Source organism: Girardinichthys multiradiatus, chromosome 11, assembly GCF_021462225.1.
Source record: "Girardinichthys multiradiatus isolate DD_20200921_A chromosome 11, DD_fGirMul_XY1, whole genome shotgun sequence".
In the NCBI taxonomy this organism is placed as follows: Eukaryota; Metazoa; Chordata; class Actinopteri; order Cyprinodontiformes; family Goodeidae; genus Girardinichthys; species Girardinichthys multiradiatus.
Genome location: NC_061804.1, coordinates 15,468,775 through 15,612,953, shown reverse-complemented (window position 1 = coordinate 15,612,953; position 144,179 = coordinate 15,468,775). Strand labels below are relative to the sequence as shown.

Below are 144,179 nucleotides of genomic sequence, written 5' to 3'. Positions count from 1 at the left end.
GTGGCACACTGACATGATTACCAGTGTAGAATATAAACTATCTATGTGTGTAACTGGAAGGTGCAGATATAGGGGAGTGAGAAGCATAGAAAGTGCAAAGTCATAAATTAGTGAATGACAAGGGAGAAAGGGTAGAGAGAGGGCAAGGTCGTAAATAGATGGAGGATGGGGATGAAAGAAACAGGGGAAGATGAGTTTGCCAGAAGAAAGTAACCAGAAGCACTCTTTATTTGGGCCTAAGGAAATGTTATGCTACAGACATGAGTGACATGATATATGTATATGTTGAACACACCCCTAAGACTGAATAAAACTAGCTGGAAACAGAGGACAGCAGAGTTGGGCTCACAGGTTTTGACTGGAGCACCTTTCTCTCACTCTGCAGAGGAGAACATAAGTTGATTGTACTTGTGTTTATTTCACTCTTTTGAAACCTGTACCCAAATCAACGGATCCGGGGAAGCAGAGACGGCTTCGACAATTGGAGGCTCGTCCGGGATTTGGAAGAATAGGTAAAAAAATTAGTATCACTGACGAAGACCAACAGACATCGGACACGGGCTAGCCAGAAACTACAGAAAAGGTAAGCAGAACCTGTTTAATCAAACTCTGCTTTTGGATTTTCGATGGGCTAAATTAATATTGTGTCCGATGTCTAAGTAAGTCTGAAATATGCCAAAACCTAAGAAAAAGAGTGTTATAAATGTTGACTAGGATTTACACTGGTGAATAGGATGTTGTTTTAAGAGAATTACAAGACTTAGTGGTGGTGTTGTGTGGAAAAATATAGTAATTTCTCGAACGTGGCGGTTCAGAGTAATCCTCAACGGAGGACAACTGTTAGCTGGGTTGGAGGCCCGGGTAGAGTGAGAAACCCCAAATTCTACAGAAAAATAAATACACTGAGATCAGGTATAAACACTTGGGTGTGAATGCCGTGTTTTACGTGAGTTCTGCCTCAGTAAAACCGGATTACAGCCGTAATAAAAGTACAAGCACATAGTCTGAGAATAAGTCCTGTGAAGTGATAAACTGTGAGTTGGAGAAATAATCCAACAAGACCAGGTTTGTGATAAAATAAATGAAGTGTGAGCTGAAATACAGGAATTCAGCAAGACCAGGCTTTTTGGTAAAAACTCATGAACTGTGCGCAGAGGAAATAATCTGTGTTACAGACATTATTAGGCGGAGTGAGTGAAAATTTGTGTGACTGGAGAGCAGCGCTGTGCAGAGCGGCTCTCATAGCAGGTGACTGACTGCAGTTTTCTGTCCAGAAACATCATGGTGACAACAGAAAGACAGACTGCTGATTGCTGCTTTTGATGAATAACGGAAATATTTCTTTGTGAAAACTCAGATTACAGACGTCTGCATAAACACAGAAGGAACAATATAAGCGGTGGACATAACACCGTAAGATATAAAAATTAATGAGCTGACGAGTTAGAGGGTACACACTGGGACATTGTCACCACAGACATTTATGTAGCACCAGAAGGAGTGGTGGCCGAGGTTCACTTGACTGAAGAGCAGGAAGTGTGGTTTAGGATGTGGTCTGATGGCATGCCTCATGTCTCTTTGGCTCTGCACCCACGTCATGAAGCACGTGAACTTGGACGTGTGTTAAAACGCTTCCTGAACCTACAGGATTGGCAGCCTTTGGCAACCCCCAACCTTTTTTATTCGCCCTCAGGGAACACTTACCGCATATTCAACCACTCCACGGATGTGGGCACACTGGAGCATGTTCAGTTAGACAGACACAATGGCAGGGAAAAAACAGACCATCCACTGGCAGCTGCTATTGTGGAAAAAATGCCTTCCACCCTTTGGCCAGAGGGGCCCACAGATGTAGGCCTGATTAAATGTTCCCCCATTACCTTTCAGTTAACCACTGACCAACCAATATGGAAGCGCCAATACCCTCACAAACCAGCAGCAGAATTAGGCATTAAAGATACAGTGGAAGGCCTCTGAAACTCAGGTGTTTTACAGTCCGCACATTCCTCTTCATGGAACACACCCATTTTGCCAGTGGAGAAAAAAGGGACAGGTAAATGGCGCATGGCACATGATTTACAGGCCTTAAATGCAGCTTTGGCCACCCCTACCGTTCCCGTGCCCAATCCCTACGTGGCTCTGAAAAATCTTAACCCTGACCATTGCTAGTTTACCTGCATCGATCTGGCCAACGCATTTTTCTGCCTTCCTTTACCTGAAGAATGCAGGGACATTTTTGCATTTACCTATAAATCTCATAGGTATAGATACACTTGTTTGCCGCAGGGATTCGCGCTTTGTCCAGGAATCTTCAATCAGGTTCTAAAAGACTCCAAGATTGCCTATTACCACCAAACACCACTCTGATTCAGTACGTGGATTGGCAGTGATAGCTGCTCTGGAACTAGGAGCAGGACAGAAGGTTAACATTTACAAAAACTCCGCATACGCTACAGGAGCAGTACATGTAGAACTCAAACAGTGGCTGAGGACAGGATTCAGAACTGCAGGACAGAAACCCATTAAACATGAACAGGAAATGAGAAAGTTGGCTGAAGCTTTGTTGCTCCCTCAAGAAGTAGCCATCATTAAATGCAGAGGACATGACAGCAGTAACACCAGAGTAGCACAAGGGAATCAGGTAGCTGACCAGGCTGCTAAACAGTGTGCAGGATATCAGCCCAAGCACATAATGCTGTGTTCAGAAGCAGGGTGGACACCAGAACCCACCCTGGAAGAAGTAATGAAACTACAAAAGGGGGCCTCTCCTGAGGAAAAATCAGTTTGGAAGGCCCGAGGAGGCTTAGAGGATCAGAATGGTCTCTGGAGAAGCCCAGATGGACGTCCCATCTTGCCACCAGGTCTTACCAAAGTAGCTCTAGAAGAAGCACACGGAGTAGGACACGTGGGAACAATGCAAATGTTGAAAAATCTTGAACACTGGTGGCACCCTTTTTTGAAACCAATGGCAGTGCATTGGATTAATTCATGTGAGATGTGCAGGCAGTTCAATGTTAGACCAACCTTGATGCCAGCACCTGGAAAGTTCCCAGTAGACCCAACAGCAGGAAAAGAGGTTATCTTTGACTATACAGACATGACTGAAAGTAAATGGGTTCAGATATCTGTTGGTGTGTGTGGATGCATTTACTGGATGGCCGGAGGCATGGCCTACAAAAAAGGAAGACAGCAAATCTGTGGTGAAGTGTTTGATAAATCATTATAGCCCTAGACACGGTTTTCCAGCTAAAATAAGGTCTGACAACGGAACACATTTCAAAAATGAGGAACTCAAAGAAGTGGAAAAAATTCTGGGACTAAAACACTCATTTGGCACTGTGTACCATCCACAGTCACAGGGGAAGGTTGAAAGAATGAATCAAACCCTTAAAACCAAATTGGCTAAGATCTGTGCACAGTCCAAAATGAATTGGGTTACGGCCTTATCATTAGCTCTGATGTCTGTACGGAGTTCTGTGAATCAGAAACATGGTTTAACTCCACATGAGCTGCAAACAGGGAGGCCACAAACAAGGTTACCGTTTCTCACTGAGTGTGAACAATCTATGTCTCATCGTGATTATTACAGATCTCTCCACAGTCTTGTTACAGCTTTCTCCAAACAGATCCCAGCAGAACCAGAGACCAGGGTTGGAACCACCACATCGGAAGCCGAGTGGGTCCTCCTGAAAGTCATCAAAAGAAAGTGGTCAGAGCCAAGGTGGACCGGTCCATTTCAGGTCACAGAGAGGACAACCCATGCAGTCAGGCTGAAGGGCAAAGGCGCTACTTGGTATCACTGGAGCCAGTGTGCAGGAGCAGAAACACTTCAACGATCCCTTTCTCAGGTCCAGGAAGATCTGAGCGAAAACACAGGAAAAGACAATCTCACTTCTCTCACCCAAGAAGGGGCAGAATAATCCCCGGGTGAGAGTAATTAGCCCAGGGTCAGTCTGCCCTGAGAGCTGAAGACAGAAGAAGAACAGCAGAAGAAGAGGCGGAAGTGATTGAGTTTCTCTTTCACTGGGAGTGGTAGAGTTTCCCTCCCACCCCAGAAGACACTGTTCGGTGAACATTTTATATTTTATATTACATTTTGATTTTTGGTATCTTTTTTCAGGTTATGATTTAACTGTATATGTTTATGTTTTAAGTTTCATAAGTAAAAAAAAAAAAAAATTAGTGCCCAAAGTAAGGGAACTAGACTCTCTAGGAGTTTCATCATAGGTGGTGTTTCTCTCAGTATTCATTGTTACATTTATTTTATAGTATTTTTGTGAACTTCCATTCCAGACATGTTCTGAAAACCACTCCGGGAAGGTGTCCAAAAGGTCTAGGGCAACTCCATCCAAGGACGTATGCCTTAAGCGTTATGGGGGATTAGAACTAAATTACACGTTAGAAGCAACTACCACTTTTCGGTTTGACCTGTGTGATGTCATGAAGTGTGGGAAGAATCCGACTGCCTGGTTGGGGTATAATGTGTATTTGTGTGCCAATCTCGACATGTCCACCCAATACGCTGCAGGCAGGACCATGAGTTTATATGGGGGAAACGAGCTTTGCGGAAACTGGGGTCATGCAGTGGGGTATACGGGTAGGTGGACACCCACCCTGACATATATAAATTCACGGAATCGAAAAAAAGCCAAACAAATCAGCCTGGTACGAGCGTTGACACATAACACACTTGGGGGTGTCAATCCATTATTTTTGTCCATAAAATTGTTACAAGAAGGTTTGCATCGCATCTCTCACAAGTGGGATGAGGTGATGCATTTCACTCTAGGGGTAGAGGTAACAGGGACCGACCCCCAGGTACTAATCAAAGTCAATTTAAATAAACCAACCCCTCAGGTACAGGCCACTAGCACTTCTACAGTCCCAGAACCAGAAGACCAACTAGAAGGGGTGATGAAAGTAGATTACTCCACCCTGCAGCCTCTAGAAATAATCCAGATGGCCACAGGTTACACAGATGATAATCTTTGGTTGCAGTGGATGGCCCAAACTGCAAAGGAACAATGTAGGTCTGATTGCATTGCATGTGCATCTGCAAGGCCACACTTCACCACTCACCCAGCCCCTTTATATCCAGAAGATGCTTGGGGGTACAGTTGTATGTTACAACTAACTAAAGAAGCCACCCCAGCCAACTGTACCACGCCTGCTAGCATCTTTCCACCCATCCCAAACAATACCAAGACACTCCCCAGAGGCTGAATGGGACATATTCTTGTTTCAAGTTCACCTCAAACACCCCAAAGGTGAATGTAGGACAAATTCCCTCGGACTGGTGTAATACCACCACGTCTGGAAAAGTGATAGGACTTTGGGCACGATCAGGATTATATTACTACTGTGGAGGATATAGACTTCTCACTAATATACCGAATAACACCATAGGAGTATGTGCAATGGTTAGATTGCAGGCACCGTTGATTTTAATTGGTCCTAATATTACCTCTGTGACATATAAACAAGATAAGGCACTGGCACTCACTCGTAGGAGGAGAAGACATATTATGAAAAGAAGCGCTTCAACCACTTTTGACTTGAGTCAGGGTTCCTCCCCCTCTATAGATGCAATTGGAGTTCCGCGAGGAGTCCCAAATGAATATAAACTTGCAGACCAAATATCAGCTGGATTTGAAAACATCCCTATTATAGCTGCCTTGTTCCCAGTGACGCCCAACAAAAATGTAGACCGCATTAATTATATTCATTATAATGTTTTGCTTCTGGCCAATCTTACTCGAGACGCTGTAGAAGGTTTATCTGAACAATTGGCCCCAACTTCCCTCATGGCAGTTCAAAATAGGATGGCATTGGATATGTTGTTAGCTGAAAAAGGTGGCGTGTGTGCCATGTTTGGAGATATGTGTTGTACTTTCATTCCTAATAACACTGCACCGGACGGTTCAGTGTCAAAGGCTTTAGAGGGACTTAAGACCCTCTCCACCACCATGCATGAACATTCTGGAATTGATAATGACCCGGAGGGGTGGATGACAGGCATATTTGTAGCTATAATGGTGACCTGTGGATGTTGTTGTGTGCCATGCATTCGTTCTCTGATGGTGCGCCTCATCACCTCTGCAATTGAGCAGAGGGATCCAAAGATAACGATGCCACTGTTGCAAATTGACTATAACCAGGATGAGGACTCAAAGTGTGAATTCATGGACGTAGACTAAGATGGATGCATGTTTTCTTAATGATTTTCTCTTTTACAGGTGGTACAGTAATATTTTTACTTATTTTTACTTATTCTTATAGTACTTAGTTAAAGGACATTTTAGATTGTGAACTCTTTTTAAAGAGTTCAAAAGGGGAATTGTTGTAGAATATAAACTATCTATGTGTGTAACTGGAAGGTGCAGATATAGGGGAGTGAGAAGCATAGAAAGTGCAAAGTCATAAATTAGTGAATGACAAGGGAGAAAGGGTAGAGAGAGGGCAAGGTCGTAAATAGATGGAGGATGGGGATGAAAGAGACAGGGGAAGATGAGTTTGCCAGAAGAAAGTAACCAGAAGCACTCCTTATTTGGGCCTAAGGAAATGTTATGCTACATACACGAGTGACATGATATATGTATATGTTGAACACACCCCTAAGACTGAATAAAACTAGCTGGAAACAGAGGACAGCAGAGTTGGGCTCACAGGTTTTGACTGGAGCACCTTTCTGTCACTCTGCAGAGGCGAACATAAGTTGATTGTACTTGTGTTTATTTCACTCTTTTGAAACCTGTACCCAAATCAACGGACCCGGGGAAGCAAAGACGGCTTCGACACCAGCATTTTTATTACATAGTGAGAAGTATGGGTAAGAACGCTGTCAAAAACAATGTGTACGTTAAGACGGAAATGTGTGCATATTAGTCAATAGTTGTGCATAAGTAAAATCCAAAACAGGTATTGTATATTTTCTCTGTAAGAATACAAAATAAAATGTTACAGCTTCAAGAAATTACAAACACAAAGTTCAAGTTTACAGTTGTGGTTTATTCTTTATGAATACAATATGCTATAACAGTTTGTGAATATGATTTCTTTTCTATGAGAATACGAATTTACATCAGCGACTTGGTGTCACGTGATCTCAGGCTCAGAATATAGTGGGTGGAGTTATACAATGATGTACAGTAAGTGGCAGTACACATCCGAGAAAATTGTTGCGAACCGCCAGCAGAAGAAGCGAAGAAGAAGAAGCAGCAGCACTAGCGACAAAAGAAAGGACCAAGAAACTACGGTACAAAGCCAGGTAATGTTAAAAATGTCTTAATGTCGTTAATATATGCTCTTGGTCCCTTCTTTTGGCGCTAGTGCTGCTGCTTATTCTTCTCTTCTTCTGCTGGCGGTTCGCAACAAATTCAGAGGTGCATACTGCCACTTACTGTACATCATTGTATAACTCCACCCACTATATCCTGAGCCTGAGATCATGTGACACCAAGTTGCTGATGTAAATTCTTATTCTCAAAGAAAAGAAATCGTATTCACAAACTGTTATAGCATATTGTATTCATAAAGAATAAACCACAACTGTAAACTTGAACTTTGTGTTTGTAATTTCTTGAAGCTGTAACATTTTATTTTGTATTCTTACAGAGAAAATATACAATACCTGTTTTGGATTTTACTTATGCACAACTATTGACTAATATGCACACATTTCCGTCTTTACATACACATTGTTTTTGACAGTGTTCTTACCCCATAGAGAAGTCATTATAAATATCACATGCAGAGGGATAGAGTTTGCATATTCTCCCTGTGCATGTTAAAGTTTTGGGATTTTTGGTATTGAAAATTTTGGACAATTTATTTTGTTTTTGCTACCAGCTTGTCTACTCTTTTGTTACACTCCTTTAGAGCATATTGGTCCTTTGGCCATCTTTAACATTACAGGACAAAACAGTGCCTGTTATTTAATTGTTCCCCTAACTGTGACATAAACAAACATGTTAGGGTGATTTATGACTAAATTGATCTTAAGAATAACTGCAACCACAAAGGATTTTTTTTTCCTTATCTGTTTCTCTCCTTGTGATTAACTGTCAGTCTGTTCAGGGTTACCCTACCTCTCATACTGTCACTGTTTGGCTAAGCTCCAGCCAACTCCCTGAACAGTAAAAAGGTCCTATGGAAAGCAAATGAAAGAATGCAAAAGAAAAGAGGAGCTCATTTGGCCTCGAAACTACCCGAGGGAGTTTCAGTAGATGTAACAAAAGACAAATGCGTTGCAGGGAAGATTAAAATGTGGTCTCTCTCTTAGTCTGCACCTGGGGGACCAGAGCTCGTCATTACCACAAACTCTCAGAAGGAACAGAAGGCAAGACAAAGAGATAAAAGGGAAAGCAGTGTAACACTTCAATGACTTTAACATCATTTCAACTTGCTCTGGGGAAGGCAAAAACCTTTTAATACAGAAGCAATGCAACAGCAGAAATTCTTAATATTAACTGAACATTTCGGTATGTAATGGTGCTGCTCGTTAGGAGTAATTAGCACATCTTCCAATGTTAATCATGTTTATTCTAACTGTAATATTTTATGAAGTTTGCGAGTGTAATGGCTAGCAATAGGTACTTGTTTGCATTATCAACAAAAGCATGAGATCATTAAAGATAAGACTGTCATAACCTGTTTAGTTTTGAGTGGATTCCAGTGTTTGTAATGTTTGGTTTGTTCATTACTCACTTTTTCCCTGGCTTCGCTTATTTGATTATTCTGTCATATTTGGAATTTTCCATCAGTTTATCTATGCATGCTTTTCACACAGCTGTTGCTTATTCAGTTAATCAGACTCACATGTTCCCAGCTAGATCTTCTCAGTATTTAGGCTTACAGTTTTCACTCACTCTTCACTGGATTTTCCTGTTTTACTGTATTATGGTTACTCGCTCTAGCTCCTGGTCCAGTCTTGTTCCTTCACTGCATTTTAATATGTCAATAAAATTGCTCTCTCACATGATTCTGCCTGCCACATACCTGCACTTGGGTCCTACACCTCATCAAAATGTGACAAGGACAATGAAATCAGACCGGCATTTTCTGACTTTTAGGTCTCAAACTACATTTATATAGGTTATTGGTGATGTGATTGTGGATTCTTGAAATGGAAACTAACAACATATTGTTAAGTTTTAGCCAAAACTACATTATTTACCAAGTGTGGGCGTTACCAGTATCAAGGTAAATCAAGGTTTTTAAAAAGTAAAAAAAAAAAAAAATCAAAAAGCAGCAGATCTCTTAAGCACATGCAGGCTAGCTGCCAGATCTGACAGCCCAACTAATAAACCAGAAATTATCATATTTTTCAATATATTTTCGTTTTTTTTTCCAGCAGTTTAAATAATTGTTGCTTTACTGTTTGAATTAAAAGTCAGAACATGTCATGCATTTCTTTGGTAGATATTTTTGTTATGTTTGTACATTTTTGTTTTGGTTATGATATCATGAAAGTCCCATACTGCACCAAGCATATGCCACTGTTACTCTTTGAGAAACATGAGGGTATATACAGTTGCACATACTCCTCTGTTTAGGTCAAGAATTAAGTGTAAAAAAGCTCAAAGTTTTTTAAATTGTTTGCATGAAAATTGTTTTACAATCTAAAATAGTTTAGTTTCTCTGTACAATATTATGATAATTTATTGTATTTTTTAGAATTTTCTTTTAGTTTTACCCTTTCCTTAATCACCAATGAATATGTGGACAGCAGACTCTTCTGAGCTTTGGTGTGAGTGTGAGTAAGGGATTTATCTGACAGTCATCGTGCACATGAACGTGTATTCAGAACATGCTACTGTGGGAATGCCAATACTGCTACAAACCATTAGTAAAAAGTTTTGATTGTGCCTATTTAGATTGTGCCTTTTCATAAACTGATTCTTCTGGTGTCCTGTGGGTGTTTTAAAGCTCCCTTCTGTAGTCCAAACTCATCCTCTGTGATGTAATTGGTGATTCCAAAATGGCTGTAAGTATGCCTGGTTTTTCTACAGGTCCTTCTCAAAATATTAGCATATTGTGATAAAGTTCATTATTTTCCATAATGTCATGATGAAAATTTAACATTCATATATTTTAGATTCATTGCACACTAACTGAAATATTTCAGGTCTTTTAGTGTCTTAATACGGATGATTTTGGCATACAGCTCATGAAAACTCAAAATTCCTATCTCACAAAATTAGCATATCTTTAAAAGGGTCTCTAAACGAGCTATGAACCTAATCATCTGAATCAACGAGTTAACTCTAAACACCTGCAAAAAATTCCTGAGGCCTTTGAAACTCCCAGCCTGGTTCATCACTCAAAACCCCAATCATGGGTAAGACTGCCGACCTGACTGCTGTCCAGAAGGCCACTATTGACACCCTCAGAAAGAAATTTCTGAACAAATAGGCTGTTCCCAGAGTGCTGTATCAAGGCACCTCAGTGGGAAGTCTGTGGGAAGGAAAAAGTGTGGCAGAAAACGCTGCACAATGAGAAGAGGTAACCGGACCCTGAGGAAGATTGTGGAGAAGGGCCGATTCCAGACCTTGGGGGACCTGCGGAAGCAGTGGACTGAGTCTGGAGTAGAAACATCCAGAGCCACCGTGCACAGGCGTGTGCAGGAAATGGGCTACAGGTGCCGCATTCCCCAGGTCAAGCCACTTTTGAACCAGAAACAGCGGCAGAAGCGCCTGACCTGGGCTACAGAGAAGCAGCACTGGACTGTTGCTCAGTGGTCCAAAGTACTTCAGAATCAGAATCAGAATCAGAAAAGCTTTATTGCCAAGTACGTTTTTGGACATACAAGGAATTTGTTTTGGCGTAGTCGGTGCAATACAGTACAAGTTAAACAGTACAAACATATCTACAATATAATATAAATATAAGTGCACAGTTTTAAGTGAGTGAGAGTAAATATAGAGCAGTATAAGATGCAAGAGCAATACAACAGTGCAGGTGATCATTGTGCAAGTAAAGCAGTGCAAGTAAGCAGGAGTCCAAGCTGAGCGTTAATGTAACGCATAGAGTTACAGGTTACAGGTGTCCTGTCAGCAAAAAAAGGGGGGGTGTGGGGGAAAGGGGGAATGTCAGGGTGGTTTCCGGGCTTTGTTAACCAGGCTGGTGGCAGATGGGAAAAAACTGTTCTTGTGGCGTGAGGTTTTGGTCCGGATGGACCGCAGCCTCCTGCCAGAGGGGAGAGTCTCAAAGAGTCTGTGACCGGGGTGGGAGGGATCAGCCAGAATCTTCCCTGCCCGCTTCAGGGTCCTGGAGGTGTACAGTTCCTGGAGCGACAGTAGACTGCAGCCAATCACCTTCTCAGCAGACCGAATGACACGCTGCAGCCTGCCCTTATCCTTGGCTGTAGCAGCGGCGTACCAGATGGTGATGGAGGAGGTGAGGATGGACTCAATGATGGCTGTGTAGAAGTGCACCATCATAGTCTTTGGCAGGTTGAATTTCTTCAGCTGCCGCAGGAAGAACATCCTCTGTTGGGCTTTCTTGATGAGGGAGCTGATGTTTGGCTCCCACTTGAGATCCTGGGAGATGATGGTTCCCAGGAAGCGGAAAGATTCCACAGTGTCAATTGTGGAGTCACAGAGGGTGATGGGGGCAGGTGGGGCTGGGTTCTGCCTGAAGTTCACAACCATCTCCACTGTCTTTAGAGCGTTGAGCTCAAGGCTGTTCTGGCTGCACCAGTCCAACAGATGGTCCACTTCCCATCTGTACGCGGACTCGTCACCATCAGAGATGAGTCCGATCAGGGTGGTGTCGTCCGCAAACTTCAGAAGCTTGACAGACTGGTGACTGGAGGTGCAGCTGTTGGTGTACAGGGAGAAGAGCAGAGGAGAGAGAACACAGCCTTGGGGGGAACCGGTGCTGATGGTCAGGGAGTCAGAGACATGCTTCCCCAGCCTCACGCGCTGCTTCCTGTCAGACAGGAAGTCAGTGATCCACCTGCAGGTGGAGTCGGGCACACTCAGCTGGGAGAGCTTCTCCTGGAGCAGAGCTGGGACGATGGTGTTGAAGGCAGAGCTGAAATCCACAAACAGGATCCTGGCATAGGTTCCTGTGGAGTCCAGGTGCCGGAGGATGAAGTGAAGGGCTAGGTTGACTGCATCATCTACAGACCTGTTGGCTCTGTAGGCAAACTGCAGGGGGTCCAGGAGGGGGTCGGTGATGTCTTTTAGGTGTGAGAGCACAAGGCGCTCAAAGGACTTCATCACCACAGAGGTCAGGGCGACGGGTCTGAAGTCATTAAGCCCTGTGGTCCTTGGCTTCTTGGGAACAGGGACGATGGTGGAGGACTTGAAGCAGGCTGGCACATGACATGTCTCCAGTGAGGTGTTAAAAATGTCTGTGAAGACTGGAGACAGCTGATCAGCGCAGTGCTTCAGGCTGGCTGGTGAGACAGAATCCGGACCAGCAGCTTTCCGGGGGTTCTGTCTCCTGAAGAGTTTGTTGACGTCCCTCTCCTGGATGGAAAGAGCCGTCCTCGGCGTGGGTAGGGGGCTGGTGGGGGTTGGAGGTGCCAAGGCCCCTCTTGGGGTTGGGGAGGTGGGGGTGGTGGATTGTGGCTGCAGCTGTTGGGGGGCGTCGTGGGAGATGGTTGCAGGACTGTCCCTTTGTCTTTCAAAGCGGCAGTAGAACTCGTTCAGGTCGTTGGCGAGGCGTCGGTCGTTGATGGAGTGGGGGGCTTTCGGCTTGTAGTTGGTGATTTGCTTGAGCCCTTTCCAGACAGACGCAGAGTCGTTGGCTGAGAACTGGATTTGGAGCTTCTCAGAGTACAGTCGTTTGGCGTCTTTCACTGCCTTGCCAAACTTGTACTTGGCCTCTCTGTATATGTCTTTGTCTCCACTCCTGAAGGCCTCTTCCTTATCCAGTCTTAACCTTCTGAGTTTAGCTGTGAACCAGGGTTTGTCGTTGTTGTAACTCACCCTGGTGCATGATGGTACACAGCTGTCCTCACAGAAGCTGATGTAGGAAGTCACAGCCTCTGTGTACTCGTCCAGACTGTTGGTAGTAGTCCTGAACACATCCCAGTCTGTACAGCCTAAACACGCCTGGAGATTCTCCACAGCCTCACTGCTCCACTTCCTTGACGTCCTCACAACAGGTTTGCAGAGCTTTAGTTTCTGCCTGTATGCAGGAATCAGGTGGACCATGATGTGGTCGGATTGGCCCAGTGCAGCACGTGGGACGGCGTGATAAGCGTCTCTGATGGTGGTGTAACAGTGATCCAGAATGTTGTCCTCTCTGGTCGGACATTTTATAAACTGTCTGTATTTGGGAAGTTCGTGGGTCAGATTACCTTTGTTAAAGTCACCAGCGACGATTACTAAGGAGTCCGGGTTGGTCCGCTCCACACTCAGTATCTGGTCGGCGAGCATGCGCTGTGCGACCTGCACGTTAGCTTGCGGTGGGATGTAAACACCGACCAGGATGAACGAAGCGAACTCACGGGGGGAATAGAAAGGCTTACAGTTTATGATGAAGGATTCCAGGTCTGGAGAACAGTGCTGTTGAATCACTGTCACGTCGTTGCACCAACCACTGTTGAGGTAAAAACAGATTCCTCCACCTTTCGCTTTGCCGGAGAGTTCCGTGTCTCTGTCCGCTCTGTAGAGCTGGAATCCTGCCAGCTGCAGCGCGGAGTCCGGTATTAATCCACACAGCCACGTCTCCGTGAAGCACAAAACTGCCGATGAATAAAAGTCCCTGTTTTTCCCCAACAACAGTTGTAGTTCCTCCATTTTGTTGGGAAGTGAGCGCACGTTAGAGAGAAATATTCCAGGTAACGGTGTTCGTAGTCCACGCTGGCGAAGACGTACCAGCACCCCAGCCCGTTTCCCTCTCTTCCGGCGTTTCACCGCGTGAACAAAGGTGAGCGCACCTTTGACCAGAATGTCCAAATATTCCAGAGCAGTAGGTAGAAATGTTGGAAATAACTCCTCTGGTGTAGTAGCCCTGATGTTCATGAGTTCTTCTCTGGTGAGAGAGCTCCGGGTACCATCACAGAAGACCGTTTTAAAGCAAAAAACAAAACAAAACAATGCGCACCAACACGCCGAGGCGACCATCTGCGGCGCCATCATGTTACTGGATGTTACGGATGAAAGCAAATTCTGCATGTTATTCGGAAATCAAGGTGCCAGAGTCTGGAGGAAGACTGGGGACAAGGAAATGCCAAAATGCCAGAAGTCCAGTGTCAAGTACCCACAGTCAGTGATGGTCTGGGGTGCCGTGTCAGCTGCTGGTGTTGGTCCACTGTGTTTTATCAAGGGCAGGGTCAATGCAGCTAGCTATCAGGAGATTTTGGAGCACTTCATGCTTCCATCTGCTGAAAAGCTTTATGGAGATGAAGATTTCATTTTTCAGCACGACCTGGCACCTGCTCACACTGCCAAAACCACTGGTAAATGGTTTACTGACCATGGTATCACAGTGCTCAATTGGCCTGCCAACTCTCCTGACCTGAACCCCATAGAGAATCTGTGGGATATTGTGAAGAGAACGTTGAGAGACTCAAGACCAAACACTCTGGATGAGCTAAAGGCCGATATCGAAGCATCCTGGGCCTCCATAAGACCTCAGCAGTGCCACAGGCTGATTGCCTCCATGCCACGCCGCATTGAAGCAATCATTTCTGCAAAAGGATTCCCGACCAAGTATTGATAGCATAACTGTACATGATTATTTGAAGGTTGACGTTTTTTGTATTAAAAACACTTTTCTTCTATTGGTCGGATGACATATGCTAATTTTGTGAGATAGGAATTTTGGGTTTTCATGAGCTGTATGCCAAAATCATCTGTATTAAGACAATAAAAGACCTGAAATATTTCACTTAGTGTGCAATGTATCTAAAATATATGAATGTTAAATGTTCATCATGACATTATGGAAAATAATGAACTTTATCACAATATGCTAATATTTTGAGAAGGACCTTTATGTCCTCCTTTGAGATGGTCCTGTGTTGTACTGGCAGTCTGTCCATATTCTTTCTTATCTCCAGTGTCCGGATCTCACCAGAATAGTCCTGTGCATAATTTATTTCTATTGCCAATGGCGGCTTGGAGATATTAAAACAAGAGCTATGGTTGCACAGTGCTGTTATATAAAGTATCTAAATTTCCCACTCACCGAATACAGCTGAGCTTCAGCAAGCAGGTGCGGAAGAGTTCAAATGAGCATAAATAACCTAACATTAAACAAGTAGGTTAAAAAAATTGCCCTTTAGGTAATCTAAAATGCGATGGCTGGTTTGTCACATAGATATAAAATGTTATTCATAGACCTGCAGTCATGGAAATGCTAATCTCATAAGACAATTTTGAATAAATATATAAAAAAGGATTACACAGCACAAGCCATCAAATTTTCAGCCCTGCCAACTTCCAGGTGTATGTCATTTTGGATGAGTCTAAACACAGTTAAGCAGTAGAGCAAGCGTGCTCAATCAATGCTTCAGTACATTTCGGTATTCATAATTTTCTCTCTCTCATGATGTGTGCTGTATTATTCATTTTGCTTATTTCAGCCAACACAAATATGAACTGTAACTTAATGCTTATTCATTGTGCATGGCAAAACATGCTTTAACAGCTGGCTTGTTTAATTTTCATCAAACTTTACTGCATTCAGCTGCTTCTCTATTCCTCTTTTAATTTTTTTATACAAATCTTTACTTTACCATCACTCAGATGTGCTTTGTTTGGGAGGTCTGCTGTTTTTAAAACGTTTATGATAAAAAACAAGTATTTATTTTTGCATACTTTCAGTGTTTATGCTGCATTTCACATCAAAGCAAAAAGCAAATAGGCAAACTGCAGCGCTAATGTTATTCAATTAAACACAGTAAAGCTTGACATTTTCAAAGCAGGGTAAGGCTTGTTAATAGTTGCATTTTCATGATTCAGGTGTCATGTGCAAAAGCAGCCTGTGAGCTGTAGAAAAAAAAAAAAACACTGTTAAAACAATAATTTATCTCCTTTAATGCCTTTATTTTTCTCCCACATGGGTCATTTGTATCAAAGTTAAAGTTATGCTGTTTGATAATGTGGGTGCCAAGGGTAAAGTGAAAGAGGAATACCAGGAAGCAAATCGAACCAAATCTGATTAAACTTACATTAGCATCTAGAGGAATCTCATCAATCAAATCTGCCTTCCTGATCCTACTTTTAAAGGCCATCCAATGCCAAAGGACTGTGTGGATTTATTTTTAGGCAATAATTAGTTAAATAAAAAACCCTTCTTAACCTCTTGACCATTCCCCACTACCTACAATTTAGCCTTTGACTTGACACAGTTTTTTAAATTTTGTGACTGTGCTCATCCCAACATTAGTTATGATATTCTATACCTCTGGGCCTCAAAATAATGCTGGTAAAATGAATATGAAATAACAAGATGCAAAACAAGTATAAGAGAAAGAGCGATGAAATACATTTTTAGTGTTGATTGTACAGAATGTGTCATGATCCTGGTATGTGTGTGTGGGGTGGTGAGTGTGTGCAGTGTGAGATCATTCCTGCATCGTTGGAGGACATGGCTGCTGGCTGAAGGTCTCACACCTCCTTACAATTCCCTCACCAGCTGCTGGTGTTTTTTAGGTGTTGCTGAAAGATCAGTCTTCACTTGATTCTCAACCTTACCAGTAGAGTCAAGCCAAATCGAATCTCACTGAGACATTTTTGCTTTTGCTTAGTTTTGGTGGTTACCTTGCCTACATTGGATTCATGTTCATGTTTTTCTGTGCCTCCAAAATTGCTTTCCTTCTGGTAGCCTCACGCCTTCTCAAGATTACCTCTTCAAGATTCTTCAAGACTGATCCCTTCCAAAACCCTTCTCTGGTCTTTCACTGCAGCCCATACATCCCCAGCTGTCACTTGCCTGACTGCTCTCCAACTCCCACTATCCAAACCACAAACCCTCAACCTGATCTGCTCAGTCAGGAAACTAACTAGAAACATGACAGAATTATGGTGAGAATGAATCTGAATAATCCGAAGGAAGGATAATCTGTTTCTATTAAACCTTTTGTCATAACATGTCATAGCATAACTTTAAAAGGACTACTTGTAACATAAGAAGTCGCTATTTTGTCAGACTTGTGTCCAAAGGTTAATATTTGGTAAATCGTAGCAGTAAGACCACTGGTCTTACATCAGACAAATATTCTGATGTTAGGCAAATATAAGTAACATTTTTGTGGCTTTATTTTCCAGCGTCTTCTGCAGGCATGGCACTTGTTGCTGAAGTTCATTAAACTTGCAGGGCATCCAAACCTCAGTTCACCATCTCCTAACTTGAACTGCTTTGATCTTTAGACTAGTTCGGCCTTTAAAAGCCTTCAGTTTTGTTGAAGGATTATTAGTTAATGTCATCGGTTACACCTACAAATCACAATAGAATAAAAATGGCTCCTATGATGTACAGTTAAACTAACATTCAGCTCAGCACCAGGACTCACAGGAAAACATTCTATTTTCAGTAACGTTTTCAGTTTATTTTTAATCATGCTCTACTACGATATAATTACTTTAGAGATTATCTTGTTCTTTTGAATACCACAGCCACCTTAAGGTTCCTGTGTGACATGTCACTCAGCAATGCTTTTAGCTGGGTCATTTTCAGCTACTGGGAGCAGACCACATTTGAGAAAACTCCCTTAGCGCGGTGGGGAAACAGATCCAGTTTTCTCAAACAGACAAGTCTGACACTATAACATGACCTTAGAAAATCCAGACAGGAACATAATAACAAAAGGTTTTCTCAAGGACTATTTGTTAAAAAAAGATGCCTCCGACTGGCACCTGAATGCACGTTAAAAGTTATGGACAGCTGGATTGGGTACTGAGACACCAAAATGACCTTGCTACCACAAAGACAACTGATTTGTCTGTCTCTCCTGCTAGTTTGCAGTGAGAAGGTGCCTAGGCATTGCTAGGTAGATATTTTTCCAGGAATTCTACCAGTTTCACTTATCAAAATCAAGAAAAGATCCAAGTTTACAAAATAAAATATTTATTTATTTTGACAAAATGTTTCTTTAAAAAAGTTTTTAACATTTGATAAATGCCTCATGAAGTGAAAGGGTAAAGATGTCAAAATACATCAAAGCTCTCTGTGACCCTCCCAGGAACAGATCTTTCACTGCAGAAAGTGCCTCATCCACACATTTGATTGATTTAAAAAGGCAGTGCACAAAGGTGCTTAAAGGTAAGTGAAAACATTGTGGACATGCAACATCTAGCACCTTGATGGACAATATTACAACACACAAGGGGGAACTTTTTTAGATTTTTCTGAAAGAACGATAACAATTCTGATATTTTTTCAGATCACCAACTATACTTTAAAAAGCAGAGAGAAAAAGACAATAGTAACACATCAGCCAACTCAATGGGGGGTTTTCATTGATGTCACTGAAGTTGCCGTCCACCATCTTGGGTGTCTCTGTATCACTTCACGCATTTCACAACATTGCAACACTGCATACGATTTTGACCATGGATAAGTATCTAGAGTCGTTACAACCTCCTGATAAGGCCATGTACAGGTCCTTCTCAAAATATTAGCATATTGTGATAAAGTTCATTATTTTCCATAATGTCATGATGAAAATTTAACATTCATATATTTTAGATTCATTGCACACTAACTGAAATATTTCAGGTCTTTTATTGTCTTAATACGGATGATTTTGGCATACAGCTCATGAAAACCCAAAATTCCTATCTCACAAAATTAGCATATTTCATCCGACCAATAAAAGAAAATGTTTTTAATACAAAAAACGTCAACCTTCAAATAATCATGTACAGTTATGCTATCAATACTTGGTCGGGAATCCTTTTGCAGAAATGACTGCTTCAATGCGGCGTGGCATGGAGGCAATCAGCCTGTGGCACTGCTGAGGTCTTATGGAGGCCCAGGATGCTTCGATAGCGGCCTTTAGCTCATCCAGAGTGTTGGGTCTTGAGTCTCTCAACGTTCTCTTCACAATATCCCACAGATTCTCTATGGGGTTCAGGTCAGGAGAGTTGGCAGGCCAATTGAGCACAGTGATACCATGGTCAGTAAACCATTTACCAGTGGTTTTGGCACTGTGAGCAGGTGCCAGGTCGTGCTGAAAAATGAAATCTTCATCTCCATAAAGCTTTTCAGCAGATGGAAGCATGAAGTGCTCCAAAATCTCCTGATAGCTAGCTGCATTGACCCTGCCCTTGATAAAACACAGTGGACCAACACCAGCAGCTGTCACGGCACCCCAGACCATCACTGACTGTGGGTACTTGACACTGGACTTCTGGCATTTTGGCATTTCCTTCTCCCCAGTCTTCCTCCAGACTCTGGCACCTTGATTTCCGAATGACATGCAGAATTTGCTTTCATCCGAAAAAAGTACTTTGGACCACTGAGCAACAGTCCAGTGCTGCTTCTCTGTAGCCCAGGTCTGGGGAATGCGGCACCTGTAGCCCATTTCCTGCACACGCCTGTGCACGGTGGCTCTGGATGTTTCTACTCCAGACTCAGTCCACTGCTTCCACAGGTCCCCCAAGGTCTGGAATCGGCCCTTCTCCACAATCTTCCTCAGGGTCCGGTTACCTCTTCTCATTGTGCAGCGTTTTCTGCCACACTTTTTCCTTCCCACAGACTTCCCACTGAGGTGCCTTGATACAGCACTCTGGGAACAGCCTATTCGTTCAGAAATTTCATTCTGTGTCTTACCCTCTTGCTTGAGGGTGTCAATAGTGGCCTTCTGGACAGCAGTCAGGTCGGCAGTCTTACCCATGATTGGGGTTTTGAGTGATGAACCAGGCTGGGAGTTTTAAAGGCCTCAGGAATTTTTTGCAGGTGTTTAGAGTTAACTCGTTGATTCAGATGATTAGGTTCATAGCTCGTTTAGAGACCCTTTTAATGATATGCTAATTTTGTGAGATAGGAATTTTGGGTTTTCATGAGCTGTATGCCAAAATCATCTGCATTAAGACAATAAAAGACCTGAAATAGTTCAGTTAGTGTGCAATGAATCTAAAATATATGAATGTTAAATTTTCATCATGACATTATGGAAAATAATGAACTTTATCACAATATGCTAATTTTTTGAGAAGGACCTGTACATAAAAAAAACTTCGATCATCAACAATGTGGATCCATATGTACTGCTTGTTAGTTTGCTTAGCGGAAATTCAGACAATTGGCCGCACTACAATTTTTTCATAGCCGCAACATCGGAAAAAATCCATAATAAGTTCAATATTGCCTTTTATAGGATAATTACATAATAGCTATATTACTAGATACAACATTTACAGTATAACAGTAAAGGTAAATTGCAGCCTACATCTAGCAGGTCGAGGCGTGAGAGCGCAGCTTACTGAAGTTGGTCGCAGCCCTGAGTGCTGGGTGGCAGTGCTGAGTGCACCCAGCTCAGAATCAACTGATCAGCTCACGGTCTTGGCAGACTACTTTCAAGATTATTACAATAAATGTAGATGAACATTATTTTTTTTACCTGTCACATAACATGCAGTGCACACTCAGATGTGAGTGAGGTTCAAGCCGTCCAAATCTGCCCTGGCTATCCGATTCAGCCACAGTAGTTGATGTGTGTACTCAGTGTTTTTGTTTTCTCAAAGGGCCTTTCTATCACGGCTGGCAGACGATAGAGTGAACGTTGGTCTTGACCACTATGCACAGCACAACCCACAATTAAGCAAGTTTCCCCCATAGTTAAATTGAATGGTTCGGAGTTTTGCTTCACTGATCACGTTAAAACAACTGCCACCCGAGCAGAAACCTGTGGAGCCTCTCTTACTCTTCTTCGGCCTCCACCCCCCCCCAACCCAACGTCCCAACCTTGTGCCTTTATCTGTTTTCTTGTGGTTCTTGTGTTGCTAATACTTCTGTGAATATGCCTGTCAGTCATTCAGTGATAGGTGTTATAAGAGAATAACAAACTTCATGTGAGAGTTAAAGCTATCTTATGTTACTTCACAAGAAAACATAAAATATGTATACCTACTAAATTAAGTGTGAAGATAAACTAAAAGTAGGTGTGACGAGCTGGAACTGGAGCTATATTTTTGCTGCAGCTGGTACAAGTAATCTTAAATTACAGGAAGCATTGTTATAAAATCCAAAGTAGCTTGTGTATTAGGAATATCTGCAGACTTTTTGATTTTTCTTTCTAAATCCACGTGAGCCAGACCATCACCATCAGCAGAGTAACCCAAAGCAGCATGGCGTTTTAATTTAACATATTTAGTCACAGAAAAGAAACCACTCGGAGGGAGAGATTAGAGATTTAGACATTTCTACACCTGCAGCGTTCTCTCCCCACAGGGCCTTACATGCAAATAAGGAACAGAGTAAATGCACATTGATCTGGAAATGATAAGGGTTAGTTAGAAAGTGGGATTATTCACATCATGAGAAAAATGTGGATTTTGCTTTCATGGTACAAGGCAGCAAAGTAATGTTTCAGGAAGCTTTCTTCTGATGTGTATACCTTGCTGCTTTAAAATATTTCCTTTTAATTTTCTTGTAGTGCTTTTAAACCTTGTCATCTGGAGTGTTTATGTACTTTACCAAACATGCTTTGTGTTATTTGTGTGAGAGGGCCACAGACAGTAAACGCTTTCAGTATCACAAGGTAAAATTAAAAAAATATATTTGATTTACAGAGTAAAATCAAACAAATAGATTTATCCGGCTTAGTGCTGTGTACAACAGAGAACACATAATGATTGAGTAGTCTGACCCAGACCCATAGTAAAGCTACCTTCATACACCTCAGATTTGATAAACCTTCAAAGCTTGCTTAAGGGTAAATTGTTCATCTGAATATACAAATAGCAACATTTTACTTAAGACAGAAGCTGTAAGAAATGTGGGCATTCTTGTACAGAGACATACATAGATTATATAGGGAAGACCTTTTGATCTTGCTATAAGGAACAATACTGGTATCTATTAAAATGTGAAATGCTGAGTGTCGAACGTGCGTCCACTCTGTGAACAAAGGGTTAGCTTCCAGCTAACCTCCGGAGCAGTGGCTGGAAGATGGCTCGTTCTGTCCGCTGACCACACTGCACATTACCACGGGATGCGGCTCCTGTTGTCGTCCTCTCGGACCGGGAAAACCGCTCCACTCGGCTTAGTAGAGACAGCGTCTCTACGGGGAATCCTCTGGGACACAGTTTGCTTCTGCAGGCCTCAGAGACAAAGTAAAGCAATGTTTATACCTTAATTTCCTCTCTTTATAAATGAAATCACCGGGTACACAAACAGTGATTCACTCGTACTTAACTTTGCATATGATCGCGTGATCTTATGACACCCTTGGATCCAGTTTGAAGAGTTTGTCTTTTTGCCAGCAAAGAGACATTAGCACGCTGGGCCTCCCCTATCTTGGTCCCGCAGTGGAAGAGGCCGGATGTTGCAAGAGCGGTGCTTTTATTTGTGCAGTGAAGTCACAGGAAGTCCACAGTTATCCCGTTTCCTCCTTCTGAAGTTGTGCTGGAAGTCGGTTAAATGCAATTTATTTTGAAAGTTCCAGAAAAGTCCGTACCGCATTTCCTGTTGTAACTTATGGCTGTGGGTCCCAACAGGAAACATGTTCAATGTCATTTTAATTTTTGATCATGTTACATGGTTGACTGGATGACTGTCTTGAGATAAAATGTCCAATTTACTGCAGAAATCAAAATGTTTGAGGTGTGGGCTGGGCCTAAATAATTCATAATATTTATGTAATACCAATTGGATTGCTAAAGTCCTGTGACATGTACAGTATGTTTTTTGCTCAGGAGGCAATATTACTGCAAAGTAAATGACTCAATGAAATAGTCAGTGCTTCCCTGCGTAATTTTTTGTTGGAATTATAAACTGATATTTGAATGTTCTATGTCATGATTAGGATCAAACTGGACTAATTGGAGAAACTGGATTGTATTTGGATCTGTCTAATTAAATTGCAAGTCTTCAACAATATATATCAATTAACCTGTTTGTCTTGTAAAGTGCCTTAAGATTATTTGAGTTAATTTTAATTTGTCCTGTATAAATAAACTGCATTGAAGTATAAAACTTTTCAGTTCTATCAAATTTTGAGTCAGTTTTATTGTATATCATCGCACTTTTATTTACAGTGCCCCCTTGAACTTTTCAACCTCTTGCCACATTTCAGGCTTCAAACATAAAGATATAAAATTCAAATTTTTTTGTGAAGAATCAACAAGTGGGACACAATCGTGAAGTGGAATGAAATTTATTGGATGTGTCAAACTAGTTTAACAAATAAAAAACAGAAAAGTGGGACGTGCAATATTATTCGGCCCCCTTGCGTTAATACTTTGTAGTGCCACCCTTTGCTGCAATTACAGCTGCAAGTCACTTGGGGTTTGTCTCTATCAGTTTTGCACATCGAGAAACTGAAATTATTGCCCATTCTTCCTTGCAAAACAGCTGGAGCTCAGTGAGGTTGGATGGAGAGGGTTCGTGAACAGCAGTCTTCAGCTCTTTCCACAGATTCTCAATTGGATTCAGGTCTGGACTTTGACCTGGCCATTCCAACACCTGGATATGTTTATTTGTGAACCATTCCATTGTAGATTTGGCTTGATGTTTTGGATTATTGTCTTGTTGGAAGATAAATCTCCATCCCAGTCTCAGGTCTCTTGCAGACTCCAACAGGTTTTCTTCCAGAATGGTCCTGTATTTGGCCCCATCCATCTTCCCATCAATTTTGACCATCTTCCCTGTCCCTGCTGACGAAATGCAGATCCAAACCATGATGCTGCCACCACCATGTTTGACAGTGGGGATGGTGTGTTGAGGGTGATGAGCTGTGTTGCTTTTACGCCAAACATATAGATTTGCATTGTGGCCAAACAGTTTGATTTTGGTTTCATCTGACCAGAGCACCTTCTTCCACATGTTTGGTATGTCTCCCAGGTTATTTGTGGCAAACTTTAAATGAGATCTTTTATGGATATCTCTGAGAAATGGCTTTCTTCTTGCCACTCTTCCATAAAGGCCAGATTTGTGCAGTGTACGACTGATTGTTGTCCTATGGACAGACTCTCCCACCTCGGCTGTAGATATCTGCAGTTCATCCAGAGTGATCATGGGCCTCTTGGCTGCATCTCTGATCAGTCTTCTCCTTGTTCGAGATTAAATTTTAGAGGGACAGCCGGGTCTTGGTAGATTTGCAGTGGTCTGATACTCCTTCCATTTCAATATAATTGCTTGCACACTTCTCCTTGGGATGTTTAAAGCTTGGGAAATCTTTTCGTATCCAAATTCGGTTTTAAACGTCTCCACAACAGTATCTCGGACCTGCCTGGTGTGTTCCTTGGTCTTCATGATGCTCTCTGCGCTTTGAATAGAACCCTGAGACTATCACAGACCAGGTGCATTTATACGGAGACTTGATTACACACAGGTGGATTCTATTTATCATCATCAGTCATTTGGGACAACATTGGATCATTCAGAGATCCTCACTGAACTTCTGGAGTGAGTTTGCTGCAATGAAAGTAAAGGGGCCAAATAATTTTGCACGCACCACTTTTCAGTTTTTTATTTGTTAAAAACGTTTGACACATCCAATAAATTTCATTCCACTTCACAATTGTGTCCCACTTGTTGATTCTTCACAAAAAATTAGAATTTTATATCTTTATGTTTGAAGCCTGAAATGTGGCAAAATGTTGAAAGGTTCAAGGGAGCCGAATACTTTCGCAAGGCACTGTACATTTTGAATTTTAAGTTAATTAATTTTCCTACATTTAAATGCATGTAAATACGAATTATGCTGTAGCATGTTGTTACACCATTTCATGTCATCTTTAGTTATTTGTTGCACTTTATAACTCTGCTGTACTTCTTTTTCCTACTGTGTGACACTTTTATCCATGTGTCTTGTAATACATTTCTTTTGGTGCTTTTAAGGCCCACCAAACAAGTTCCTTTCTATTCTGAGACTGACAGTAAATTGTCTCCAAGAGACTTTCAACTAAGCCTACCGTAATTAGTTGGACTTTGGAGAGCCAAGGAGCTTCCCATAAGCAACTACAGGAGAAAAGGCTGACATTCACTGATCTACATATATATATACTTTATGAAACTCAATTAAAAATTAAATTGGCCCTAGATTTGTCCTGCAACCCTACAAGGGTACATGAGTATAGAAAATGGATGGATAGATTGAAACGTGACTCGTAGAATTTCTTTAAATTGCCAAAATTATTTGTCTGTCTAGTTTTACATGTACATGGACTTTGATGACATCCTATTCCTAATCTATAAAGTCCAGTTTATAAATGGGCCCACCATTGCCAGCAATAGCAATTTTAACTATTCTGTAAACATCTTACACAAGGTTTATGAATGTGTTCATAGTTAGATGAGAAAGCCAGAATTGCAGCCTCCACTCTAAGTCATATTAAAGGTGTTCAAGAAAGTTGAGTTCAGGACTCTGTGATGCAATTTCAAGGTTCTACACAACAAACTTTAAACAAGTCAGCACATTTATCCCTACATATCAGTTAAGTCACTCTTCCCTGGCAGTTTCACCTTGAAAGTTTGTGATAATAAACATATGTATCTTATTATAAAGGCACATCAAAAGCAGTATGTCTAAAATTATATAAATCTTCTTTGCAGGATTGTAGCTATGTAATCTGTGTCAGCATAACCTGTCAGAAACAGCAAGTTTTCTTCTTTTCAAAGACCTGAACACCTGCTCAAGTAAATTGTCCTCATCAGAAATTACTTTATTCTCATTAAATGACTTACCAAAAAGAAGTGATCAGGTAGATTCAGATGGAGATATGCATGCAGTTAGAAAAATAACATAGCTCTCCACGTTAATCACCTCATCCTACCTCTGCAATCATACCAATTGTGGGGTTTGACAAGGTTTTAAAATAAACGGCACAAATGTTATTAAGATTGAAAATACAGGGGGGAAAAAAAGTCTTAACGATTTATAATTGCTGAAAAAACACGAATCTCTAAACAGCATGCTGGATCCTCAATCCAACAAATAAGTGAATAAGTGTCGGGGTTTTGGTTTCTGTGTCTGTGTTTGTGTTTTTGTCTGCACTTTGTTTTCAGTTTCCAGATGGTGCTGGAATTTCTCAGGTGTGCTGGGTGACAGGTGCGACTGATCTGCTGATTGCATTGGAGCAGTATTTAAGCAGGAGGCTGCCAGCACTTCGATGCCAGAGTGTTTGCCCTCAGTAGTAACAAGCTCAGCCACTTCTAAGCTATGCTTCGTTCTTTGTCACTAAGCTGATATTGTTTATGTTTCTTCGCAGGCAGAAACCTGAACCTTCTGAGCATTCTTCTTTGAACTTTGACTTCAGTTCCAGAAGTTTCTGGATGATCAAGATTACCTATGTTTGGTGGATTTTGTTTGGATTTCATTTCCAAGTACCAAGCTGGCAGCTTCCTGTTACCCTCCATCTCCTGAACCAAGGCAGAAGCGTACCCTGTCCACCCTCCAACGCAAGTACCTCAACATTGAATTAACTCCTGAACTCACCAGAACTCACTCTACAGCTCAAGGAAACCATCTGGATTTTCTACGCTTCACACACCTGGGTCCCGACTCCCTCTACCCCCTGGCGACCTAATTCCACTCACTTAGTAAGCCGTTCTACCATTAACATAATTACTCCTCGTTTATTCCTCAAGATTGTAGTTCTTGTTTTTACCAGTTCTCCTTCCCCTCTTTCCATGCAGTTGGCGATTCTACCGTTCATGTTCCAGGATAACTTTGTAAATAAAACACCTTTCACTAATTCAGTTGTGCTTCTGAGTGTTCTATATGTGGGTCAGATCTATCTTGAACAAAATGATAATAAGATGGGGTTAAGATGAGTTTTAGTTTCTGCAGCATCTAAAAATGAAAGTAGAAATACTGTTTAGCCAGGAAAATTGGGTTGCTCTGAGTTTTTATCCCCTTAGTTTTTTTATTTTTTTACTTAACCAAAACTGTTTTTTCTATCTCATTCATGCTATCTCCTTACAAAATTATGCATCTTTATATTTGAAATATAATGGCACTGCTGAACACAGCAACTTGTTAACCTTTTGTCAAAGTCACTCTTGTTCTTTGACACAGACTGAAGTTTTAAAAGGTGATCTGTAAGCTCTTTTCGGAGAAACTAAATGAAATGGGCAACACTGAGGTTCTTGGATGCAACAGACAGCCAAGGAAACTTTGTGCAGAAGAAGATGGGGCTTATTTCAAGAAAAATAAGTTATTCAGCAGTGATTATAAGCTCTGATCTTATAGCAACCATTGACAGCACCAACTAGTATGCTCACATCTACACCTATCTACTGTTTGGAGAAGTGGTCTTCATCAAATGGTTACTGCAAAAAACACCTCCAGCATGTAAACAAGGAACCCAACTATAATGGAAGGGACATGAGTTCGGTTAAAGAAAAATGGAAGCCGATCTTCTCGACTGAGTGGGAATCTCATAATTTTCTGTAGCAGAAGGAACTCAACATCAAGTCTGTTTAGATTAGAAATATCCTATACAGGAGTGACGCTGAAAAACTAGTCCATGCATTTGTTACTTCAAGGCGGGAGTATTGCAATTCTTTACTATCAGGATGTCCACAAAATGTAATTAAAAGCCTTCAGCTGATTCCAAATGCTGCAGCAAGAGTTCTGATGGAAATTAAAAAGAGATCCTATTTATTCTATTTTAGCTTCCCTTTATTGGCTCCCTGTTAAATCCAGAATATAATTTAAAATTCTCCTTCCCGCATATAAAGCCCTTAATGATCTAGCCCCATCATATATATATAAGAGATCTGATTGTTCCATATACTCCTAACAGAACACTTCGTTCTCGGACTGCAGGTTTACTGGTGCTTCCAAAAGTTTCTAGAAGTAGAATGGGAGTCAGATTGTTTAGTTATCAGGCTCCTCTCCTGTGGAACCAGGTTCCAGTTTTAGTCCATGATGCAGACACCCCGTCTACTTTTAAGGCTAAGCTTAAAACCTTCCTTTTTGATAAATCTTATAGTTAGAGTGGCTTAGGTTATCCTGAGCTATCTCTGTAGTTACGCTGCTATAGGCTTAGGCTGCTGGAGGACATAATGACTACTTTCACTCTCTTTGTTACATTCTCACACTGCTCTCCAATTTTGCATTATTTGCTGTTATTTCAGCTTTTAACTTTGTTCTTTCTCTTTTCTCTTCCTAGAAGCTACACCTGGCCTGACTCGGTGTCTACCTGTGACACCTTTCTGGAGAGGGGCATCGTCCAAGCTTCTGCTGGCAACAACTTAATGCTCACCCTCTACCGCTGATCCACATGGCCCTGTCTTTCAGTGTTTAACCCTTTCTTGCTCCTAGACATGGCAATTGACTGAGCTTTTACTCTAACTAATTATATGTGCTCTCTTTCAGACTCTAACCTTGAAAATTGGCTCAGAGTTACTCTGTTCTTTCTTTCTAGATGAAACGACAAAAGGAGCTACATTCATTAACATTTACATTTCCTTCCCATAGAAAGTACTCCTGGCTCAGTGCTTCTGTGTTCTTTTTTTGTCTCTGCTCTGTTCTCTCAAACCCCCAGTCGGTCGTGGCAGATGGCCGCTCACACTGAGCCTGGTTCAGCTGGAGGTTTCTTCCTGTTAAAAGGGAGTTTTTCCTCTCCACTGTCGCTACATGCATGTTCAGTATGAGGGATTGCTTCAAAGTCAACGCCAGTGACTGTCCACTGTCTCTACATGCTCATCCAGGAAGAGTGAATGCTATAAGTCTCTGACTCGATGCAACCTGCTGGGTTTCCTTTGGATAAAAAGTTTTTTCTATCTATTTGAATAAATAACTGAATCTGACTGCACTGTTCAATGATTAGGATTAATTGGAATTTATGTACCTGACTTTTGTGAAGTGCCTTGAGACGACATATATTGTGAATTGGCACTATATAAATAAACTGAATTGAATTGTTTGGGATGATATGAAAAGACAGAAGAATTTGAGTAAGCCAACATCCACAGAAAATCTGTAATTAGTTTTTCAAAATGTTTAAAACAACCAACCAGCCGAATGTCTTCAAAACCTGTGCCGAGTGTCTTTATCCTGTTTGGAAGGCAAAGGAAAGTCTCTTTCACTGCATTTTGATAACTGAAAGAAATAAAGCATTACACGTAAAATTTTTGAAAGTGTTCTTACTCTGACTAAAGGTTTTGTACATACCAATAGTAAACATGAATGAACAAGACCAACTGCACACAGACAAATGCAACCATTTTATTATAAAATTTCACAACTATGTGCTATATTTTCTCATGAAAATGAATTTTTTGAATAAGGTTTGTAATATAATATCTAGACCCTGTCAGATTTGATCAGTGCCTCTTCAGCACAATAATCAGATATAAACACAAAGCAACTAATATTGTAAAGATGAGAATCTCAGCAGAATTATTTTGCCATTGGATATCTTTTGCAAAACCCTGCATGTCCAGTGTTTCTTATTTTGTTTTCTGCAGTTTTATAACATTGATAACACAAAATATCTACATGTGCTGCTCATGTACTTTATGTTTTACCCATTGGTCCCAAAATAAACATCACATTTTTAAAAACATGTAGAGTGAATGATGATGTCTGCGAAGACAAAAGATTGCAAGCAGATGAAATAAGTCCAGTCCTTTTCAACCTTTTAGAGTGATATTTATTTAGCAGGCATGCTATGGAGTCTAAACCTGCATCAGTACTTCACACACATCTTGATATCAAACAGAAGTATAGTAAAAATAGTATGAATAGGCCTCAACCTATACCTCAATGTCGGCATTTGAAGAAATCCATTATTAGGCACAAATGTCTACCAATTGGACCTCTCACACTGAGTAGATTTAATCAATTTTGTTTTCATGTTACCCATTGCATAACTTTCTTGACAATTTTGATTTGACATTGTACCACTTTTTGAAGAGAAACTAAGATAGTAAACTATAATGGAAGTGTCGCAATTCAGGTGAGCTCGAAAATCCAGATTAGTTTCTAAAGAAGTTATTTTAAAAAACAACACCAAATGTATTCTCTACACTTGCATGTCATTGTGGCACGGCCTTCACTGATTATTACAAATCTATCATACTAATGACAATCTCATGTCCCTAAAGATGTGGGAAATAGCATACATAGACACTGACAACAGGTTTGGACTACTTAGTGGAACACAGTAGAACCACCATTTTAGACAAATGAGAAAGGAATATGGGAAATATGATATAAACCATTTACTAGTAGAAATGTATACTGGTAATTGGACTGATGTCTTATGGTAAAAGCCATGACCAGGGCAAAAAATTGAATGAATTTTGGTGGAAAATGTGAAAAAATATATTAAAAAATCAATGTTCTTCTTCTTTTGTCTTCGGAACTCTTGCGTTTTTTTAGTCATCTAAATAAAATCTACAACTCAGAAGCAGCACGAAGTATAATGTTGGAAGTCACTCAACAAATAGAACAGTTTGACAGGCCTTTGTGACAGTAATGTGTACATTGATCACAACATAGAAAACACAAGATAAATAAGCTCAAGTTCTATTGACACATTGAACAATAATGTATCTTTGATATAGATGACAGCATTCTGTGTTTCTTTTAAGGGGCTATATGAAAAGCATAAGATGCATTTTTAGAAATTAAAAATAATACCATCAACAGATATGTAAATAAATAAATAACCCATTGCACAATCCTACCCACCCTCCCCCATCAAGTATGTTGCATGGTCAGTCCAGCATAAACAATAAATATAGTATAGTGTGGATTGATATAGTGTAGCAATGTTACAATTACAAAATATATATACCCTTTTAGAAAATGCCAAAGGCCTGACAAGTGTTTTTTTTTTATTATTTATGTACATAGACAATGTTATTTACATGCTTTCTGTATCAGTTTACAAATCATACTGTAGCACTGTATGTTGCATACTGGTGTCTAACAAAACTGAGTGGTATGGGGTTTATGTTTGAGTCCATTACAGGATTTCCTTTTATTGCACATTCAAGCAAACCTTAACAAAAATAAAGACCAAAGAATACAGGCCTTTTCATGACACCTTAAAAGTTTTTTTCCTTTTTGACTGTATGCAGAGACTTACATTCCCAACGTGATTATTGGCAGAGACAAGAGACACCGGATAACACATCATACACATCTATTCTCAGAAAAGCAGCCTTGTAATAATTTAGGTTTTTTTAAAGGATGTCAAATAAAACTGCAGATATTTCTAATTACCTTGAAGCTGCCTTGATTCACATTTGTTCTGATATGTAGATAAATTTTGAGTCCTTAACTTGAAAGCAAAAAGCTCATCTCCAGTTGTGCAGCTGCAGCTATCACTCCTATAGCAAAGGGGAAAACTATTAGTTCTTTCAGCCCAGTTTCTCTTAAATACCCTATTGTAGAAACAGAGTATCTTCATGTTAATGAGTACTTTTCAGGGCAAATGGATGTGGCCATGAAGGGTCAGTGTTTTTGATGCAATTGGGTAATTCTTGTAGGGGGATAACAATTATTTGTGATATTTTTGCTTAAATACTGTGCTGATCTTCCCACCTGTGTGCAAAGGTAATACCTTAAAATAAAAAGATATTTAGAGACTTTTTTAAGATTTAATTTTGTAGTTTTCATACAAAATGTTTATTAAATGTGTTGAAATTGCTTGTTTTTGTTCCTTTTGTAGTTACCATAGCCAACAGTAGAAGACCATAAGATATGCTGGGTTTTTTTTGGCCTGAAAGGTGCATGCAATAGAGGCAAACCACTAACTAATAATAAAATATATACAGTGTCTGTACAGCTGAGCATTGTCCATGTAAAGCATTATTGCACTCTGACCACACATGAAATGTTTACTGAAGACACTCCAACATAGCTCTTTTAAAGTGCCTCAGATGTTTTGCTTCTATGAATAAAAAATAAAATGTGACTACAAATTTTAAAAGATTTGAAATAGATAATTTCAACATAAGATTTGATAGTTATAGTCAAGACATAATGCAAATTATTTTTTTTTTACATTTATCTTAAAATGTATTTTTTGCTCTGCAATGGTTTTTTACATCCAGTAGTTTAATTATATGAACTTAAAATTAATCGATAAAATTAGCTATTTTCTCTTTCTCATATTTGTTGTTTTTAATTGTATTCTATAAATGTCTGATAGCAAACAAACTTGATGTCGAATTAATTCTGTATAGCTATGTAATTTAAGACTATCTTTCAGAAGAATTGTCTCAAGCTAATGTAAAAAAAATAGGTTGTAGTAATCCCTAGCAGAATCAATGCTTTTGCATTCCACACTAATAAAATGCAGTGCTACAACGTGTGCAATGTCTGTCAAGGTTATCTGAAAAGAAGTGGAAGTTCAAAGGGAATTAAATAACAGAAATGTAACAAATCTGTTGAAGTTTTGGAGTATTTCAGTGGGTCTCTTTCTTTTAAATGTCACTTGCTGGCGCTGAGCATACAGAAAATCATAATGGAATGGCTGGGAACAATCCTATGCCTAAAGATATAGATAGGAGACCCAATAGACCAGATTGAAGAGACCAAACGCAGTGGGGAAGAAGATGCGTGCATATGAGTCTATCTTGGCGACGCGAATGTGCAGCCTTCCATGCCGCCAGGCTCCAGAACGGCAGTCTTCGAAACAGCAGAAGAAACTGGTGCAGTCTTTACCATCGAGACACTCATAGCCATATTCCTCATCTCGCTCCTGCATGTGTGTGGCATTGTTCATCTGGATTGCTGTAGCTGAGCGTGGACGGATGTCCACTGTTGGTGTCTGCTTTAAATAAGACAAACTGACAGTTAGCCACTAAGATTATGTCATGAACACTTTGCCTAAAGCCATTCTTTATAACTTAAACTCAATTTTAGGGTCAAAAATGGGTAAATGTGATTTGCACCTGAAGCTTTCGAGCAGACTTTCCCCAATATAAAAAATACCAGCAGACCCATAATTAACAACTGGGGTAATTAGTAAATCTAATAGGTCAACTTCTGTTGAACCAGTGATGCAATTTTTAGTTTTGGGTAGAATAAATCTGACAGCTGATGTTTGGTACCTTCTCTATATCAGTATTACCACCCAACATAAAACAACTCATTATTTCAATTATGTAATGTTTTAAAGTCCACTGATTCATCAAACTTTTATTGACAGAGAAGAATGGCCATCGTAGCTATTGTTTTTGAGATAAGCTACACCTTTCATCTTGTCTCTAACGGGTCATGATATCTTAAATAAACAACAAAAAAATACACTAGCGTTGTTTTGTTGTAATCACGATGACAGAAGAAACTCCTGGACCTGTAACTTTGCTAATTGCCCCTTGAAGTGACCATTTTAGGTTTAAATCGGTTGGAAGCCTTGCTGTCCAGTGCCCTATACGACAACCTTATTTCAGCATTTTAGGGATCTAATTGCAAGATCTGGTTTAACCAACCCAAACATTTAGGATGTGTGGCACAACGGAAGCTGGCTTTCAACTATTTAAGTAAACCCAAGATTACTGACTGTGGATATGTGCACATTATTGTAAAACAGGTGTCTAAATTGAAGCATCAATCACAATGACTGGGCAGAAAAAAAGCTGATGGATGCACAAAATAATAAAAGTAATATGTCAATATTGCAGCCAAATTAAATGTAAGATATATTTATATATATATATATATATCTCACATTTTCTCAGCCAATCGACAAACTGTCACCTGTTGGACATGAGAAAAAGTCTGAACATCTTAATTCATGTTCAGCAATCCAAACTGCTTGCGCGCTTTACTCTAAATAATCTACAAAGCGAAAAACAATTTAGTCCTACAATTGAGATACTGCAATGCCAATCTCAAAGTTCATTTTCTGCCACCCAGAATCTATAATATCAGATAAACTGTGCTATCATTGGTTTGTAATTTTCAAAGAGTCATTTACAAAACGTTTAGAAGCAATGTGAGTTTGAAAAAAACAGACGATGTAGATATGATGGTGTAACAGTTTGGAGAGTATGATGGGCTAGTGTAATCACAAAATGATAAGGATATGTTTTCAGCCATAGGCATTTCAACTAAGAAATGTGACTAAGGTTAGATTCCAAGCATAATTTATGTGAAGATGTCTATAACCTGACTGGTTCTGGAGCATGTTAGGTTTCTAGCATTGGTGACCATGAGGCAGAATAGCTCCTGCATCCAGTCAGGAGCTAATGGGGCTCTCAATAAAATCAAAATCAAAATCATAATAGCACCAGGTAAGACGTGAACCAGCTTTGTGACACTGAATGCCCTGGACTGGAACTTAAGTAACCTCAAAAAGCCTCTAATCCTTCTCTTTCTGGTTCTTTTGGTTTTATTTGTGAATTTAAAATGAATAAATTTTAGTTAGAACTGAAAAATGCCCTAACCCTAACCCTTCTTATCTTAAGAATAAAATATTAGTAATATCACATCAAAACAAGCTTAATTATATTAAGAAATTATAAGACAAACAAAGAGACAAATCAATGAGAGATAATTAGTGTTCTAAAATATTGCATTGACTATTATTTTAGGATGACATTTTAAAATTATACTGTAGCTATGGCTCTAGAAATAAAAGGGTCAACAGTCCATTAGCAAAAATGAGTGATTATTTGACCTTAGTGATCACTAGTGAGATGATATTCATTGTTCTGAGCTGACCTTACTTCAAAGGTTAAGTTTAACACAATGGAAATATTTCCTATTAATGCCAGATATGAGGTTCCTTCACAATGGATTAAGACTAGCCAATGGTCTCTTGGACCTCCATGGCCGAATTTATATATATGTATATAGTCAGTCATTTTCTACCGCTTATTCCATAGTGGGTCACGGGGAAGCTGGTGTCTATCTCCAGCAGTCTATGGGTGAGAGGCGGGGTACACCCTGGACAGGTCGCCAATCCATCGCAGGGCAACACACAAACAACCACGCACACACTCATTCATACACCTAAGGGCAATTTAGAGTGACCAATTAACTTAACACGGTATGTCTATATATAATGATTGACAGTTATTTATACTGGATAAATCTCATTGAAAAATGAATTTCGTTTTCAAGAGAGACATGTTCCAACATTATATATCAGATCTGCACTGGGATTTCTCCTCACAATGCAATTTCATTATATACATTTATAGAAGGTTTTCTGCATATCCACATTCAGATTAATCAGTTTTACGAATTATCAAAGAGGTCTGAACAACTAACAATAATTTATTAGTATGGTGTAGGGCCTCCTTTTGCGGCCAATACAGCGTCAATTCATCTTGGGAATGACATATACAAGTCCTGCACAGTGGTCAGAGGGATTTTAAGCCATTCTTCTTGCAGGATAGTGGCCAGGTCACTACGTGATACTGGTGGAGGAAAACGTTTCCTGACTCGCTCCTCCAAAACACCCCAAAGTGGCTCAATAATATTTAGATCTGGTGACTGTGCAGGTCATGGGAGATGTTCAACTTCACTTTCATGTTCATCAAACCAATCCTTCACCAGTCTTGCTGTGTGTATTGGTGCATTGTCATCCTGATACACGGCACCGCCTTCAGGATACAATGTTTGAACCATTGGATGCACATGGTCCTCAAGAATGGTTCGGTAGTCCTTGGCAGTGACGCGCCCATCTAGCACAAGTAAGGGAATGCCATGATATGGCAGCCCACACCATCACTGATCCACCCCCATGCTTCATTCTGGGCATGCAACAGTCTGGGTGGTACGCTTCTTTGGGGCTTCTCCACACCTTAAGTCTCCCGGATGTGGGGAAAAGAGTAAAGGTGGACTCATCAGAGAACAATACATGTTTCACATTGTCCACAGCCCAAGATTTGTGCTCCTTGCACCATTGAAACTGACGTTTGGCATTGGCATGAGTGACCAAAGGTTTGGCTATAGCAGCCAGGCCGTGTGTATTGACCCTGTGGAGCTCCCGACGGACAGTTCTGGTGGAAACAGGAGAGTTGAGGTGCACATTTAATTCTGCCATGATTTGGGCAGCCGTGGTTTTATGTTTTTTGGATACAATCCGGGTTAGCACCTGAACATCCCTCTCAGACAGATTCCTCTTGCGTCCACAATTAATCCTGTTGGATGTGGTTCGTCCTTCTTGGTGGTATGCTGACATTACCCTGGATACCGTGGCTCTTGATACATCACAAAGACTTGCTGTCTTGGTCACAGATGCGCCAGCAAGCCGTGCACCAACAATTTGTCCTCTTTTGAACTCTGGTATGTCACCCATAATGTTGTGTGCATTTCAATATTTTGAGCAAAACTGTGCTCTTACCTTGCTAATTGAACCTTCACACTCTGCTCTTACTGGTGCAATGTGCAATCAATGAAGACTGGCTACCGGGCTGGTCCAATTTAGCCATGAAACCTCCCACACTAAAATGACAGGTGTTTCAGTTTCATTGTCCAACCCCTGTATATATATTTGTAATACAATAAACAACTTAGAGTTCTGGCAGCTAAAAGGGTCCATGATGGAGCTACAGATTTGACTCTAGGCTAGCAGGGCCAGTCCTGCCTAAAATCTTTTAATAAGTAATCGTCAATGGGGCGGGCAGGCCACACGTCATTGATAAGGCACCACTGGTACTACCAGACTTCATGCTGCACCCCAGGTATCCTGGCACTATGATCATGTACCTCTACATTCCCCCCACAGGTGTTTTGTGCATGCTCAAAGCAGTTGGGCAACTCTCTCAATCCATCATGCATAAAGGGAAGAGCTTTAAGTTCTTAGTGCTCAACACCCTGCAGAAAGCATTGACATTCTGTCTGATTTTTAATGTGGTGATCCAGGTTTTAATCTGGTGTGAAGGGGGCCTTTTGAATTTTCCTTACAATATACAACTCCACAGGTGGTTAGATTATACAAAATAAGTCTAACTAGTTTTAAATTCTAAACATAGAGCATTATGTACTTATTAGTTCAGTTCCTTTGTGAGTAATTTCCTCGTTATTTATAATGGTTAGACAAAAATTTCTGTAGTAGAAATGAAACAAAATTAAAACAGGGCAAGGTTTATTTAAGGCATGAATCTATTAGCTGTAAGCATGCATCCTCAACTGTAATGTTTAACTCCCTAAAGCTTCTCATTACGCCCAGCATTAGGTCACAAACCTGCTCCCCCTTTGAAAACTATACAAAATACAAGCAAAATATAAGCAATAAAGTAAAAACCAAAAAGCACATGGGTTAGTTGAGGCATCGTTTCCTTATTAAAGGAGCATAATATGTCATGTTAATGAAAGGAGTAGCAGTGGTAGGTTATGACAGTTTTCAAAGGGGGTTGCTTAAGGAAAACGTTGCGGAAGCTCAAGCAGTAGGAACAGCAACACTGTCCTGCTGCATGACCTGGTCAAGCTGGGATAGGCTGAGTTGGTATTTGCAAAATTAAAAAAGTAAACATAGAACCAGCATAGTGGCACCAACAGCTTTAACTGGCTGAAAGTCAACAACCCTTTTGAGATACTAAAATCAGGAACAACCTCAGAAGTTGGTTTTTTTTAATTTAATTTTTTTGCTTTAAGAATATGAGATTATTATTTACTTAATGTTTTCATTCTGAAGTAAGCTTGGACAAGCCTTTGTATTTTTTAAATATTCCCCTACATTTAACACTATGTAGAAGCTACTGCAAAGGAGTAGAATTTGCATACATTTGCCTATTTTATGTCCTTTTTTATAGTTTGCAAACTCTTGCCTAAAATTACTTCGGAATCAAAGTAACATTCATACAGTGCATGGGTTGTCTGTTTCAGTCTGTTAAGGCTCTGCTGACTCTTTAGTAAGCGTCAGGTTACGAAGCCCAATGAGCACACTGAGAAATTAACTGACAGGAAAAGGAAAAGAGAAAATAGGAAGCTCTTGGTTTGGCTGCTTGTTCACTGTGGTAACAACAATGAGTGAAACAGGACAGAGGGAGCCAGAATGAGTCCACACGGGGCTCTTGACTTAAAACATTTTTGACCACTGGATATAAGAGAACCTTATTCGAGTTTCTTAAAAAAAGAAAACTGCATAAGTACGTCTGACTGGCTGCCTCCGCACTGTGCACTGCTAAGCGCCCCTTTCAATGTAATCTTCAACACCCATTTAATAATTGAGGAGGTGCACAGTTAGTTATAATGCAGGTTTATAAGTGGTAATAAAGAGAGGCGTATCTGCTGTTGCGCAGAGAGAAAAGCAGTGAGGTGTTGGGGGCCCAAAGAGTCGAAATGCAGCAGACACATGCAGTCAGACACAGGCAATATACCTTGGAGGAAAAGAGCCGGAGGAGCTTTTGTCCAGACGGGAGAAACAAAGCAAAATAAAACAAAGGAATGTATACACACTTTTTTGTAAACAGAGAATCATAAAACAGTAACCAGAACATAAAAGGGGGACACAAACATATTGCATTGAGAAACACAGCTAAGGTACTTTTTAGGTCTTATGGAAATGGCATACGCACTGCAGAATGACACAAGCATTACATATGGACAGTGGAAGGATCCATGTTGATCTGTGCATCTCACATTTTTCTTACAGCAGCGTCACCTCAGGGGAAAGGAACTAATAGGAAAACTGGATAGATTTAGTACATGGGATAAAATCAAAAATTCATTCGATTCAAAATTCAAAGATGCACTAAAATTCACTGCTTTTCATAAAGCTTTGACCATCCAATACTAATCTGAGCTGATTTCTTTTCATAAACTAATGTCCAACATATTTCCCCAGCATTCAAGATGTGAGAAGTCATTAACTATTTATATTTAGAACAGAAACAAAATCCCAACATGTATAAGAGAGTCCTTGTAAGCCAGGATTTTAATATTATTTTTAAAACATCCTTCCTCCCTTCGTCCCTCACTTCCCCTAAAGATTTATAAAAATCTAAAAGGATTGTAAAAATGCATTGACTCTCTCTAGTCCTCACCCATCCCTCTCCCTTACCCTCACAAAAAGATCAGTAGACTTACCAGGGCACAGTAAGTTTATTTTTCAAGTATCAAAAATTGCTGCCTTGAATTAATGATTATTCCTATCCTTTGCACCTAAACTCAATAATATGCGTGAAATATCTGGTAAGAGCTACAACCCTTATTTAGACTTGCCATGATCTCTTGAGGGATTTAGAGCTCATATGAGGCCAACTCATATGTCACATGACCCTGGTCTAAAAAAACAACTGTAACAGATGTGTGATGGATTATGAAAAGGTTAGAGCTTCATGAATAACCTACTGAGGGCAGCCCTGGGGAAAGACATCCATTTGAAAATATGCAACATAAAGCTTTACTGTTTATTAAACACTATACTATATATAAGGGATAAAAAAAAAGTATAAAAACTGGAGGACCCACTCTCAGGGAATATTAGCACACTCAATAAAAAATTTTGAAATACAAATATTCTGTTAGCTTTTAGAAGAGGCTCACCGGGTTTTTCTTCTTCTTGTCCTTTTTGGCACTTGGCTTCCTGTTGCTGACAAAGTAGTGTAAAGTGCCATACTCTATGAGCGCGGCAAAGACGAATATGAAGCACACAGACACAAACAGGTCCATTGCAGTCACGTATGACACTTTTGGAAGAGATTTCCTGGCAATGGTACTCAGTGTGGTCATAGTCAGGACAGTGGTGATGCCTGGCAATGAAAGCGAGGAATAATTAGATTTCAGTAAAATTGCACCAAACAGAATTACCAAAATCCTTTGACCCTATTGCCTTTTATTATTGTAACATTCAAATTTTTTTTTAAATCAGTTAGATCATGTGATCACTGGTAATCAATTGGAAAATCTATATTCTTCAAAGAAAATTTGTTTAATTCATTGTAGTGGTGGTAAAAAACTACATTTAATTTGGCATTTAATAAGTCATAGAGATAACCAAGATGAAAATCAAGCTTTTGGCAGAAATTTGTTAAGAAAGAAAACATTTAACAATTAACAAACTTACTAAATTTACTCAGGCTCTTCTGAAACTTTTAAGTGTGACAAAATGGCAAAAATAGAAGAAATCTGTAAGGGGGCAAGGGTTACCCCCCCCAATTCTGTACATTTTATGCTTCAAAAACTATATTACCTTTCACATGCATGCAGTTTTCTCTTTACATACATGTCTTTTATCTTCCCCATGGATGCATTTTGTCTTTCACATACATACATTTTAATTTTTTCATACATTTAAACCTTTGCATCTAATGTTACCTAAGTGTAAGAATATATGTATGTGAGAGAAGAATATATGTAGGTGAGTGGCAAAAAACATTATGGCTTTTTTGTTTTGTTTAGTTTTTTTTTTTTTATAAAAGTGCATTTAGCAAAGTTAGTAATATACTTTTTTCTGATGTGTTAGCACAATTTGAGGCCAATTTCCTTCAAAAATACCAAAACTTTCACTGCTTGAGCCACCAAAGAGTAAATATAAACGTTGCATGAATATAAATGTTTTATAAAAACGTGTTTTTTACCTACTAGTTTTTAGCTGTGGTATATGTATATGCTGATTGTTATAGATGGGACAAGCAATGCACAATTTACACATGAAATCAACATGCTATATGTACCTTATTTAGCACACAAGTCCTATGGAGCGTCATAAGTGTGTGGAGAACTTGTGGAGAAATGTAAACAATTTCATAAGCAAAGAAGATCCTTATAACATGTTGACTCTTTTGTGCTAGAAAGGTTTTATTGTGCACATTTAAAGTAAGTACTTCTTAAATTGTTCATTACACATTCTTAATGACTACATCAAGTTACATCAAGTGACAGGTGACACTGACTACAATTCTGACATACTGCATACCTACATCAGCCATCTTGTAAAGTTGTTATGAAACCTTTTTACTTCCCATGTCTTTACTGATGACCTTGATAGAGGCAGGGGTTGTCCCATGACGAGCATGACAAATTAACATGTAAGTTCACAGATATAACGGATTACCTGACAGCAGCAGTACAACCCACAAACACCAGCAGGCAAGCATAAGACCGCCTCTTTCCAAACACTCCATATGTGCAAGGGGACTTGCTCGATATCTACTGAAGATGATTTATGTATACATTTAATGTGCCTTTAGTGATGTCTGTGAATTGATATATTTTTAGACACCAATGAAGGATTAAAAATTATGTCATCTGCGATAATCCGCTTCCTAAATGCACAAGCATGTAACTCCTACATCATCTTTCAATAGGCAAAAATATCATGTTTGATACATATTTTTATGAGTTTATCACTACAACTGCCAAAGAGGTGGGAAAAAAGCAAGTTTAGCAAGATATAAAGTAATAATGGGAATAAGGTCAAGTAAGAGCTTCTGCTTTAAAGAATAAACTTTTTCTTTTAAATAACTTTTGGACTTGAGTGTTAAAACCTCTAAGGGACTAAGGGAAGAGTTGACTAAGGGATGGATGTTCAAGTGAATAACAAAGCAGCATCTGCAGAAGTCAAGGGCAAGTTCAAAAGCTGACAAATCTGCTAGAATTTTTCACTTTTGCCCTATTTTTTCCATATTGTGTCCCTTTTTTGCATTCTGTGAAGAAGCCACCTGTAATATTATTGTGCTGAAGTAGCATCTTCACATCTTCCTGCCTGTATTGCATAATTAATGCCTCATTAAGGCTTGCATGCAAACATATGTCTCAGGATGGGCTCATCTTCTCAGGATACACAAGATTTCTAAGCAGCTGCCATGTCCCATAGGGGAAAAGAAGAAGGAGAAGGGATGTTGAAGTAAAGAAGGCAATGAAGAAAAGAGAGCTGCAGGAATAAGGAGGCTTAGGCTTACTGCCTAATAATATTAGGAGCACTGAATGGCTCTTGATGTTTTTCAATGCAGGGAGCAATTAAGACCAAGGTGGCCTTGCAACTTACATCTGTATTTTATCTATGTTGGAGTTGGGTGAACTGACAGAAAAAAAAGTATTAAATTAAGATTAAAATAAAGTTGAATTTTGCAGGTAATGTACTAATTATGTATTTGTCTTGCTTAAATACCTAATGACGTCCTTGCAGGCACTGCATCTTTGTTGATCCAGAAAGAGACCCAGGAGAGGACAACAATAAGCGTGCATGGAATGTAGGTCTGAATGGTGAAGTACCCCATCCTCCTGCTCAGGTCAAAAAAGACAGTCAGCACTACATAGTCCCCTGAAAAAAGATAGAAAAAAATACAAGATGTTGGGTGTCATTGAAGTATATATCATCAGACATAATTTATGTATGTTGTTACAGTCAGAAGTAACAACTAATTATTGGCATTAATGTCGTATTGACTTGGGGCTTTTAATGATTTATTCAAACTCTTTCTTGGGGGGGTTGGTTGTCAATACAACTGCAAAAAAGACTGAAGAAGTCAAAGTGAGGTTCTCACACCTCAGAACAGCATAACAATTGTCAAGCATGGTGCTGTAACCATGATGATGAGGGTATATTCTGCTGCCAGTAACCTCGAAATTATTGAAAATTTATGAATTACACTTAAAAGCCAAGGAGAAAAACAAGTTAAGTCTACCATTTCTTCCAAGTAGAGTGGTTAAAAATCCATCCTACAAAATGCAGTTTCTTTGCAACCTGCTAAGAGAGATTTATCCAAATATTAGGGGAGGGTGTCTGTATCTATTTGAACCTGTAGGTATAATGTTGCCCCTGTGAGGATGAGAGTAAAACCACATTAAATTCAACTTGTGCACTATTGTAGTTTTAAAAAGTATCAGCGTTAATTGTTGTATAACGTATGTGAAGTCCTTGCTTAAATGAAAGCCTCATAAGAAAATCATTTCATGTGATCTGTTTTGGTCATTAAAAGGCTGTCAAAACATAAACACCTTACACATTAAACAAAATGTCGGGTCTTCAGTTAATTATGTTGTGCAACCAAAATGCTTTACTGCTTGTTAGCTTGGGGCAACCTCAGATCCAAAATGAAAGCGAGTGATTCATTGAACTATAGCTGAACTAGAATGGATGTACATGCAAACTCCAGTCTCCTGCCAGGAGTTAGCCAGAACATGAACACCAGCAGCCAGCAGATGAGCTGTCTGGGCATTGGCTGGCTGACCCAAGCAGATGTCGGGTGTGCAGAGATCGAGGTTGAGTGAACCGAGAAAGACCTGACCCTGACAATATGGATCAACTGCCTTGCCTGTTTAAAATGCATGCTAAGCATGAATGAAAAGCAAACATGTACCTATAGGAGGTTCTCACAATATGATAGGCTTGAGGAAAACTATGGCAGGTATCACGTTATTTAGAAAAATACTTTAAAATAAACAGTATGACATTTCAATTTAAAACCGAGAAGCAACAATTACTGCTACGTTTGCTAAAATAATACATACTGATCTTTCCAGATATAATGATGCTATCTATAACATTTTATATTGGTAAAAAGCCAGCTAAATTAAGTTTTCATTAAGTGTTTTTTTGGCAGAATATTATGCGTTTTTGTCATTCTCTCTTTCAGCAGGAACACAACCATCAGAAGCTAATATGTACTGATAATTTAGTTGGGGTATATGCTCTTGTAGACCCTGCAGTTGGCTGCTTAACAGATTAACTGTATGTAGCTCGACAACTGTAGTTTTAAAACATCATTACCTCAATAAGAGTAACAGGTGGTGCTTATTTAGTTTCTACACCATGACTGACTGTTATTATTGCAATTGGAAACAAATCCAAACAGCTGAATTGGTCTTTCTTGTATGCAAGGAAAAAGTGTAGCAGCATTTCTTTCAGCCAGCTGACTTGCAGGCTGACTTGTTCCATACAGCTAGAGAAAAATCACTCAGGCACTTTATCTTCCATTTTATTAAAATAACTTGAGACTATAGAAACACTGCCAAGGAATTTTAGAGATTTTGGTAAACATTTATAGCAGCAATCGTCCACAGGCACATCTTTCACTGACATTCACCATAAATCAAATCAAATACAATTTCTATACCTTTGTAGGACAGACGTACATGTTTCATTTGATTGCTTCCCAACTTGACAGTACAACATTGCTTGCCAGTAGTTACTGTCCCCTTAATCTGTTTACCAGAATACCTGTCTGTTACGGTGAACTTAATGACAGTTCCCTCCTGGCCTAAAGCTCATTCAGATGTCTACTAATTGATTAACATCAGACAATTAACAGTGTCAGAAACCTCCGCTGGCATCCTTCCATGGTTTGTAGCCTTCAGGGCACAAGCACACAGTTTCTCCGGTATACATCTGTGTGTCCGCGTAAGAGTATGTGTGCATTTAGGCACCCATAAGCAAAATGTTTGCATCTGGGGATTGAGCAGCTGGCTTCTCATGGGAAAGGACAAACTGTATGAAAAAAAACAACATGTGTCTTTTTGTGTGGGTAATGAGAGGCACTGAACGAGATGGGATTGCCAGTACTTGTTTTGTCTTTAACCATGTGGAACTACATTCACATTTTCTGTATAAGCAGGGTGAGGTGATGCTGCTCCACATGCAACTCTTTCATTCAGAGTTGATAGAATCATTAAATAAACCACAAGCAATAACCTCAGCAACCCGAATTATTGCTGTTTATATCACCATGCGCGCTTTCTGCTGATGGAGGCAGGTATAAGCAATCCTACAGTGCACTGCCATGGTGTGTAGGAGTACAGGAGACACATGAAAGCTGTTCTCAGGAGTCCAGCAGCCCATTATTTTGTCTTTATTAACATATCATTAGCAAGCGTCCAAAAGCAAGACCCACTGACAGCTGAGAAACTGCAGGTGAATACATTTATTTCAGCTTGGTCAGCAACACAAAGCCTGCTTTAAAATTCTTCAGACTGTTAATGAAAATAGACTTTCCACCACAGGGCTGGTTAGTGTCAGACCTTCCTGCTATATGTTTCACTTTTTCTGACTGCCAGTTCCACTGTGCCCTATGCTAATTGCCAAGAAGACACATTAAAGGGATTCTTTTGACCATCCAACTCACCAGAAGCACATAGTTTTTATTTTGTGTTTTAGATGGCCTCTTAATTATGGGTAAAAGAAAATAGTTTTCTCACTGTTATTCATTTTTGGGAGCGAATTTACAGTGTAACCAGATTATTTTGTGCTCCAGATAAACAGTTCCAACACAATTAGTAGACTGAGCAAACTCAACAAATTACTCGATCGGTTTTATCTGGAAATGATTTTTACATAGTAAAATGTACAGCAGCAACATGTGTGAGATGCCATAGGAGTCTGAGTGGACCTCATCAAAGGTAGACATTTAAAAAACCTATGGCTTAAAATATTAGCATTGTATATGCCTAAGAGAATTTAGGAATCTGAGAGCAATGGTTTTGTCCTTCTTTGTAAACTCTGCCTTATGGTAACATGTAAATATAACTTGAATTTAGGATGGGGAGGTGCTCTTATGTAAAGGAGAAAATTTAAAAAATGCGTCAACAATTATCATACCAGAGAAACTGAGAATAAGATTGTTGGGCCCATATCTGTTTTTTGTTTTTATTAAATTTTTTTTTTTTGAATGTCTGTGTTTTTTTGGGCATCTGAACTTCATGTAATTGCTTACATTTGTGTTTACCATGTGTAATTACTGCTTTTGCTCCTTTTGGGCTGCTCCTGTCTCTAGCCCCTTTCATATGAAAACGTTTTACGTTCCATTATACAAGTCTATTCGATGAGATTGCAAGGTTACTTGTGCTTTTAGACCATGAAGCTGGGATTATTGAACCAAACAGGAGTATTTTATATCTAGGCAGCTCTCACATGACATTGTGCATAAATTAAGTGTTTGACATTTTGTCTTGCTCTTACAATATCCTACTTATCAGAATCAGAATCAGCTTTATTGCCAAGTTCGTGCATACAAACAAGGAATTTGACTCCGGTACACTTTGCTCTTTGGTTTTGTTTTTGTATTACAGAATATACATATTTATAATATGTAAATATTGGGTTGTTATCAATGTCTTTGCAGGTGGCTGACTTTATTTCTACATTGACCGCCTCCCCTTTTATGTTGGCACCTTTCAGTTGATCGCAAGACATAGAGAACTCATGTAGATCACCGAATTATAGTAGGATGAGTTTACAAGGAGGCATAGTGAATGCAGAGCAGGAGCAAAGAGTAGGGAGACGGAGAAAGTTCAAACCATCTCTTCCATCAATCCTAATGGGCAATGTGAGATCTTTGGCAAAACATTTTTATCAACTTCAAGGACCCAGCCTGACTATCGGAAATCCTGTATTTAGTATTTCGCTGAGACTTGGCTGTAGGTTAATATCCCAGACTCTATCTGACTATACGAGCAGACAGAGATTTTAAGACGAGCAGCAAAATTAAATGAAGCTGATTAGCTGTGCTTGTCAACAACAGATTTCATACCTATTATTTACCTACACAGTTTACTGGTGTTATTTTTTCAACTGTAACATTCCACCTTCAGCTGCTACCAACACTGCATGGGATTTCATCAGCTCAGCTGAGAAGCTGGGCTGTTTTGAGAGTACAGACTGGTAAGCATTGTGATAGCCACATTGAGGAGACAGTGCCATGAGTGAGTGTGTGACTTATAGAAATTTCTGTATGGACAACACCACAGTGAGATGGTTCCTCAATAGCAAACCCTTGATGACCAGCAACCACCAGTGGCCTGACGGAACTGCTAAATGAGAAAAAAAGATCAATCAGGGAGTGAGACAGAGATTTGTTGGCGAGTATACAAAATATATTCAAGATTAGAGACAGAAGGAGGGGAATAAGTTGGAGAGCAAGTTCCAGCAGAACAATTTTATGCCCATTTTCCATGGGCTCTACTTAGGCCAACTCCACTCCACTCAGCCAGTTTTGTGAGCGTTTCCATTACAGATTTTTCTGGCACCGTGCCTGCTATTTTTAGATTCTACTCGGTAGCAGGTATGATTGGGGCTGAGTAGGGATTAGACGTGAAGTTTTTCGCTCAAGATAGTGCAGTGAAAGTTAAAATAATTCAGGACTGACTACAATATTAAGGACCACAATGGTCAGAGCAGGTCAAACCGAAATATGACTTTTCTCTTTAGAACTCATAAACCATGCCTGTAGACTGAAAGAAAAGAAAAAGGACACCATGTCGGCTCTCTGAATTACACACAGGGAGGGAGCGCTGTCAGCAGATCACACACAAAATAAGCTGATTTAGGACATTTCCCCCAAAACAGACAAACCAATACCACCATGATACAGCTCATGCAATAGTCCATATAGAAAAAAAATAAAGTGTCTTTTAAATAAATCCTCCTGCGACCTAACTGTGCGAGATCTCTCAAAAACAATAAGAAACGTTTGGCAAAAGTCAAATAATCACGCTCCAGTTATTCAGGGGGGTCTTTGTCCTGTTTAATCCAACATTCAATTGAAAACTAACTTCTAACAAAGACATCTTGTTAAAGCCCAGAATTTTATCTTCTCTAGGCAAACTTTGGAGCACCAGTCCAGACAGTGGCTTCTCTCTTCCCTGCTTCCCCTCCCATTCCCTCACGTCAAAACCCCTGTTCTGGCTGGTCTGTGTTCCAGATAATTATCCCAGTAATGATTTTATACATAAAAAAAAAACATATATAAGGTATTCTTGCAAATGCAATAATATAAGCATTTAGTTTTTTCCTTTTTTTTATTTATTTATTGTTTTTTTCACCATTTCACACATATTACTTTAGTGTGACAATGTCAAACAGTAACTTTAACAGCACCACAGCACACTACAATGACAGCTGGAGGCGGGATTTATCTCCTGCTATCATATGTTGGGGTAGCAGCATCCAAGTCAGTTACTGAAAGAAAGCTCAACAAGTTGTTAAAGAAGGCTTACTCTGTTCTGGGGATTGGTCTTGGATGTCTGGAGATGAATGTGCAAAGAAGGATTCTTCATAAAATGAAGAATGTTACCAACAGCCCTGAACATCCTCTTCATAGGAGACTTTTATGAGCCTCCGACAAAAAAAAAAAAAAAAAGGAGTTTTTTTTTGGTCAGAGACCTTTTCAGGTTCGCTGTGATCCTGAGCACTAGAAGAAATCCTTCCTGCCCACAGCCATCACCATCTACAACAACTCTTTCAGGAGACTTGTATATGAGTTACAAAATGTACTTTCTCTTTGGGATTAGTAAAGTAATATTGAACTGAACTGCATACTCTAAAGGGTCTTGTATAACAGTTATAAAGGGACCTTTCTTCGTATCAATTCACTCTTAAACTTCATCTCCTACAGTTTATTATTGGAAAACGTTCAGACTCGGAAACTCTAGATAACAGGTAATGTTTTTAAGGACAAAATACCCATCCAAGGCCAGTAGGTGGCTATCACATTAATTTTAACATAAGACTAAAAGGTACAGAAAAAACATTCTCACCATAGAATTTAATGATTACTATCAAAAAATTGTAGGTTGTCTTTATTCGACATTATTTCCCATTTCTTTACAAGTATCCGTTTTCTATACTTAACCATTTCAGGGTCATTGGGGCTGCTGCTGCCTTTTTTCTGTGGTTAATAAACAAGAGGTGAGGATACACCTTGAACTTGGACAGTTGGGCAACACAGAGACACAGCAGGACAAACAACATACACCTACGAGCAGTTTAGCGACCAAATACCCTGCAGCTTCACACAGAAAGGCCCAAACCATGGTTAGAACCCAGGGACTTTTCACAGCAAAACAACAATGCAAACACCTTTCCAATAATCTACTTTATTTATATGAATGATGTTTTAATGGTGATGCATGATCTGGGCATACCTCGCAAGACCTTCAATGAAATCAACCACTACATGAAATGTATCAAACTACACCCTGCAGAAATACATATACTAAAAAAAGTACTAGCACAAGCACAGAAAGCCTGACAGACATGGAAGAAGGAGTAAATTAAAGAAAAAGTCAGTAAACATTTTTTTGTTTGCTTGATACCCCCATTATCTGCTTTCTGTGTCTTCTCCTCTTGCCTGTTACACTTTTTTTGAAATTTATTCCAATAAGTTTTTCAAAAGCTTCAATACAGCTGATAGAACAGGAAAAAGGATGACTGTCAAAGGAGCTTTAAGCATGGTGTCAAATACCATCAGTAGGTGTCTTTTTGTCATCAGTGATGCATAAAAACTGTATGACTTACAATGACACTGAAAATGCTTCAAATCTATACATTATTAAGAACATTGTTAATGCTCATCTGTCAAAGATCACATAATACACCGGTAGGCAGTAACAAAACAAAGGACGGATGCTGCCTCAGCACGGCATGTCATGTTTAATATACCACAGTTTGATAGCTCAGAGGTAAGAATGTCTCATTTTATTAAATTTCTGTTGTCTTGACATCTGTCCTTGTATCTCCTTCCCACCTCCTCTGCTTACATTACAGGTTGGAGAAACTGAGGGGGAGGAGGTGAGGATAAAAATTAACATAAACAACTGGAGATATGGCATAAGCAAAACTAAAAGGTTGAACAAAAAATAGCTGTAAAAGATTATCATTCTATTCAATTCAGTTTATTTATATAGCGCCAATTCACAACACATGTTGTCTCAAGGCACTTCACAACAGTCAGGTACATACATTCCAATTAATCCTAACCATTGAACAGTGAGGTCAGATTCAGCTATTCAAATTGGATAAAAAAGATTTTCTATCTAAGGAAACCCAGTAGATTGCATTGAGTCAGAGATTTGTAGCATTCACTCTTCCTGGATGAGCATGTAGAGACAGTGGACAGTCACTGGCGTGGACTTTGTAGCAATCCCTCATACTGAGCATGCATGTAGCGACAGTGGAGAGGAAAAACTCCCTTTTAACAGGAAGAAACCTCCAGCAGAACCAGGCTCAGTGTGAGCGGCCATCTGCCACGACAGACTGGGGGTTTGAGAGAACAGAGCAGAGACACACAAAGAATACAGAAGCACTGATCCAGGAGTACTTTCTATGGGAAGGAACAGTAAATGTTAGTGGATGTAGCTCCTTTAGTCGTTTCATCTAGAAAGAAAGAACAGATAAACTTTGAGCCAGTTTTCAAGGATAGTCTGAAAGAGAGCACATATAATTAGTTACAGTAAAAGCTCAGTCAATTGCTATATGTAGGATAGAGAAAGGGTTAAACACTGAACGACAGGGCCAAGTGGATCATCTGTAGTAGGTAAGCATTAAGTTGTTGCCAGCACAAGCTTGGACAATCTCCAGAAAGGTGTCAAAGGTAGACACAGAGTCAGGCCAGGTGTAGCTTCTAGGAAGAGAAAAGAGAGAGAACATAAAGTTAAAAACTGAAATAACATCAAATAATGCAAAATTGGAGAGTAGTGTGAGATTGTAGCGAAGAGGGTGAAAGTGGTCTTTATGTCCTCCAGCAGCCTAAGCCTATAGCTGCATAACTACAGAGATAGTTTCAGTTTCAGTTTATTTATTTATACAGCGCTTATTTACAACATTGTCGTCTCAAGGCACCCCATAAAGGTTCCGCAACGGTGCGGGGCCACTGGGGAGGCCAGACCAAACCACCGAGTGCCAGAGCCCGGCCACCCCAGAACGGGCCACGTGTAGGGGCACGAAGTAAAATAATGAACTGAGAAAGTTTTTTAATCTAGTGCCCACTGATGGCCAATGTTATACTAAAAACCACAAGGATCGGGGTACCTCTCTCTGTCAGACTGATTATAACCATTGGAAAAGAGAAGTGGTCATACAGGTAGCATACATTGCTTAATTTCAACTTCAGATTTTCCTATTTTAACTTGAAGTTTGCTATTGTTTGTTTTTGTTTGCATGCTTGAGGCATAGCTGTGCAGTCATTCCTGCCCTAATGAAATAAAAATAGAGAAGATGTCATAAATGATGTTACCTTCTGAATGTGATTCTTATAAACCCGAGACGGAGCACTTTTCATATCCTTTTGTTCTATAATCATTTGATGAAAGAATTGCAATATTTTCAGTAACAAACCACAAATCTCCGTAAAAGGAGGCAATCTTTATCTGTCATTGAAATTACAATGTAGTTTCCATATTTGTTTTTATAATTCATTATTGAAAAACGCTGATGGCAGATGTGCAAAAAAGCAACCAGTCAAACACAAACTCTAGCCATTTTCTTTAAGATATTATGCTCTGAAGAATTTTTTTTTATTAAGATGACAAAATTCCTCTGCCAAAGTAATTTGCTGTGAGTTGATGTAATCTACAGAAAACAATAAAAGCTTGGCAGACATGGTCATTTATCAAAAAACAGTGTCGCTTGTCTGTTGAAGTTTTTAAAATTTTTTTTATATCCTTAAAAATTCAGATAGACATATCAAAAGGGCAAAAATAATGCAGTTCTTTCAATACCTGTCTTTTAGCCAACAAGGAGCTAAAACATTATAACCACCTGCCTAATAGTGTATTAGTCACTCTTTTGCTGCCAAAAATACTCCTTACCCATCGTGAAATGGACTCCACTCAACCATTTAAAGGTGTACTGTAGTATCTGGCTAGGTGTTCACAGCAGATACTTTAAGTACCATAAGTCATGAGGTGGGGCCTGAACTAGTGGACCTTGTTATTCAAAATACCCCACAGATGCTTAATTGCATTGAGATTGGTGAAGATGAAGGCCAAATCAACACCTCAAACTAGCTGGTGTGCTCCTCAAACCATTTGAAGCATTTCAGCCATTGCAAGCATTTTTGATTTGTTACAGGGCATTTCTTTCCTGCTGAAAGAGGTCAGAGTATCACGGAATATTTTTTGTTCCAGGACAAATTTACATGGTCTGCAACAATGCTCGGACAACCAAGCTCTAGATTTTGGCAAGTTAAGGGGAATACAAAATTTATTGGCGGTGTATCCTGACGGTTAAAGATAAACACACATACACTCACTGGCCCCTTCATTAGGTACACCTTGCTAGTACCGGGTTGGACCCCCTTTTGCCTTCAGAATTGTCTTAATCCTTCGTGGCATAGATTCAACAAGGTACTGGAAACATTCCTCAGAGTTTGGTCCATATTGACATGATAGCATCAGACAGATGCTGCAGATTTGTCGGCTGCCCATCCATGATGCGAATCTCCTGTTCCACCACATCCCAAAGGTGCTCTATTGGATTGAGATCTGGTGACTGTGGAGGTCATTTGAGTACAGTGAACTCATTGTCATGTTCAAGAAACCAGTCTGAGATGATTCATGCTTTATGACATGACATGTTATCCTGCTGGAAGTAACCATCAGAAGATGGGTACACTGTGGTCATAAAGGGATGGACATGATCAGCAACAATACTCAGGTAGGCTGTGGCATTGACACGATGCTCAATTGGTATTAAGGAGCTCAAAGTGTGCCAAGAAAATATTCCCCACACCATTACACCACCACCATCAGCCTGAACCGTTGATACAAGGCAGGATAGATCGATGTTTTCATGTTGTTGATGCCAAATTCTGACCCTACCATCCGAAATCAAGACTCATCAGTCCAGGCAACGTTTTTCCAATCTTCTATTGTCCAATTTTGGTAAGCCTGTGCGAATTGTAGCCTCAGTTTCCTGTTCTTAGCTGACAGGAGTGGCACCCCGTGTGGTCTTCTGCTGCTGTAGCACATCCGCCTCAAGGTTCGACGTGTTGTGTGTTCAGAGATGCTATTCTGCATGCCTTGGATGTAACGAGTGGTTATTTGAGTTACTGTTGCTTTTCTATCAGCTCGAACCAGTGTGGCCATTCTCCTCTGACCTCTGCCATCAACATGGCATTTGTGCCCACAGAACTGCCACTCACTGGATATTTTCTCTTTTTCAGACCATTGTCTGTAAACCCTAGAGATGGTAGTGCGTGGAAAATCCCAGTAGATCAGCAGTTTCTGAAATACTCAGACCAGCCCGTCTGGCACAAACAACTATGCCACATTCAAAGTAACTTAAATCACCTTTCTTCCCCATTCTGATGCTCAGTTTGAACAGCAGCAGATCGTCTTGACCATGTCTACATTGAAGCGGGCAGGGAAGATTCTGGCTGATCCCTCCCACCCCGGTCACAGACTCTTTGAGACTCTCCCCTCTGGCAGGAGGCTGCGGTCCATCCGGACCAAAACCTCACGCCACAAGAACAGTTTTTTCCCATCTGCCACCAGCCTTGTTAACACAGCCCGGAAACCACCCTGACACTCTCCCTTCCCCTTTTTTTTTGCTGACAGGACACTTGTAACCTGTAAATCTATGCGTTACATTAACGCTCAGCTTGGACTCCTGCTTTACTTGCACTGCCATACTTGCACAATGATCACCTGCACTGTTGTATTGCTCTTGCATCTTATACTGCTCTATATTTACTCTCACTCACTTAAAACTGTGCACATATATTTATATTATATTGTAGATATGTTTATACTGTTTAATTTGTATTGTATTGCACCGACTACGCCAAAACAAATTCCTTGTATGTCCAAAAATGTACTTGGCAATAAAGCTTTTCTGATTCTGATTCTGATTCTAAATGCATTGAGTTGCACATTTTTCACTGTGATAGTATGCTATTGCAGTAATGACTTTGTTCATTTAAAGGGTTTTTACTCATTTTTCTTTCAATTCACTAAGTGAGTCAGATTATATACTTTACACACAGACTTTCTGTTAATTATGATGATTTTCTTACAGCTAATGAACACAACATTTAAGATTAGAATTTTACATCAGACCAATAAAAAACATTTATAATACAGAAATGTGAGCTTATTGAAAAGAATGTTAAATATATTCTTAAAGGTTGTTATTTTCAAAAGGTTCTTTCAATCTGACAAACGAATCTCTTCTGAGCACATATTCTCATTTATTGAAAATTACTGTTTGTACATCTTTACTTGTTTGAATGTAAAAATGCAGAGAGCTATACATAATATGTAATTTTAGGAGGGTTGAGGACAAGAAAATCCTCAGACAAAAGTATCATTGGGCCGGCAGCAAGTCTGGAAATTGCTGTGGATATAGTTAAGTGGGGGAGACCTGAGGCACATGGTGGCCATCCAATGAAGAAAGTGAAGCAAGACACATTGCAGAGCTGAGGACAGGCTGTCTCGCTGAGATTCTCTCCTGTTGAAGGTTGTGTAAATGAGAGGTGACAGTGCCTGTTAATGTACGAATATGTGTGTGCATATGTGCATATTTGTGTTTGTGACAGTGAAACTGAAATCTACTAATTACTGGCTGCCAGGATCAGCAATGCATACACAGAATGCAAGTCACCACTTTTTGCAACATGCCCACAGGCTACATGTGAGTGATTAACCAGCCACTGAAGCTTTGTATTGTCCCTCCACAGGACTGCTGGCAGCCATTCCTATCTCTCAGTGGTGAGCAAGATAAAGTCACAGAAAAAATTAAGAATAGCATTGTCACAGTGAGTAACTGCAGCAACATAGCCACACGATTGAACAGCAAAGAGCAGTCGACAGACTTTTGACTGCTTAGTTGTTAGCGCTGCATTTACAGTGACTAGGACAGATGATCATCTTGCTTTCATACCCGATAACAAGGTTCATATTACTGAGAGCATTATACAGTTAAAATCTGTCCAAACTGCTTAGACCAGAATTAATGGTCTAAAATGTGAGTCTGCCTGTCTGTCTATGTAAGTTACATAAGAAGAATTTGTTTAAATACAAAAAGGGCAAATATGTTTACAATAATGACAGGAAATATTATAGGTATTACAATCTTTCTGCTTTAGGGCCTTTTTTGGGTTATTATACTATGTTGCTGGTGATTATTATTATTCAATCTTATTATATTAGCACATTTCTGAGACATCTGCCTACATATATTTTCTCTAAAAACAGATGGAAATTACAGTATATCTATGCCCACACTGAGCATCCAACTGAATTTTTAGTCTCAAATAAATAGTAATGTCTCCCCCCTAAATTGTAAGACAAAAGAAAAGATTTACAAAAAACTACTGTGTTAGTTATTTTTTATTCCAGCTTCATTATTTTTTTATCCACACACAAGAAGACGTGTGATTCACACCTATTACATAAACTTCTAAAATTAAACTGCTGTGCTTTGTTCTGTTTATCACCTCTTTTTCTGTTCTGGGTTTTATCTACTGCTCTAATCTTTTGGCCAGGTGACAGGACTAATCCTCACTGATTGGTGAAGAGAGTCAGGACTACTATGTCCCATTTCAGAATTTTTGAAATGGATGCATGAGTTTTAGTTTTAAATCATAAATAAACAAACAAATAAAAGACTATAAGTTAAATTGGGAAATATTAAGTTATCACATTTTTGAGAAAAAAATATACTAATTGGCACACATGGTGAACAGTATGAGACTTTTTTGTAGCTCTGTTTAATGTATAGAAATAAAGCCAAAAATTGCACATTTACAAACATGTGAAGATCATTTTTCATTAGTTCTTTTTACTTCAGTACTTAAGATTATCGTTATCCATTATACACTATAAAAGAACATTGAAACCACATTTTTACATACATTGTATAAAACGTTGTATAACCAATATTCTTTTCTTTTTTATTACTTTCTTCAAATTCACAATTTACAAACAAAATGCATTTAAAACATTGGGAAACACCATAGTATGCCATGCATTTGTAAGCTTCTGATAGTTTAGTTCACAACATTTGATTTAAATGGATGCACACTTATGGAAGTATCTTAGGGCAGCACTGTAAATACACTGCTTCCTCGTGTGACATCAAATAAATTTAAAGAAATCAGGCAAGATAAGAAGATAAGAACAAAAACTGTGGAACTCATCTCAGCTCAAGATGCCATGTTCAATCGTTCAAACAATTATGTACATATAAATGACATGGGAATGTCAAGCAATCAAACTGTTTGGAAAGTTTTGTGTCTCACAGAATAACATGTTGGGTGAGAAATATGCATATCAATTCCAAAACGAATGCAAAATACCTTGTGAAGATGCTGGTCTAAGCTTGTAAGAGATATGAGAGCACCATCCCAACTGGGAGATTGGCTGCACCATGTGATGGGGCTGTTTTGTTGCAGGAGAGACTGGTGCTCTTTGCAAAAAAGATGGCATCATGAGGACATAGCTATGGGAAAATATTGAATCAACATCTAAAGACTCCAGCTAGCACATTAAAGCTTGGGCACAAATAGATAATGAACCTAAGCATACCACTCAATTGGTCAAAGTCAAAGTTTTAGAGTGGCCATCACTAAGCCTGATCTCAGTCCCACAGGGCATCTGTGAAGGAGATTTCTAACACATCAGCTTTGTGATCAAAATATTACCTAGCAGCCTGATATTATACTACATAAGAGGATAGAATAATGAAGAGATAATAGGTGGTATTCACTTCACCTGTCAGTGGTCACAATTAGCACCATTGGTACAGATATATACAGACAAATTATTGCTGTGGAGCCTCTGTGAATTCCTACCAACAACACTTTACCCAAGGCATGCAGTTGGAATTACTTTTTTTACAAGATACTAAGGAAATGTCGGGATCTGGGTTGTGTGTGTGTGTTTGTATTGTGCTTGCAACATTGCCTCATTGTTTCAGATGGTGCTGGAGTTCTCAGGTTTGCTGGGGGACAGGTGCGACTTATTCTGCTGATTGCTTGGAGGAGTACTTTAGCAGGAGGCTGCCAGCACTTTGATGCAAGAGTGTTTTGCCTACTGTGGTAACAAGCTCAGTCAATGCTAAATCTATGCTTTGTGTTTTGTTCTGGAATAACTTTGTTTATGTCCCTTCGCAGACTTTGAATTTGAACTTTGGATTTATATCACTGAACAACTGACTTCGTGTCCAGGAGTTGTCTGGATGACCAAGATTATCTACGTTCTGAGGACTTCGTTTCCTAACTATTGTTCCCATCTGGATTACCGACCAAGCTGGCAGTTTCCTGCTTCCTCCATCTCTAGGACCTAAGCCTAAGCGTACCCTGTCCACCCTCCAACGCAAGTATCAGCACAAACGAACTAACTCAATCATCTCCATGCTCACCCAAGAAGCACCTAAGAAGCCAACAGAACAAACTCTGCTACAACAACTTGGATCCCGAATCCCTCTACCCCTGGCAACCTGACCGCACCCACTTAGTAAGCCGTTCACTTCTCTACCTTAAATTCTTGTCATTTGCTCAGTTACGTTTGTTCCCTGTTTTCACCAGGTCTCTTCCCCTCTCCCCTTACAGTTGGAGTTTCGCCTGTTTTCGTTCCTGATTATTTTGTGGCACAACAAATACCATTTCACTCTTTCTATTTTCTCCGGAGTGTTCTCTGCATGTGGGTCAGAGCTATTACGAAAATGTCAGGAAATATATGCAGACTTCTAAAATTGTGAAAATCTCAAAATATTTATATTTCAATATTCTTGCATTTAGCAAATAGAAATATTAAGTTGTACTAATTGAGCTAAAACAGGAAAGGTTAAACATAATTTAATTTCAGATGGTGAGAACAAAGTTGTGGAAATGCTCAAAATGGCTTAACAAAATGTAAAGAAGACTGAACTTCCAAATTTGGAAAGCAATATAGATTAATACATACCAAACTACTACTGATTAATAGTATCAATAGTTTGTTATTCCTCATTTGAAAAGAAAGTAATGTTTTGCTCTCAAATTGTTATATCTGAGATTTATCCTGTTAAACCATGTATTCTTTGGATATTTTACAAAGTCAAGGTAATAAAACTGATTTATAAGAATAATTAGGACCCAGGTATAAAATTTCATTAGATTTAATTGAGAAACTGCTTGGAACAGAGCTCTTGCAGCAGTTGTAGCATCAACTCTAAACTGCTTTAAAAATAGCTCTTTCCTTGTCATTAGTGTATCAAGGAAAGACTTGAGAACTCATTTAAAGATATCCATGCACATAAGTGACATAAGGTCACTTTTAGCTCTTTAACGTTTTGTAGATATTCTACTTGATAAACAGTAAAGGCATGTGTATACTTCTAGGATTTAGGTGGAAGAGCTGCTTTACCTCAAAGTAAACTGCAGTTCTCAAAAAGGTACAGTGCTTTTAACTTTCCTTCATGGGATTCAATGTGCTCATGAGTTAAAGCCTATCAGAAAGTTTAGGAAACTGCACATTACTGTAGCAAAAAATGAACTATAGCAGTAAATGAAGAGGAGGTTGGCAGACAAATCTCCAACTTTTAAAATTTTATCTGTCACTGGGTATTTATTCATTGGAGATAGGTTGTACATCTAAGGTGTAATATATACAAAAAGGGAAAAACATGCATTGCTGTAAATGTAATTGTGTCAAAGTGGTTTCAATGTAAAATACCTTAAATGGCAAAAATACAACAAGAGGAAAGCAGTCTATTAACATAAAGCCTACTTTTTTGTTCTTCATAACCTAGAGTAGGTACATATTTAAGATGGATTTAAGATGGATTAACCTCCTAAGACTGCAAAAACAATTCAATAGTATCCAGAAACAAGAATTCCCCAAAGTATCATTTTGTTTGAAAAGAAGACATTTCCTCTCACCTAGGTTGTATGAAAATGGAAAAGGAAAAACTGTAAAGACCTCTACATAATGGCATCTACCAATCCCTAAATGTGTTTGGAATGTTGTTTTGGTTAATCAAATGTTCTGCCTAACCCTGTCTTTTAATGTTTTTTGTTTAGATCAAATTTGGAAAGAAACTATGAGCAATAAAATGTCAAAAATCTTAAACCTTTTTTCTGACCCAAATAAAGACAAAGGCTGTTTGGAGGATAGAAATTGAAGAAAAATGTCTAAGAAGTAAACATAGTTGTAAGGACAACAGTAGAAGGTACCTGCAGTGTCAGGAAAGACAAAAAAAGGCATACAAAGCTTAAAAACATAACATGAACTGTGAAACATTTAATCAAAACGGACAGTATGTGCAGTCTGTGTAACCATCTTACGTCTTGTACTTCCAGGGTGATGAAATCTGAGACCAACTCAGAGCTGACCTTTCTGCAGTTTATTCTGATTTTGAATGATATCTGCTTCTTCAAATATAATGAACAAAAACTCCTAAACACACCTGAAACTTCTTTGTTAACCTCTTTGTTGAAGTATCTTTTTTCATTTTTTTCTGTTTGTGTTTTTGAACGTTTTGATTCCTTTGTCTCCTGTCTATCCTGTCTGTGTCATGATCTCCTTTTTGCCTTGCAGCATTCCAGCCAAAAAACAATAACTATGGCAGCGTCACTAATTTACACTTTCTTGTTTTTCCCTATCATGCAAATTATATAACTTTTGTTTTTTTGTCCATGTATTCAGTTGTCCTAGTTATCACTTGTGTGTATGGTGATGCTTCATTTGTGCTGTACCAAGATTTCTTGTCATCAAAGAAATTTAAATACATTTTGAGTAACATTTGGCTACCTATGACAATAATATAATTACCAAACCACATTATATAGATGTCATTGTTTTTCCACCATCTAAAATCTAGCATTTCAGAAAACAATAAATTAATCAGATTTTGTACCCAACAGTCCTACTTTATATGCAGACAGTGGTTGATGACATGGGAAACAAGTGCTTTGTTTACCCAAAGCATTCTCTTCATTTAGGACTTCCTTTCTGCTTTCAGGTGTTAATTACTGGCTTATTAGACTGTAACAAAAAAGACAAGAAAAAGAAAGCAAACCAAAGAGAGATAGAGAAGCTGGGGATGGGGGAAGGAGTGTGAAAAGTAGGACAGGAATATACCAGGCTGAAAATAAAATTCTCTCCTTGTGAGAGAGGAAAGGGGGGAATGAGAGGGGTGGTTTCTCAGAGCAAAAGCCTTTGTATATTTACCAGTCTTGGACAAAAAAAGGACCTGAGAATATAAATCCTGTGAGTGTACAGGGATTTTACGGGCATGCATGTGTACTGAAACAGAGATGGGGAAGAGTATAAATTGGTATTTTACATTACAAAAGGGAGATTCGTGCTGAGTCAGATCATTTTCAGCCCACTTGTGTCCATCAAAAATATCACCCAGAGGCAAAAGGGGGGACTCACATAGAGAAAGAAAGAGACCCTCTCTTTAAAGGGAGGGAGAGATTAGAGAAGGTATCCATTACAGCAACAGAGTTGCACAATTGTTAATTGATTGCTTCTGTCCTTCTTAACCGTTAGGAAGCTAAACCTCTGTAACGGAATCAGACCTTCATTTAAAGTAGCTAAATTACTATTCATACAAAACATAAAGTCATGAATAACCTGTTATGGATCCATTGTGTGTCATTTTAGCCAGTGTTGAAGTAAGTAAAAAGGAACCAAATGTTTTCTCTTTTTTTCCCTTTTATCTCTAATATGATACAACCCAATGGGTCAATTGAAGATTTTAACCATAGATGACACCACTGTTATTGGTCTGATCCAGGACAGTGATGAGTCTGAATACAGACAGGAGGTAGATCGGCTGTTCCACTGGTCAGAAGCACATGGAGCTTAACCCACTGAAGACAGTATGATGGTGGACTTCCGGAGAACAACCCCCACACTGCCTCTGTTTACCAGCCACAACAACACTGTGTCTGCTGTGGATCACTTCCACACCGTTTCTCGGTACCTGAGAAGGTCTTCAAACATACTCTTTATAAGAAGGCCTAGCAGAGACCATACTTCCTTCAGCAACTCGAGAAGTACAACCTTTCACAGGAACTGCTGCTCATGTTGTACATTACCATAATCCAGTCTGTTTTGTGCACATCCATCATTTGTGGTTTGCAGTGTTGAGCATGTTACTTTAAAAAAGTAATTAGTTATAGTTACTAGTTACTTCTCCCAAAAAGTAACTGAGTTACTAACTGAGTTACTTCACTATAGTAGGACTAGTTAACAGGGAAAATAACTATTGCGTTGTGTGTAAACTGAACACTGCATCCGATTGGCTTACAATGAAACTTACTCTACCTTAGCCAATCATCATCACTTATGCAATTGTCTTGCTTCTCACTCCTCCCTTCACCAAAGAAAAAAAAGCTAAGCTCCTGTGGCTGTGAGCCACGACAGATGGCAAGAGCTTCAATGACTAGCTTTAGTTTAAAACACGGCCCAATTAATTGTTGGTAATTGTATTTTAATGCTGAAAAAAGTAATTTATTTGATTACTTGTAACTGAAAAAAGTATTACTGTTAGTAATGCCATTTGTTTTAATGTCGTTATTCCCATTACTGATGGTTTGGCTCAACCACAATCCACTGGTCCAGACTACAACAAACAATTAGGTCTGCAGAGAGGATAATTGGGCCTGACCTTCCCACCAGCCAGGACATGTACAGGTCTAGGGTCAGGAAAAGGTTAGCTAACATCTCTGCAGACTCCACACATCCTGTAAACAAAAATGTTTAGACTTTTACCTTTGGGTAGGCGCTGCAGAGCGCTATTTGCAAAAACCAGAGTTTCTTCAGAGTGCCCAGATCGATACTATGCATATTTTTACTATTCAACCACATCTTTTTTTTTTTTGGGAAAAACACTATACAGGTCCTTCTCAAAATATTAGCATATTGTGATAAAGTTCATTATTTTCCATAATGTCATGATGAAAATTTAACATTCATATATTTTAGATACATTGCAAACTAACTGAAATATTTCAGGTCTTTTATTGTCTTAATATGGATGATTTTGGCATACAGCTCATGAAAACCCAAAATTCCTATCTCACATAATTAGCATATTTCATCCGACCAATAAAAGAAAAGTGTTTTTAATACAAAAAACGTCAACCTTCAAATAATCATGTGCAGTTATGCACTCAATACTTGGTCGGGAATCCTTTTGCAGAAATTACGTCTTCCATGCGGCGTGGCATGGAGGCAATCAGCCTGTGGCACTGCTGAAGTCTTATGGAGGCCCAGGATGCTTCGATATCGGCCTTTAGCTCATCCAGAGTGTTGGGTCTTGAGTCTCTCAACGTTCTCTTCACAATATCCCACAGATTCTCTATGGGGTTCAGGTCAGGAGAGTTGGCAGGCCAATTGAGCACAGTGATACCATGGTCAGTAAACCATTTACCAGTGGTTTTGGCACTGTGAGCAGGTGCCAGGTCGTGCTGAAAAATTAAATCTTAATCTCCATAAAGTTTTTCAGCAGATGGAAGCATGAAGTGCTCCAAAATCTCCTGATAGCTAGCTGCATTGACTCTGCCCTTGATAAAACACAGTGGACCAACACCAGCAGCTGACACGGCACCCCAGACCATCACTGACTGTGGGTACTTGACACTGGACTTCTGGCATTTTGGCATTTCCTTCTCCCCAGTCTTCCTCCAGACTCAGGCACCTTGATTTCCGAATGACATGCAGAATTTGTTTTCATCCGAAAAAAGTACTTTGGACCACTGAGCAACAGTCCAGTGCTGCTTCTCTGTAGCCCAGGTCAGGCGCTTCTGCCGCTGTTTCCGGTTCAAAAGTGGCTTGACCTGGGGAATGCGGCACCTGTAGCCCATTTCCGGCACACGCCTGTGCACGGTGGCTCTGGATGTTTCTACTCCAGACTCAGTCCACTGCTTCCGCAGGTCCCCCAAGGTCTGGAATCGGCCCTTCTCCACAATCTTCCTCAGGGTCCGGTCACCTCTTTTCGTGCAGCGTTTTCTGCCACACTTTTTCCTTCCCACAGACTTCCCACTGAGGTGCCTTGATACAGCACTCTGGGAACAGCCTATTTGTTCAGAAATTTCTTTCTGTGTCTTACCCTCTTGCTTGAGGGTGTCAATAGTGGTCTTCTGGACAGCAGTCAGGTCGGCAGTCTTACCCATGATTGGGGTTTTGAGTGATGAACCAGGCTGGGAGTTTTAAAGGCCTCAGGAATCTTTTGCAGGTGTTTAGAGTTAACTCGTTGATTCAGATGATTAGGTTCATAGCTCGTTTAGAGACCCTTTTAATGATATGCTAATTTTGTGAGATAGGAATTTTGAGTTTTCATGAGCTGTATGCCAAAATCATCCGTATTAAGACAATAAAAGACCTGACATATTTCAGTTAGTGTGCAATGAATCTAAAATATATGAATGTTAAATTTTCATCATGACATTATGGCAAATAATGAACTTTATCACAATATGCTAATATTTTGAGAAAGACCTGTATATACATATTTACAAAAATAATTGTATTTCCTTTTAAATTTCTATAAACAAAATGTCCTCATTGAGAGCAAGTGGAACCAAAGCCAAATTCCTTGTCTGTGTGCACACACTTGGCAGACAAAGCTGATTCTAATTCTGAGTAAATGTTACAGCAATAATTTACAAAAAAACATTTATCCACACAAACATTTATCAGTATAATCAATTTAGAAGGGAGCTATTAGCTTCACTTTGGCAAGACAAGTGAGAAACAGCAAGACTTGGTATCTGTTGGGGTTAAATTGAACTCAAGAAACACTGATGTCACTAGTCAATATAAACTTGACAGCAATTTAAACAGTGCAGCCATTATTCATTATTTGAATACGGGCTAATTATGTTTATTTCTACATGATGTTGGTTCAAACACTCTCCTTTGTAAATTTTGTGTATCACTCTGGAGATTTTGTACTGAAATAATTTCACACAGTATGCTCGATTTTGCACTGGTTATTTGATAAGGGATTAAACGTCTCAGTAACAATAAAAGACCTTTGGCATTTCAGTTTATTGCTTTATCTCTTCCTTCATCTTTTCTTGATTAAAGCAGGCAAACAGTGACAAATACACCTGTTTCTATTGTATCATTTACTTTGAGAAATTTAATAACATTCTTCTATTATTTTCCTGGTATTTTTGTTATTTAATTTGCTATTATCATACAGATATTCAAATGTCTCTTTCTGCTTTGTTCTTTGAATTTTCTTCATGCCTCATTCATATAAGATATTCATATTTATTAAATACTTTACAGATCTTGAACATTATCAGGCAATGTAATTTATTTCATAGTTACATAGAGTTAATTGTCTATCAACAACCAAATGTTGAAAATTAAATAAAACCTTGCAGTTCTTATGCAGGGAGATTCTTCTCCTGAACTGAGAAAATTTGAAAATAATTAAATCCAGTCAGACTACATTAAATGATGATAGATTTGAAAACAAAAGTATCCCCTCCAAAGTTTAGCTTCATTTATCCATTTAGCCCATCAGGGGATTTAAAGCTATTTGTTTTAAACAAATAAGTAATGCTTATAAGCCTAATAAGTCAGAATTACGATAGATGTGTGTCGGTATTATTATAGGTACAGAAGACGGTCAGGTCTGATCCGAAGGTGATCAGGGGATTATTATAGGACAGTCCTGGAAGAAAAGCTGTTAGAGTTGAGGCTTTAACCTTTGACTCAGGGGGGATGATTTTCTTATTTGTAAAATTATTTGAAAATAAGAAAATCATCCTCCATCATATAAAATTCCTGCAAAATCCAGTAACATGAAAAAAAGATATATGTTTCAGTGGTATAAATACTTAAAAGAAAAATATGAAATTTAAATGCTGAAATCCCACATTTTCGACAGCTTCACATAGTATGTGACCAGGTGTATTTCCACAAACATAGAAAAGACAGACAACCTGTGGGACCTGGATGAAAAATATTTCCGACACTATATTAGGTAAGCATTATACTTAAAATTGCATTATTTGCAGCAGAACTGCTTTTTAGTGAACACTCAGGTTGTCTAGTTGTATGAAAACCATGATTATACAAAAAACAAATCTGAGTTCTACTATCACTCCTAAGGACATATAGATGAAACAAAGGCAAGGTTTACCATGTTATTAGGATAATCCCTTAAGCTCCTGCCATGTGCATTTATATAAATATGCTATGAGCATGGGTGTCCATAGTTGTTTTTCGGACTTTTTCATGCAGCACAGGCAGTCAGAGTGTCTCCAGATTTGCCCCATCAAAGAATCATGTGGAGACTGGGAAGCTCCATAATCGCAAGAAGGCCACTGATGTGTCCCTGGGCTTTCTGCTCTCAAACTGAATCATACAGGCGGCCGCACACAGAAAACAGGGCTGTGTGGCATGGCTTTTGAAAGGTCACTCTAAGAATAGCTTCCGATACCTAAACGGGGCTCATATCCAGCGGAAAGCACATGTTGAAATGTGCAGGCAAGCAAATGAACATTAAAACATGCAATAATTCATTGATGGAGGCACAGGCCAATGCACTCTTGCTGTTAAAAATACTCGTAGACATAATCCCTACAATTTATTGATGCACATGTGGTACATCTGTGCTCTGGTAAAAGGACAGAAAAAGCAGGAAATCTGCTTCCTGATGTCCAAGCCCTGCCATGGTTCCCTGCTGAGGAACCAGACCATAATTTCAAAAGCAAATGCAATGACATCAGTCTGTCTTAAGCTTAGAGGAAAATGCCTCCTGCCCATCTAAAAGATGTTTTACTTGCTCATTCATACAACTTATCTGAAAGATGCCCATTGAGGGCAGTTTTTTAGGTAATGTAGATGCCTCACTCAGATGAAATGGCCAGTCCTTTATTGATGAAACTAAGCACAACAAATGCTGTTCATCCTGTTGTAATCATCTTTTAAATCACTTTCATCAATCAAACACTTGCTTCTCTTAAGTTGTAATGTAAATGCAAGCTTTAAACTAAATTGGTCACCAATGGCATGTTCAGTTCTATGTAAGCTCTATTAGTTTTATTAGTTTCTGAGCCAGGTCATAGCATATTGCACAGCAACTGAAATATTTTTTTTTGTTTGTTTTTTTACTGCAGCTCTTTAATCTTTGTATTTGCTTTATATATTATAATACTAGCATTGGGTTGTGTGTTTTTAAACACCATATACTTGTTTTATTATTTTTTCTTTTTCATTATCTGAATTTGTTGCTTTTCATTACTTGTACTATTCTTTAACATTTGTTTGTAAGCACTAGAAGTCCATAAATAAAATCAATTTAAATTGTGCTGGCACACTATTGCTTAAAGTTCCCCGCAAAAATATTCACAGTATTGACTTTTTACCTGCACTTTCTGCTTTTTGACAGATCTGCACCAAATAGGTGGTTAAGTGAAATGAGAAAAATATTTATTAAAAAAAGAATTTAAAAAAAGAATAAACTGAAAATTTGCTATAAATCCCCTAAAAGGTTCAGGAGCAACCAATTACCTTCAAAAGTCATATAATTAGTGAAATGAAGTCATATGATCTGTCAGTATAAACACACCTTGTCCAGAGGCAAAACACCACTAAGCAAGAGGCATTAAACCACAAAGGCCAAGGAGCTCTCCAAACAAGTTAGGGACTTTATTGTACAAGTCACAGTGGGGTTATATTGCATTACAATGCACTTGGCATTGTGGAATAACCAAATTTCATTACCAGATAAGCATGGCTACCACAGAGTTTTTAGGCATGTCAAAAAGATTAGCATAGCAGCTATCCTATGCTCTGTAAGGGCACATGTGAGCCACTACAACAGCAATTACACAACTGCCATTCATTTTAGTATTTATAGCAATGACCCAATAGAAATACAAATATTTAATTTCACTCTATATAATGCTGTCTGCACTGAGGCTTATTTACTTTTTTTGGCATGCCAGATGCCTAATACAGAAAGTCAAACTGATGGCCTTGCCTACATTTTGATCAATTTGACTAATAATCTGACATCTTCTGGAACTCATAGAGCATTGCAAAATTGAATTCCAAGATGGTTGGCTGTTTTATAAAAGCTGGGGACACAATACAAGTTTTTTTTTATCCAAATGTATCTCCAATTCCCAGTTGCGGAAAGACAGCATCAGCCTACAGTAGCTGGGGACAGTCACCAAGGCAAGTTGGCCCAAAAGTATAAGTGTGAGTGGAAAACAGTATAAATTAACTAATTACAATCACATAGTGATTAAAGAAAAAAATAATAATAATAATGTACCGTATTTTCCCGACTATAGAGCACACCTCAATATAAGCCGCACCCACAAAGTAAAAAAAAAAAAAAAAGTGGAAATGTACATATATAAGCCACTCTAGGCTAAAAGCCGCTGATATCGACTGAACTGATTACATAGTTTATCTGAACATAACTGAACTGATTAGTTTCTGAATGGTGCCTGTAGCATAAAAATGAAAGTGCTGATCAAACAAATCAGCTCTATTTCCTTCCTGTACTGCTAGATCGATGGCCTTCAACTTAAATGTGCCATTATATGAACTTCTTCGAGTGGTTTCCATGATGAGTGGGTACCCGTTTGAAAAAAAATCTTCGTCGTGCCTGCTGCTTGCATGTGCTAAATGAAAATTAGTGCTTTCTTCTTCTTTGATTTCCAATTTTGACTTCCCACCTGTCTTGTTTTTTTCATTTTCTGCAAAAGCACCCCCTGCGGGGTGAAGAAATATCCACAGAATAGCCGCACCCCTAATAAGCCGCATGGTTCAAAGCATGGGAAAAAAAGTAACGGCTTATAGTCCAGAGAATATGGTAAATTAAATTGTTATATTTAGTGTATTTTTTACTACTTCTCAACTCCAGCACAGCAGAAGGATGGTAGCAGAGATCCAAGTATGTAGCCTAACATAGTAAGCTAGGGGTTTTGCATTGAGGTTAATATTCCATATTTCAAATTTAAAGCCTTAGATATTTAACATTCAAAATCTCTGTATCTGTTATTTTTTATATTGTCTACTCTGGTACTTCAATGCTGATACGTAGATAACAAGGATTGGTTTCTAGCCTCTAAGGTGAAAGGTAAAGTGGTTTCTGAGTCCTTTAGAGTCAGACAAATGAAAAAAAAAAAAACAAGGCATTTTGAATTAGTATCTATTAGAGCAAACTTAGTAGATACCATATGCCATATTCAGAAATGGAGACAAAAGGGCTTTGGTCATGCTGTTTTTGTCTGGATCAGGTCAGTCTGCTAATATGCATATTTATTCACTTGTCTTATAATCATGAATCCCCCCATTGCTTCACCACAAAGCCAAATGATGCTTGAATGAAAATTATTTATTCAAAGAATTTATAGAAAAATACAAGGATCCATGTAGGTAGCAAGCTTCAAACTAAAAGATAGTCTGTCATAGAGTGCGGTTTTTGATAGGACCAAAGTGCAGAGAAGGTTCCAGAAGCCAGCGGAATGAAAGTAAGTAGAGTTTTAATTAACCTTACTCACACAACAATGTAGGGAACCAGGAGGACAACATGCCCCAACCAGACCAGGGTACAGAATTCTAGACATCAGGGTAGGGTACCGGTATTAAACCAGACACGACTGAACAACGTGGAAGACAACACAGAACAAGGAACCAGCGGGGAACAAAGGGAACTAAAGAGCTTAAATACAAATGAGAGTACAGGGAGAACCAATGAACAGAAATACTGATTAATCAAGGGAAACAAGAAACAGGTGTGGGCCAGGCTGCAGGGAGACAGAGGGAGTGAGACCAGTTAACACGTTAAACACAGAACAGAGGGTAAACTAAGAACCAGACAAAGTGAAATGAATAAAAACATAAAACTTAAATACAGGCTGGATATGACATAGTCACTCTTTCACCATTACTATTCATATTGCCTCCCTAATCGCATACTGGTGTTTTGTCATAATTATTCTTTTTGTGTTTGTAATAAATAGGGTAAAGAAATCTCGCCAAGAAATGTTAAAACAATTCAAAATATGTTTACATCAAAAACATCTAACAATATTATAATAGTATTGTTAATAACAATTTAAATAAAAAAAATCCCTTTTATGATTGTCACATTTTAAAAAGCCATCCATATCCTGGCACAGCCCATTGCATGTTGATTATCTGGGATGACTCAGTAATTATAATGCCCCAACTGACTGCTGTTTGAGACAGATGTTGTGTTCACAAATCTTGAAGCAGGTCAGTTCTCAAACTGACTGGAAAATGAGACAAGAGGTCTCTAAGCCACAGTCAAGGTTCTCTGCTCCGACAAGAGAGCAGATGGCGGTTTGTGAAAATAACAAACCAGATCAAAAGGAGAGAAACTGAGGAACATGTAATATCTCGACTCATGCTCATCCTGTTGTAGATTCCCTTATTATGATGCCACATGAAAAATGTTAGAGAACTGGGAAACATGCAGGCAATTTAAATTTTTAAACACATTTCTGTTTTTAATGATTTTTGGTCTGGCATCACATATGCTCTGCTCTGTACAGACAGCACAGGGCATGTTAGCTTTTTTCTCTCTGTGTGCCTTAAGGTAACACTACAGTGACACTCAGTGCAGCTTGACAAATTATGTCATTATTATGAAAGAGGGTGATTTGTGGTGTGTTTTAGTTTCTGCTCTACCATTTATGCCAAAGTGGCTTTAAAATAGTGTCTTATTTATTAATGATACCAAATCATTACTGCCTGTCTGTCTGTCTGTCTGTCTGTCTGTCTGTCTGTCTGTGTGGGTGCTTCAGTTTTCAATTTACCCTTAAAAACCAATTTAAAACATATCCTTGTTTTGTCTCTTTTATCTCAGAAAAGGATACATTGTATCATGTTTTACCAACCATTTAAAATGAGTGCTTATATCTTTTCAGCAGCTTTCATGGATTTCTGGAACACCACAAAATGAGTGATAGATGCAAAATCAAAATGTATCATATATATTATTAAGCAACATCTCGAAATCATAAATATCAACATAGGTTTTGTCATTCTCTAATATGTCAGCAATGACCAGGGAATTCAACCTGCTTCCCTCCCACCTTTTGACAACATCTCTTAATATAATTTACCTTTTCATTACTAAAAAACATTCCAATTACACAGTGAGTGCCCTCCTTAGTATGTTTTTACAAATTAAATACAGCTGCATTCATTCAACTATTCTAATATGAAATACAATAAGGATAGCTGACACTTTTGAGGGTTGTGGTATTTTTTTGTTGGCAATTGTTCAATGCTATTAGATATCTGTGTAATCACGGATAAACAAAAAAAAAGTTATCCAAATGGTGCACTTCTCAGTTTCCAACTTTGGAAATTCAGTTTATTTATATGGTGGCAATTCACAATACATATCATGTCAAGGCACTTTGCATAGTGAATTCAATCGAACCATACATATTCCAAGTCATGTACATATATTCTAATTGATCCCAGTTATCAAACAATACAGTCAAATTCAGTTTATCATTCAAATTGGTTAAATAGTTTTCTATCTAAGGAAACCCAGTAGATTACATGGAGTCAGTGACTTGCAGCATTCACTTCATGGACAATCCCTTGCATTGTGTTGTTGACTTTGCAGTATTCCTTCATACTGAGAATACATGTAGCAACAGTGGAAAGGAATCCTCCAGCAGGCTTGGAATTTGATTTCTTGCAGCAGCCCCAATGATATGTTGTGCCTTGCAAAGGTTTTACACATCATGTTCAAAGTATATATATTGTAATTTTATGTGGCAGATCAACACCAAGTAGTGGATTATTGCGAAAAGAATGCAAAATTGTTTGTGGATTTCATACTTTTTAGGAATGAAAATCTGTAAAGTGTGGCTTGCACATGTATTGAGTCCCTTAAAGTTTAATACTCCTAAAAACAATGCAGAGCAACACATGCCTTCAGAATGCAGCTAACTGTTAAATCACATGTGAGTAATTTTATCTCAGTGTAAATACAGCTGTTTTGTGATTCTTGAGTATTCCTGGGAAGATAATGAAAACCCAGAAACACAACAGGTAGATCAGGGAATTATGGAGAGGTTTACAGCAGACGTAAGTTATAAAATAATATCTCAAGCCTTTAACATCTATCAGAGTAGTGTTCAGTCCATCATCTGTAAACTGAAAGAGGATGGCAGAACTGCAAACCTACAAATACATGGCCATCCACCTAAACTGACAAGCTGAGCTGGGAGAGCATTAGTCAGAGAAGGAGAAGAAATCCCATTTCCAGTTTGGCTTAAGTCGTATAGGCCCCCCAGACGGGGGGTAAGAATACTTTTCCAATCCAATATTAATGTAATAAAGTATGAATATGCTCTTTCAATAAGAGTTGGTTTATATACCTGAAACTGTCCTGACGGTCTCAGTCGTGTTCCTTAGGCCAACAAAGGAAAACTGGTAAAGCCTCCATGAGCGAATGTCCCCAACCTCCACTGAGCTCCTTTTCCACCTGTATGTAATTTCCTCCTTGGGGTAGCCATCTGAACGGGACAGAGCAGTTTCAAAGTGAGGGAGCTTTTTAAACCTACAAAGGAGTATTGTTTTTTCAAAGACTATAACAACCAACAGTTTCTCTGCTAACTTAATTTTCTTCCAAGTAAACAAAAAATTGCATCACCGTTAAAAAAAACAATAAAAACACAGAGTTCAGCCAGTTTTATTTCATCTCCAATGACAATACCAAGTAACTTGCAGATACTAATTTTGAGATAAGAAACTTCATGTATAACTGAAGCATGTACTTCATATAGAGTAGATATTTGCACTATTTGTGGGGAGAAAAGAGTATTGGCCATGAAAATGCTGAGCTGACTTTGAAGAAAAATTACATAATTGGTCTAAGACCACAGGTGAGTTGGCTTTTAATAATTTTACTCTATCCTTGCACACTCTGTAGTTGCTCTAATGAAAATAGTATTCTCACTTGTCTAAAACAAAGTCAGTCAGCTGAGCAGTTGGATTATCATAATCAAGTCAAGATTGTGAGTATCAAATTCATGTGTGGTTTGGAAAAAACAAACTAACCAAAAATTGTATTGGCTTTACTGAATGTTCCTCAAGTTTGGAGACTGTCAACGTCTGGAGATGAGCTGTGGTCTGAATTATGCAGGTGAACTTCCTTTAGTGCAAAGTTAAGTGCTCTCAGACATCCAATAATATTCCTCTTCAGAGTAACAAATCATTGCCAACCAGGAAAGCAGTCGGCTATTTTGCCTCTAATGCATCTGAGAGACATTATAGATTTAGTCTCCTTCTGGGAAGTTGAAACAAGAAGGATACAAAAGCTCAATGTCCGTAGTTTAACTTCATTTCAGTCCACTGCAGGAAATGCGTTTTTATTTCTCAGCTGAAATAAAATTCTCTACCAAATAGCCTGATAACATTTGACTAGAGTCTTAACAGCTGCAAAAGAGAGTGAACTCACTAAGCTTTGTTGCTTTTAGACACGTGATGGGATAATTTGCCGCATAATAAATAGCTGTACGCTTCTCTGCCTGCAACATCTGAGATTGAGCTTCTATGCTGCATGTAAAGCAATTTTCAAAGCTGTGAAAAAAAATCCATAGCTCTCACCAAATTTAAAGGAATGCATATGCTCTAGTTTTAGCCTTGCTAACCTATTTAGCTTCACTTTCTTGTGCTCTAGAACCATTCAAGAAGAATTCTTCCTGGAGAACACCCCGTAGTATCTCATGGTAGAGCTTTAGCAGTCTCAATAGAAAGACCTACCACTCCCCCTCCTTGCACTGCCTACATGGGGATGTTAAGTACTTTGAGCTCTTGTTACTTTTTGACAAGATTACAAGGTATAAAGAAGTCCCAAGAAACATCCACAAGTACAGAAAAGTCAGCCAACATTGCTGTTGGTAGATAAGAAAAACACTTATAAATGTGGATGTGTGAATATTAAAGTCTAGAAACTCCTGGCATATACTGTCCATATCTGCGTATCAGTATTTCACTACAGTCCATCTCTATGCATACGGTAAAACAAACAAAACAAACAAAAAAAAAATAAACACGAAGCTGTAAAGTAGTAGTGGATCAGTAAACTTACAGCTTGAAAATTCCAGGGGACAGGAGTGCTCATCCATTGGGAAGTTGTTTAATTTAAGCTGGCACTCGGCATCAATGGTCAACCTGCAGAAACAAAACACTTGCATTCACTCACCAAACTATACTAGAAATAGTTTAGGTTTTAAATACTAAATACAGTACATGCATAGCCAATTAATTAACCTAGCAACAAAATCCTGCCCTTTCTGCTAATGATGCTATAAATTATAAAGTAAGATTTCACAAAATTAAATTAGACAGAAAACATTTTTCTCTTCTCTTTCACCCTTAAGGACGTTTAACAGCAAAGTCATTAAGCTTCTGGTTAATGAGCAAATGACCTTAAATTGCTTCACCCATCCATGCATTTGCTATTGTCATGTATCATTGTGCTTGGAATCACAGCAGCCATCCTAATTAACCAGTGCTTAAGTTCTGAGTTTCTAACAGATTAATGAAGTGGGCTAGTGTTCTGCTCAGGAGAACATCCATCAAGAATTGATTGAGTCCGGAAGACTTTACTTTGTCTCTTATTATCACAGGTAATGCATTTTGGTGTCAGTGCAAATGTCTGCTGTAATTATGGTAGAATGCACAAGTGATGATATAAGAAATTAATATTTGTCACTTTTTTGGATATAAGGCATAAATACATACAGGGGTTGGACAATGAAACTGAGTGTGAAGGTTCAATTAGCAGGGTAAGAGCACAGTTTTGCTCAAAATATTGAAATGCACACAACATTATGGGTGACATACCAGAGTTCAAAAGAGGACAAATTGTTGGTGCACGTCTTGCTGGCGCATCTGTGACCAAGACAGCAAGTCTTTGTGATGTATCAAGAGCCACGGTATCCAGGGTAATGTCAGCATACCACCAAGAAGGACAAACCACATCCAACAGGATTAACTGTGGATGCAAGAAGAAGCTGTCTGAAAGGGATGTTCGGGTGCTAACCCGGATTGTATCCTGTTTCCACCAGAACTGTCCGTTGGGAGCTCCACAGGGTCAATATACACGGCCGGGCTGCTATAGCCAAATCTTTGGTCACTCATGCCAATGCCAAACGTCAGTTTCAATGGTGCAAGGAGCGCAAATCTTGGGCTGTGGACAATGTGAAACATGTATTGTTCTCTGATGAGTCCACCTTTACTGTTTCCCCCACATCCGGGAGAGTTACGATGTGGAGAAAGCCCCAAAGAAGCGTACCACCCAGACTGTTGCAGGCCCAGAGTGAAGCATGGGTGTGGATCAGTGATGGTGTGGGCTGCCATATCATGGCATTCCTTTGTCCCAATACTTGTGCTAGATAGGCGCATCACTGCCAAGGACTACCGAACCATTCTTGAGGACCATGTGCATCCAATGGTTCAAACATTGTATCCTGAAGGCGGTGCCGTGTATCAGGATGACAATGGACAAATACACACAGCAAGACTGGTGAAAGATTGGTTTAATGAACATGAAAGTGAAGTTGAACATCTCCCATGGCCTGCACAGTCACCAGATCTAAATATTATTGAGCCACTTTGGGGTGTTTTGGAGGAGCGAGTCCGGAAACGTTTTCCTCCACCAGTATCATGTAGTGACCTGGCCACTATCCTGCAAGAAGAATGGCTTAAAATCCCTCTGACCACTGTGCAGGACTTGTATATGTCATTCCCAAGACGAATTGATGCTGTATTGGCCGCAAAAGGAAGCCCTACACCATACTAATAAATTACTGTGGTCTAAAACCAGGTGTTTCAGTTTCATTGTCCAACCCCTGTATATTCTTTACTCCAAAATATATGCAAATACCCTATCACTTCAGTAATATCCATACTGTTAAAAATAGTAATGTGGATTAGGTGGTTTAAACGTCAGTTGCGTTGATAGGGTTGTCAGTTGTTAAAGAGAAAAGTATAGAGGTCCTCTCTAACTTGACAAATTAGGGTAAAGTTCTTAATAGCAATATAGTTTTACAATAAAGGTTTGTTTTGCAAAAATATTTCAAAAAAGATCCCCTATTATCTTATATTGCATTATGCTTATTGTGTTGTAATTTACATCTTAACATGGGCATACTGTTTTAAACTTGGCTAAAAATTTTTAAGTCCTGTTTCAAGGTACAATGTCTTAATAATCTTGCACACCGTCCACCTCACTTTTATGAGAAGATGAGCCTCTTAACACTTAGTGCTGCAAAACGTATTTTGCTTTCTTGTCATATTTAAATGTTGCAGATTAAACTGACCTCTTATTTTCCCTTTAGAATTTTAGAGAGAAAATTCCATCATTTACAAAAAATTGCCATGTCCTGAACCAGCTAAACAGCCCCGGCCATCCTGCTGACACCATGTGATATGGTTATTATGATAGATTTTATGTACTTTTTCCAAAATGCTGTCTTTCATACCCACTATAATGGAACAGACACCTTCCAAAAAGTTCCCCTTTTTACTTTTTTCTAGTCTCTTTCTTACAGTTTAAGAACACTGACTGGCCCCTCCTGGAAGGGCTCAACACAGTTTCATGTGTTGCCCCTTTGTGAAAATGGCTTTTACCATAGTTTTCCAAAGCCTTGGAAATGGCTTTATAAGCCTTTCCAGACTGAAATATGGAAATATTGTTTTCTCATTGTCAAATTTGTTTACATTAGGGCATGATGTGTTGGATTTTGAGATCCTATTCTAGTCTAGTCTATTTCATATTTTTGTAAAGGTTTGATTTAAGCCATTTCTTGATTATACATCTGTATATTTCAGGACTTTGCTTGGCTAGTGAAATTAAACAAAAAAGAATGTGGTTATTAAAAGTTTGCATGATTTAAGAAGGGAGGAAAGTTTTTCTATAGGGCTAGGTTGGTTTGGACACTTTTTTTCTCCTAATAAATGAAACCATGATTTAAAATCTTCTCTTAGTACTTCCTCTGATATCAAAATGTGATTATTTAATGATCTGAAACTCAACGTGTCTCAAGAAAAAAAAACAAAAAAGAAACATAAGAAATATGTATGGGGGGTAAATACTTGTTTAGAGCCATGCTGCTTCTTTCTTTCTATCTTCCTAGACATTACCACAGGCCTGGCATTTTCTTTAGTTGTTACACTTTCCTGGAGGGGGGTTTGGCAGAGCTATCGAAAATCTTAATGTAAACTTTTTTGAGGATTATACACTTGTCTCTGTCTTTTGTCATTTAGCTGTCTCTCTCTCTCCTAGACACAGCAATTAAGGGAGCTATTGTTGTGACTAACTGTTATGTGCACTGTTTTTCATAACATACATTAGATTTGGCTCAGACCTTATATATTAGGATATGTTTCTCTCCTAAGCCACAAAAGGAGTTAATGTGGCCATTTACTTTTTGTGTAATGGATGGCACAGCAGATGGCACCTCACATTGGGCCATGTTCTACTACAGGTTTCTTCCTTTTAAAGGGAAGTTCTCCTTCCCCAGTGTCACGATACGTATGCTTAGTATAAGGGATTGCTGTTACCAACACTATACAATCAACCAACCACCATCGCTATGTACTCATTTAGAAGTGATTGTTGCAAAGTCAGTGATCAAATGGCTGGGTTTACCTTGAACCAGTGAAATAATAAACTGAACTTGACAGCATCGTTTTGTAAATTTGTGAAGTATGATCAATGTATGTGATTAGAAATTTATATAAATTAGATGGCCTTTTGGTAAAGTTTTTAAAAAATATATTCTTGGAATTTGGTATGAGATAAATAAACTAAACATAACTGACTTGATTTGAATTATATTCTCACAGGTACTGAGATCTGAACATATTCCATCTCTCAGATATCTGCAATATTGACCTTTAAATAGTAGAATTCAAATTTTAATTTTAATTTTTCTCATTTGAGTAAAAAACATGACATTACTTCGCTCCTCAGTATATGAGACATGTAAACTTGTTAATAATACCAGATAAAACAAATAATAACAGATAAAAAGCATGTATAAATCAATTAAAATAAAAGCAAATAAAAAAACTGACAGATGTTTTCTCGAACATTAGTTACAACTCAAATGTCAGGCACTTTCAATCCTTCAAATCTTTCTTGAAATAAACTGTTAGTCTATGATGAACCAATAACATCTGAACAAGATATTCTGTTTTGCTGAAATTACTGATTCCTGGACCAAGTCAACACTAGCGCCTTACCTGAGAGTGTAGAGTATTCTTCCGTCATTCCAGATCCTAAGCATCCGATTGGGTGTGGTGATCCAGTGGGCATCAGCTTTCTTTGAGTTCCGAAAAAAAGTGTCTGGGATCCAGATCTTTCCCACCATGTTGCTGTTGAGACGAAGAACTTTCATCGTGCTGTTGAATTTTAACCTCCTGTCGTACCAGGTCTGAGCAAAAAATATGTCGATGGTGTATTCCTGACATAAACATAAAACACATTGATCTGTTTAAGCTTCAATCAACATGTAAATATGCAACAACATGTAAATTAAATAAAGACTGAGACAAAACTGAAGGAAGATGACTGTGGAGTGAGAAATACAAATTCAATGATTCTGAAAGTATCCAAAAACAGCAAATATATTCTTGACATAATAGAGAGTATTGTGGAGCCACTAACTCATATTTTTAATTTGTCATTCCCAGAAAACATGGAAATTGCAAAAATAACTCCATAATTTAAAGTCGGAGATAAACACGAATTCACTAAGTATAGACCAATATCTCTATTGCCTCAAGTCCCAAAAAATCTTGAAAAACTCTATATTGCAAGACTTAATAACTTTACTGAAAAACACAAACTAGTAATGCACACCCAGTATGGCTTTCAGTCTACTAGATCTACTTCCATGGCGCTCATGGAGCTTGTAGAAGAAATCACCTTAAGAATAGACAAAAAACAATACACTATATGCAATTTTATACACCTCAAAAAAAAGTTTGACATTAAAGATCATAATATATCACTCAAAAAGTTAAAGAGGCTCGAGATCAGAGGTGTAGCCTTGAACTGTATGAAAAGATCTATTAACAACAGAACACAATTTGTTGTATATTAGAATGATTAAACGTTACCTCTGTGTCCCACAGAGGTCAGTCTAAGGACCCACATTATTTATTCTTTATATAAATAACTTCAATAACGTGTGTCACAAACTTAAATTCATTATCTCCACAGATGACACAAATATCTTAAGCTCAAGTGAAAATCTAAATGGACATCAAGGAACTGGACTTACTTAAAAAAACGGTTTGACAAAAATAGACCATCACTCAATTTGAGTAACAAAAAATATTTACATTTTTGGCAATTGCAAATTTGTTCCAAAAATCTATGTAGAAATTAATAGTGTAAAAATAGAAAGAGTGGGTTGTTGGTTTTAAACCCCAGCTCTATCTTTCTCAGTTGTTGTGTCCTCGGACAAGACACTTCGCCCTCCTTGCCTGCTGATGGTGGTCAGAGTGGTTGGTGGCACTGCTGTTATGGCAGCCTCACTTTTGTCAGTCTGCCCAAGGGCAGCTGTGGCTACAATGTACCATAAATACCATAAATGGGTGGATGACCGATTGTAGTGTAAATTGCTTTGCGGTCTCAGCACTCTTGATAAAGCACTATACAAGTGCAAGCCATTTACCATTTACTATCTGACTAATATTCTGTGATTAGCTATTTTTGACAGATATGTTAAGGCCTAAATGTGAAGATGTCTGTTCTTAATTACAAAGATTTTCTTTTGAAACGTTAAAAGGAATTGAAATTGAAAACATCCCCAATCATGAGGTTGCATTTCATCTAGATCAATGGTGTCTAAAGTGCGGCCCGGCTCTCTCTGAATAACCCTGTGGGACCCTGAACCACAATTATAGAGTGGAGCAACTCCTGCTTGCAAGCAGTTACAAGCTTTTTTTCATCTTTTAGGGTGACATTTTCAAAGACAAATAAAATATTCATAAAAATGGCAAGTACAATACCAATTATTTACTTTTAATTTACCATGGTTGTGTATTCATCTTTATTTTATAGTAAAAATAACTACAAACATTCAGGAACTTTTACCCAAAGCTGCCTTGGTGACAGACATTTGTGTGGCCCACAAGAGCTTTCAGTTTGACAATTTTGTCCTATCATGGCAAGAAGTTTGGACACAACTTGTCAAGATAATAGGTACTTTATAATTTTGCTCTGTGTTGAGCTTAATATAGTTTGAAAAAACCAATAGAATATATTCTTTTTTGGCTCTCTAATCTGACACAGCTCTTACTTACAGCAAGGCTGCCTCTGATTATCTGATTAGCCCTCATGACAACCTCTTTCAGAGTGACCTTCAGGCAGGCACAACCGTTGTTGAGATAGTAAAGCAGACTTTACCTCCAGCCTAGGCCGGTTACGGGAATAAAGATATACCATATCAAGATATACTGTGTTATAGTTTCAAAATGACTAAACCTTTCCATCATACCATTACCATAGTCTAACAAGCTCCTAATGAGACAACAGAGAGATTGTTGAAGTGACCAGTTATCTCAGGCTATATAGAGCATACACTAAGACAGTGTTTTCCCTCCCTCACCTGCTGCTGCAGCTGCACAGTTTATGTTATGGATAATATAATAATAATAATAATAATAATAATAATAATAATATGACATAATAGTTTAGAAGCAGTAGGATTATTTGTTGTTCTATTTGAAATGAAGGCACTGTCATACATATTATTTACAATGTTTGTATAAATACCATGAAACTGTTATTTTTGCTCAAGGTTATCAAATTGTGACAATCTCATATCTATGGTATGGGAAGTTTTCTTGTAATCATTTTACTTCAATTAAATTGAATTTAAAGTGTTAACCCCCCCAAAAAATTTTGATTGTGAGAAATATACACAAACCACCTGATTCTTCTTTAAAAGTGTGATAAAAAATTACCCATTGGAATGAAAATTAAATCCTTCTTCGGAGTGATTTTGATTGTGAGGCTGCATGGTTTATATCCTCAGTATAGTTAAATAAAGGTTACTTATGCAACATGAAATACATAATATTAAGGGTTAAGAATATTGTTGAAAAACAGATCACATTGTTGGCCTGGATATGTAAATTAAATTATTAACAGAGCAGGTAAAATATTTAACTGTTTTACTGAAGGTTTAACGCTAAATCTCTCAAACTGCTGCTCTTGCAGCAGTTTATTCTCTTGCTTCATCTCCAGTTCAGTCTTTCTTGAAGCTATGTTGGATCATAGACAGGTCAGATAGATAGGCCAGGTGTTCTGGTGGTTAAAATAACTAAAAAGAGAAAAGAAATAAATATGTGGTCTTTTAAAAATAGAACAGAGACTAGCTAAGCCCTGAGGTTCAAAGGAAAGTAGAAGAGAATTGGAAAAATTGGGATTTGTGTGGAAGAGGACACAGGCTCTCTGACAAAGCTCTACCAAAATATGAAATCAAAATCCATGCCAATTGGGTTCTAACTGGAATTTGACAAATACTCTTACCAGACCAAATTCCCCTTTTCTTTAACAATGGACAGACAGACGGTTATGTACAGCAATGCGAGAAAGTCTGAATAATACTTCAGGATCTTTATGATGGCTCAGTCACACATGGGAAATGTTTCAAAAGTCATATGTTTTCCTGGTTATATTGTTGGACATAACCAAAAGAAGCTAAGCACTGCCACTTTCCCACAGCTATGGAAACTCAATTCCTGATGTTTGTTCTTCTTCAAACATCAACCTCTTTCTCTCCAGTAGTTCAGACAATACCTCTATTGCCCCCTCCCTAACCTTCACAGGGTGTAAAGTTGCCATATCTTAGAGATTCCTAAATCAAAATTAACCAATCAAAACTGAATGGATGACTGCTACAGATGCATACCCCCACACCATCTATCTTCTGTCCTCATAAAAATGACCAACCTCATTTGTCATGTCATTGTGGTTACATACTCTCACAATAGCATGCTTTACATGTGAATGTGAACCCATCAGTCAACCTTTCATGTGTGTAGAGTGCCTCCATTTCAAACATAGACTGTGCAGTCATTGTGCTTGTATTGTGACTCCCTAATGTAGCTCAAACACTCATTTTCTAACTGATTACATTAATGTATCTAACTGCAGTTATAGAGAGTGTGTCTTAAAGTTAACATGAAACCCCATCAACATGCACTAATTTGGAAATATATATATATATACAATTATATTTAATGTTTTGTCAGTAGCTGGTCCACTTTTGTCAACAGAAAATGTATTTGTGTGTGCGCCAAATAAACTCAAGCTACACAGTGTATAAACTCATGTAATGTTAGTATCTATATTTAAAAATATTGTTTATTTTTGCAAAATTCTAAAATTATTTTGAATTGTCATGCATAAACACTTTACATGCCATTAAGATATTCAGCCTGACAGATGGAGTCTAACCACAGTAGATGCCTTCAAATGACACAGATGACAGACCCAAGTTGGATAAGGTCACTGACAGTTACAATCACGTAATATGGTGCAACCCCGCTCTTAATTATTTAGTGAAATGTTATGTAACTCTTTTTGTTGAGAACAGACCACTGCTCTCGGAGAACACAACTTCAGTTAATATTACAATAACATTGTGAAATAAAGAACTTGTGCAAAAGGATTAAAGGTGACAGTAGTTACAAATGTGGTCTACATGGACCTATTTTTAGTAAAACTCAGTGAGTAAAAGCAATAAAATACATGAACGAAAGTATTTATTTTAGAAATTCAGACATTACAAAACGAATACAAAAGGAGAGATAAAAATGGATGCTAGGCAATGGCATACTGTATTCCACATTCTAATTTGCAAATGATCTTTATGTTTTACGCTTTATTTCAGAGAAATAATGATAAATGAACAAGAACTAGTTAAAGTTGGAGCTGTTAAATTAGTTCAAAATATTTAGGTGGTGAACTATGAACAGGAATCAATTCATTTTAACCTGACAGAACAGAATTTAGAATTAGCTTTTGTTAAGGATGAAGTGGCACGACACTGAATATCACAGTCTGCCTCTGAATAATAGATAAAGGTTCTGGGACACTTCTAATATGATAGGGGAAAATTTGCATACTATTTCTTTCCCACTTACCATATTGATGGCATTTACTGGGCCGATGCTGTTGACAAACATGTCGGTATGGATCACTGTTGGCTTGACTGCAGAGAAGAATAGGAAATTAGATCTTAGGGATTGGTTATAATTTAGAAAGTCACACAAGTAGTTTTAAAACATGAACAACAGTTATTCCACCAGTTATATGTAGTAGGGAAGAAACTCATTGTACCACCAAGTAAGGATGGGCAGTGGCCTTTGCTTTAAATTGCTCAAATCTGGCCAGACTTATGCGGACAGATTTTTATTTAAAATTAGGAATTGAAGAACGGACAGTACAGACTCTGATGAACTGTAACATTTATTCATTCATTCTTACAAAGGTAATTTACAGGGGTTGGACAATGAAACTGAAACACCTGTCATTTTAGTGTGGGAGGTTTCATGGCTAAATTGGACCAGCCTGGTAGCCAGTCTTCATTGATTGCACATTGCACCAGTAAGAGCAGAGTGTGAAGGTTCAATTAACAGGGTAAGAGCACAGTTTTGCTCAAAATATTGAAATGCACACAACATTATGGGTGACATACCAGAGTTCAAAAGAGGACAAATTGTTGGTGCACGTCTTGCTGGTGCAAAAAACATAAAACCATGGCGTCCCAAATCACGGCAGAATTAAATGTGCACCTCGACTCTCCTGTTTCCACCAGAACTGTCCGTCGGGAGCTCCACAGGGTCAATATACAATGCCGGGCTGCTATAGCCAAACCTTTGGTCACTCATGCCAATGCCAAACGTCAGTTTCAATGGTGCAAGGAGCGCAAATCTTGGGCTGTGGACAATGTGAAACATGTATTGTTCTCTGATGAGTCCACCTTTACTCTTTTCCCCCCATCCGGGAGAGTTAAGGTGTGGAGAAGCCCCAAAGAAGCATACCACCCAGACTGTTGCATGCCCAGAATGAAGCATGGGGGTGGATCAGTGATGGTGTGGGCTGCCATATCATGGCATTCCTTTGTTCCAATACTTGTGCTAGATGGGCACATCACTGCCAAGGACTACCGAACCATTCTTGAGGACCATGTGCATCCAATGGTTCAAACATTGTATCCTGAAGGCGGTGCCGTGTATCAGGATGACAATGCACAAATACACACAGCAAGACTGGTGAAAGATTGGTTTGATGAACATGAAAGTGAAGTTGAACATCTCCCATGGCCTGCACAGTCACCAGATCTAAATATTATTGAGCCACTTTGGGGTGTTTTGGAGGAACGAGTCAGGAAACGTTTTCCTCCACCAGTATCACATAGTGACCTGGCCACTATCCTGCAAGAAGAATGGCTTAAAATCCCTCTCACTACTGTGCAGGACTTGTATATGTCATCCCCAAGACGAATTGACGCTGTATTGGCCGCAAAAGGAGGCCCTACACCATACTAATAAATTATTGTGGTCTAAAACCAGGTGTTTCAGTTTCATTGTCCAACCCCTGTATGTCCTTCATAATTTCGAATACTTCCAGATCTCCCCACCCTTTGAACCCCCCCTCTCCCCACTTACAAAGCCCATGACAGCTTATACCTGACCTCACCAGGCAAATACAAACATGTTAATTTTGGCTTGCAGAATATCAATGTTAAATCCATGGTTAGAATATTACTATTAACAGATCCATACATATACACTGTATTATCATATAAAAGCAAACACTTGCCATTTGGAATGTTGATGGATTTTATTTATACAAATATACCAAGCAAAATATAAACAAAACTTCAAAAACTTTAAAATACTTTAAAACTTGGTCAGACACCTGGTGCCTTCATGGTGATAAAAGCTAATTAAATTGTATTATTGACCAAAACAACAATTCATTACAGATCACATTGACCTGCTTACCAACATAATTGCACTGTATAACAAAAATATAATTTTTTGCACTGGTTAATCTGTCGATCCATGCATTTATTATTCTCTGCCTATCTAAAATGGGGTTGTGGGGGTAACAGGCCCAGGACGGAAAGCGACTCTCTCCAGCTCCTTTTGGAGATCCCAAAGTGTTTCCAACCGAGAAGAAATATAAAGTCCTTCCAGTGGGTTCTAGGTCAGCCACAGAGTGTTATCCCAGTGGAAGGTTTTTGGAAAACTTCCGAAGGGACGCCACCACGAGGCATACTAATCAGAGGCTTAAGGCTCAGGATCTTAAGGTGTAGACATGCGAAAGGAGAGTGTGTAGTTCGAAAGCTTCAAGGTGTCATCTTTGCTTTTTGCAGGTGATGTGGTTCTGTTGGCATCTTGAGGCCTGCAGGCACTGGATCGGTTTGCAGCAGAGTGTGCAGCAGTTGGCAAAATAGGCTGAGGCCATGGTTCTCAACTGCAAAGAAGTGGACTTATTCCTCTGGATTGGGGGTTAATCTTTGTCTTTACCAGCGGAGTTTAACCATATTATGTCTTGTTCAGGATTGATTGTAGGATGAATGGAAGATACACATATGGATAACAGCTTCTTCTGCAGTAATGTGGGTGTTTCTTTGATCTGTTGTGGTAAAGAAAGTGCTGGACCAAAAGCAAAGATCTTGCTTTGCCGTTCAGTCTCTGTACCACCCTGACCTATGGTCATGGGATATGGACCACGACCGAAAGAACAAGACCCCAGTGTTACGGCCGTTGACCAGCAATGCAGTGGTGCACTCTTAATCATGCAGTTTTGAATGTGGCAGCACACTGATGGGATTGGCTGATTCGGACTCTACCCGCCTCCTTCCTGAAGATTTCCCGTTGGACTGGCCTTGGAACGTTGGACCAATTACATCTGCCGATCGACCACCTGATCCTTCAAGAAGATCTGAGGGAGACTCATTCAGTGGGGCAGCTTCGAACTGTGCACACAGCTTGCCCCCTTGTGCCACCTGTTTGCTTTGCGAACTTGGCCTGATCTTCAAAAGGTTTGCATGTACAAAAACACACACAAACCTGTTTGCCTTCGCAAAGCTGATCTACAAATGAGGTATTTATTGGGCAAAATCAGATGAATCAGTGCAAACGTTTTAGTGTGTTTACCTTCATGAATATCCAAAACACATGATAATGACTGATTCTGTCTGATTCTGTCTCATATCCCTCTCCCAAATTCATGGGAGGGGGATATCATTCAAAATGGCATGACAGGCTTGTCGTGAACAACAGGACACAGGTGACATGATCTGAAAATGTTTCCACAAAGTGTAACTGAACAGGTGTGTTTTTATGGAGCGTGAACCAGGTGGAGCAAGGAGACAGATTAGCTTGGAGCAGGTGAACCGAATAAAATTAATTGACAGACAGAACACGTGACAGGAGCAAAACAGGACTTCAAGGATACAAACTAATAGAAATATTACTAGAAATACATGAAACTAAAGCATAACCAGATCAAAAAGCCAAACTTGACAAAACATGAATAAGAAAAAGCTAAAGCATGACCAGGAAAATAATAAACAGAAACATGATTCAAAAACTGTGAGAAACATATAAGAAAAAAACAGAAACCAAACAACCCCAAATCAAAACAGTTGGATTAGTTTGATTACATTTTCTAAATGTGCCAGGGGAGGATTTATACAGTAAAAAACAATTTTGTGTAACCAAAGAAACAATTTAAACAACCAAACATGTTGTATATCGTTAAAATATTGGCAAAACAAACAAAACGATAAAACTGTAATCCAATATTTTGACTAAAGGCGATGCAGGATGCAGTTTTTGCCTTACTGGGTCTGTCCGGACCACAAACGTAAAGCATCTGCTCGCAGAATAACTTTAAATGTAGCCTTCTGTTTGCGCAATTACACACTCAGAGGCTTCCTGCACAAATGAACAGCGAGGGGAAATCTTGTCAGGGCAGAGACTGAGATGACAAACCTGCTGCTGTGAATAGCGACAAGAAAGGTCAGAAAATTGTAACTGTCCAGAAAACAGGAGCAGAATGGAACAGAAGGAAAAATCAGCAACTGGATCATTCATAATGATGCTGCGCAACAACCCCTGCATGTTTCAAGCAATACAGCAGAAAATATCTCTTTGCTTTTCCTCTAGTTCCGCAGGTGGCAGTAGCAGCCAGCCAGTAGCACACGCAATTTCCTCATTTAAATAAGGCGTTCGGCACCTTTTCTCCACCTCTTAACCATTGCGCACTCATTATTTGAAGATCGCACACAACATGTCCACTAATTGCACAAGCAATATTTTTTGTAGATCAAGACCTTAGTGTTTTGTGAGTTGGCTATCTCTGTAGCTTGTGGAGAGTGTCTTTCAAGACTGTTTTATTGTAAACATGGTATTCGGTTTTGATTAAATTGTGTTTTTCTCTTGCTATTTTTGTTTGGGGCCAATGGTTTCATTTAGAGAGGCTTCGATTTGGTTTTGTATTTTGTATTTTGTATATTATGGATTGAGATTTAGGCATGATCAAAATTTTATTCTATGTCCAATTTCCTTAGATTTTCATACAAACAGCACTCTCCAGAGACATACAATTCACATACAATATTAATGAAATGTTTAGGATAATCTGATAATTTATTGAAGGACAAAAAAACCATGTCAAGATACCCCCATTTAAAATAGCACAGGACTTAGTTTTCTCCTATAAAATTTCAAAATGTTGGAGCTCACAGAGTGAAGGTATCTCTAATTCATCTTTGCATAATTTCTCTTCATTGTCTTATGTCCTCTTTGCTCCCTTCTTTTCATTTAGGACTAAGAACTGAGAGGGCCATGAAAAAAGGTTGATTTTGTTTCTGAAGAACTATTTGTGTTGATCCGGCCATGTATTTTGGATCAATAACCTGTTGATGATGACCCATTTTCAGTTTTCTTGCAGGCCAGGAGATTTTTATTAAAACCATCTTGGTATAATTTAAAAAATATTTCAGTTACATTTATTTAAAATGAATTTCAGCAATCGTGCCATGGATAATTTTCCTAAAACAATAATGTTTTAATTAATAATATTTTCACTATTAACTATAAAGATCCAGACAGATATGGTTCATCAGACAGAAAAATCAACCTTTTTCTATGGTCTTCTCAGCCCACAAAACTAAATTCTACAGAAAATCTGTGGGTTGAGCTGGAGGGAAGAGGGCATTAAATAGAACCAAGGACACTGGAAGATCTAAGGAGAACTTGATGAATGGTATGAAATCGCTCTCTCTGTAGGCTCCAACCTTTTTAAATGTTATAGGAGAAGACTAAGTACTATCTAATGAGGGAGAACGATGTTACACAAAGTACTGACTGCAGGAGTGTCAATAATTGTGTAATTGGATATCTTATTAGAAATAATTTCTTAAAATATCTTCACGTCATGTTGAAGTAGTTGATTTTATTAAGCTGACTTAAAAACTACATGCCGTGCCATCTGTTTAAGTGAATTTTTTTTTATGCATTTGATTTTACATATTTATTAAAATAAGAATATCACACCATATCATATATTTATCACATATCACATTTTTTGTTAAGGCTTGTTTTTAAATGGATGACTCACAAGATTAGTTTAATGCATTTACCATATATATCAATATGGATCTTGAACTACTTTTTTAGGTGATCATGTGTTTCAATCACTCAGATTAGTACGCTAGTGGATCTAATTTTGATGGTGCATTGTTCTAGCTAGCATAAATTGCAATTATTTCAACTGCTCAGCTAGTGAAAAGTCATACTGTTTTGCTCTCTGCTAATGTGTAGTGTTCATGTGTAAGGAGGACAATTAACTTTTAGCAAGACCTTTAGAAAAGTTGATAATACTGTGCATTTACTGTGGCCTTTGGTCAAAAGTATGTTTAACAGACAAAAAAAGCAACAACAAAAAAGAAATTGGTGCAAATGTTAAAATGTGAAAAGGATTAATATTCAAGAAGACAGGTTGCTAGTTTTTTGTGTCCAAATAGATTTTGTACAAAAATCTGATATAGGTTTTGTTTTACCTAAGATGTGTGATACAAAACACTGAACAGATGCAGGCAAGGCATAGTTAAAAACAAATAAAAGGACACCAGGACAGTGCATGACAAGTCTTGACCAGCTAGATTGCCCAGGAATGCTGCCTCATGAATCAACCATTCAGGGATACTGAGTATCTCCCTGTACTGCTCTCACAGATGGATGTGAGAGGTGCATGCAGACAAGCAAGTCCTCAGCTGTCTGTCAAAGTGAAGGGAGTGAGCAACTTGTCTGTTGGCTTACAGGACCATGATGAACAGCTTTCCTCATCATAACACACGCATGAACATAAACACTGGTAAATATATTTTATAAATAGCCCAGCTGTCTGTCAAAGCCCAACACACAGAGGTGTTGACTGCTAAGAATGTGGTAATAATGAATTAGTTTGTGTGTATTTTGAATCTTGTTTGATTTCTGGAGCCTGAACAAACAGAACATACCTCTGTAGCCACAAATGATTTTTTGTCATAATGTATTGTCAATCATTCTTAATTCTGTTTACACTTTGAAAAATATATAAAATATAGCCACATTAGTGAATATTTGGACAATAACAGGTTTTAGGTAATTTCTCAAAGCAAATTATAAAAGTTGAAATTCAAGAACTACAAACTTTTCAAAACAAGCCGATTTGGAAGCTGTTTTATTTGTAAGTTTTTCTCCTTTTTTATGATCGTAAAAGATTTTTTGATATTTCACCCTCTTTGCTACATTCTCACACTACTCTCCAATTTTGCATTGTTTGCTGTTATTTCAGATTTTAACCTTGTTCTCTCTTTTCTCTTCCTAGAAGCTACACCTGGCCTGGCTCTGTGTCTACCTGTGACACCTTTCTGGAGAGGGGCATCGTCTGAGCTTTTGCTGGCAACAACTTAATGCTCACCCTCTACCAATGATCCACATGGCCCTGTCTTTTAGTGTTTAACCCTTTCACTCTCCTAGACATGGCAATTGACTGAGCTTTACTGTAACTAATTATATGTGCTCCTTTTCAGACTCTAATCTTGAAAACTGGCTCAGAGTTTATCTGTTCTTTCTTTCTAGGCGAAACGACTAAAGGAGCTACATCCATTTAATTTACTTCTCCTTCCCATAGAAAGGACTCCTGGATCAGTGCTTCTTTGTTCTCTTTGTGTCTCTGCTCTGTTCTTTCTCTCAAACCCCCAGTCGGTCGTGGCAGATGGCCGCTCACACTGAGCCTTGTTCTGCTGGAAGTTTCTTCCTGTTAAAAAGGAGTTTTTCCTCTCCACTGTTGCTACATGCATGCTCAGTATGAGGGATTGCTGCAAAGTCAACCCCAGTGACTGTCCACTGTCTCTACATGCTCATCCGGGAGGAGTGAACGCTCCAAGTCACTGACTGGATGCAATCTGCTGGGTTTCCTTAGACAGAAAAACGTTTCATCCAATTTGAATAAATAACTAACTCTGACTGCACTGTTCAATGGTTAGGACTAATTGAATTGAATTGAATTGAATTGAATTGAATTCAGTTTTATTTATATAGCGCCAATTCACAACACATGTTGTCTCAAGGCACTTCACAACAGTCAGGTACATAAATTCCAATTAATTATGTCGGAGTTAGCTTTTTATTCAAATTGGATAAAACGTTTGTCTATCTAAGGAAACCCAGCAGATTGCATCCAGGCAGTGACTTGCAGCATTCCCTCCTCCCGGATGAGCATGTAGAGACAGTGGACAGTCACTGGCGTTGACTTTGCAGCAATCCCTCATACTGAGCATGCATGCAGCGACAGTGGAGAGGAAAAACTCCCTTTTAACAGGAAGAAACCTCCAGCAGAACCAGGCTCAGTGTGAGCGGCCATCTGCCACGACAGACTGGGCGTTTGAGAGAACAGAGCAGAGACACGCAAAGAATACAGAAGCACTGATCCAGGAGTAGTTACAGTAAAAGCTCAGTCATTTTCCATGTCTAGGAGAGAGAAATGGATAAATACTAAAAGACAGGGCTATGTGGATCATTGGTAGAGGGTGAGCATTAAGTTGTTGCCAGCAGAAGCTCGGACAATTCCCCTCTCCAGAAAGGTGTCACAGGCAGACAGAGAGCCAGGCCAGGTGTAGCTTCTAGGAAGAGAAAAGAGAGAACAAGGTTAAAAGCTGAAATAACAGCAAACAATGCAAAACTGGAGAGTAGTGTGAGAATGTAGCGAAGAGGGTGAAAGTGGTCGTTATGTCCTCCAGCAGCCTAACCCTATAGCAGCATAACTACACAGATAGTTTCAGTTCAGATTATTTAGTTAAACGGTGCTTATTTACAACAATGTCGTCTCAAGGCACCTCACAAAGGGTCCCACTGATGGTCATTGTTATACTAAAAACCACAATGATTGGGATACCTCCCTCTGTCAGACTGATTATAGCCATTGGAAAAGAGAAGGGGTCATACAGGTAGGCGAAATGGAGGGTGTGTTTGCACCTCAACCATAACTGAGCTGGTTAGGCTAAACCTGACTCCCCCTTACTCCAACCAACAGGGAGGGAAGAAGACGGAGGTAAAAAATACGGAAGAAAGCTCAGGATAAACTAAGCCACTCTAACTATAAAATCAAAAAGGAAAGTTTTAAGCCTAGCCTTAAAAGTAGACAGGGTGTCTGCCTCACGGACTAAAACTGGGAGCTGGATCCACAGGAGAGGAGCCTGATAACTAAAGGATCTGCCTCCCATTCTACTTCTAGAGACTCTAGGAACCACAAGTAAACCTGCAGTCTGAGAACGAAGTGCTCTGTTAGGAACATATGGAACAATCAGATCTCTGATGTACAGGTCCTTCTCAAAATATTAGCATATTGTGATAAAGTTCATTATTTTCCATAATGTAATGATGAAAATTTAACATTCATATATTTTAGATTCATTGCACACTAACTGAAATATTTCAGGTCTTTTATTGTCTGAATACGGATGATTGTGGCATACAGCTCATGAAAACCCAAAATTCCTATCTCACAAAATTAGCATATTTCATCCGACCAATAAAAGAAAAGTGTTTTTAATACAAAAAACGTCAACCTTCAAATAATCATGTACATTTATGCACTCAATACTTGGTCGGGAATCCTTTGGCAGAAATGACTGCTTCAATGCGGCGTGGCATGGAGGCAATCAGCCTGTGGCACTGCTGAGGTCTTATGGAGGCCCAGGATGCTTCGATAGTGGCCTTTAGCTCATCCAGAGTGTTGGGTCTTGAGTCTCTCAACGTTCTCTTCACAATATCCCACAGATTCTCTATGGGGTTCAGGTCAGGAGAGTTGGCAGGCCAATTGAGCACAGTGATACCATGGTCAGTAAACCATTTACCAGTGGTTTTGGCACTGTGAGCAGGTGCCAGGTCGTGCTGAAAAATTAAATCTTCATCTCCATAAAGCTTTTCAGCAGATGGAAGCATGAAGTGCTCCAAAATCTCCTGATAGCTAGCTGCATTGACCCTGCCCTTGATAAAACACAGTGGACCAACACCAGCAGCTGACATGGCACCCCAGACCATCACTGACTGTGGGTACTTGACACTGGACTTCTGGCATTTTGGCAGTTCCTTCTCTCCAGTCTTCCTCCAGACTCTGCCACCTTGATTTCCGAATGACATGCAGAATTTGCTTTCATCCGAAAAAAGTACTTTGGACCACAACAGTCCAGTGCTGCTTCTCTGTAGCCCAGGTCAGGCGCTTCTGCCGCTGTTTCTGACTCAAAAGTGGCTTGACCTGGGGAATGTGGCACCTGTAGCCCATTTCCTGCACACGCCTGTGCATGATGGCTCTGGATGTTTCTACTCCAGACTCAGTCCACTGCTTCCGCAGGTCCCCCAAGGTCTGGAATCGGCCCTTCTCCACAATCTTCCTCAGGGTTCGGTCACCTCTTCTCGTTGTGCAGCGTTTTCTGCCACACTTTTTCCTTCCCACAGACTTCCCACTGATACAGCACTCTGGGAACAGCCTATTCGTTCAGAAATTTCTTTCTGTGTCTTACCCTCTTGCTTGAGGGTGTCAATAGAGGCCTTCTGGACAGCAGTCAGGTCGGCAGTCTTCCCCATGATTGGGGTTTTGAGCAATGAACCAGGCTGGGAGTTTTAAAGGCCTCAGGAATCTTTTGCAGGTGTTTAGAGTTAACTCGTTGATTCAGATGATTAGGTTCATAGCTCGTTTAGAGACCCTTTTAATGATATGCTAATTTTGTGAGATAGGAATTTTGGGTTTTCATGAGCTGTATGCCAAAATCATCCGTATTAAGACAATAAAAGACCTGAAATATTTCAGTTAGTGTGCAATGAATCTAAAATATATGAATGCTAAATTTTCATCATGACATTATGGAAAATAATGAACTTTATCACAATATGCTAATATTTTGAGAAGGACCTGTATGATGGAGCTAGATCATTAAGGGCTTTATATGTGAGGAGGAGAATTTTAAATTTTATTCTGGACTTAACAGGGAGCCAATGAAGGGAAGCTAAAATAGGAGAAATATGATCTCTCTTTTTAATTTTCATCAGAACTCTTGCTGCAGCATTTTGAATCAGCTGAAGGCTTTTAACTGCATTTTGTGGACATCCTGATAGTAGCGAATTACAATAGTCCAGCTTTGAAGTAACAAATGCATGGACTAGTTTTTCAGCGTCACTCCTAGATAGGATATTTCTAATTTTGTCAATGTTCCGGAGATGAAAGAAGGAAATCCTAGAAACTGTTTAATATGGGATTTAAATTACATGTCCTGGTCAAAAATAACACCAAGGTTTTTTACTTTATTATCAGAGGTCAATTTAATGCCATCCAGGTTAAGTGATTGACTAAGCAGTTTCTTTTTTAAAGACTCCAGTCCAAAGACGACAACTTCTGTCTTGTCTGAATTTATAAGCAACATATTTATCGTCATCCAAGTTTTTATATCTTCAAGACATGCTTGTAGTCTATCTAACTGGTTGGGATCATCAAGATTTATGGATACGTAAAGCTGAGTATCATCAGCGTAACAGTGAAAAATTATCCCATGCTGCCTAATAATTTGACCTATTGGAAGCATATATATAGTAAAGAGAATTGGCCCAAGTACTGAGCCCTGTGGTACTCCACAATTAACCCTGGAGTTTAAAGATGATTTATCATTTACATGAACAAACTGGAATCTGTCAGACAGATAAGATTTTTGGGATTGGGTCTAACATACTAGTTGAAGGTTTAGATGAAGCTAATATTTCTGATAACTCAGGAAGCTTCACAGGATCAAAACAGTCCAAACACAAATCAGGTTCTGCAGTTATTTCCAATGTTTTCTCACTTGCTGAGGATGAAGTAATCATCTTCGGGAGTATGTCAAATATTTTCTTTTTAATAGAATCAATTTTATTTAAGAAGAATCCCATAAAGTCATGGCTGCTAAGAGCTAAGGGAATGAATGGCTCAACAGAGCTATGACTGTGTAAGTTTAGCAACTGTACTAAAGAGAAACCTATGATTATTCTTGTTCTCTTCTATTAATGATGAGAAATAAGCTGTTCTAGCTTGGCGAAGTGTCTTTTTATACAACAGTAGGCTATTTTTCCAGATTAAGTAGGAATCTAGGTGTGTAGAGCGCCAATTTCTCTCCAATTTTCTAACATTGTGCTTTAAAGTACGCAGCTCTGAATTAAACCAAGGAGCTAGCCTCCTATTAATTATTATCTTCTTTTTCAAGGGGGCTGCATTGTCTAATGCATCACGCAATGATGAAGAAACACTATGAACAAAAGAATCAATTTGTGAAGGGGCAGAAACAGAATCATTGCCCTCCACTGTGCTTTTCAGTGATAATGAGGAAATTAAAAGTGGAACAGATTCTTTAAAGGTTGTTACAGCATCGCCTGATAATGATCTACTATAATGAAATTTTCTTTCAGGTGTGGAGTACTCGGTTAAATTAAACTCAAAGGTTATTAAGAAATGGTCAGACAGGACAGGGTTATGAGAGAATATTGTTATGTCTTTACACTCAATGCCATTTGTCAGCACAAGGTCCAGAGAATGAAGACAAAGGTGGGTAGGTTTGTTAATGTTTTGATCAAAGCCAATTGAGTCTAAGATAGCATTAAACGCTATATTTAGGCTATCACTTTCAGCATCTACATGAATGTTAAAATCCCCCACTATAATAACTTTATCTGTATTTAACACTAAATCAGATAAAAGGTCTGAAAACTGATCTAAAAATTGAGAGTAAGGGCCTGGTTGACGGTACAAAACAACACATAGAAGAGGTTTTAGTGCTTTGCAATTTGGATGAGGAAAACTAAGCATTAAATATTCAAAAGAGTTGTAGCTATTGATTGGTCTGGGACTAATCAATAAATCCGACTGACAGATGGTTGCTACTCCTCCTCCTCGCCCAGTAATTCGAGGAATGTAAAAATTTAAATAATTAGTAGGAGTTGACTCATTTATTGTAACATAATCCTCTTGCTGCAGCCAGGTTTCTGTGAGGCAAAGTAAATCAATCTGATTGTCACAAATCAGGTCACTAACTATCAATGTCTTGAAGAGACAGATCAATGAAGAGAGAGATCTTATGTTCAGTAAGCCACATTTAATTGTTTTATTTTTCTTTTCGGTCTGAGTTGTGTTTATTTTTATTAGATTTTCCTGATTTCCTCCTTTTAGATTATTTTTTAATCTATTCTATTTTGGCCGTGGGCGAGACACTGTCTTAATAGGGTAATGGGTGGGTAGCAGTACAGAAGCTGCAGAAAGGAGTGTTAAACTATGACCCTGCTTCCTGGTCTGAACCCTGGGTTGTCAGAGTTTTGGAGAACTAATCAATTCGGCCAGATTCCTAGAAAGAATAGCAGCTCCATCCAAAGTGGGATGGATGCCGTCTCTCCGGATCAGACCAGGTTTTCCCCAAAATGTTCGTCAGTTATCAATTGGAATGTATGTACCTGACTGTTGTGAAGTGCCTTGAGACAACATGTGTTGTCAATTGGCGCTATATAAATACAACTGAATTGAATTGAATATTTGCTGCTCAGGTTTGATTACAGATTGATCCAAATAGATCCCTTTATGACTTGGTGACTCAGTGGATCAACCATGAAAATAAGAGAAAATAAAATCACTCTGTACCTCCAATGTCAGGTCTGAGCTTGTTATCGTAACCATCTAGCAGGCTGTTAAGGATGTGTGTGACGTCACTTTCATACACTTTGGGAGTCAGCACCCATGTCTTGTTAGACACCTCATCATCGTCATCATTCTGGAGGGAGCTGCAGGGAGGAGAGACGAAAAAACACATGTAACTAGTAATTACTTTAACCTCCTGTTGTCCTCATTTTCTGTATACACCCTGTGTCCTACGGGTCAACATGACCCGTCTTCACTAGACCCCCAACATATACAGCTTAATTGAATTTTAAACACCAAATTTCATCTTTCATATTGTCATTGAGCTCAAAATGTGTGAATACTTGAGTTTTCCCTCTTCACTTGAATTTCTATAGCTTAAGAAAATAAAAAAAATTTGCAAAAAGGAGTTTTGAATACATTTTTATTCATCCCAATGACTGTTTCATTTTTTTCTCCAGTGAACAATTTAAGACAATGTACAATACAAAAATATGAAAAATAACATATGCACATGTAGGGCAGTATACAAGTGCACAGCCCTTGCAAATATATTTCTTACACCTGCAGCACACAGTATGTGTTTTACAGTCCTTCTTTTGAGGGCAGAACTGACATTTCTTCCTCTTACTTGCCCTAGTTGGGGAAGTGGCTGTGGTAGATGGATCCTCAGGTTGATCAGGAGCTCCTGCACTCTGAATAGCTTTCACAACTGCTGCTGAGGGTTCTGCTGCTTCCTTTTTTCAACGAGTGGAGTTACAAGTCCCTTTCCTAGCTGCTCCAGGAACAACCTCCTCTTGTTCTGCTTATGAGAAATCCAGGTTGGGTTAATCTCTCTCCAAATCACAAAAGCATTTTAGGAGGAAACAGCAATGATGTTGTGGAAGATGACCAGGGGCCAGCGGGCAGTCATTCTTCTGCAGCTATATGTTCCAATCACCTTATCCAGGTTGTCCACACCTCCTTTGTTGCGGTTGTACTCTAGGATGATGATTGGCTTCCTGTCCTCACAATCGTTAATGTCGCCATCTGTGTGCAGTGTGCTCTGAAGAACTACATTCTTGTTTTTCTTTGAGAGGTAGGAACCTAGAGTGGTGTTGGGCATGAAGGCAAACTTTGAGGAGAAGACCTCTCTCTCCTTTGATGCAAGCAGTGCAGGTTAGAGCTCAGGCTTATTCTTTCGAACTGTACCAACCATGGTGATCTTCCTCTTCAGGAGCTGCTGTCCGAGTTCATAAGAAGTGAAGAAATGGTCACATGTCACATTGTGACCCCTCAGTCCCTCTGTCACATCAAGCACAACTCTCATCCCCTGGTTCTTCTCTGGGCATCCACTGGTCGGCTCCCCAGCATAGACTTGCATTTCCAAGCATAGCTTGATTTGGCATCACAAGCCACCCATGACTTGATCCCATATTTTGCTGGCTTGCTGGGCATATCCTGCCGGAAAGGACAGTGACCTTTGGACAAAAGACATTAAAAAAGACTGTTTAAAAAACAGTCAAAGAAATCAATAGTAAAAATCACTTTTATTACAAATATGAAAACAGATTACCTCTAAATGGAACCCGTTGCTCATCCACTGTTACGTCAGGTCCTGGATTGTAGAGGTACGGCAGCCGCTCCACCCACTTGTCCCATACCTCTCTTATGGCTCCAAGTTTATCTGTCACACGTCTTGCTGGTCTTGACTCACGGTCATCAAATCGTAGCAGTCTTGAGTAGGTGTGAAAGACTTTGAGTGGCATTGTGGCTCGGAAAATTGGCTTTCCACTCTCAGCACCCCATAGACTAGCTGCAGCCTCACCTCGGGACCTTTATACACCTGCTAAGATTAGCAGCCCTAAGTAGGGCTGCAGGTCAATCTCATCCATCTTTTTCCAGCTGTCTCCATATTTGCGAAAATCCTCCAGATTTGTCATCCCAAGGATTATTTTTTCTATTGCTGGTGTGATAAACAGGTAGAATGTAGAGACAATATCATGGACATGAGAAACGGCATACCTTGTGGGTCCTGGGGTCATCTTTATGATGTTTTGTTCTGCATGCCTGCCGTGTTGGTCATATGCTGCTGAGGACCATGTTATTTTGCCATTTTTTGAAAGGAAAGTCTCTCTTTCAGCTTCAGGGTTCTCTTCTTCTTCTGAAGATGATTCATTATGCTCTGGGTTGTATTCCTCCCCATCTTCTTCTTCGGATACATCCTCCACTTCCTCTTCTGAATCAGAGTTGTCTTGCTGGCATCTGAGAAAATCAGCTCTACAGTGTCTTCAGCAGTATAACGCACACTCATGGCTTCAGCACAGACAGAATTCGGGGTCCTGTTATCTGCAGCACCTTTATAACCTATGGAAATAAACAGGTGGTCTTCTAAAGCCTGCGAGAACACTACCTGATTGTCCTTGTTTACTTCTGCTACTGATTGATCTGAGACACATCTACAGGTCCTTCTCAAAATATTAGCATATTGTGATAAAGTTAATTAATTTCCATAATGTCATGATGAAAATTTAGCATTCATATATTTTAGATTCATTGCACACTAACTGAAATATTTCAGGTCTTTTATTGTCTTAATACGGATGATTTTGGCATACAGCTCATGAAAACCCAAAATTCCTATCTCACAAAATTAGCATATCATTAAAAGGGTCTCTAAACGAGCTATGAACCTAATCATCTGAATCAACGAGTTAACTCTAAACACCTGCAAAAGATTCCTGAGGCCTTTAAAACTCCCAGCCTGGTTCATTGCTCAAAACCCCAATCATGGGGAAGACTGCCGACCTGACTGCTGTCCAGAAGGCCTCTATTGACACCCTCAAGCAAGAGGGTAAGACACAGAAAGAAATTTCTGAACGAATAGGCTGTTCCCAGAGTGCTGTATCAAGGCACCTCAGTGGGAAGTCTGTGGGAAGGAAAAAGTGTGGCAGAAAACGCTGCACAACGAGAAGAGGTGACCGAACCCTGAGGAAGATTGTGGAGAAGGGCCGATTCCAGACCTTGGGGGACCTGCGGAAGCAGTGGACTGAGTCTGGAGTAGAAACATCCAGAGCCATCGTGCACAGGCGTGTGCAGGAAATGGGCTACAGGTGCCACATTCCCCAGGTCAAGCCACTTTTGAACCAGAAACAGCGGCAGAAGCGCCTGACCTGGGCTACAGAGAAGCAGCACTGGACTGTTGTGGTCCAAAGTACTTTTTTCGGATGAAAGCAAATTCTGCATGTCATTCGGAAATCAAGGTGGCAGAGTCTGGAGGAAGACTGGAGAGAAGGAACTGCCAAAATGCCAGAAGTCCAGTGTCAAGTACCCACAGTCAGTGATGGTCTGGGGTGCCATGTCAGCTGCTGGTGTTGGTCCACTGTGTTTTATCAAGGGCAGGGTCAATGCAGCTAGCTATCAGGAGATTTTGGAGCACTTCATGCTTCCATCTGCTGAAAAGCTTTATGGAGATGAAGATTTAATTTTTCAGCATGACCTGGCACCTGCTCACAGTGCCAAAACCACTGGTAAATGGTTTACTGACCATGGTATCACTGTGCTCAATTGGCCTGCCAACTCTCCTGACCTGAACCCCATAGAGAATCTGTGGGATATTGTGAAGAGAACGTTGAGAGACTCAAGACCCAACACTCTGGATGAGCTAAAGGCCACTATCGAAGCATCCTGGGCCTCCATAAGACCTCAGCAGTGCCACAGGCTGATTGCCTCCATGCCACGCCGCATTGAAGCAGTCATTTCTGCCAAAGGATTCCCGACCAAGTATTGAGTGCATAAATGTACATGATTATTTGAAGGTTGACGTTTTTTGTATTAAAAACACTTTTCTTTTATTGGTCGGATGAAATATGCTAATTTTGTGAGATAGGAATTTTGGGTTTTCATGAGCTCTATGCCACAATCATCCGTATTCAGACAATAAAAGACCTGAAATATTTCAGTTAGTGTGCAATGAATCTAAAATATATGAATGTTAAATTTTCATCATTACATTATGGAAAATAATGAACTTTATCACAATATGCTAATATTTTGAGAAGGACCTGTACAACATTGTAACATTCTGTTGTTTGTAAATAACTCTGTGACCTTGATTTCAACTCTATTTGTCTCACGGGTCATTTTGACCCAAAGACCACCTTTGTACCTATTTTTGTACAGCTTATATGGAAATGTGAATAAAAGCAACATTTCACTTTTTCTATTTTTGGGGCCAATCTAGGAAAAGCCATAAAATTTCAAGTTAAAAAAATAGCATTTAGTGGATTTTTTGGGGGAGCAGACTTATTTTTCTTTGGCAAAAGTGTAAAACATTAAAACTCACTGTCCTGTCTAAGCCTGTGGTTTGGACTGTTACTAAATGGCATGATCAGTCAAAGCAGATGTTATGTTACAGGCCTGCTTTGACTACCCAGATTAGAATATTTTTGAAGCTGTAGTCTTTGATCTAAATGATCACACTGACACTATGACATCAAATGTCAGGTTTTGTAAGGTCATGGAAATGCAGACCAAGACCTACTGCACATATAACAACAAAATGTGATTCACTCCGCATCTTAGGAAACTGCTCCAGGCCAAGGTAAAGGCGTACAGCAGTAGAGACTGGGCCCTGTATAAGCAGGCAAGAAACAAACTCCCCAAGGAGACCAGGGCAGCTAAAAGAAAGTACAGCGATAAGGTAACAAGCAGCTTCTCAGCTAATGATACAGCAGCAGTTGGGATGAGCCCGCATAATATCACTATATACAGCAGGCCATCAAACCAAACTGTGATGATTGGTGTGATCAGAACCCCCTTGAGGTTAACCTGCTCAAGACTGAGTTACTTCAGGAGAACACACCCCACATTCACTCTCCTCACTATCCCCAACGACACCGGGTCTATAGAGGATCACTTGCAATCTCTAGGAACCGCACTTTTTCTGAGATTAATCCTCACACAAAGACACTGTTCCGAAGAAGCCCCAGCAAAGACTGTACTTCCTGTACCTAAAAAATACAACCTTCCAAGGAGCTAGTGGTAATCTTCAACACAACCATTATTCAGTCTGTCTTGTGCAAATCCATCCGTGAAGTTTGGTCCAGCCTCAAAACAAAACAAAACAGGCCTAGACTACAACGAACAATCAGGATCATCAGTGCTGACCTTCCCTCCATCCAGGAGGGACCCATCTAGGGTCAGGAAACGAGCCACTGATATCTCTGCAGACCCCACACAACCTCAACTGGAAATCCTGGGTGATTATGAAGCATGTTCTTTTAATTCCAATATTCTTAGGAGCAATTTCCTTACAGTTGAGTTCCTTTTAGCCATTGCCAACACAAGAAGAGAATGATTGGAAGGAACCATCCTTCCATCCATCTGTCCGTCCGTCCATCCATCCATCCATCCATCCATCCATCCATCCATCCCAGGGTCACAGGGGAATGGTAACTATCCCCATCATTCATTGGGTGTGAGGCAGAGTACACCCTTGACAGGTTGACAGTCTATCACAGGGCATAATTGGGAGCACATCTGCTTAATTTTCAACTACTGTTCTAACTACCACAATATACGTTTTCATAGGTTCAGCTGTGCTTATAAAGCTATGATACAATAAAATCAGATAATAATTTTGTGCCAGTGAAAAACATAGAGTGAACACCGGTTCATTATTTGTACTAAACATTTTAATCTAATAAATGTATTTGCATGAGATCACTCTGCACAATAGTTTAATATAGTATGAGAAGTCACCACAAAAACTGCAAAGAACATTTGTGTCATCTCCCGAAACTTTTGGCAAAGAGTTTGAAAATGTTTTCACCATACTGCCAGATGCAGTGTTTGAATGAGAACTTTTAAAACACTACTTAAAACTGGCTAAAGATCTCCATCAGTTCTCTGTTGCAACTCATTAAAAGATAATGATCACATTTCAAGATACCAGAATTAAGAACTTTGTTTGTGCATATTTTGATGCAACTAGGCCCCCTTTCCTCAGACATGCAAAACTGAAAAAGATAATAATCTCTCAAGAGCCCCCAAACACCAATATCACAAAAAACAAAGGTATAGATACTCTCATGCTGGGAATATTTTACACATCTAAGATGACAACTTATTCATTAGATTGTTTTTTTTTTTTTAGATTGGCGAGCTAAATAGCAGATGGAGGCATGTTACATGAAGAAAAAACTAAATAACTGTTTCACCTTTAACTAGTCATTGATCATTGCTTTTTCAGGTGCAAACTGTATCGTATCGATTAGCATATTTTCTTCCATTTTAAACACTCATCTTTGTAAAGGGTGTATTTTACATTAAATCATAATCATTTTGAACTTTTGAGAGATGACTCAACAACCTTTGAACAACTAGAGACTGAAATTTTTGCCAAATCCTTTTGCAAAATGGTTCAACAGCAGTATGTCTGTGAACTGCAGTGTAGTCTTCATATTCTCAACCGTATTTAGGTCTTGAATATTTCATACCGGCCACTGTGTCTGGGATGATGAACTATGTTAGTTTTACACCAGACATAGCGGTTTGTGTTCATGATGGTTTTTGTTCTCCGATGTGTTCTAACAAATCTCTGAGGCCTTCACAGAGCAGCTGTATTTATACTGAAATTAAATACCATACAGGTGGATTCAATTTACTAGCATGTTGACTTACACTGATTTTTGTAGAGATGTCAGAGCAAATGGTGTTGAATAAAGGTGTATGGCACATCTTGGGGAAATTTATTTGTTAAAAGTGTAAAGCACATGTGTCATTTTCTTTCCCCTTAACAACTGAACACTGCCTAGTGACAGTCTATGATAAAACACCAATTACGTACACTGCGGAAACCAATTAAAGAAAAACATTTTAATCAGGGTATAATATCAAGTCCATCAAACTCCTGGAATATTGATCTGGTCAGTTATATAGTAGAGGGTGTGCTAATCAGTGTCAGCTCTTTTTGTGTTAATGAAAGAACAACAGGTGCACTAAAGGGACAACAATGAGACGACCCCAAAACAAGTATGGTTTTGCAGGTGGAGGCCACAGAAATTATTTCCCTCTTCATTTTTTTGACTACTTACTAGTAGTGTAGTATTTGACCAGGGTCGGTGTCACTACTGATAACATGAGGCAATACGTGTCATTGCCCGAAGGTTTGCTTTGTCTCCAAGCACAGTGTCAAGAGCATGGAGAAGATTCCAGGAGAGAGAGAGTTACACTAGGATAGCTGGACATGGCCATTTGAGGCCCTTAACCCATCAGCAGGACCAGTATCTGCACCTTGGTGCAAGGAGGAACAGGATGAGTACTACCAGGGGCCTACAAAGTGACCTCCAGCAGGCCACTGGCATGAATGTCTCTGACCAAACCATTAGAAACATTGAGTAATTGAATTTAGTTTTTTTGTAATTTGGCTGGAGACAACATGGGTTGTGAATTGGTACTAAATAAATTAACTGAATTGAACTGACTTTTTGAGGCAGTACTTGCTCTTTGATAAGCCAGAGCCAGTTCATCAATGCACTAACTCCCACGAAAACCTTGTACTTGTCTCAGAGATGATACAGGCCGTTTGTGATCCTCTGGCAATGAGAATATCTAAATAACATGGCACTATTGAGCACGACTTTGTCAAAAGTGGCTTGAACTCAACAATTCTGTCTGCAATAAATGGCATAGTGGGACTGATGTGCATGTGCTTTAGTGCGTGACAGCAGAAGAAAAATAGCCAGGTCGGTACAGGTTGGTTTACAGAATGTGCAGGCACTCAAACCACAAGCTAAAAGTCCTTTTTTCACTTGTGTTTCAGTTGCACTGAGGATTTGGTTTTAGTTCAAACAGCAGGTCTTGATGCTCATTGCAGATGTTTTTGCTGAAATCCAATTTATTTTGCATGGTGGTTCACACTACTATTTAATTAGGACCTCAATCAAACTTCAGTCTGAGCGGTTCACTATCCCAAAGCAACCTGCATGCACAGAAGGAAAATATTAACAAATTGACATACAGCAGCACAAAGGATGTTGGTGTCTGTGACTCTTTTTTTTTTAAGTTAATGAGCAGCAGGAACCAACTATATTATGACCACATCATAACAAGACAGAAAAGTAAGAACTATTAACAATGGGCTTTAGTGGAGCAGGGACTGCTACCTCTGTGTGAATGTGTAGTCAGAGCCAGGATAAATGAAGTAAAAGTCAGATGAAATGTGACATGAATAATCAGACTGCACATGCTTTGAAAACCATCGGTTACATATCTGCTTTAACACCAAACAATTTGAATTGTTTGGGAGGTGAAAAAAAATCAGAATAAGACTGTTCAGACTGAAAAAGTTTGATTTGGGTCGCATATGGACAGAAAAGTCAGGTATGGGCTTCATTTGCCTGCAGTGAGAACATAACTTTAGACACCTTTGGAATCATGGGTTTCAAAGTACTTGCCTACCATCTCAGTATACCAGTAAGATACTACTATTAAAGAAACCCTTACAAAATAATTTACACTGACCGAGAGCTAAAGAGACACCAGTATAAAATAATAAAGGATTAGGAATGGTGATAAGAGGAAAAACGGTTTACACAGAAAAGAACAAAGCCAGATGGCTTTCTTGTGTTCTTTGGCTAGCTATGGGAAATGTGTTGTCTCGGAGTCTTCCTTAAACTACATTGAAGGCCTTTAAGAGCCATCCATCTCCTCCATAACATGAGGCCCAAAAATCTAAATCTTTACTTTACTGAGATGAGTTGCTACTTAGTTTACTTTATTTAGATGAGCACAAACAGTCAGACAGAGGAGGCAGAGAGGGTTGCAAGAACGAAAAAAAAAATCTGCAGTCTTTCCAAGTAGCTGGATTTTTTTATTTATCTGAAATGGCATCTCTCCATGTATGGAAATATTCCCAACATGAACAGATCAAAGGACAAGCCATGAGTTCTACGATGCAGACAGAAATTAGGGTCTGCCTACTAATTTTAAACCTGAAGCAATACAGAGGGAAAGAGAGAACTGTGCCATCTGAGTATAAGTTCAAGCTGTGTGTGTAAGGGCTGACACTAACAAATATTTTGCTAATTGATTGATCTGTCGACAAGTTTTTCGATTTATAAATTAATAATTGGATAGCAAAATGTGCTTATTAGTAGATTTTTAAGAGAATTTGAACCAAATGAAGCAAAAACTAAGCCACTTGAGGACTTCTGGATAAAGCATGTTTAGTGACAAAGAAAGTTTTTCATCTTAAATTCAAAATGTATATATTTTTTGTACAATTTAGCCTAATTACAGCTCTGAGTGGGTTGTTATTTGAGCAAATAGCATATGTTAGAGTCAATATACACCAGTTAATTATTTGATAACTAAATTAGTTGACGATTATTTCAATAATCAATTAATCTGATTAATTGTTTCAGCCCTAATGTGTATATTTGTGTTTTTAGTCATGCATATGTATGTCCATGACTGTGAATGTACAGGTGACAATGAGAAAAGTGTAGTTAAATCACAGGAGAAGAGAAAACTACGCTGGCCAATGCAGGTTCTCATATTTGCAGGAGGATCTTATTCACGGCAATAATTAAAGAAACAGCTCTAAGTCTATCACATCACATTCCCTTTGGTTATACATTATTTTTATATACCAAAGTATATCTCTGCAGAATGTGTTCAACATTTTGTTCAATCTCTGCTACAAATAATTAAGGCAGTTACCTGTAATATTGAGGTGTACCTAATGAAATGGTCAGGAAGTGCATACTTTTGTAACTCTGCTATATTTCATAGATACTATTTTAGAAACAAATTATTTTTGTATAAACCATATCAAACACATGTTATAGAACTTGTCTCTCAGTGATTAAATACATTGTGACTTTAGGTTTATCTAAAATGTGTGCCACCACTGTGTATCAGGTGAACACAGCAATCGTTACGAGTTGGACAAATACAATGGTACCTTTCTCTTTTTCTGTAACTTTTATTTGGACATTAACACAAGAAACCCAGGCACTAATTGAGTTAACAAACTATGGCATTAATGAAACCAAAATAGTGGCTTATCAGACCATTTAAGACATGAAAAGGTACATAAAAATGACGAAATTAACTGACAAAAAACAATCAGTGATCAGAATAGTGCTCAACAGCCTTGTGGAAGTAGATGAAAGATAACATAAACTGCAATCCCCCCGGGCCCCTTTTCTCTCAGACAACATGGTGGCATGGTACAATTTACCTAGACAATGCTGCTATTTAAGGAGACAAGATACAACTCTGACTTTTTCCACTGACTGGTATGGGAGCTCCAGAAGCAACTTTAAGGGTACGTTCACATATTTGTTTAAGCTAAAATCAGTATCAACAAAATCAAACAACAATCAATCACAAAATTCTAATTGTACATCTCTACTATTTTCATCCCTTCTTTAGGCAACTATGCTGCCAAAAATGAATGAAAATGACCACGTAGTGCAGCTGCAAGACTAACAGCTACAGACGCAGTGATATTAAAGTGTGAGCTGATATCCAATATTTTTATATTGCTGCTATATTCGATAAATAATATCTAATATAATTTAATATATTATATAGATTTTCCTACCCTTTTGACATAGTGAAAAACATTACAACATCGCTGCCATGGCTTCACTACTTCAAATAAACACCTCACAATCCTGCGCTGCATCACTATCACTGTCACATGCCAAACAAATACCACATGACCAACCCCCTCCACTCCCCCTCCTGAAACACAAACACTATTAGCAACAAGATAGAAATAAACATTGATTATTATTATCTGCCCAGCTTTACTTACAGAACCGATACTGATTTTTTAAACATTACTAAAATTGGCCGACACCAAATTTAATGAAAATGTATTGTGCACAAAAAACAACACAGTTTGTGATGCACCATGTTTCCCCTAATGAAGGGTTTATTGCACAAGAAATAAATTATAACACAGCTGTTGGTCCTGGCTAAAGTTACAACCCTATTGATCGGCTACTGCTCCTTTCTAGGAAATTTAACTTTCCATTATTTGTGCTACTTTTTGGTACTATTTATTCATTTTGAACAGATTCCAGAACATACAAACATTCAGATAAACAACAGCAAGAACAATAGAGCAAAATGCAAAAGTGTTTTCTAAAAAGATAAATAGGAAGGTAAAGAGAAATCAGGCCATGGTACTAAATTATAAAGATCTGGTACGAACTTTAAAAGTCCCTCACAATGATTTGCAGCTCATCTTTCTATATAGAAAAAGACTTCCCAAATGCAACAAACCAGACAGCTGCCAATTTCCCTAGCATCAGCCAGGTCCCATAAAGCAACTGCATTTTACTTGCTGCAGGCCTTAATGTCAGGACAATTCAAACGGGCTGAGTAGGTATGTTGTCTCTGGAAAGGTTGCCAGGAGACAACCTCTTGTCTCTGAAAAGCTGTAAAGTTTACTATTGTTAAACCCAAAGAAACCTGGATTGATGTAAAAAGAAAAAGGCAATTTGGGACCCATGTGGCTCAGCGGTAGAGCAGGCATATATTGAATGTAGGCTACAGTCCTCGATGCAGCTGTCCTGGGTTACTTCCCCAACTTACTGCATGTCACCTCTTTCTTTCTCTTGACCATTCTTCCTGTCAGGCTACTAATGAATAAAGGCCATTAGTGCCACACAATATATTTAAAAAAACACCAAGGCAGCATGCTTTGACATATTAGACCAACTTGAGGATGTGTAGCCATAAGACACACCTTGGCCTAAAACTCTACACAGCATATCAGCATATATACTTTATACCAACTGCCAAGCATGATGGTGAATGGATGACAGTTGACACCACAGCACATGGGGACTTGCAACAGCTGAGTCAAACCACAAACACCTTGGTGTATTAAAGAATTCTAGAGTTAAATTTGAGGCCATCTATTCTGCAGCTGACTTTTGACCCAAACTAGGTCATGCTAAAGGACAAAAATTGTGAACACATAAGCAAATCTGTAAAGGTGGGGCCAAAAACAAAAATAATGAAGGTGGTGCAATGCTCCACAAACAACTTATAAGTTCAGAAAAATATTAAAAATATATATTTTTAACAACCACCCTTTCAAACCCTGTACACATCTTTACCGCTGATACATATATGTAGTTATGCTTTGACATAAATTTATTTTATCTAGACTTGACCCCAAGATGACACTAATTTGCTGCTGTTTTGTATCAGTGAGTGCTGAACATGATTTGTACTTCCCTTTTTTTGAATTTACTCTGCATGGTGGCAAAAATAAAAACTTGGTTCCTTATCTAGCATTATCTTTTACAGTTCCAGTAGTTTTTCCCTTTTTAAATGTTGCTCTGACAAAAGGTATTGTCAAGTTTGGAAAACTGAGAGGGCCCCTGTTTCACATTGTATTTTTATATAAACTCATGAATTAACTTTCAAAGCTCTAGTTGCTCCAGTTTATATTTGTATTTATTCACAATATGTTAGGGGTTCCACTAAATGTGATATTGCTAATTTTACTAAAATCCTTTTGTTGTTTACTCAAATTAGACATACATTTTGTTCTTAAAAAAAAGACAAAAACCATTTTACTGCAGTAAAAGGTTATGCTATTTTATGTTTTATGACTCTTCTTTACTAGAAGTACAAATTATTGTGGAGGGGAGTGTACATGTGAACTGATAATTATTGGCTAAATGCAAAATGTCTGTCAAGGTAATCTTGCTCTTAGGGCTTCTCTGTGTTTCTCTAAATTATTATACAGAAAAAGTTTGATCACCCTGTCAAAAATTGATACTACCTCAGGACATATTTTGAGGCATATATAACAATATTATTTAAAAAAAATACAGCTCATATAAGTGACCTACAACCATCCATTAATCAAGAGTGAAAATATACTACAATTCTTGGAGATACACTACTGCTCAAAAGTTTTAGATAAACTTTCTCACTTAATGGGACTCTTTATTTTCATGACTATTTACATTGTAGATTCTCACCAAAGGCAACAAAGCTGTGAATGAACATACATAAAATTATATAGTAAACAAAGAGTATGAAATAACTCTAAACAATGTTATATTATTTATGTTCTTCCAAATAGCCACCCTTTGCTTTGATTACTGCGTTGCTCTCTTGGCATTCTCTCCATGAGCTTCATGAGGTGGTCACCTGAAATGGTTTTCCAAAGAGCCTTGAAAAAACTTCCCAGAGGTTCATTGAGAGACAGCCACAGGTTAATATTTCAGTCATCACTGCAGAGGGTGACTACTTTAAGGAATCTAAAATAAAAACACGTTTAAAGTTTTTTGTTTGCTGCATAATTCCATATGGGTTCAATGGCAGTTTTGATGCCTTAAGTGAGAATCTCTGTTCAATGTAAATAGTCATAAACATAAAGAAAACCATTAAAGGCAAAAGTGTGTTAAAATCCTTTGACTGGTAGTGTACTTTTGCCACCTAAGACAGAGGTAGCATCACATGAAAGGATTGGATTGCAGTGACATGACTTCTTCAAGGCCATGTTCCTATGATATCAATCGTTTGCATATCTCATGTGCCATTGCTGATGAATGAAATTATATCCAGACACATTTCCTGCATTTTTTAGTTTTTTTTTAACCAGGATTTTGCAGCACCTTTGATCTATATCTAGACCTCTTAGTGTACCGAGGCATCATAATGCAGTCTGACAACACACATAGCAGATGTCAGTGAGTCACAAAGTAGCATAGATCACATTGAACGCATGTAGAAATGCCTTATGTAAGAGCTTTCATGCATACACCCTAATTGGCCTAATTTTAGAGCCAATGGTAGTAATTAAACAAACATCTGCATTAATTAAATTGTCTGCAGGAATGTTTTTGTAAAAAGGCAATATTTTCAAAATAACGTGTGCCTTTTGTTTAAAAATTATCATTTTTCCCTATATTATTATTTTAGATAAACTTGAGAAACCTTTCCTCTGATCTCTGTTAGCTATTAATGATCGAATCACTCATGCACATAGCCTAAATTCCAAGACAAAACTGAGCTCTAAATGGGAAGAGTGTAATGTTTACTCTGGTGCATTATGAACCCCAATTGTACATACAATTAGTAATAAACAGGCTTGATGAAGGAAGGGTTGGACAAGGAGCCCTGAGGTTGCAATTAATGTGATGGTGACTGATTTATCTGCCTCCATTTTTCACTCTTGAAGCAGCACAAGAGGAAACCATGTGAGGAGGAGAACAAAAAAAAAACGTCAGCTGTTTTTCTTTCAGCACATGGGAATAAACTCCTCACAGGCACACAGCTTTTGTTTATAAAAAAAATCACCCACACAAGTTAAAACTGACATTAAAACTGCTGAGGACCACTCTGTTTGTTCTGTCTTAGCCCTCTTTGTGCTTTATTCCTGTGTTCTCTGTGTGCTTGTCTGCCATTTTGAAATTATTTTATTTTAGATTTTAAAAAGAATACAAAGGTTCTCAATAATACCCGAGCTGTCGAATAAAACCCGGTAGTTTTCCAATATTCCACCGACACTTGAGTTTATTAGGAAAGCTTTGACTCCTGAAATAGACTTGATCCTTAAAGAGAGCTTATGTAGCTTTAGCTTCCCTCAACTTAGCCTTCCACTGTGCTATTTCTAACCGGAGACATACAGGGAATCTGAATGAGGCATTTTAACATAGGGTTCTCCTCTAAGAATAAAATGTTACAAATCGATCATTGTCTATTATTATGGCGGTCTGTGGCGCTGTTTTCTGTAAATAGAAAGGATTGTATCTTTGTGTTGATGTGGTTTATAAAGATCCTTTAGTATCAATCCACAGGTATATTAAAGTAAACATTAAATACCCTTTCTTATCAAGCATTTAATCGCTCAGAAATCTCTAAATAGCAGGGTGGTATGAAATGGGAGGAGGTATCGCATTGCTATGTGCAGTTAGAATACAAATATGCAGCCCTACAAAGCCGACACAGATTCATGATTTGAAAGGAAATGTGTATTTTAATAGCTTACCTTTGAGAGAGACTAAAGACAATAAAGACCCAGAGCAACCGCTTCAGTGGGAGGGAAGGCTTCGCCATTGCTATTGAGCATCTGAAGAATGACTTCGGTGAAGCCGTCATCACCATCTTCGTTTCCTCTTTTCTGCAGATGGACGTGTCCGTCTATTTACTGTGTTTCCTCTTTACGATGCATTACGCACGCTGGCAGTAGCGGCTCTGCGATTCTAAACCCAAGACGGACGAACGGACGTGACTCGTAGTGCGATCAGTCAAAACTAAATCGATACTTGTCGGAAAGCTCGACTTAGTACAGCTCGTCTGATTTTTGCGTGTCTGTGTCCTGTCCGACAGCCTAGAAGGGGCCTACAGACCTGCCACAGAGAACGAAGCCACGAGTCAGAAAATACTCATGTAACGAGCAGTTGAGAAAAGCTTTAGAACCTCAGAGTAAATACAGATTAACACTGGGGCCAGAAAGGAACTGATGCACGTTGCTGCATCAACACATGCGCGGTCTCACAAAGCGGAAGTATATATATATATATACACAGAGTTTACAAAAGCTTTATGAAGTCCACGACTTTCCATCACAAATCAGCACCATGGACAGCTCAAGACTAGGCTGTCTATTTGATTTACTTCCAAAACTATTCTGCTTCTGCTGTGAAATGTACACAATATCGCTAAAAGTATTCACTCGCCTGCCTTCACACACATATGAACTTGAGTGGGATACAATTCCTATTTTATAGGCTTTCTAGTTTTTCTGGTTATTCTTACATTAGTGCAATTGTGGGCTCAGACACTAGGGTTGGACGAGTTATTGCACCCCCCAGAACAGATCTATGGTCAAAAATACATATTATAGCCTTTTTAACACTGCTTGATGAAATTATCCTTTTAAAAATACAGCAATTACCATATCTCTCTGTATCACACTTTGAACACCTGCTCAGACACTTACGCTTTGCTCAGATTGAATTTTGAATTTTAAAAGGAATAAGGTGACAAATGTGGTGTTTTTGTGACATTTAACAATGCAAAACTTACAGGTTGAAGCAGGTGACAATAGAATAGAGGCGACGGACCTAGAGCATTTAGTTAACAGAAGGATGCAGTGGCAAGCAATGAAAACCAGAGCGTATAAATACAGAGGTGTTGTGGGAAATGACAAATGAACTAGAAGGACTAATCAGGTGAAATGTGGAACAGCTGGTGGCTGGGAGAATGGACTGAAGGAGGGAAACCAATGAACACAGAAATGTTCACAGAAGTAACACAAATATCTAAACACAAGAATGAACCATAGAGCTAATCTAAGAAGAATAACTAGAATATCAGCAACCAACAGGGAAGTGCAGAGAAACACCCAGAAAACTTAAAACACAAATACCTATCAAAGCGGAATCAGTACAGTAAACCTTTTTTTTTCTATTATAACACAATTTTTCTTGGTATTTATCCTCGGATCTGTCAGGATCTGTGCTATGTCTGTTTGTTTGGTGCTGTTTACTGTGTTTAGCCTCTAGATGGGGTTGGAACCAGGAGGAGAGGTGACAGGTGTTCTCTATCACCCTGATCACCACCAGAGTATTTAAGGAGGAGGCTGCCAGCAACTCATTGCCAGAGTGTTGCCCTTAGTGGTATAGCTCAAGCCACATTACCTTTGCCTTGACCTTGCCTTGTTACTTTTGCAATTTTGGATTTGCTACCTTGCAGGTTTACCTGGACCTGACTTTGTCCTCAGCATCGAACTCTGCTTGGATTACCGTCTTCTGGAAAGAAGCTATCCTGCTCCAAGAATAAAGGCTCAAGCCTCCTGTTACTTTGTTGGATTGAATCGCCTGGCAGCCTCCAGGTTCCTTCATTCCTTGGACCTCCTTCTGCGAACCCTGTCCACCCTCCTTCGTCCACTGCACCAACATCAGATACTCTTTGACCTATTAACATCCTGGCACTCCAGTATTCACAGTCTCCAGTCTGATGGGTAAACAACCCTTTGGTCTCTCCACCCCCTCTGGCGGATCTCCCCATCTATTCAGTAAGACAGAATTATTGTTTAAGAATATAGGTCCTGAGTTTTCCCTTGCTTACCGTTCTGTTTATTTTACAGTTTGTTTCCCGGTTCCAATTTCCTGCACTTTCCAGTACACTGTAAATAAATTCCTTACCGTTAAACTCAGTCTCCTGAATTGCTTTCTGCATGTGGGTCAAATCTGTTAAAAACAATATGACAGTATCAGGCTGTTCACAGAATGCAGTTAAAAGCCTTCAGCTGATCCAAAATGCTGCAGCAAGAGTTCTGATGAAAACTAAAAAGAAAGATCATATTTCTCCTATTTTAGCATCTGTTCATTTGCTCCCTGTTAAATACAGAATGGAATTTAAAATTCTCCTCCTCACATATAAAGCCATTAATGATCTAGCCCCATCATATATCAGAGATCTGATTGTTCCATATATTCCTAACAGAACACTTCGTTCTCAGACTGCAGGTTTATTGGTAGTTCCTAAAGTTTCTAGAAGTAGAATGGGAGTCAGTCCTCTCCTGTGAAACCAGATTACAGTTTTAGTCCATGAGGCAGACACCCTGTCTACTTTTAAGGCTAAGCTTAAAACCTTCCTTTTTGGTAAAGCTTATAGTTAGAGTGGCTTAGGTTATCCTGAGGTATCTCTGTAGTTATGCTGCTATAGGGTTAGACTGTTAGAGGACATAAAGGCCACTTTCACTCTCTTTGATACATTCTCATACTACACTCCAATTTTGCGTTATTTGCTGTTGTGTCAGCTTTTAACTCTATGTCCTCTCTCTGTTTATTCTCGTTCTAGAAGCTACATCTGACTTGGCTCTGTGTAGCTGTGGCACCTTCCTGGAGGGGGACAGTGGGTGAGCTGCTGTTGCCAAAAACGTAATGCTCACCTTATACAGATGATACACTTTGCCTTGTCTTTCTGTGTTTAACCCTGTCTCTCCTAGACATAGCTACTAGCTGAGCTTCTACTGTGATTAACTGTATGTGCTCTCTTTCATACTCTAGACTTGAAAACTGGTTCAGAGTTCATCTGCTTAGCTGTCTTTCTTTCCTGGATGAAGCCACTAAATGAGCTGTAACCATTAGTTTCACTTTTCTTTTCTATAGAATGTACAACTGGACCAGTGCTTCTGTGTTCGTTTTTGTCTCTGCTCTGTTCTCTCAAACCCCCAGTCAAAGTCAATTCCAGGGGCTGTCCACTGTCTCTACATGCTGATCCAGGAGGAGTGAATGCTGCAAGTCACTGACTCAATGGAATCTGCTGGGTTTCCTTAGATAGAAGAACTCTTAACCAATTACAATAATAAACTGAATCCAGCTACTCTATTTGATAGTTAGGATTAATTGGAATGTGTGTACCCGACTTGAAATCTGTATGATTCAGTTTAATTGATTTTGTAAAGTGTCTTGTAACTGTTGTGGATTGGTGCTATATAAATAAAACTGAATTGAATAGAATTTAATTATTTAGAATATATTTTGTCTGTATTATTTTGTTTTGTGATTTTGTTTTCTCTCTTAACACAAAGGTTTATGAAGCAACAAATGGAAAAAATATGGAGAATCCTCATCAAATCAATATATTTTCCAGTGGGTTGTTGCTTTTGTTGTATTTTTTTTAAATAAACAATGGTATTTCTTTGCACCAGTGGTGAAAAATTAAATACAATCAAATGAAAAGCAAGCACCATGTATACACATGTACAACAGTAGTTTGAATGTTTTTCTATCTAAGGAAACCCAGCAGATTGCATCGAGTCAGATTTGCAGCAGTCACTCCTCCTGGATGAGCATGTAGCGACAGTGGACAGTCACTGGCATTGACTTTGTAGCAATCCCTCATACTGAGCATGCATGTAGCGACAGTGGAGAGGAAAAACTCTCTTTTAACAGGAAGAAACCTCCAGCAGAACCAGGCTCAGTGTGAGCGGATATCTGCCACAAGAGACTGGGGATTTGAGAGAACAGAGCAGAGACACAAAAAGAACACAGAAGCACTGATCAAGGAATACTTTATGTGATGGAAAGTAAATGTTAGTGGATGTAGCTCCTTTAGTCGTTTCATCTAGAAAGAAAACTTTGAGGCAGTTTTCAAGGATAGAATCTGAAAGAAAGCACATTTAATTAGTTATAGTAAAAGCTCAGCCAATTGCTATGTCTAGGTGAGAGAAAGGGTTGAACACTGTAAGACAGGGCCCAGTGGAGCATCTGTAAATGGTGAGCATTAAGTTGTTGGCAGCAGAAGCTTGAACGTTGCCCATCTCCAGAAAGGTGTCACAGGTAGACAGAGAGTCAGGCCAGGTGTAGCTTCTAGGAAGAGAAAAGACAGAGAACATAAAGTTTAAAACTAAAATAACAGCAAATAATGCAAAATTGGAGAATAGTTTGAGAATGTAGCAAAGAGGCTGAATGTGGTCATTATGTCCTCCCGCAGCCTAAGCGTATAGCATCATAACTACAGAGGTAGTTTCAGTTTATTTATTTATATAGCGCTTATTTACAACATTGTCGTCTCAAGGCACCCCATAAAGGGTACAGAACGACGCGGGGCCGCCGGGGAGGAAAGACCAAACCACCGAGTGCCAGAGTCCAGGACGGGCCACGTGTAGGGCCACTGAGTAAAGTAATGAACTGATGAAGTTTGTCCATCTAGAGCCCACTGATGGCCATTGTTTTACTAAAAACCACAAGGATTGGGATACCTCTCTCTGTCACACTGATTATAACTATTGTAAAAGAGAAAGGGTCATTCAGGTAGCAGAAATGGTGGGTGTGTTTGCACCTCAACCATAACTGAGCTGGTTAGGCTAAACCTGACTCCCCCTACTCCATCCAACAGGGAGGGAGGTAGGCGAAGGTAAAAAAAATAAGGAAGATAGCTCAGGATAACCTAAGCCACTCTAACTATAAGCTTTATCAAAAAGGAAAGATTTAAGCCTAGCCTGAAAAGTAAACAGGGTGTCTGCCTCACGGACTAAAACTGGGATCTGGTTCCACAAGAGAGGAGCCTGATGACTAAAAGATCTGCCTCCTATTCTACTTCTAGAGACTCTAGGAACCACCAGTAAACCTGCAGTCTGAGAACGAAGTGCTCTGTTAGGAACATATGGAACAATCAGATCACTGATGTATAATGGAGCTATATCATTAAGGGCTTTATATGTGAGGAGAATTTTAAACTCTATTCTGGATTTAACAGGTGAGCATTTACACAGCAATGACCTGTTTGAAGAGTTTCAAACAGGTAAAATAGCAGAAGGGAAGGTAAAATAGCAGAAATATTATCTCTCTTTTTAATTTCCATCAGAACTCTTGCTGCAGCATTTTGAATCAGCTGAAGGCTTTTAACTGCATTTTGTGGACATCCTGATAGTAACAAATTACAGTAGTCCAGACTTGAAGTAACAAATGCATGGACTAGTTTTCAGCGTCACTCCTGGATAGGATATTTCTAATTTTTGCAATGTTCCGGAGATGAAAGAAGGAAATCCTAGAAAACTGTTTAATATGGGATTTAAATGAAATGTCTTGGTCAAAAATAACACCAAGGTTTTTTACTTTATTACCGGAGGTCAATTTAATGCCATTCAGGTTAAGTGATTGACTAAGCAGTTTCTTTTTTAAAGACTCCGGTCCAAAGACGACAACCTCTGTCTTGTCTGAATTTAGAAGCAAAAAATTTAAAGTCATCCAAGTTTTTTATGTCTTCATAACATGCTTGTAGTTTTCTAATTGGTTTGGCTCATCAGGATTTATGAATAAGTAAAGGTGAGTACCATCAGTGTAACAGTGAAAATTTATCCTATGCTGCCTGATCATTTGGCAAATTGGAAGCATAGATATAGTAAAGAGAATCGGCCCAAGTAATGAACCCTGTGGTACTCCACAACTAACCCTGGATTTTGAAGATGATTTATCATTTACATGAACAAACTGGAATCTGTCAGACACATAAGATTTAAACCAGCCTAGCACTGTTCCCCTGATCCCTATAGCATATTCCAGCCTTTCTAAGAGAATATTATGATCGACTGTATCAAATGCAGCAGTGAGATCTAAAAGGACAAGTACAGACACAAGTCCATTATCTGAGGCCATAAGAATATCATTAGTGACTTTCAGCAGAGCTGTTTCAGTGCTATGATGGGCTCTGAAGCCTGACTGAAACTCTTCAAACAGGTCATTGCTGTGTAAATGCTCACACATTTGATTAGTAACTATTTTCTATAGAATTTTAGATAAGAATGGAAGATTGGATATAGGTCTGTAATTTTTCAAGTCATCTCAATCAAGCCAAGGTGTCTTAAGAAAAGATTTAATTACAGCTACCTTAAAAGCCTGTGGTACATATCCATTTACTAAGGATAGGTTAATCATACCTAAAATGGGGGTGGTAATCAGAGGGAACACTTCCTTAAATAATTTGGTTGGGATTGGGTCTAACATACTAGTTGAAGGTTTAGATGAAGCTAATATTTCTGATAACTCAGGAAGCTTCACAGGATCAAAGCAGTCCAAACACAGATCAGGTTCTGCAGTTATTTCCAATGTTGTCTCACTAGCTGAGGATGAAGTAATCATCTTTGGGAGTATGTCAAAGATTTTATTTTTAATATAATTAATTTTATTTAAGAAGAATCCCATAAAGTCATGGCTGCTAAGAGCTAAGGGAATGGATGGCTCAACAGAGCTATGACTCTGTGTAAGTTTAGCAACTGTACTAAAGAGAAACCTAGGATTATTCTTGTTCTCTTCTATTAATGATGAGAAATAAGCTGTTCTGCCTTGGCGAAGTGTCTTTTTATACAACAGTAGGTTATTTTTCCAGATTAAGTAGGAATTGTCTAGGTGCGTAGAGCACCATTTTCTCTCCTATTCTCTAACATTGTGCTTTAAAGTATGCATATCTAAATTAATCCAAGGAGCCTGCCTCCTATGAATAATTACCTTATTTTTCAAGGGGGCTGCATTGTCTAATGCATCACGCAATGATGAAGTAACACAATGAACAAGAGAATCAATTTGTGAAGGGGCAGAAACAAAATTATTGCCCTCCACTGTGCTTTTCAGTGATAATGAGGAAATTGAAAGTGGAACAGATTCTTTAAAGGTTGTCACAGCATTGTCTGATAATGATCTTCTGTAATGAAATTTTCTTTCAGGTGTGGAGTACTCGGTTAAATTAAACTCAAAGGTTATTAAGAAATGGTCAGACAGGACAGTGTTATGAGAAAGTCTTGTTATGTCTTTACACTCAACACCATATGTCAGCACAAGATCCAGAGAATGAAAACAAAGGTGGGTAGGTTTGTTAATGTTTCCTGCAAAGCCAACTGAGTCTAAGATAGCATTAAACGGTATATTTAGACTATCACTTTCACTGTCAACATGAATGTTAAAATCCCCCACTATAATAACCTTATCTGTATTTAACACTAAATCAGAAAAATGGTCTGAAAACCGATTTAAAATTGAGAGTAAGAACCTGTTGGACACTACAAAACAACAAACAGAAGTGGTTTTAGTGCTTTGCAATTTGGATGAGGAAAACTAAGGATTAAACATTCAAAAGAGTTGTAGCTATTGATTGGTCTGGGACTAACCAATAAATCAGACTGAAAGATGGTTGCTACTCCTCCTCCTAGCCCAGTGTTTCAAGGAATGTGAAAATTTAAATAATTAATAGGAGTTTATTCATTTATAGTAACATAATCCTCTTGCTGCAGCCAGGTTTCTGTGAGGAGAAAATAAATCAATCTGATTGTCACAAATCAGGTCACTAACAAGCAAAGTCTTTGAAGAGAGAGATCTGATCTTATGTTCAGTAAGCCACATTTAATTGCTTTATTTTTCTTTTTAGTCTGAGTTGTGTTTATTTTTATGAGATTTTCCTGATTTCCTCCTTTTAGCTTATTTTTTAATCTATTAAATTTTGGCTGTGGGCGAGACACTGTCTTAATAGGGTAATAGGTGGGTAGCAGTACAGAAGCTGCAGAGAGGAGTGTTAAACTACGACCCTGCTTCCTGGTCTGAACCCTGGGTTGTCTGAGTTTTGGAGAACTAATAAATTCGGCCAGATTCCTAAAAAGAAGAGCTGTTCCATCCAAAGAGGGATGGATGCCGTCTCTTCGGATCAGACCAGACACATCGTTTTCTGGACACCACCTAGACAGCCAGCAGTTGAATGACAGCATGCGTCTAAACATGTCGTCAATGGTCAGATCAGGGAGGGGACCAGAGAAAATTACAAAGTCCGACATTGTTTTGGCAAACTTACACACTGAAACATTTTTTTGGTCTACTTTCGGAATGCTAATTATTAAATTATGACTATGCTAATGAAACAGGGTAGCTACTGTAAATCCCACGTTTTGCATACATGGAGGGGGAAGTGTATGATCTGTGAAAACAGCATGATGGGCTCAAGGTTTAGCAAAATATATTCATAAGAAAATGGACAAATCACACATTAGCTATGCTGCCCTTCTCAAACCAGCACCCTACAAAGAGCGCATTATTCACAGTGTGCTACTTTGTTGATCATTTGCTGGTACACAGGTATTTTGATTTGGATTTGTACTATTAAAAAATAGTACTGTATTTGGTTGTTGGGAATTGGTTTTCCCCTCTTCCCTTTTTCCATGTCACTTTAAAGCCTGAGCATGGATCTACAACTAAACATCTTCAGAAGTAACACTATAGGTCACAGCCCTAGAGTGGAGAAGGTAATTTTGATAAGTTAAAATACACCTAGTTGCTGCAAACTTTGCCTAATAACTCAGAAATTAGTACCGTTATGAACAGTTTTTTTTCTTTTCCTCATATAAGCTACATGTGTCAAGGGATCTGTGCTTATCTCTCTCACCTTTCTAGAGGGGGGCATTTCGATGAGCTTATTGCTGTTGCAACATGTTACTATCATGTCTATATGTCTATAGATGATATATCTTGTCATGTATTTTTGTGTGTAAACTTGTCTCTCTCTTGGATCAAGTAATTAAAGTTCTTCTGGAGGAATCTTCTTGTTAAAAGAGAGTCATTCTGTTCTACTGATGCCAACTGCTTGTTCAAGGTTTAAAAACCTAGATAAAAAGAAGATTATACTAATGGTGATTATAAACAATTTTTGACAGCTTTGTTTTATAACTAGAACCAAACTGGAATTTCTGAAACTAAATGTGAATCTGTTTGTATGGTTGAGGTGATCAGATTATATATTTGCTTTTGGAAATGTAATCTTTGAAATAACATTTTTTGTGAACTGAAACTATAAACAATAAACTGAACTGTATTGAAATAAATCATTTACACTGGGTTGATGAAGATCTAGACAATCTCTTTTCCCTCTTTTTTAAGACTCTTTCTTGATCTGGGAGAACTCTCTGATTAAAAAAATTGTATTCAGTAATCATAGAAGAAATGTGTGTCGATTGGCACACGATAAGCGTATTGATGTACACAAAGGTGCAAATACTGGCTTACAGTTTCTAATGAATAATCAAAATAATTTTATTCAAATGCCAGGGAATGTTGCAACAACGCCTGTTAAGATTATAGTAAACAAAACAGAACAAATTATTGACTGGGAATGGTATAAAATGTAATGAATACAAACAAAGGCAGCAAAATTGTTTACATTTTAAGATTAAAAAATGTTAAGGTTCATAATTATAAAGATCACATTACAGGCAGTAAAGACAGCTTCTCTATTAAAGATTGTTTTCATGACTTTTCTGTAAAAAAAAAAAAAATCACACATTTTCTCTCTACACAAAGTCATATGTATGAATTGGGCAGCAATCATATCTTGTCTCATCTTAAGTTAAAAGCTGGGGGAGGTATGGTCTTCTATAATGGCAACGATGAATACATAGATGCCCAGTTCCACTATCATTCCAGCTTTACAACCCACACGTATGGCGAAACAGTCTCACTCTGTTAGTATTAAGCTGTGGGAGCAGAATGATCTCCTGTATCTGATTTTGGATATGAAAAACAGTCTGGCATTCAGTCTAAGGGGATGTAATGTCAGGAGTTAAATGTTAAAATGGATAAAGAAAAACACATAGCTCATTCTAAGACATTTTAATGTTAACCTGTCACAACCATCAGAAAAAATATGAATTTGAAAAGAACATTTTAATTATACAATTTATCTTGGATGAAGCCATATAGTCCATTTATTAAACTTGGCCAACATACATCATATTTTTCTCTAAGCTTTTGGATGTGAACATGAGAAAGCACTCTGTGTGGTGTGATATTCCTCAAAAATAAAACCAAAAATAGAGCCTGACCTGAAAGAACCTTAACTATGTTGCTGTAAGTCACCCTGTCAGAAGCCTTTTTATGCTGCCTGTTGGTTTATAGTGCAATTTTCTATAAAATCTATTTTTAATAAGTTCCATAAGAAAGTGTTCCTTAACTACTTAAATGTCATGCTGTGTATTTTGGTGCTCTCTGCAGATTTAATGAGACTCCCATGCAGAGTGAGATAAAGCATCTCTTGATTTGTTGCAGTTAGCTTTTATCTTCTTCATTGATGTATTGAAATCATTGAGGTACAGATACCTTTTGTGTTTTTAGTAAAAATAAAGTCTGATTACACAGTCATAGCAACCTAGCAAAAAAACTGCAAAAGTAATCTGTGTTTGTTTTCAAATGCTCTGAGTAAAATCTGTTATTTTTGTTCAAAGCAAGTTTGTCTTTATTAGTACTGTTTAACAGCCTAAAACTTCACAGCTAATGTCAACAATAGAACTATTCATGTGTTCAGTCATATGCAGAGGGTATTAATTGTTTCAGGTTTGTAGGCTCTACTACCACTAATTGAAGAACATCTAAACCGCTCCCTTACACCTTTTGATTTAATAAACAATCTAAATAACAAGAAAAAAAGAAAAGTGCACATCAAAAAGAAATCATTAAAATAAAAAAATAAAAATGTTATTAATGTTCTTAGCTCTTGTAGCCCTGGTAGAAAAATATTTTACCTGCAAGGGAACCGTACAGGTATACTAAGAAAATAACTTGTTGATACTGTCAAAATCAATCTGAAGTTCCCTATTAGTGGTGGATGGGTTGAAATAATTACATTGTAATAAAGTTGTGACCTTAAGCTGTTTAACCCAGAGGTCTTCTCCCATTGGGAAGTACCATAAAATGCTTGAAAGGGAGATACCTTTGAAGCATTCATAGGTATCAAATCATCAGATGTCTGAACCATCTCAGTATACTTCTTTTAAGGCAGAGAAGTATTGAAAATTTAATTTGGAGAAATTCTGTCATTTTTCCTTCAAACATGTTATTTTACTTATACATGTACAAAGCAGAGTTGTCTTGTGATATAGATCAGTTTTCATAAATGAAACCTCACAACTGCTTGAATTTTTTTTATTTTATCACAGCCAGGTGTATGCAATTTAAGGTTTAAAACATGTGGTTGTGTTACATCCTGTTAAACATATTTTTATTTCTACCAAGCTTTCTACCAAACTATGAATAACATGTTGGGGTTTAGCCAATTCAGAATAACAATTGAAGTCTAGATTTATTTTTGCTGTAAAGGTTTGTGCTGTTATTCTTAAAATCACATTCTCCCGAGTCTCAACATCCTCCGCACATGGACATGGTGAGGGGAATTAAATGATCCTCAGTGTTCCTTCCACTGCCCGACGATGTCCTAAGTCCGGGTCTGCAGTTCCCCTCCCAAATAATACACAGTTTTGGATGGTCCCTGTTTCCCTTTTCTGTGTCGCCAAATAGTTCTCCAGAACTTCCTTGAGGCCAACCGAAAGTCTCTCTCCATAATCTCTCCAAATTCCTCCAATGCCAGGCTTTTGCTTCCGCAACCACAGAAGCTGCGGTCCTTCTGGCCACCTGATACCTGTCAGCTGCTTCAGGTGTCCCCAGAGACACCCATGCCCAATAGGTCTCCTTCTTTAGTCTGACTTCTTCCATTGGTACGGGTGTTCACCTGCAAGTCCAATGGTGGCCACCAAGATAGGCACCGATAACCTTCAGGACACAGCTCCAAGAAGCGGAGGTCCCATCTTGGGAATGATATATACAAGTCCTGCACAGTGGTCAGAGGGATTTTAAGCCATTCTTCTTGCAGGATAGTGGCCAGGTCACTACGTGATACTGGTGGAGGAAAACATTTCCTGACTTGCTCCTCCAAAACACCCCAAAGTGGCTCAATAATATTTAGATCTAGTGACTGTGCAGGCCATGGGAGATGTTCAACTTCATTTTCATGTTCATAATACCAATCTTTCACCAGTCTTGCTGTGTGTATTGGTGCATTGTCATCCTGATACACGGCACCGCCTTCAGGATACAATGTTTGAACCATTGGATGCACATGGTCCTCAAGAATGGTTCGGTAGTCCTTGGCAGTGACGCGCCCATCTAGCACAAGTATTGGGCCAAAGGAATGCCATGATCTGGCAGCCCAAACCTTCACTGATCCACCCCCATGCTTCACTCTGGGCATGCAACAGTCTGGGTGGTACGCTTCTTTGGGGCTTCTCCACACCGTAACTCTCTCGGATGTGGGGAAAACAGTAAAGGTGGACTCATCAGAGAACAATACATGTTTCACATTGTCCACAGCCCAAATTTGCGCTCCTTGCACCATTGAAACCGACGTTTGGCATTGGCATGAGTGACCAAAGGTTTGGCTAAAACAGCCCGGCCGTGTATATTGACTCTGTGGAGGTTCCAACGGACAGTTCTGGTGGAAACAGAAGCGTTGAGGTGCACATTTAATTCTGCCGTGATTTGGTCAGCCGTGGTTTTATGTTTTTTGGATACAATCCGGGTTAGCACCTGAATATCCCTTTCAGACAGCTTCCTCTTGCGTCCACAGTTAATCCTGTTGGATGTGGTTTGTCCTTCTTGGTGGTATGCTGACATTACCCTGGATACCGTGGCTCTTGATACATCACAAAGACTTGCTGTTTTGGTCACAAATGCGCCAGCAAGACGTGCACCAACAATTTGTCCTCTTTTGAACTCTGGCATGTCACCCATAATGTTGTGTGCATTTCAATATTTTGAGCAAAACTGTGCTCTTACGCTGCTAATTGAACCTTCACACTCTGCTCTTACTGGTGCAATGTGCAATCAATGAAGACTGGCTACTAGGCTTGTCCAATTTAGCCATGAAACCTCCCACACTAAAATGACAGGTGTTTCAGTTTCATTGTCCAACCCCTGTATTTATGTATATATTAGCGTAAAGCACAAAAGTTCATTAGTAGAAATAGCAACTTTATGTTGATTTTCTTTAAATAAAAGTTAGATCTAGACATTTAACAGAAGAAAAATAAATCAATGTTGGACTAGAAAGTTAGAGTAATAATATTTCAGGTTTTACTTTTTGTTTGTATTTAATTTTATGTTCTGAAAAAAAGTCTGAGGTGTTTACACTCTGGTAGCATCTATTGTGTTTTGGCTCAGCCAGTCATTCAAATTATTTAGAAAACCCCTTTGCCATGAAGTTCTTTCACGTGCTTCCTATGAGGCTTCCACATATTTTCCTGGACTCTGGGTTTGTGATGTGCCTGCCAGTAACTCACCTCTCTACTGTGGTTACCAGAAATGAAACTGGCTGATGTCATAGCCTCTTTATGTAGTATTTGGAAGGCTTGACGTGAAGCGGGTATAATCTCCCCTCCCAAAGGTAGATGACAGTGAATTTCTGCTCTGGTATAATTTCTGAGGCTTTTATGATTCCTTTACAGCTTTATGAAACACAAAGCATAAATAAGTCCAAAGTTACTGAAGCAGATGTTACAAATTGCAAAAGAGAGGCCCAAAAGGGAGATGTGTCAGGTGTAATAGACAGATTTATAAAAGGTTAAAGCAAAAATTTCATCTGTGGAAAGTCTTTTAGATTTTTTTTGTGTTCAACTCATGAATTTGTGTATTTCTCAAGCTGAGGCAAATGCACTTTGTGGGTGGTGATACCAAAATATGTATCTGCTTCGAAATGTCCTTACAGTGTAAGGCTTTTTTAGTAAGTCTTTACAATTACACAACAATTGCCATCAAGATTAGTTGTTTCCCATCTTGAAAGATAATGTCCTTTAATTGACACAAAACACAAATACAGTGCAAAAAAAACAAAAAATCAAATGGATTTGCTCTCTTAATTATCAGCCATCATGAACACTTTATCTGTCTAAATTAAAGTTCTTTACACATCTCATACTGTGTTGGTGGTGCTTTTAACTTCGAGGTGGGCTTTCAGTCTCCATTAACACAATTTGTTGTTGCTGCTTTGTTATCTTGGCAACATTAACATTTTGCTACTTCATTTATCAGTTTAGTCTGAGGATCGGAGCAATCTTGTCACACCCTCTTCTGTTCATGAAGACAAATTTTTGGTTTGATCACAGATAACAGATAAGCCCCTAATGTTTTCCCAAAGCATGTTAGATAGGAAAAAAATGTGGCTAAATGGACAATCCCAATTGAACTTCACCAGTACACCAGAAATCTCCTATTTTCCTGCTTCTAATTCATGCAAAGTACCATACCATAGAATGATTCATGCTGGTCTGTTCAGTTACATGGTAACTCAAACTATTTCTGTGGAAAACAAACAAACAAAAAAAAAAGAAATAATTACTTTTCATCATCACTGTAATAACTGGAAAACTGTATTTTAAAATTCCAATATTATATCAAATAACATTTCAATTGAGAAATCTAACATTTAAAGCCAATTATATAACTAACCTATACTAATTCTACATCATTACTGGGAATAAAGGTAAACATCTAATAAAAACATATATGTGGTTTTCACATTTACATCTATGGCTCTAACTTTACAAAAACCTCATAAACTTTCCAAATGACAATAATAAATTGATTTTAGCATGCTTTAACATCACTCTGGGAATTTTATAAACACATGACTTGTCTTGATTAATCAAGCAGCTCTTCTTCGCCTACCTCAATAATTTTTACACTTTTGATTTAAATTCATTGTGTAGGAAAGGGCTTTATCCAAAGCTCATTACTTTTCTGTGTCTCTGCTGGGATCCTTACATAACATCTGTTCGTCCCAAGGCCGTAGTACTCCATCTCATCGTGCACATCAGGCATATTGGCAGTTCGCAGCAGTGGTTGACAATTTACTGGGTACTGTGCTCATAATAAAGGAGACCTTCAATTTAGTTTTTCTTTCACTGAAAGGAAACTTTACATTTAAGTGGCACATGCCATCACCTGTGTTGAATTTTATTGTCTGTAAATTTAATAAAAAGAAAATAACAAATAGATGCTGCCACATGAAGAAATGACCACATTTCTGTTTTAAATGATTTTTATTGGCCTGATGGAATATTCTAATCTTAACTGTCAAAAAAGTATTCATTAAACAGTCCAATTATTAGTAACCAATAAAGGGTAGTAAGCTAAATTCTAGACATCGAAGATACCTTCAATATCTTCAATAAAGTAGATATTTAACATTTGCAAACATCATAGGGAAATCTACATAAACCTACCATTAAGATCCTTTAAAGAATTAGCTAAATACAACTCAATGTAGTTATTAGTAATTTACTTAGTTATTAACAAATTAAAACTCCTTAAAATTCAGTATTGTTCTGTAGCCCTCATGGACTCAATTTCTGTCATGTGCTGCTACTCTGAAAGTCCCATAATATTGAGGCTTTAATCGGTTGCTGTAAATTGTGGCAGGTGGGCCAGCCAATGATGGTGCAGAACAGAGTAGGTGTCACTTTGTAAAGTTACGCTACAGGACATTGCATTGCACAGGTAAACATTCTGCATGTGTTCAGGAAAAAACAAAGCAGTATTCATTCGTGCATACTGAAACAACAAGGCTGCACCTCATATTTTCGGTAGGAATGTACCGTTACACCCCTAATAAATTATATATATTTGGGCCGATGTTGATATGTGATATTGATATCGTTGTTATTGTCAGAATCCGTTGTGTGTCTGCCTGCAGCTAACCATTTTACCGCCAGGTGCTGTTGCCTGGAGGTGCTGGAGAAGGGACAGGTACAGCTCATCAGGCTTATCAACTGGGCAGTATATGAAGCCTGCACTTCGTTGCCTGAGCGTTTTGCCCTTGCGGTACAGCTACTGGCCTCCCCAGAAATCTACACTTCCAGTTTGAAAGTTATTTCTGAAATTTTCTGTAAACTTGCACTGATTTTGCCTGTCCTGACACTTCCAGGTGTCTTACCTCTGGATCCGACGGAGTTGACCAGAGATTTAAAGAATCGGTCTGAACCGAGTCTCGAATTGAACCTTCAGACTGACTCTTCTGTGAGCCACCAGCGAAGCGAATCCTGTCCGCCCTCCCAGAACCTTCTGTCGGCCCCGTCTCAACGAACACGGCGGTCAAGGCGAGCAACTCTCTCTTACACCACTGGATCTATGACCATTCCCCCCGGCAGGTTTCCCTGCGCTTACCTGTAAGCTGCACAATCAGTTCTGGTGCGTTTTCTGAGGTCCAGTTTGTAACTCTCTCTGCTCTTCTCCCACAGCCAGACGGTTCCAGCCTTGTTTCCCGTTCCCAGGATCATTTGTTTGAATATACATTCACTAATCTCATCTGTCTCTAGTTGTTCTCTGCATGTGGGTCAGGTCGGCAGTTAACATTATGACAGTTATGGCTGATAACTGATTTTTAAACTGTGGTAGGAAAAGGTGCACCAGCAACAGGGATAACTGCAGCATTGAGAACAAAATCTATTTTCAGATGAAAGTAAAGTTTGCATTTCATTTGGAAATCAAGGTCCCAGAGACTGGGAGAAGAGTGGATTAGCTGATATTGCTTTGGTCCAGAGCAAAATAATGAGTCCTACTTAAAAAGAGTGGCAGCTATAATTGCAATAAAATGTGATTCTACAAAGAACTTGAACCATGAGGGCTGACTATTAATGCATTTCAATTTTTTCTGATTTTTATTTGCAAAAAAGCAACATGTGTATTTTTCTTCTTCCAGTTTACATGTGTGCATTACTTTTATGTTGTGTCACATAAAATTCAAAAGAAATAAATATCTGGTTGTGGTTATAATATGACAAAATGTGAAGAAATAAATTATATGAAGGGTTAAAAATGCAATGTATGTTTTCCACCAGCCTGAGCATATAGCAGCAAAACTAATGGATTGGCTCAGATTACCCCAAGTCATTCTTAAGTTTAAAGGATCATCCTAAAAGTCAAAATTGTGTCTGCCTCACAGACAAGCAGTGGGTAATGGTTCTAAAACAGAGGTGTCTCATAAGTGAAGGCTCAGGCTCCCATTCAACTTTAATATACTGTGGAAACAACAAGCAATCCTGCACTCTGAAATTGAAAATGTATCCTTTCATTTTTATAAATTTTTAATTTTTGGACACTTGCCCCTCAGTGCCCGTTAGCAATTTTAAAGACTTCCCCACAAACTATAGGTCTTTGTTTTATTTACTTTAATTATTCTGTGTCTTATGGAGGAGACAGGTTCCTTGTCTCCTCCACCGATATACTACCAACAGTATCAAATGTTGCAGTGCTACACTTTTTTAATTTCAGAGACAACAATAATATAGCCCATGGCTACATTTGTTCACACATGTCCTCTTTGTGCAAATGCATTGAAACAGAGGAAATTATCCAGATTTGAATACAGGTTCATTAACTGAATGAAAGTTAATGACGTTTTTTATTCCTCCATATTTCTTACTATGACATCAAATTGTAAGAGTTTTCCAAATAACAAAACAACTTTGTGCATGATGCTGACAGCTATCTGTATTATTACTGCAATGTGTTTTATATTTAATTTGGAAGTTAATTCCAGCCTTGACCTGAAAGTGTCGCTTTTCATTCAAATGAGCTGAGATGCACCTTCTGAAATGTGAAAAAAGAGTAATTCAGTTGCAGGAAATTTAGAAAATAGTTCGAAATATTACATTTTAGACTCACTGAGAATTGAAGAATTACTAGAAATAACTTTGCAACCAAACAAAGCAATACTGGTTAAACTATTGAAAGCGTAGCAAAAGAGATTAATTGTTTTGACATATTTAATAATAATAAACTTAATGTGTAAAGAAATATATGTATCTAACAACATGCAATCATGTGTCAAAAAAGACATAAACACAATCATTACTTTTAGTATTTATCAATACTAAATCATTGGTAAAACAGTTGAACCTTTAAAATCCTTTTCAATAGCAATTTTAGAATTTAACAGAAAATAGTTAAAAGAAAAAGAAAGACTTTTGGCAACCATAGGTTAAAAAGCTATCTCTACTGTATAAGACTCTTAAAGTGACTGTGCAGTGTATTTACTGAGAGAAAAGAAAATTAAACAAAGTGCATAGTGCTCTAAGCAAAATGGCTGATACATATATCTGAAAGATTGCGTTAAGCACACTGTCAGTCTTAATCCAGTTGGCCCATCCTTAACAAATGGAGCATGTTACGGCCCCTGGCCTCTTGAGGCTGTGCAGGCTCCTTTTCTTTTTCCTTTTTGTTATGCAGATTCAGCTGTGGGGGCACAGCTTCCTGATTGGCTGCCTGGAGACGGCAGGAAAGCAGCCATGCCATTGGATCAGCAGAGAATTGCAAGCCAATCAGATGCTAATGAGGCCCACCTGCAACATATAAAATGCTCCAGTGAACATTCTCCCAGTGGGGCAGCTTGTAGGAAGAGGTTTTGTTCAGCTGTCCCGCACCTTTGCTGTTTGCAACTGCTTTGGGCAGTTTTGGAACATTTCTTGTCCTGTTTGTTCTGCTAAAGCAGTTTTGACTTTGTTGTAGTTTGCTTTCTCAAGCTAGAAGCTCATGGTTGGGAGGCTTGGTGCTTCCCTTTTGTGAATTTTCTTTTCCTTTTGGGTTCCTTGAACATACTTTGGATTGACTTATTTGGACCCTTTGTAATTTACTTTGCACTTAATATTCCTCAAGCTGTTAGCCCTCTGTGTTTTTTTTTGTGTTACTTGGGTAAAATTGTATTGTGTTTGGCTTTGTGAAAACCTCTTTTGTAATAAATCATTTTACATTCCACTTGTTTCCTCTGGACACATCATTATGTTACCGCCCCTGAACCCTTAGACCTGTGGGGGCTGTAACAGAGCCTCTCTAGGGGGTATCGCTTAATAATGTCATCATCTCTGACTTCAGTTTGAAAAAAGGACTCAAATGCTGCGATCAACTAAAGTCAGGCTGAGAACTTTAATAATGAAATAATGAAGACAACAAAACTTACAAACAGGTCTTGCACAAAGTGATCTGACAAGGAGCACAGGGCGTGAACTGGGCATAGAACAGAGAGACATGGTACCTGGCACTAAACAAAGACAAGGAAATAATCTAGCAGGGTATACATAGAAGACAGGAGCTTTTTTACACTGCTAGGAGAAAGAATAGCAGCTGAAGGAGAAGGACTAATTAACCAGAACAGAGCAAAAACAGAAATACACATGGAAATTTTCTGACAGAAAATAACTCTAGATGAGTCTCTGCTCTGTTAAGTCAAACCCCCTGTCGGTCGTGGCAGATGGACACTCACACTGATCCTGGTTCTGTTGGAGGTTTCTTCCTGTTAAAAGGGAGTTTTCCTCTCCATTGTCGCTACATGTGTGGTCAGTATGAGGGATTGCTGCAAAGTCAATGCAAGCTACTGTCTGCTGTCGTGACATACTCATCCAGGAGGAGTGAATGCTGCCAGTCAGTGACTCGATGCAATCTACTGGGTTCCCTCAGATAGAAAAACTCTTAACCAATTTCAATAGTAAACTGAATCCGACTGCTCTGTTTGATAGTTAGGATTTATTGTAATGTATGTACCCGACTTGAAATCTGCATGATATGATTGTATTGACTTTGTAAAGTGCCTTGAGATGACACGTGTTGTGAATTGGCACTATATAAATAAAACTGAATTTAATTGAATAAAGAATGCTAAAAAACAAAAGAATAAACTAAAAAGAAAAAGAGCACAGAGCGATGAAGCTTAGAAAGTAAGACATTAAGAACAAAATAAACAGCAATAAAATAGTCAAAAAACACAAAGATCATAAAATAAAAACCCACCTCAGGATTGTGACAGATGTCAATGTTTAGTTGTCACTTTAATTTAAATGACTTTCTGAATATTTTTTTATTTAAGAATTATTTGGCTGGACAACAGGCAATATTTATACAATATAATGATGCATGTGTTTGATTGTGTGAGGGTTTGGTTGGTAAAAAGCACCTATACTACTAAAGATCTAAACTTATCAGAGTAAATCCACACAACTCTGGTGCTGTGGATGTTCTGCTTTAAAAGGTTAATAAGATTCTGTGTTCATTATATCTCAAAGATTTTCAATTATCCAGTTCTCTCCTTTGATAGGCGTCATGTTAGGGTCAATTTGGACTTCACACATCGAAGTTTTGAGTAATTTCTTAGGTGCGGCACACTCATTTTTCTTACTTACAGATGAAAAAATAATGACTAATGAGGTCTGCCTGCAGCATATCATAAATCCTGATTTGTATGACATTGTGTTGTAAATTTTTCTAAATTAGGTATCAGGCCATATTCCATTTTATTCATAAAATTTAAAATCGTGTTAAGAAAACTTTTATGTGATTAAAATCCCACATTAATAATCAATATAGTATTCACATTTATTGGCTTATTATTTATGATGTTAAGGTCCTTTTTCATGTCCGATTACTGGCTAAAATGATTTGAAAATTAATCCAATGCTGTAATGTGCCAGCCGTTTAGAGCATTTGAAACAGGTAAGTAGATGAATGCACCACTGCAAATAAAATGTATTCCCTGGCTATCATTAGGTCAGGTAATGTTATAACTGGGTCATTGCTATAGCGTTTGGTTGATTTCACAGCATTGGAGCATATACAAGTATTGCTAAAGAATTTTGAATTTCATGAAAAAGTTCAATATTTTAGTCACTCATTTCAGAAAGTGTAACTCATATGTTATATAGATTCATCACACATGGAGTGCAACCTTAATCTGTTGTAATTTTGGAAAATTACAACAGAAATGTCAGGCTTCTGAAAAGTATGTTCATTTCAATGCACTCAATACTTGGCTGGGGTCTCCTTTTGCATGAATCACTACATCAATGAGGCATGGCCTTGAGAGGGTTATCAAGCGAAATTCATTAAAGAGTTTTGGGGAACATCACAAGGAGTGGACTGATGCTGGCATCGGCGTAACAAGAGCCAATACACACAGATTAATATTACACATGGCTACAAAATGTCACATTCCTCGTGTCAACCATAAACAACATCGGAAGCAATACTCATTGTCTGTGGGTAATAATCATCAAAATTATTAAAAGGTTTAAGGTTTAAAATATTTAACTCTATGTGTAATGAATCAATATATGAGTTTTACTATTAAAATGAGTGACACAAAATTTGATTCTCTGAGCTGTATTTGCAGTTTTTGCTCCAATTGTGTGACATTTGGAGACGTTTTGTCTGCAATGGTGTTTCATTCATCTACATACCTATTTTAAATGCTTTAAGTTGCTGGCACATCACACAATTGGTTTAATTTTCAGATCATTTTAGCTAATAATTTTCTGTCCTCTTTGGGCAACTCATAGACAGTGTATGAAGAATGGAACCTTCAGCCTAAGATGGTCAGGCTATGACTAGTATGAAAAAAAATGGGTAGCACTTTATAATAACTACATGTTATTTTTCAATAAGTATTAATGAGTAATAGTTAATCAATCTTGAGAACATCATTAATTAAGGATGACTCATAATTTTAACTATTAGTTAACACATTCATTAATGCTTTACTCCTAAAGACTAATTTTGTCCAAAACCAAGATACCCATTGTTTATTCATACCTAACAAACCATATGTGTGTATGTATGGAAATGCAGATATATGTGCAGTTTAGCATCATGCGTTAGGCATGTATGAATGGTTAGAGAATGTCTGAATAGATTATTTACTAATCCTGCAGTGGATGAATATTTCAGGCAATTGTAGTTAGTTAACTCATTTTGTGAACCCTTTTAAAGCGAAAACTAGTTATGCTTTAGTAAGCATTTGTTAATGTGGACAAACACCCACAAGTGCCACAAGTTCCTTTTTGCTTGTGGGAATCATACCAAAATCAGTCAAAATCAAGCCAGGACATGTGGAATACAGAAAATATAGTTGTGTATTAAAACTTTTGAAAAGGTAAACAAAAGATATATATCTCAGCCAATTACAGTGTTTAGACAAGTATTTGACAGGATAAAACATTTTATATTCAACTGTACAACATAGACAACTCACACAACTGAAACTCTGCATAAAATGTATTACACGTATGGCTTATAAAACACTTAAACTACAGCGGGTCAGTAAAGTTAAAAAAACTGTTCAATTAGAACATTTGTAAAAACATTTTGTGTCACAAATATAATAAGATCCTTCAAATAATACAATGACAACTGTCAAAACACTCAAGAAATGGTTAGAATCAGGGCAAACATAACCTATTCTGTACCAACAGAGTCGCAAAAAAATTGTACTAAACTTTACATCATTCATCCCAATACACACCCAATCACGTGATTGTTATGAAAAGGGAAACATGAAATTATTAATTTACTATTAGTAGCTCATATTGGATATATGGACATGAAGGTTGTCTAATTTAACAGGAGATGATTAACTGAATTTGTCAAGCCTTTTATTCAAAGTTAAAATAAATATAGAATATTTGTTCACTTCTCCTTACATTTAAGTTTAAATCACTTCATCTTAATTGGGATATTGAATTACCTGGCAAATGCTGTCAAATATTTTTTTACAAAAGCAACTCTTGACCTGCAATAACCTGCATATTTTGGGATAAAAAAAAGTTTATCCATGACCTTGAGTGTGACAAAATGTGAACCAACTTGTATGTCAAATGCTAACGTTTGCAGCTGGTAAGCATTTCAAATATATACTAAAGTAATTCTGAAAATATGACCCAGACAGTTCGTTCGTTCGTTGTCTTCCGCTTATCCAGGACCGGGTCGCGGGGGCAGCAGACTCAGCAGAGACGCCCAGACGTCCCTCTCTCCAGACACCTCCTCCAGCTCCTCCAGGGGGAGCCCAAGGCGTTCCCAGGCCAGCCGAGAGACATAGTCCCTCCAGCGTGTCCTGGGCCGTCCCCTGGGCCTCCTCCCGGTGGGACGTGCCTGGAACACCTCCCGAGGAAGGCGTCCAGGAGGCATCCGGTATAGATGCCCGAGCCACCTCAACTGGCTCCTCTCAATGTGGAGGAGCAGCGGCTCTACTCCGAGCTCCTCCCGGATGGCCGAGCTCCTCACCCTATCTCTAAGGGAGTGCCCGGCCACCCTACGGAGGAAGCTCATTTCAGCCGCTTGTATCCGTGATCTCGTTCTTTTGGTCATGACCCAAAGTTCATGGCCATAGGTGAGGGTAGGAACGTAGACCGACCAGTAAATTGAGTGCTTTGCTTTTCGGCTCAGCTCTCTCTTCACCACAATGGACCGGCACAGCGCCCCCATTACTGTGGCAGCTGCACCGATCCGTCTGTCGATCTCCCGCTCCATTCTCCCCTCACTCGTGAACAAGACCCCGAGATACTTAAACTCCTCCACTTGAGGCAGGAACTCCCCTCCAACCTGAAGAGGACAAGCCACCCTTTTCCGGTCGAGTACCATGGCCTCGGACTTGGAGGAGCTGATCCTCATCCCAGCCGCTTCACACTCGGCTGCGAACCGCCACAGCGCATGCTGTAGGTCTTGGCTAGAGGGGGCCAGCAGGACCACGTCATCCGCAAAAAGAAGAGACGAAATCCACTGGTCCCCAAACCAGACCCCCTCCGGCCCTTGGCTGCGTCTAGAAGTCCTGTCCATAAAAGTTATGAACAGGACCGGCGACAAAGGGCAGCCCTGCCGGAGTCCAACATGCACTGCGAACAGATCCGACTTAGTGCCGGCAATGCGGACCAAACTCCTGCTCCGCTCGTACAGGGACCGGATGGCCCCTAATAAAGGGCCCCCGATTCCATACTCCTGGAGCACCCCCCACAGGGCATCACGAGGGACACAGTCGAATGCCTTCTCCAGGTCCACAAAACACATGTGAACCGATTGGGCAAACTCCCATGAACCCTCGAGCACCCTGTAGAGGGTATAGAGCTGGTCCAGTGTTCCACGGCTGGGACGAAAACCACGCTGTTCCTCCTGAAGCCGAGGTTCGACTATCGGTCGGACTCTCCTCTCCAATACCCTGGCGTAGGCCTTACCAGACAGTCTCGCAGAAAAAGTTAATTATGTTGTTCAGATAGGTTATGTAATACCTTGGCTGGCTGCATTTTCTCTTAATGGACCCCAAAAATGAAATATTTAGCTGACTGTGAAAAGTATCCTCACTCCCTAGCAGTGTTACCAAAACAAATTACATATTTATTTTTCAGTTGCCATAAAACGTATCTTAACTGCACAGACATTCAACAAATCATTGCTAGATGTTGTCATGTCACTATAATTATCACTGCCAACTGTGCCTTTGTTTGTGCTCTTTCTGCTTTGTTATACTTCATTTTATCACAGAGTAAAACAAGTAACTCCCTCTTCCAAGTGTGTATTAAATCATCAGAACCCATCATCTGATTCATACTTCACTCTAAGCTTTTTGTATTAACCAATTCCCTCACTTAGGCAGATGGGGCAGGGTTAATGAGCATTCGGGGGGTTGGAAGTAGGATGTAGTTTTTCTACTGTGAGAACAATTATCTAGATGCAATATATGATTTAGAGTTGTGAGGCTGTTGCATCCTATAAGCCATTATAGATTTATTTCTTTGTCTTAATGTCTTTTCTGGATAGCATTCAAAACCTCTACTGATGTTTATCTTGCTTTTTGTCTTCACACTTTTTGCGGTATTAATAACTCTTAGTTTGACTATGCGCTTGCATAAAATTTGTTTCAGAACCTACTATAAAAGTAAAAAAAAAATAGTTTTAGTGGGATATTATTTTCACAAAACTGACAGCCATGGATGTAACTGGTCATGTTATGGACTGTGTGTGGATTCACTTTGTTCCATTTACTTGAAAGATATTCATAAACCTTCATACTCCTAAGAGGTTTGTCACACACATGCTCTCCTGCAATCAACATGCTACACTCACTGGTCACTTTATTAGGTACACCTGTCTAACTGCTTGTTAACACAAATTTCTAATCAGCCAATCACATGGCAGCAACTCAATGCATTTAGGCATGCAGACATGGTCAAGATGATCTACTGCAGTTCAAACTGAGCATCACAATGGGGAATAAAGGTGATCTAAGTAACTTTGAACATGGCATGGTTGTTGGTGCCAGATGGGCGGGTCTGAGTATTTCAGAAACTGCTGATCTACTGGGATTTTCACCCACTACCATCTCTAGGGTTTACAGAGAACGGTCTGAAAAAGAGAAAATATCCAGTGAGCGGCAGTTCTGTGGGCACAAATGCCTTGTTGATGCCAGAGGTCAGAAGAGAATGGCCAGACTGGTTCGAGCTGATAAAAAGGCAACAGCAACTCAAAAAACGACTCATTACAACCAAGGCATGCAGAAGAGCATCTCTGAACGCACAACACGGCAAACCTCGAGGCGGATGGGCTACAGCAGCAGAAGACCACACCATGTGCCACTCTTGTCAGCTAAGAACAGGAAACTGAGGCTACAGTTTGCACAGGCTCACCAAAATTGGACAATAGTAGATTGGAAAAACGTTGCGTTGAGTCTTGATTTCTGCTGCGACATTCGAATGGTAGGGTCAGAATTTGGCATCACCAACATGAAAGCATGGATCCATTCTGTCTTGTATCAACGGTTCAGGCTGGTGGTAGTGATGTAATGGTGTGGGGGATATTTTCTTGGCACACTTTGGGCCCATTAGTACCAATTGAGCATCGTGTCAACACCACAGCCTACCTGAGTATTGTCGTTGACCATGTCCATCCCTTTATGACCACAGTGTACCCATCTTCTGATGGTTACTTCCAGCAGGATAACGCGCCATGTCACAAAGCACAAATCATCTCAGACTGGTTTCTAGAACATGACAATGAGTTCACTGTATTCAAATGGCCTCCACAGTCACCAGATCTCAATCCAATAGAGCACCTTTGGATGTGGTGGAACGGGAGATTCGCATCATGGATGTGCCGCCGACAAATATGCAGCATCTGTGTGTTGCTATCATGTCAATATGGACCAAAATCTCTGAGGAATGTTTCCAGTGCCTTGTTGAATCTATGCCACAAAGGATTAAGGCAGTTCTGAAGGCAAAAGGGGGTCCAACACGGTACTAGCAAGGTATACCTAATAAAGTGGCCGGTGAGTGTATATTCCACTGCTTTAGGGAAATGATAGCGTAAGTCAAGAAAAGTATTGATAACATTTTAAAAAATATCTAAATATGTTAGTTAAGTTCAGTTTTACTGCAAAATATGGATTAACTTTGGCAGTGTTGAGAATATCTCAGCTAAAAAACTTGAATGAGCAAGTTGGACAAAATGTATTTTTCAAAACATTGGTGTCTGCATTTCCAATGACACAAATACTTATTTATTTTTTTGTTTACAAATAAAGCTGAACACTTTTCGCTTGATGAGGGGTGTCTTACTTTTGTGGTGCTTGCCGTCCAGATCTTCGATTGTATGATTATATACAATTCAAGATCTAAAATAGAACTACACAAAAAACTGCAACTCGTATATATCAAACTAAATAAATCGCAGTGACACATTTATAAATTTCCAACGTGAGGAGCCAACACGATGAGTAACAATGACACCAACTGTGCGAGTTGTCTTACCTCATTGTTTCTTTAGACCTCAGCAGATTTATGTCCTGTTGACATGTCATTGTGAAACAAATGTGAAGGGTTGTTAAGTGAAAGGATACAGATGATAATTCATGTTAGAAAAATTTGAAATGACCACTACTCATTTTTTATTGATCAGATTATGGTTGCAATATTCATCAAGTGCAGCTCGGGCAGAGTATAGCACTTACAGATACATCTATTATGTTTTTTGTGTAACACAATTACCTTAAAACATGCACTTAATCATCCTGGAATGGTTTGGATTATGTTTATGTTTGTCTCTCTCCTTCTTTCTTCCACCTCCCTTCCAATTTTTATGTGTGCTGCTGATCTCCTATTGCTAGAGTGCTGCAGCACTCACCTGCTACCTATCAGCTCATATGCTTTCTTAATAGGAAAGACCAGTGACAATATCTGCTGTGGCCAAATTGTCCCTTTATAGTGAGACCTATTTACCTGGAGCTTACTGTGTGCTTCCACCAGTGTCCTCACAATATTTATGTTACCACTTGGTCTTCTGTACTTCAACCACTTACCTCAACTCACCTGCCCTTCCACCCTTTCACTTATAGCCAAGTGAAGATCACTCTGTATAAAAGGACCAGCGTGATAGTGGAACCCATCATCACCAATGTATCTGCTAAAAAACATTGAATCTCAGGATTCCATGGCACTCCTCCTATAGTTTATTCAGTACATTCATTACAGGTTATTGTCACTTATCATATTGCAATAGAATCAGTCTTTAAACTCCCCCTTTCTGCTCATGGGTGCTTTTCTGCAGAACATTTGACTAAATGTCCAAGCATGACAAAAATTCCACATCATACAACAAATAGGGTATCTGAATATGTATTTACTCATGACCACATTATTGTTTAAATATTCATTTTAACCTATCCAAACAGTTTCCTCTCTCCAACTAAGGAATTTAGTCCCCTAACCAAAGCTAGAGGTAGAACAGTTGTCACAACATTTTGGGTTTTTTTTGTGCAGAGGAATCATGCCTACTGTGCCTCAGTACAGTGCCTACCTCAACCCTCTGTGCCATAAAACTAGTTTAAAAACTTTTCCTTTAAACATGTATTTCCTCTATGGTTGCCTATTATAATGTACTTCTAAAGCATAATTTGCTTAATTTTTCTAATGGGATTTAATTTAGAGGTTTCAGCTTTGTCATTAGTGACAAAGTCTGTGGTTTCTACTAAGATAGAAAAAGACACCAACTCATAAGACATTTTAAATACTTGATCCTACGATTCGGCCTTAACACCTAATTTGGAACAGAAAATGGAGCAGAAGGTTGGAGGGTTGTGTAGCAATGTGGGTAGGAGGACATTTTTTTGTGGTCAAGAAACAATGATTTATTTTGTAAAAAACAAATCATACTCTTTATTGCCTGAAAATGAAAATAGCCCACTTCCAAGGAACAAAGAACATGGTGGGTTTATTTTATGAGAACGTATGGATGGACGGACAGACAGACAGACAATTAAAAAGCAATAAATAAACATTAAATGCACATGTTGCACATTTACACCAAAGTAAATGGAAAAATACACATTTTACTCAATTGCTCAATAAAACACATATTGCACCTGACCATATATAGGGGTTGGACAATGCAACTGAAACACCTGTCATTTTAGTGGGAGGTTTCATGGCTAAATTGGACCAGCCTGGTAGCCAGTCTTCATTGATTGCACATTGCACCAGTAAGAGCAGAGTGTGAAGGTTCAATTAGCAGGGTAAGAGCACAGTTTTGCTCAAAATATTGAAATGCACACAACATTATGTGTGACATACCAGAGTTCAAAAGAGGACAAATTGTTGGTGCACGTCTTGCTGGTGCATCTGTGACCAAGACAGCAAGTCTTTGTGATGTATCAAGAGCCACGGTATCCAGGGTAATGTCAGCATACCACCAAGAAGGACGAACCATATCCAACAGGATTAACAGTGGATGCAAGAGGAAGCTCTCTGAAAGGGATGTTCGGGTGCTAACCCGGATTGTATCGAAAAAACATAAAACCACGGCTGCCCAAATCACGGCAGAATTAAATGTGCACCTCAACTTTCCTGTTTCCACCAGAACTGTCTGTCGGGAGCTCCACAGGGTCAATATACACGGCCGGGCTGCTATAGCCAAACCTTTGGTCACTCATGCCAATCCCAAACGTCGATTTCAATGGTGCAAGGAGCGCAAATCTTGGGCTGAGGACAATGTGAAACATGTATTGTTCTCTGATGAGTCCACCTTTACTGTTTTCCCCACATCCGGGAGAGTTACGGTGTGGAGAACCCCCAAAGAAGCGTACCACCCAGACTGTTGCATGCCCAGAGTGAAGCATGGGGGTGGATCAGTGAAGGTTTGGGCTGCCATATCACAGCATTCCCTTGCACCAATATTTGTGCTAGATGGGCGCGTCACTGCCAAGGACTACCGAACCATTCTTGAGGACCATGTGCATCCAATGGTTGAAACATTATATCCTGAAGGCGGTGCCGTGTATCAAGAAGACAATGCACCAATACACACAGCAAGGCTGGTGAAAGATTGGTTTGATGAACATGAAAGTGAAGTTGAACATCTCCCATGGTCTGCACAGTCACCAGATCCAAATATTATTGAGCCACTTTGGGGTGTTTTGGAGGAGCGAGTCAGGAAACGTTTTCCTCCACCAGTATCACGTAGTGACCTGGCCACTATCCTGCAAGAAGAATGGCTTAAAATCCCTCTGACCCCTGCGCAGGACTTGTATATGTCATTCCCAAGACGAATTGACGCTGTATTGGCCGCAAAAGGAGGCCCTACACCATACTAATAAATTATTGTGGTCTAAAACCAGGTGTTTCAGTTTCATTGTCCAACTCCTGTATATTCCAAACAACAAACAGATTAGATCAGAGCAGAGCATCAATATGGCAGTAGTGCATCCCCATACTGTTATGATTTGGGGTTGTTTGGTTTTTGGTTTTGGGTTTTTTCCTTATATGTTTTTCACTGCTCAAGTTTTGAATCATGCTTCTGTTTATTATTTTCCTGTTTATGCTTTTGTTTCATGTTTTTCTAGTTGTAGTTCTATTATTTTGTTTCCTTGGATTTGCGTTCTGTTCAAGCCATGTTTTGCTCCTGTCACGTTGTGTTCTCTGTTAATTATCTTTATCCGGTTCACCTGCTCCAAACTAATCTGTCTCCTAGCTCCACCTGGTTTACACTCCATAAATACACACCTGTTCTGTCATTCGGCACATTTCACAAACATTTCTCAGATCATGTCTTGTTTTCATGCCATGCCTGTCTCGCCTGCCCGTTTTTTTGTTTTGTTCCTGCCTCCTGTTGAGAGTGAGTTTTTGTTATTAAACCTTTTTCACTTACCATCATGCTTCCTACTCATCTGCATTCTGGGGTCCTATATCTCGCAAACCATAACACATACTATATGCCTACCTTATTTATTAATCTGATGGGGGTAGGGACACATGAGTATTTAAATCTATTATGTTTGCTAGTGGGGACTCCATACCATTTGGCAGACATCAGCAAGTTCTAAAAATATGGAATAGCTTCAAATGTGCCTGGCTTTAGCAAAAAAAAAAACATAATTTAAGTAATCAAGGGCAACATGGTCAGGACAACTAAAAGAAACTGCAGGACACACCAACAGGTTTATGTGATCAGGGAAAAAGTGAAGGTAAAAGTATTACAAATAAAGCTCTAAATAAACAAAGACTCAGTGTACATACTCCAAGATGTACCCCTTTTCTTTATTATTAATTTGGATTACAGTACAGAGTTTTGAGAGAGAGTTCTATGGATAGATGATACTAACCTTGAACCGTTTGAATATATGTACCAGTTTCATTTCTGGTATGTGAAAAGTTAGGCTTATGAATAGCAAAACACTATATCCATGGTCAAGCATGAGGTTGGGTCATTCAGAATGTGGGTCTATTTTTCTGCACAGCAAACTGGCTGTCTTGATTGTATATCTTGGATCATGGATTGCCAGAAACAAGAAGCCTATAAAAAAGAAACCCAGGTAATCATTTGGATTCTTGGAAAGAAAAATGATCACAAGCATACCAGCAAATTAACCAAAGATGGGTTGAGAAAAAAAAATCCTTAATTGTACTGCAGTGGACTTATCATTCATCAGACTTAAATCTCACTGAAAATTTTTGGTGGGATTTGAAAAAGTCAGTTGCAGTCTGGAAGGTATGAAGCATCGCAGAGATTGAGGCTTTTGCTTGAAGAATGGGTAATGCAGATCCGGATTGAATTGTGTAACAAGATTATTAGCGCTTAGTGAATATGTTTTTTAAAAGTTTTAAAGGTCAAAGTTGGGTCAAATTCTGCAGGGAATTAAAATTAAATATATATGGCTTTAATTAATGAGTGGTGCTTGTCGCTTTTTGTAATTATCCCTCATCCACATCACTATAATGTTTTTTATGGTGCGTGTGTGTAGGGGAGGTAGGCTTCATTGTTATGATTTCAACTGTAAATTCCCACACAATGACAATACCCCACATATGGTTTTCTGCTTGTCACCATTATTAAATCCAATATTATACTTTTAAAATGAACTCTCCTCTCGAATGCATCCCTAAATTTGGAAATTTGGAAAGAAAAGAAAACTAAACAGGCAATTTCTGTAAAATTCCTTTTTCCTTGCATGTGCTGATTTTAAGAATAAAGTTGTTTGGAATTAAAAGACAACATTCTGTATATATTCAAGATTTTCAAATACACCCCTCTGATCTTCTGTGAATGTGTGTGTGTCAGCGTCCTTCCCTGTCTTTCTTCAAAACGTGCAAAATGTCATCTCTTCCCACGTGAGGGGACACATTACATGGTTTATAACAGCTCCCTTATGCCTCGCTTATCATGTACCTTTCCTCCATCAGAGCCAGACTTGCAGACATTAAGAGAAGACACAAGGTGAAAATGCAACACAGAATTAAAAAGGGAAACAACAGCTTTTTACTTGCCTTCACATGGCTATCATTGGGACTCTGGAGCTTTGTCTACTTTGGATGAATAATTACTTCTTAGGTACACACACATAATTGCATATTATTCAATGTGATGCTAAATGAGATACTTTAGCTAGGATGACTGTATAACAGGAATGCACCCACCCACCAAATATTGCAACACTTCCCCCTGCTGGATCTACTGCAGTGAGATGAGCAGATGAATAATTGAGGCTCTCCGTGACTCTTTGTCACAATCATTCACTCCTCCATTCTCTTAAGATGTGATGCTATTTCTATCTATCTATCTATCTATCTATCTATCTATCTATCTATCTATCTATCTATCTATCTATCTATCTATCTATCTATCTATCTATCTATCTATCTATCTATCTATCTATCTATCTATCTATCTATCTATCTATCAATCTATCTATCTATCTATCTATCTATCTATCTATCTATCTATCTATCTATCTATCTATCTATTTATCTATCTGTCTGTGTCCGTCTGTCTGTCTGTCTATGAAACTCTTAGGGGTAGGCAAGAACTGAAGAACAAATTATGCTTGAGGTTGAAGCAAATGTCAGCAATAATCAACAACATTAGTATTAGCAATGTGTGAGATGCACAAATAACCAATGTATAGCATTGTTACAAAGTAGTAGCAAATTATATGCAAGTTATGTAATTCTCTTTTATAAACAACTGCCTTTATTACAATGTGTTATATGTACACATGCACACACAGAGCAATATGTGGAGCATGTGCCATCCTGTTTCCTGAAACTGGAAACCTGTAATGTTTTTCAAAAGACTGAGAGAGAGAGTGGCTGCTCTTTTACAAGTAATGTGCATTTGTGTTGTGAAAAAAGCTAGCTCTGTTTCTGCATTGTTTCTGCGTAGTTTTCCATAATCATGTTTTGTATGTCTGAACAACTTCAAAGGATCCAGCTACCCAGCTGACATAATTTGAAAAAAAAATGAGCCTGATGACCTGGACTCACACTGCAAAATGGCACAGTTGAGCTATATGCAGTTTTCTTTTACCTACTTGAAATAATTCTGTATTATAAAAGTAATTCCATTAATGTATATACGAAACATTTATATATGATTGGCTCATACCTTCTATCAGTATGCAACATTTTGAGGACTTCTGCCAAATAATTGATGCACAATTTCATTTAATATTAATTTTGTATATTTTAACTGTTTTTGTTGTGCTCAGTGGATTGGCCATTTTTAAATTGTCCTAATTTACTAATTGTTCTTATCTTTTTGATACTGTTATGCACTTTCTTTGTTAAACATTTAAAACTGTAGCCAGTTATATGAGGAATGCTATATAAATAATGAGCTGTCTAACTACAGACTACAGTTAATAGCCATATAAAAATTATCACCCATCAATATTTTACTTTTCAAAACACAGTTGTAAAAATAAAACAAAAAAAACAAAAAACATGCATGTTTGCATTTGATGTATTTTGGGATGGTGCTTTTGAAATTTGAATCTTAGCCAACTTTGTTCACTACTGAAACAACAATTCAGCTTTAGCTTACTTTTCAGATAATATCAATTCTGGCGCTCAAAAACAGGCAACAGTCCAGATGAGCATTTATATCATTGTTTGTCTATAGCCTTGCAAAAGGTATAAGTTTAAGACTTAAGCTTGGGCATATCAAAACACAGATGCTCAGAGGGACTACAGGCAGATTCTGACAGACTGCCAGCCAAGCAGCAAAGCAGGTGGCAGGTCGCATAGCAGGGGGGGCACTGGCCTTGTCTTAAAGACTGAACAAGACCTTCACTGAAAAAAAGAGAACATTTTGGAGGTAAACACTTTTTTAGCTGTGAGTTCTCTGAGACAAAGTTCATATGATCCTTTATAAATTTAATTAGCTCATCATTCTCTACTGGAAACTAATTATTAAAAACAAAAATAAAATATCCTACAGACCACTTCAGTCTGAGCATAAGTATTTATTATGTCTAAAGGAAAAAAAAAACATTTCTGTAATTTAAGCAATAAAGCTATTTACCTATCTAGTACAAATATTTACATCCATGAGGCAACTTTCTTATGTGCAGTGAATACATTTATTTATTTTATTTGAAGTAAATCTCAGCTGAAAATCAGTGGTAAGTATAATTAGGTGAAAACCAATGAAAACCAATGAGACTCAGTTTTAGAACCTGAAGGAAAATTTGTTTTTTTATTTATAGTCAATGACAATAACGAATACAAGATTTAATTTAATAAATTTCAATTGATCAGACCCCCTTTCAAAGTCCTTCCAGCAAAGACATCAAAAGCAGAGTGATTCTTCCTCATAAATGTTGCACTGGGTGTCTTTTAAGAAGAGATCAGCT

The 144,179-nt window shown here is 38.7% G+C and overlaps 1 protein-coding gene and 1 long non-coding RNA gene across 5 annotated transcripts; one reads left to right on the top strand and one right to left on the bottom strand.

The window, feature by feature from the left end:
* Positions 1-29,285: 29,285 nt before the first annotated feature.
* gabrg2 (gamma-aminobutyric acid type A receptor subunit gamma2) lies at positions 29,286-110,414 on the bottom strand. 4 transcript variants are annotated; one of them, XM_047379023.1, is made up of 10 exons: positions 109,930-110,413; positions 94,917-95,056; positions 81,845-81,912; positions 76,925-77,145; positions 72,762-72,844; positions 71,047-71,184; positions 42,105-42,257; positions 39,539-39,744; positions 38,371-38,394; positions 29,286-32,867 (listed from the first exon to the last, which is right to left on the bottom strand). In XM_047379023.1, exons 1-10 carry the CDS (start codon positions 110,043-110,045, stop codon positions 32,586-32,588), a joined length of 1,431 nt encoding a protein of 476 aa, XP_047234979.1. In that variant the 5' UTR covers positions 110,046-110,413; the 3' UTR covers positions 29,286-32,585. The 4 variants fall into 4 exon arrangements, with proteins under 4 accessions (XP_047234979.1, XP_047234980.1, XP_047234981.1 ...); XM_047379024.1 differs by having other exon boundaries at positions 29,286-32,864; XM_047379025.1 differs by lacking the exon at positions 38,371-38,394 and having other exon boundaries at positions 109,930-110,414.
* LOC124876354 lies at positions 55,446-58,465 on the top strand. The gene is made up of 2 exons (XR_007040288.1): positions 55,446-57,166; positions 57,262-58,465. It is a non-coding gene; the product is annotated as an uncharacterized LOC124876354 (long non-coding RNA).
* Positions 110,415-144,179: the final 33,765 nt, after the last annotated feature.

Coding starts and splice junctions, on each gene's coding strand:
- gabrg2 (XM_047379023.1), bottom strand. CDS start 110,045: ATGGTGATGACGGCTTCACCGAAGTCATTCTTCAGATGCTCAATAGCA. Junction 81,913..94,916: donor GCTCAGACCTGACATTGGAG/GTACAGAGTGAT, acceptor TCTTCTCTGCAG/TCAAGCCAACAGTGATCCAT. Junction 71,185..72,761: donor TCCCCTGGAATTTTCAAGCT/GTAAGTTTACTG, acceptor TGTCCCGTTCAG/ATGGCTACCCCAAGGAGGAA.